Here is a 144179-nt window from a genome sequence, read left to right as displayed (position 1 = left end):
TCTACCTTGACTTCTAGTTTTCTCCTAGTTCCTTTAGGGTTCCTGGTCTTCCAGTGTTTTCTGGCTCCTTGTCTACTCCTACATTCCTGGAGTTTCGTTGTCATCATCAGGGGTTTTTCCCCTCCGGGTTTTTCCTCTTGGGACTCCTTCTGGAGGCCACTGGCTGCTTAGGCTTTCATTGTCGGCAGCACCGTGGCTACCGGATGGGGTTGCCCCTATCTCGGACAAACCAGGACTTACAAGAACTGAAGCCGGGAACCGTCCCAACGCCTCAGGACTGGTAAGAAAGACCCTAAACACGACATGTGTAGGCAATTCTGTGTATGATGCCAGTAAGTAACTATCTTGTTAGCAGTTTCGATGCTAGCTGTGTAATATCTGTCTTCTCATTCCCTCTATGTCAATTGTCTCCTAGTTCTAGTTCTCATTGCCCCTGGCATGTTGTTTTTTGTTTCATAGAAAAGCTTGGTGTAATTTTCCGTTCAGTAATTAGGAGTCGGTCTGAGGTTTTTGTCACCAACCACTTCTCAAAAGCAGGAAGTGGGCACTGTGTCCCTTGGCAAATCGTCGGGTGTGTTAGCTAGTGTCATACTTGAACATAATGCACTCTTTCCAATTTCCAAAAACATGTGGCCAATGGAGCGGCATCTCGCCCTCTGCCATGGTAAAAATGTCACCTGGTCCCTACCTGAAGTAAAGTCAGCATATTCACAATTGGCATCAATGAGAAGGAGAATGAGGACAATCCATTATAGACTCCCACCCGATTGCACACATTTATCGCAGCTCTAGCAATAGGGGAATTTTCCATAAATGCTGCCCAGCAACTGCTTGATCCATGAATAACCAGTGTTTCTCTGACTCCTCCCTAGACCATTCCATAAGGAATCGGAGTTGCACCACCTGGTAATAGTGCATGAGGTCTGGGATGCCCAAACCGCCTTCACCTGGGGTCTTCAACTAAGTTGGCGAACGTTCGCAAGAAAAAAATCACGTACTAGACCTCATCCCTGAGATATTACTTAACGCGGGCAGTCACGGTTGCGACCACTCACATTGAGAATTCTGCCATTTGTTTTGAAGAAGCTATCACTCAAGAGGATTGTCTACTTGAGCAGTGGAAAGCAGCTGCACCCTCTGGCGCAACACAGAGTGCCATTTTACAATGAGCAAAACAAAACCCCCTTAACCCAGTTGAGACCGGGCAAATATGGTAACAGAAGAACAATGTCTCAAATGGTCAATCATGGAAAAAGGACCATTAGAAAATTGAAATTAATCATAACAAACAGGACAAGGGAGACCAAGAGGAGATTAAAGGTTGTTATTTGTACATAGAAGTACAAAAACAAAATTAAATTACAGTAACCATAACAACCTTGTGAACAGTGTTAGGACAAGATAAAAGTGTTAAGGTTTTTTAACTCTAGGAAAACATCCCACCTTTAATGGAAAAATGGATAACCCACAGGGGCAAGCTCAGTAGCTTGACCTGACACCATACCTGTAGTTATCATAACCCCAGTTATGGGCCTTCTGTAGGGGTTATGGTGTAAAGACTGGCTCTCATGATACCTAAGAGAAGTAATCATAACCCCAGTTATGGGCCTTCTGTAGGGGTTATGGTGTTAAGACTGGCTCTCATGCTTCCTAAGAGAAGCTCATAAGGCTTGTGGCAGAACATGAGAGAGATCATACAGTGGATGTAGATGAGTCCTGGGGGAATCATCCACAGGAGAAGAAGATGCTGAGGAGGTGGTGGAGAGCCCTGCCACAGAAGAGGAAGCTCCCTCAGAGGAGGAGAATACCCTAGAAAGATTGGCTAGGACATTGAACCTAGAAGCTTAATTTCTGGACAAAGAGTAGCAGACAAAAGAGATAGGCCTAGGACCTATCTCTGGTGGCAGCAATATCATTACTAGTGAGAGGGAGGAATCTTTTGGCCCTAGAATCCCCAAAGGAATTGCCCCAAAATATGTAGAGGGTGATGACATTACAAAATGGTTTACTGCTTTCGAGAGAACTTGTAACATATGAAAGGTAGCAAAAAGCACTGGGGCTTTCTCTTGTGGGATCTTTACTCAGGTAAATGCAAGGAGAGACTACTGACATTGACTGAGAAGGATGCTGAGTCTTATGACCTCGTGAAGGGTACCTTGAGTGAGGACTTTGGACTCTACACTGAAGAATATATAATTCAATTCAGGGAGACTTGAAAAACCCAGAGTCAGCCCTGGGTTGAATTTGTAGACTTTTCAGTGAACACTAGGTGGTTAATTAACAGGTATGAATGTGCATGACTATGTTGGGCTTTACAATTTAATCATGAAAGAGCATTTGTTGAGTAAATGTTACAATGAGTTACATCAGCACCTGGTAGACCTGGGTCCACTTTCTCCTCAAGAGTTGGGGTTAACCAAAACTGCCACTGGTGGGGGTGACCAAAAGAAAGAGGCCAAAAAGACCCTCAAGGGAACAATGGTGATCAAAAAAAAAAAAAAAAGTTTTTTTAGGCCCCCAAAATCCTGCCCAGGAGGGTGGGCCCTAAAACACTTTGAAGCCCAAGTGTGGGTATCAGGGTAAAAACTGTGATCCCAAAAAGGCGTGGTGTCGGGATTGTAAAGCTCTTGGACACCTAACTGGAGACCCTAGCTGTAAAAACAAAAAGAATGCCCCTAGTACACCTGGTGCAATATTACAGAAGGGGCACCGGGGGTGCTATGGGCATTTGCACCGGCTTTGTGTGTTATGCATCCCCTTTTATAATACCAATAGCGCTGGCGCCCTTAAAACGCCAGCGCTACCTTCAGAGGGTGTTCCCTCAATTGCATAGGGGCATGCCCTATACAAATGAAGGAATTCCTTTGACTCTGCGCCTTCGCCATATTACAGATGTGGGCGCAGAGTCAAAGAAGTCCTCAGGAGGCACACTGACAGTGTGCGATTCAAAAGGTGGCGCACTGTCAGTGCACCTCTTGAGAGCAGCCTTCTGGACCCCCCAGACATCCCCTTGCAGGCAGCCTGCAAGAGAATCTCTATTCCCCTGTAAAAGTGCAGGTGGGTGCCGCCTGCACTGTGAAACATGGAGCAGCTGCTCTGTGTTTTCACATGAATGCATTGCCCCCAGGGCAGCGCAGGTTTGCGGCTGCCCTGGAGGCAGCCCATGCACCATAATGGGGTGCATTATCACTGTTTGCGCCTGGCGCACCTTTTGAAACGTTTGCTGGTTGCAAACAGTGATAATATGTAATACGCCCCCTGCAGTAAACGCATTGTAAGTCTCCAGATGGGATCACTGGTGGGCCCTGACTATGTTTGAGAGCCTGCTGAGGCACCTCTAGTCACAGAGGGTGGAGTGAATATAGCAAACCAATATAGCAACCCTGACTGTTTGGCCCAGTAATCTGGAAAAATAAAGACAACAGTCACATATAAATGGGCTTAAAGTTGAAGCTCTGTGAGATACTGGTGCCAGTGTCACCATGGTAACTGAGAGCTGGTGTCCTCAGACCAGTACTTGCTTAGAGAGTCTTACGCAGTCCTTAATGCTGACAATCAGGCTAAGGTACATCCCATTGCATCTTCTACAATATCTATACAGTGTCTGGTTAGCAATGATTTGGCGTCCTCAGCATGGGCTGAGGCCAAAAAGACACCCCATGCAGCCATGCTGGGTATACCTGAATGGGTGTGTGTAAAAAGAAGAGAACAGTGTAGAGCCCAGGGTGAAAAAAAAGTATTGGAGCCTGAAATTATGGACCGACTTTCCAAGAGAAAGGGTAAGAAGTCTGGGATGCCAACTTCTATTCAGACACCACATCAAGTCACCACTCCACACGGAGAAGACCTGTCAGTCCCAGGGGGAACAGAGCCCCCAGAGCTTGGCCTTACAAGGCAGAGCTTTTGATCCTAAGGGGGACCCTCTAGTGAAGATCTGCGCCATGGGCAGAGAACCTGTCCCACGCTTGAAAGCCTGAGGCAGCAAGCTGCTGCTCAGGAAAAGTGAAATGTCATTGGTTCCCACAGGACCTATTGGGAGAAAGGACTCCTTTACACTGAGGCAGAGACCCTGAACCTGGTGCCACTAGGAGAATAGAATTACCTCAACGATTTAGAGAGTTTCTTATAACATTGGCCCATGACATTCTCCTAGTTTGCATCTTGGCCAGACCAAGACTTGGAGTAGGTTGGTGAACCAGTTCTACTGGCCAGGAATGTCCCAGAAGGTAAATGAGTTATGCAACACCTGTGCCACCTGTCAAGCTAGTGGCAAGGATGGTAGCCACCTAAAGGCCCCCTTAATGTCACTTCCAGTAGTTGGGGTACCCTTTGAGAGGAGTGTGATTGACATTGTTGGTCGTCTTGACCCTCGACACCGACAGAAAAAAGATTTATACTGGTGGTAGTGGATTGTGCCACCAGGTATCCTGAGGCAATTCCCCCTGAGGACTACTTCTGCTCCTGCAGTGGCCAAGGCCCTCCTTGGTTGTTTTACTAGGGTTGGGTTTCCAATAGAGGTAGTATCAGACAGAGGTGCAAACCTCAAGTCTTCATGCTTGAATCAAATTTGGACTGAGTGTGGAGTGACTTACGAGTTCACTACCCCATACCATCCGCAGACAAATGGGCTTGCTGAAAGATTTAACAAGACGCTAAAAGGTATGATTAGTGGACTCCCTGAAAAGCTCAAAAGGAGATGGGATATCTTGCTACCATACAATATAACAAAAGAGAGAGAAAGGGATTTCACAACTAAGTTGTAAGGGGTACTCCCAGTCCCCTGAGGTATACAAAATAAACAAAGAAGGGGGTATCCTTAAATGAGAGAAGGTAAAAACCTTCTATCTGTTAGAGAGTTCTCAGAGAAGTAAAAAGAAAAATTATTTCTTTTTGATGAAACCCCTCACTCACCAACCTAGTTGGTGACGTGCTTCATCATCGGGGTCCACCCGAGCAGCCGAATACCACCCGGGTGTGCTTCAACGCCTGATTACAGCGGAGCAGGTTCGTTATTATGTCAGTACGTGTAAGTGACGTGTGTGAGTGAGTGAAATAAAGTTAAAAGTAATCCTACTGTACTCCCTAACAAATTTATTATGGAGCAGCAGGGTCACGGTTAAAAAGTGGTGAGGTGTAATACTAATGTAGGTTTGATTTGACCTAAAGTATTATCCAAATATTGATGGTCTACATGTTTCAACCTTTGAGTGTAGTCACAGGTTTTCGTCAGGACCTATCGACACACCGGGCGGTCTAGACACACTAAGGTGCATCCAACCCTGGAGCGTCTGTGTGCCACCTACATATACTTGCGAAGGTGGTAAAAAGGGTTCAGGGAGTCCTCTGCGTACAGATGAACCTGAAAAAAGAACATACAGTTCTGGGCAATCAGAAAATGATCTATTTAAAATTAGAGTGAACAGTGCCCATTTCCGTGTGAACTCTCATTTTTGCGCATATAATCACCTCATTCTGAGTTATGCGCCCCAGGTAATTACCAGTGATTATTGGAACCGAACATCCGTTCCATATTATGCGAAATTAGCATCGACCCACTAAATCATTGTGGAAGTCGTGGGTGTCTTATGGCTACACAGCAATTGTGAGCATACTTGATTTGTGATTCTATAGAGCGGCCAGACGCACGTGAAAAAGACTCTATTTGTGACATGCGTGCGCTAAGGAAATTATTTAAAAACAGAACACGGTGAAAATAAGGGAAAAGACTCAAAACTCACTCGCGATTCTAACTCGAATCGTATCATGGGCTCATAAGGGAGGCAGACGGTGCTGCGTTACTGTTGGACAAAAAACACAAAACCCAGGCGGCAATGATCAGAACACTCAACTCTAAGTGCCTCACGTGTGTGTGGCCACCAGCTCTTCCCTACACACTCTTACCTCAGCTCACCGACTGCCTGCCACAAACCTGCGGTGCTTCCCCCAGGCGCCCGGATGTTACTGAATGGGCAGCAAGGCTTCAACTAAATACTCCTCACTTCCTGGTTATACGTCACATGACTAGTGGGCGTGGCCTGGAGTGAGGAGACAGTTCTTAAAGGGGCAGGTCGGTTTTACCGGTGAATGGCTAGTCATAGGTGAGAAAATAAAAAGGAGTTAAGAGTGATTGTTAAAAAATATATTTACATGGAATAAGACATTCCACACGTGGGAGGAATGCTCCAAAAAGGAAAACAGTAGTTCAGCTAAAATTACATGGCACATTGAGGTTACTTGTTCTGCACAGAGTTCCAAGGTATGCAATCGTTCATACCATGTTTGTGGGTGGACAACCCATATATCCAGCATTGTTCTTTCTCATACAGATATTTCTGTGTGTTGGTACCAGTCACAGTTTCAATTATCGTCCAACGCATGTCGTTAGGTGTATGATGGTATTGAAGAAAGTGTTCTGTTAGACGTGTGGTTTGTTTTTTGCATCTAATAGTGCTCCTGTGCTCACAGATTCTCTGCTTCACTTTCCTTGTTGTCATCCCTATGTAACGAAGTTTACACGAGCAGGTAATTAAATACACTGCATTGGTGGTATTACAGTTTGTATGTTTTCTTTGTGACCATTCTCTGCCAGGTTCTAGGGATAGTGTTTTTGTGGCTGTGGTGAGATGGCACACGCTACAGTCACCGCATGGAAAATGACCTGTAATGTTAGGTAGGCCCCATGAATTAAGGACAGTACATCTTGTTGGTGTTTCTGGTTGTTTTGGTCTGGTGTGTAGCAATGCATCTTTAATACTCCTTGCTCTCTTGAAAGAGAACAAGGGTTTTTCCCATTTTAGATCGCCTGTATTCAGGATGTTCCAGTGTTTGTTAATTGTCCTTGTGACCTGGTTAGAGATAGTACTGTATGTGGTGACGCACGTAAGAGGCGTGTCCGTCACTTGTTTGGGATTGGGTTCCAACAGTGCCTCACGGTTCTGATTAGCAGCCCGTTTTTTGCAAGTTGCTAATATCTTTTCGGGATATCCTCTGTGTGACAATTTAAGTGACAGGTCATTAGCTTGGGAGCGGAAGTCAGAGCTCTTGCTGCAATTTCTCCTTATTCTGAGATACTGTCCGAAGGGGAGGTTTTCCCTGAGGGGCCTGGGGTGGAAGCTATCAAACCTAAGTAGATTGTTTTTCGCAGTCGGTTTGTAGTGTGTGCGGGTTTCAAGGACCCCGTTCTCTATGGTGATCACAACGTCCAGAAAGACTAAGGACTGGGGGTCACTGCAGTGAGTAAATCTGAGATGGTCATCACAGGTATTTATCCATAAGAAAAATTCATTTAGAACATTCTGAGGTCCATTCCATACTAGGAGTACATCATCAATGTACCTGCGCCATAGTGTTATGTTTCTAGAGAAGGGGTTGGCTGTGGTCAGGATGGATTTCTTCTCAAAGTCGTAGACATAGAGTCCTGCCACACTAGGAGCGAAGGTACTACCCATAGAAGTACCGCCCGTTTGTAAATACAGGGTACCCTCGAACTCAAAAAAAGTCCGTTTCAGGGCTAGGGTGGCGCAATCGATGATAAACCCCTTGGGGGTTCTATGGGACCATTCTGAGTTCTCGAGTGACTGCTCAAGCACGTTTAGGGTCGCATCCTGAGGGATGCTGATGTAAAGGCTTTCAATATCCAGGCTGACGAGGATGGTGTGCTCGTCAACCTGGATTGTTTTAAGTAACGACAGAAGACTTTTGGTGTCCTGGAGATATGTTTCCGATTGTTGGACCATAGTCTTGAAAAAGAAGTCACAAAATCGTGATAGTGGCTCCAGGAGTGAACCAATCCCAGAAACAATGGGCCTCCCTGGTGGTGGGAACTTATCTTTGTGCATTTTGGGGAGGATGTAGAAATAAGGAATTTTGCCTTCCGTGGTGGTCAAGTAATCTGCCTCCATTTTAGAGATCTCATTGTTACAGGCCGCTGAGTTAACCAATGAACTGATGTCGCATTTTAGGTCATTAGATGGATCAGAGGGGAGTGGGAGGTAATTTCTCCCGTCGGATAACAGTCTCAGACATTCTGCTTGATACATTGCTTTATCCAGTATGACCACCCCTCCACCCTTGTCGGCTTGTTTTATTACGATGTCCTCAAAGTTCTTGAGACCCTCTAAAGCAATTTTGCAATCTGTGTTGAGATTGAAAAACGGCTTCTTGTCTGGTAGTCTCTCGATTTCATTGAAGACCGCTTGTTCAAAGGTGCTTATTTCACCAGGGACCATGTGTGGTGGTGGTGTAAAACTAGATTTGAGTCGTAGTCCCGTCTCATTAGTGTCAACATTTGATGTGTCGTTACTTTTAGTTGCAAAGAACGCCTTTAGTCTTAGTTTCCGGAAGAAAGTGGCAAGTTCACAGTGTAGACTGAACATATCTAGTTTAGGCACTTAGAGTTGAGTGTTCTGATCATTGCCGCCTGGGTTTTGTGTTTTTTGTCCAACAGTAACGCAGCACCGTCTGCCTCCCTTATGAGCCCATGATACGATTCGAGTAAGAATCGCGAGTGAGTTTTGAGTCTTTTCCCTTATTTTCACCGTGTTCTGTTTTTAAATAATTTCCTTAGCGCACGCATGTCACAAATAGAGTCTTTTTCACGTGCGTCTGGCCGCTCTATAGAATCACAAATCAAGTATGCTCACAATTGCTGTGTAGCCATAAGACACCCACGACTTCCACAATGATTTAGTGGGTCGATGCTAATTTCGCATAATATGGAACGGATGTTCGGTTCCAATAATCACTGGTAATTACCTGGGGCGCATAACTCAGAATGAGGTGATTATATGCGCAAAAATGAGAGTTCACACGGAAATGGGCACTGTTCACTCTAATTTTAAATAGATCATTTTCTGATTGCCCAGAACTGTATGTTCTTTTTTCAGGTTCATCTGTACGCAGAGGACTCCCTGAACCCTTTTTACCAGCTTCGCAAGTATATGTAGGTGGCACACAGACGCTCCAGGGTTGGATGCACCTTAGTGTGTGTAGACCGCCCGGTGTGTCGATAGGTCCTGACGAAAACCTGTGACTACACTCAAAGGTTGAAACATGTAGACCATCAATATTTGGATAATACTTTAGGTCAAATCAAACCTACATTAGTATTACACCTCACCACTTTTTAACCATGACCCTGCTGCTCCATATTAAATTTGTTAGGGAGTACAGTAGGATTACTTTTAACTTTATTTCACTCACTCACACACGTCACTTACATGTACTGACATAATAACGAACCTGCTCCGCTGTAATCAGGCGTTGAAGCACACCCGGGTGGTATTCGGCTGCTCGGGTGGACCCCGATGATGAAGCACGTCACCAACTAGGTTGGTGAGTGAGGGGTTTCATAAAAAAGAAATAATTTTTCTTTTTACTTCTCTGAGAACTCTCTAACAGATAGAAGGTTTTTACCTTCTCTCATTTAAGGATACCCCCTTCTTTGTTTATTTTATCTTGCTACCATGCCCAAGTGTTGCTTACAGAAAGGTGCTACAACAGGAAGTAGGGTTTTCCTCCTTTGAACCTTTGTTTGGTCATCCTGCAAAGGGACCATTGTGTCTTGTGAAAGACGGATGGGGAGGACCTCTCAAAGAACCTAATCGGGATATTGTGGATTATGTACTTGACCTTTGTTCCAGGATGGCTGAGTATATGAAACTAGCAAACAAAAACCTTGAGGCCATCCAAGAGCTCCAGAAGCTCTGGTATGACCAGAAGGCTGGGATTGTGGAGTACCAACCCGGGCAGAAGGTATGGGTTTTGGAGCCTGTGGCTCATAGGGCACTCCAAGACAAATGGACTGGGCCCTACCCTATCCTTGAGAGAAAAGGGGAGGTTACCTACATGGTGGACCTTGACACATGCAGGAACCCTAATAGGGTCATACATGTAAATCGCCTTAAACCCTATCATGACGGGGCTGAAATGACAATGATCATGGTCACAGATGCGGATCAGAAGCAGAGAGTAAACCTCTCGCTGACCTCCTCTAAAAAAGCCTGATGACAGCCTTCCTGTCACAAATAAAATCTAAGAGGTAGTCTGATCATTTCAAGTAGAGCATCAAGGCTGAAGAAAGCAAGATGCTGGCATTGGGTGTCATATAACCTCCAGAGAGTTCCCGGGCCAGCCCATTTATTTTAGTCCCCAAACCTCACTTCCACGGTGGAAAAAAGAAATGAGGTTTTGTGTGGACTACAGGGCCCTCAAAGCTGTGAAAAAAACTGATGCAAATCCAATTTCTAGGACCAACAAATTAATTGACAGGTTAGGGGCAGCCAAATATCTCAGTACTTTTGATTTCACATCAGGGTACTTGCAGATAGGGCTGACCCCAGGAGCCAAGGAAAAATCTGCATTCTCAAACCCAGATGGGCACTATCAGTTTACTGTGGTGCCCTTTGGACTAAAGAATGCCCCTGCCACCTTCCAAAGGCCAGTGAACAAAGTCCTTGCTGTGCTGGAGTCCTTTAGTGCAGCATATCTTGATGACATTGTTGTCTTTAGCTCTTCCTGGCAGGATCTCCTGCTCCACCTTGGGGAGGTCATGAAGGCTCTGCAGAGTGCAGGCCTCACTAGCAAGGCAAGCAAATGCCAGATAGAGCAGTGCCCAGTTGTATACTTGGGCCACCTTGTAGGTGGAGGGCACGTTCAACCCTAACAACCCAAGGACCAGTCCATTCTGGACTGTGTACCTCCAACCACCCAGATTCAAGTCAGGGCATTACTTGGCTTGACTAGGTACTACAGGAGGCTTGTGAGGGGATATGGCTCCATTTTTGGACCCTTCTTCACAATTGACCTCCAAAAAAATGTCCAAAAAGGTTTCCGTGACAGCGATCTGACAAAAGTCCTTTGACACCCCGAAAGAAGCAATGTGTTCAGCACCCATTCTAAAAGCTCCAAACAGTTCATAGTGCAGACAGATGCCGCTGAACATGGGATAGGAGCTGTCCTATCTCAGACCAGTGATGATAAGCATGCCTAACCTGTTGCTCTCATTAACTTATCCCCAGAGAGCAACGTTGGAGTGCCATTGAGAGGGAAGCCTTTGCTGTGGTTTGGTCCCTGAAAAAGCTCAGACCATACCTGTTTGGTTTTCACTTCCTTGTACAAACTGACCACAGACTCCTCATATGGCGTATGCAAATGAAAGGGGGAAACCACAAACTGTTAAGGTGGTCCATATCTCTACAGGGGATGGGCTTTACAGTGGAATAAAGAACTTGGACTGATCATGCCAAGGCAGATGGCCTTTGCAGGTTTTTCCACTTAGACGATGAAGAGTCTGTTATGAAAGGTTAGTCTCATCCTCTTTCGTTTGGGGGGGTCATGTAGGAAAGTGCCTATTTTAAATGGCTAGCCCCCACTTTTTGCCTGGTGCATGATGTTATTTCGAATTGAAAGTGCACTGGGACCCTGCTAACCAGGTTCCCAATGCCAGGTCTCTTTCCTAAAACTGTACCATGATTGGCATAACTTCAGCAACCCCTATTAGTCCCTAGTAAATGGAAGCCCCTCGTACTGAAGGTATTGGTACTGAAAAGGGTCCTCTAGGGCTGCAACACAAATTGCGCCACTCCAGAGACCCCTCCCCAAGACTATGCAAACTGCCATTGCAGGCTGCATGTCTTAGTGCAGAGAAAACTGAAGAGTCCACATGGCAGCCAGCCATGTCCCCTTACACTGCGTGAGGTATAGATAAGTCACCCTGCTTTAGGCCTTCCAGACCTAAGGCAAGGTGCACTATTTCCTATGTGTGGACATATCTGCATTGGCAGATATGACCCTACAATATCTAAACCCATTCTTGGATATTGTAAGTGAACAGGGAGGCCACAGAGAGTACATGGGCTGGATTCTTGTCGTCACACGTTTCCTAGCTCCATGATGGCTTCACTGTAACTTAAGATGTTTGGTACCAAACATCTTGTCTTAATACATCCTCTCTGGTGCCAGTGTTGTATTTATTGATAAATGAAAACAGGAGACACCTTATGAGGTCTACCAAGCACTGGTGTGGTCTCTGACTAGTCTTATCATGAGAGACAGAACAAAGCCTGTTCTGTGCAGAGGTGCTTCACACCTCCTTCAGTCCAGGATGGCCTTCCAGGGCGGGAGGAATAACAGGCAATGCTGCCTTTGAAATGCAACCCAGGCAGCTTCAGCTAGTGGAGGATGCCAACCCCCTAACCTGGTCCACATTTGGCTGGAGGATAGGCAGGACAATTATTTAGATTAGGAGTTTTGCCTACATTCAGCCAGCACCACCCCTAAGGTGGGGCATGGGATGTGAACACAAATTTTCCAATTCCTTGAGATGGTAGAAATAAACCTTTCGGGCTATGGTAGTGCCCCTTTCCAACAGGAAGTGGTAACTAAGAGGGTGTAGACACCCTAACGGAAGGTAGCCCATTAGCTACTACCTGTCACCCTCTTTAACACCCCTAAATTTAGTATTTAGGTGGCATTCTTGGACCCCGAACTTTCAATTCAATGGATACAAAGAAGATACAGGCAAAGAAGAGCGGTGACTCGAGAACAGAAGACCTGATGGAGAATTTTGGCACGTAAACCTGCGTGCTGCTTCAAGGACTCAAAATTCATGGTATGCTGATTTGTTCTGCTACTGTGAGTACTCCAAGAATACAGGAGCCCCACCAACCCTTTGCTAATCACCAGAGAACTCCCTTGGGGTAGAGAAACTAATCACCTGCAGAACACAGGCACAGAACCCACAGAGTCTGGTTTCCTGACTTGCTGCTCCCCGGAGACTCTGATTCAGCATTCAAGCAAAATGAGAATCATCAGCTCCGAAGGGTCAGATCTGTCTCCCCACCAAGTGAAAAGACACCTGGGACTACCGGAGTCATGCCTCACTATGCCTGGACTACTAGACCTCCTGCAACCTACACAAAGATGAAAAATCCATTCTGGACTCCAACTGCCCAGGAAGCAAGCACCCATCAAGGGACGTTGAGACCCCTGAGATCTGCTTTGTGAGTGGCCACCTGTCCCGCAATTGCCTCTACAACAAGCCTGCCCCTTACCGCAATTACATCTTGACGCACGATACTCGGCTGATCTATTTACTCTGCACCCAGCCCGCCTGGCCTCGCTACAGATGAGCCCGCTGTGGTGCTGAGGCCCTGTAGTGAAGACAGGGTTTTGCCTGCACACATTGCTATGTTAGCATAAGCATTTTAGATGTTAACGCCATCTTGCCACTTTGCTGCTTTTGCACACGACTCTACAGGTAGCTGTTCTTATAAGTAAAACTGCTTGCTTGCTTTTTCTTCACATGAGCATGGTCTGTTTTTCACATCCCTAGACTTGCAACTCGACCTTAGTCTGAACACTGTGGGCCCGATTCACAGAACTAACTTAAGACAAAATCCTAAACTTACTACCATTTTCGTATTCACAAAAGGTACTTACTCATTTTGGTATTCACAGAAGACACTTACTCATTTCGATATTCACAGAAGTTAGGAGTCCTAAGTTTAGGACTCCTAAATGCCTTCTGTGAATACCGAAAGTCTTAAAATTAGGATTTTTCTCAGTTTAGGAGTCCTAAACTTAGGAGTCCTAACTATACTACTCCTAAACTGAGAAAAATCCAAATTTTAAGGCTTTCGGTATTCACAGAAGGCATTTAGGAGTCCTAAAGTTAGGAGTCCTAACTTTACTACTACTAAATTGAGAAAAATCCTTATTTTAAGACTTTCGGTATTCACAGAAGGCATTTAGGAGTCCTAAAGTTAGGAGTCCTAACTATACTACTACTAAACTGAGAAAAATCCTAATTTTAAGACTTTCGGTATTCACAGAAGGCATTTAGGAGTCCTAAAGTTAGGACTCCTAACTTCTGTGAATACCGAAATGAGTAAGTGCCTTCTGTGAATACCGAAATGAGTAAGTGCCTTCTGTGAATACCAAAATGGTAGTAAGTTTAGGATTTTGTCTTAAGTTAGTTCTGTGAATCGGGCCCTGTGTGCAGAAACCGTCAAGGTCAAATAACAATGTATGCTGTTGAATTCAGGTTGATCGGCCCATGCTCCAGACACAACAAGCACACAGCTGCAAATATCTGAAACTCGGGTGCCTTTAATATCGCATTGCATGCATGATGCTGGCACTCTTGGAGAAAATCTTTCCAGACACAGAGAGCAGTGCTGATCCTGTGATGTGATTCACCTAAGCTGATCTTGGAGGTATGGGTTCCCCATTCAAACCTAGAGACCTTCTATTATTATTTTAAAACTAGCTTATTAGCCAGGGGAGGGTGGTACAAAAGGTATTATAGGACCTGTTTGCACTATCATTAAAATATGATTTCTCCCCCTTGTGTTTTATGGAATTGTAACAATGTTGATGGTTTTATTTCTAATCATTTGTTTGCTTATGTTAGCCAAAATACTGCACCTTAGAGCACGTAGTTAAAAATAAACATTTTTAAACTTTTCCGTGTCTCTGATTACTCACGTTGTGGACTGATATGAGAATAACAACGAAAAGGTGTTCTTGATTCCCACCATTCCTGAGAGTAACTTAAGTCGCTTGTTCTGAGTTGTCTAATCATTGGTAATTTCGCTGTAGTACGGAGAATGAATGAGACACTGATGCTAGTCGGATAGGGGTTCCAGGTACTGAGGTGAGTTTTGTGGTACACCACAATTAACTGAGGTCCTAGTTTCCTGCGCATAGTTCTGTGCATGAGCAGAATCCCCGCAACAGCCCTTGTGACCTGCTCCCTTGAATGGGTTCCCTTGGACGTACCTTTCCCCTTGTGCAGTGTATTTTCAGGTGGCCCCCTTCTTCCTAGTGCACCAGCTACCAACGACCTTAGCACCCTCCTACCGGCCGAATCCAGGATACTTCAGAGAATCTGCTGGTGGAACATTGGACCTGGCTATGTTACTTACCTAAATCCAACTATATGATTTTATATGCATTTCTCTGTTTTCTCCCATTTACTTCAATGGTGCGTTTTTGTGCCAAAGGTGATTTATTTAGCATACTTAGAAAAATGCATATCTTGAAAAGTGTTTACTGTAGAAAGAAGTTCTTGGTCTGAAATTTTTTATAAAAATCGATGTTATTTTTGCAAATTGGTCTCAGATTTTTCCTTCACTGTGTGTATCATTTATTGCCTCTGTTAGTACAACAAAGGCTAAGCACTACCTGCTGATAAGCCTAACTGCTCATCCACACTACCACAAATAGAGCGCTAGTATTATCTACTTTTGCCTCTGTATCTCAATCTGGGCCTCACTGGACTCTCTCTACAGTGTACTTTGTTTTAGTGAACTATATAGAGGGCCAGCTTCCTACAGCATGTGAGTGAAACGTGTATTCCTGAGCTTGTGGGTGTCGTTCTCTCCAGAGTTCCCTTAGGCCCATCTCTTGTGGCCATTGTGTCTCCCCCATGGATAAGGCCCCAGTATGACCAAGGCATTGTGCTGAGTGATCCAAGTCATTGTTAAACACTAGGTTGAGGTCCCATTGTGTCCTGCATAGACATGACCAGTGCCACAGCCCGATGTAGAAAGTTTTCCTATCCGTCGTTCAGGGTATATATGGAACCCAAAGGGAAGGTATGTTCGCCTATGCTCACTGTGTGTCCTCGAAGCCTACCTTTAGTTTTGGTTAGTTTGGGTCCCACCTTGCCACGAAACGAGAGGGTTACCAGAATAGCAACCCCCACCGACTTGCAGGGTCAAATGTAAAAAGCTGTTGTGGAAAGGCGCAAGAGCGTATCTAGGCCAGCTGTTTCGCCACTAAATGAGTTTCCTTTAGAAGGCAGAGCTCTGCTTTGAACTGTTCAAGATAAGAGAGCATGGCACAGTGCTTAGTTGGATTATTCAGTCCATTGATATTAAGGGTGGAAATCTTTGTAGTTTGTGTGTCATGAGGAAAAATAGTGTACTATAGAGGTGTCTCTGGGTAGAGCCGTTCTCTCTTATGCGGGACCAATGTTGACTAGTGCCTAACATGTACCATGAGACCAAGCAACACCATTCCTGTGCGTATCCCCCAAAATAACCATAACTGCATAAAACAATATCAAAAACAACATTGTTCTGGGCATGGGGCCTCAGAAAGTAGATAAAATGTCCAATTGGGAATGAGAGTTGTGGGTCTTCATTGTGGCTCAAGGCCTCACGATCTCTGCCCCCACCCCGGACCTACCTGCCTCAGGAACAGATGTGAGCTCAGGATTTTCACGATGTTCACGTCACATCAGAAAAATACCTGGATCACCAGACAGTGTCTCCAGCACCGCTCTTCTTTCTTTTGCTATGGTCTGCAAGCCTGGCTTCATCTCCCTGGGCAATGCCATAGATCTTTGCCAGTGTGAATGATTACAGGACCTCCGGAACCTGGACCTGTATCGCTGGCCTTCATCAGCAGATGCCTTGATACCCAGTCCGGACATATTGGCCGAGGGAGTGGAGCTGATGAAGCTTGTAATCTAGGTAGAAGATGATGTGGAAAGGGTGACACCAGGAACATGAAATGCTGTTGCTTCTTCAATGGGCAGTGACAGGGCGAATGTCACAGTGTTTCTGCAGAGTGCGTCCTTTGACGTGTACAGAGTGCTGGTCTCTGGCTTTGCAGAGGATGCATTCCTTTAGCTGCAAGTAATGTACACAGACCAGTATATTTGTAGGGGTGGCAGACTCAGGCCGCAGCAGGCCCACTCTATGCACTCTATCGAGCGGTATTGGTGAGTCCGGCGGCATTCCAAGAATTGAAGAAAGAGGTCTGTAACGCAGGTGCCGAGCTCCCTCTTAATGCTATATTGTTTTGCCTTGATCGGTTTTCTTGGTCTTCAGCGTGGGTCTGTAACATAGACTGCTCTTCGCAGAGCCTGATGACCTCCTGTTGGAGCTGTTTACCTTCTTCTTCTTCCCAGCTGGTTTCATGGACCTAGTTGTTATGTTATGTTATGTTAATTGTTTTCTAAAGCGCTCAACTCACCCTGAGGCATCTCGGCGCTGCCTAGAACATAGTAGTCTGAGGATTGAGAAACCAGAATGAAATATGGAAGCCCATTAAAATAAAAAGGCTTTCAACTGTTTCCTAAAAATCCTATAGCTAGAGATGTTACGCAGGGCCGGAGGGAGCTCATTCCAATATCTTGGAGCAAGATATGAAAAGGCTCTACCCCCTGTGCAGGTCAGGCAAATTCGGGGGACCTGAAGGAGACCCAATGTGCTGGATCTGAGTTTCCTGCAGGGGGAGTATTTTAGAAGTTTCTTTTGCAAGTAGAGAGGACCTCCATTATTCAAAGCATTGTGCGTGAGGCAACAGATTTTAAAGAAGGATCTTTTTTTATTGATAGCCAGTGCAATTCCCTAAGCAGCGGGGTCGACGGGGAGCCTGCAGGACAATTAAGGATCATTCTGGCTGCAGTGTTCTGTACTACTTGTAGTTTAGCCAGAAATGTCTCTCCCTCTTCCGCCAGCAAAGCGTTGCCGTAGTCCAGGCGACTAATTACCATCGCCTGAACTAGGGTCCTGCGATAGGAGGTAGGCATATAGAGAAGGATTTTTCGAAGCAGTCGGAGACTATAATAGCATGAACTGGTGGTAGCCGCTATATGGTCCTTCATGGTCAGAGCCTGGTCCAACTTCAGACCTAGATTTTTTACAGATTGTTTGGGAGTAGGAGCGGTACCCAATTGAGGGGGTCACCAGTCGTCCGACCAAATGTCCAAAGCTTTACGCATTAACATGACCTCAGTTTTTTCTGGGTTTAGTTGGAGACAGTTTTCTGTCATCCAATTGGAGATGGCTAGCATGCCGATGGCAAAACGGAGTTTCTCTGTCTCTGGGTTTGGACCGATGGTGAACATAAGTTGCGTATCGTCAGCATAAGAGATGATTTCAAAAGCTATCTGCTCTACTATCCTTGCCAGGGGGGCCATATAAATATTAAAAAGAGTCAGGCTCAAGCAGGAGCCCTGTGGTACGCCTTTATCAAGATGCATTTTCGCTGAGGTGTAGGGTCCCAACATGACGGTTTGAGTTCTCTCAGACAAGAAATGTTGGAGCCACATCAGGGCTGTCCCTTGAATACCACAGGAAGATAGTCTCTCCGCGAGCTTTTAATGCGAGATGGTATCAAAAGCTGCGGAGAGATCTAGGAGAATCAGTATCACTGAACCCCCTACATCTATTGTCTGCCTGAGGGAGTCTGTCACTGCCAGAATGGCAGTTTCTGTACTGAAACCTGGCCGGAAACCCAACTGAGATGGATCAAGGATTTGATTCAATTCTAGAGAAGAGCTTAGTTGACTGTTGATAGAGCTTTTCAGCTGTTTACCCAAAAGCAGTAAGAGAGAGATGGGGCGATAATTACTAAGGATTGAAGGGTCAGCTGTTGGTTTCTTTAGTATTGGGCGGACAAACGCATCCTTTCATATGCTAGGGATGGTGTCAGTTTGTATAGAATGGTTAAAGATGTCTGGAATTTCAGGGGCACAAAGCTCGTAGCAAGAAGTGCTAGTTTTTGACGGGTAGGGATCTGACGGTGACCCGGATTTGGCAGTCGCAAGAGCTTTGGCGACCTCCTCAATTGAGGTCAGTTCAAAACTATCCAAGGTGCTGGTTACTGTCTTTCCTAACTCTACTGATTTGGTAAGAGGTTCGAAAGAAAGAGGGACTATTGAAGAAAAGTTCTCGTAGATTTTAGATATCTTATCATGGAAAAGGTTTACAGGGAGTTACAAAACTCCTGAGATTCCAATGGCGACTCTCTACAAACTTTTGGAGATACAAAGTCCCTTACTATACCAAAGAGGGTTTTCGGGGAATTGCTAGTGTGTTCTATTTGATTGATAATGAACTGACGTCTGGCTCCTTTTAAGTTCAGATGATATCTAGACAAAGCCTGTCTATATAGTAATCTATTTTTAAGGTCCTTAGTGGCTCGCCAAGTTCTTTCCAGTCGCCTACATTTAGACTTTTCCGTTTTTAACTCCTCCGTAAACCAGGGAGTAGAAGGCCGCCGTTGAAAGGTGCCTTGTTTTTTTGGTATAATATCATCAAAAGCTGTTTCTAAGGCAGCGTTGAAAGCCTCCAGCATTTTGGATACTTCCATGGTGTTCTTTACTGATTCCAGGGAGAACGCCTCGTTAAAGTCTTCAAGGGAAAGTTTACGCCATGGCCTACGCTGCTCTGGATTTTGTCTAATAGATAATTCTGAGCTCCTCTGACTCGGCTGATGGATAAGGAACGTGATCATAAAATGATCTGTCCATGTAAGGGGGTCTGGAGGGCTGCAACTCAGCTGGTTTGTGTTGGAGAAAATTAGGTCTAATAAGTGACCGGCCCGATGGGTAGGGTCTTCGACTCTTTGAGTGAGTCCCATTAACTTCAGGGAGGAGAAAAGTTTATTTACTTCAGGGTTAGTGATATTTTCCCCATGAAAGTTAAAATCCCCCAGCAAAAGAAATGTGTTTGACGCAAGCATGTGTAGAGCTAAATGTTCCACCAGAAGATCCGTGAAATTAGCTCTAGATCCTGGGGGTCGATAGACTAAGGCAACATGCCAGCTGTCAGAAGGAGATAAAGTGACCTTAAAAATACCAGGTTCTAGGCAGTCATTTCTGACTGTAAAAACCCAATTTACTGAAAGGCGGTTTTTGAAAGCAATAACTATACCCCCTCCTGTTTTGCCTTCCCTGTCTAAATGAATACATTTGTAATTTCCTGGAATAGCCAGGTTTATAATGGGGTGATTTGAGGGGTTCAACCATGTTTCAGTGAAAAAGCATAGTGCAGGAGAGTGTGAGACAATCATATCCCATATTTCAAAAGGGTGTTCGGCAAGTGATCTTACATTGCACAATATGTTATTTAGGCCAATAGTAGCTGGATCTAGGGCCTTCGTGAAGGCTTGAGGAGCCACTGCTGGCCATTCGGTTTGAAATCGACAATTTTTGCAAGTTACTGGCCCTTCTAACATGTTGGGAAACTTCTGAGTGCAGTTACTATGGATTCGGTTCTTGGTCTGTTCAAGCAGTTTAATAGTAAGCAGTGATTCAGCAGAATAAGATAAGGGGGCTTGACTGCAAATATTTAATTTAATAGAGGCAGCATCTCTGGCCTCTGGTCTCGGCTGGGGGCCAGACGGTCTTGCCTTTGGCACGCCCGCTGCGCGCACGTATTTGCGTCCTCATTTTATTCGTTCCCCGAGGAGCGAAACACTAGCGCGCTACCCTGCAATGCCACCCAAGATATCTACCCGCTCCAGCGGTCGACTCAAGAGCGTGGTGTCACTCCTCCCCCAGCACCTAATCGGCTGAGAAGGTGAGCGAAGCTAAATTTCAGCAAAGGTATTTAAAATTGAAGGGGTGCGATTAAAAAAGAGACATGCGGCGTGTTAGTGAAATTAACAAACCTTCTCCCGGCTTTTCACCATGAAGACAGAGACCCAGTCCCCCACTTCTTGGAGGCCTCGTTGGACAGCTCTGAGATCCCTTGATAAGTCCTTTCCGACCATCTGGAGGTCGTCACAGAGGGAAGCGAACAGAGCCTCCAGGAAGGAGTTAGTCACCGGCCCCTCCAGCTCATCACTCTCAGTTTGGTGTTCCACGCCGGCCGACAGTGTCTTGCTACCCTGTTGTTCCCCAACTAGCCTGGCCAGATGTACTTCAGGGATAAATCCTTCTTTGCTCTTGCAGCGGCCATGGCCATGTGGGTGATGGGGTGCACCACGGAAATGTATATGTCCCTAGGGAGGCCAAACGTTACTCCCAGCCTCCAGCCCCCTAGGTTTTGGGATAGATCTCAATGAGGGCCAGGTGGACTCTAGGCATTTGTGCACTGGGTTGATGGTAGCTCCTACCCCGCAAGGCTCTGGTTGTAGATTGCCTCGTGGGGGCTGGTGTGATTCCTAAGGCAGGATGGCAGCTCAGGGCGAGCTGGCGTAGAGATGTAGATGCCCAACCATATCGTAGCCACCACATGGGGCCACCTCCCTATACTTGCCAGCCAACGCGGGCTATGGTGCCTGGCTCTTAGAACACCCCATTTGTAGGCACTGAAGCTATCAGTTCATGGTCGATCTCCAAACAGTGTGGTCCTGGCTGAGAAGAGCCGTGTTGTGTGTGGAACAGGTCTGTGTAGGTGTGCAGAGCACTGTTCGCAGTGTTTCACGACAACCAGCTCCCAGACCATTTATTTCATGCCCAATCATAGCAAGCGTCAGCTGTGATCAGTAAGGTAGCAGGTCTGCGTAGAAGGAGCAGTCAGGCCTTAATGCTGCCCTCGCGCCATCTGCAAGCACACTTGCTGGTCACTCACCGAAGTATGGTGTTAGGGGTGATTGGCACTTATCCAGGTGGACGTAGCCCCGGCCTGTAGTCATCTCGTCTTGGCCTCCCCCATTGATCAGGTCCATGCAGCAGCAGCAGTCAGTTGCTCGCAGCATTTCTCTGCGTCAGCCCGCTCGCAGACGAGCAACCCCTCAGTGATGCGGGGCGAGGGCAAGCGGCTGCTAGCAGGGATTCAGATGCGCAGTGGGGAGCAGTGCACAGTGCAGCAGGCCCCATCTCTATCACATCATGGTCACCACCATTTTGCTGCGTGCGGCCCGTTGCAGTGTAGTGAGATCCTCACCGGGGTGGTTGGCGCCTGGGGTAATCAGCCCAGGTCCGGGCAAGCCAGGATGCAGATAGGCAGCACCGTGAGGGGATCTGACCCTTACAGGTGAGGCGGGCCGATGGCCGCAGCCTCACCTTCTCAGCAGCCGCCATCCCCTGCCCACGTCTCTCTGACTCTGCGATGTGGCGAACACAAGGTAAGTGGTTTCATTTTAATTGTATTTTTCCAATTCCGTCCCCACCCCACCCCACTGCCCCACCGCTTTACCTGTACTGGCCGCATCTGAACAGTAAAGCATAACCCCACTTTTAAAGTTGGCAAACGGAAGCATGATTTTAGGAAATTATTGAGATCAGCAGTGTGTTCACATCTTGTATCAATGTTTCAAGGATGTCTTGCATTTTCTGCATGTTAATATCCTGCAAGCTGCTCATTAGAAACGTTTTCCTTAAGTAACACGTTTTGGCCACATGGTTTTGCTTCATAAATTTGCACTGAGAGAAAAGTATATATAAACTGTTAAAATGTGCATGAATTTAGCATTACCCTCCAACTGACCCCATTTTGGGAAAGAGGTCTGGTAGGTTGAAAGGACAATTGTCTGCTATGCGGTCTTCTATTTTTGTATTACAAGCATGTTAGACTGTTTGGGCTTCTGGACATGTTATGTTTGTCAGTAGTACCCTCACTTGAGCCTGGTATGGATTCGTCTCATGTGTTGAAGTCCTGAAGAGAGTAAGTAAACAACATTACTGCTTATTCTCCTGTACTGAACTGAAGGAGATACCATATTTACTATATCTTTTAACAGTTGGGTAACAATCAGCAGCTACCTCTTCTTATGAATACAAAATAGTTTACCTGAAATACTTAATGGGAAATATTAGTCTGAGATCTAACTTCTCTGAGTTTAATGATAAATATATATAAACCAAAATCTAAGTTCATTCCAGTATTACTGAGAGATTCCATCGACACCTTCACTGAAATTCTAATAAAGGAGGTGAGATCGTTACACTGCAAAACCCAAGCGCAGAGAAAAAAACAAAATGCACACCAATTGAAATATCAGCAACTAATTAAAAAACTACGAGACAATGACACAGTGCAGTACGGAATTCAGACAAAGGCGGAAATGTGGTCATCCGGCCAAAAACCCAATATTTAGAACAAGCCTCCAAACAACTCGATGATCGAGCATGCTACAGAATCAGCAATAGGATAACAACTAAAGTAGCGCAAAATGAGCTGCATGGTAAACTATTGGCTTGGAAAAGCAGTGGCCTTATTAATCATGAAGAGTTAAAATATCTAAAAAATGATCACCCTGTATTACCGGTAATGTACTTTATCCCCAAAATTCATAAGGATAGCTCCAATCCTCCTGGTCGACCAATAATTTCCGCTATACAAAGTCTCACAGAAAATGTTTCAGTTTATATAGATTAATTCCTGCAGGAATCAGTGAAAGTTTTACCATCATACATACAAGATACTACAGACTTCCTGAGGCAGTTACATGGATTTAATTGGCAGGAAGACTATCTGTTGATCTCCATGGATGTATGTAATCTGTATACATCAATACACCATCGTGATGGAATCAAAGCACTGGAACATTTCCAAGGAAAAAGACCAATAGAGTTCCACAACCATAACAAAATGCTAATAGATTTAACGAAGTTTTGTTTGTATCAGAATTACTTTTTATTTCAACAGCAAGTATCAGGTGAGGGGCGTAGCAATGGGCGCAAGTTTTTCACCCAGCTATGCCTGCCTCCATATGGGGTGGTGGGAGGAAGTGGTCGTAAAAAACAAATATGCGGAAATTTGGAATAACAAAATTATCAAGTGGGTACGGTTTATTGACGACCTCTTTGTAGTTTGGCAGGGGGATAAAACCAGTGTAGAAGAATTTATCAAAGAGTTGAATATAAATGATGTCAATATTCAACTCACGTATACCATCAGTGAAAGCGAAATATGTTTCCTGGACGTAGAAGTTTATGTAACAAATAACAAACTGGAAACACTTTTACATCGTAAACCTACGTCGGGTAACACAATTCTGCACTCAAGCAGTTTCCACCCCAAACACACAATTTTTAGCATCGCCTATGGGGAGATGCTAAGAATTCGAAGAATATGCAGCAAGGAGTCAGATTTAACCAAAGCTCAAAATGAATGTAAGAGTTGCTTTTTAGCTAGGGGATATAAGGAAAGTACAATACAGAAGGCAATAAGTCAAACTCTTTCTAAAGAACGAGAGGACCTACTTTTTATGTTTGAAATGCTTTATTGAAGAAAAAGTATAGTGAACAACAAAATACAGGTCATATAAAGAACATTGTCATACAGAATCAAAAAGAGAAAAAACATTAGAGGGTCATCATGTGTTAAACATAAGAAACCTGAGGACCTACTTTTTAAACCTTCCAACAGTAAAAGTAAAAGGGCAAATGACCTAACCACTGAAACCAGCCCACGATTAATCCTATCATACAATAAACAAAGGGACAGCCTGAGGAGAATTGTTAAAACTAACTGGCATTTGGTGCGGAGTGATCCGATAATTGGCAAGCAAATGCCGGTAAATCCCTTAGTAACATATAGGAAAGCGCCAAGTACAGGGGACTACATAGTCAGCAGTAGCCCGGAATTAATCAAGGGCACTAATTGGCTGTCCAACAGAAAAGGATTCATCCGTTGCTCAACATGCAGGGCTTGCAAATGGGGTGAAAATAAGACCTCATATACTACAATATTCAAGGATAAAATTACAGTCATCAATAAATTGTTGACATGTAAAACGGAGTTCGCAGTGTATGTGCTGGAGTGCTCTTGTGGACTGCGGTATGTGGGAAGCACGAAGCTGCAGGTCCACAAGAGGATACTCCAGCACATACGGGCCATCACCAACAAGGATATGAATTATCTGGTGGCCCGTCACTTTGATGAGGTCCACGCCAACAGCCTGGACCATTTAAGGTACTTTGTAATTGACAGTATCCCGCCACCAAGGAGAGGAGGAGATAGGGAGGCTATGCTCCGTCGATTAGAAACTAGGGGGCAGATCTATATCGGAGATGCGCCACTTTTACGCCGCCGTTGCGTCACTTTTGTGACGCAGCGGCGGTGTAAACCCTGCGCCACGTTGCGCCATATTTACATCGTGACGCATCTATGGAGATGCGTCACGATGTAAAGCCCTGCGCCACGTAAAACCTGCGTCAGGTTTCACGTGGGCGTGTCGACAGAGGAGGGGGCGTTCCGTCGCAGGAACGCCCCTGAAAAGTGACTCAGTCAAATCTATAAGATTTGACTGAGTCACTTTCCCAACACTGATGCGCCAAAACCCTGCGCCTGCTTGAAGCAGGCGTAAGGCTTGACGCACCATGTTAGGGATAGGGTAGGTTGGAACAGTGCTGGAGTTGCGTCGCGCTTGCGACGCAACTGAAGCACTGCGCCAACCTTACGCCATCGGATGCGTCACGCATCTGTTTATTCCTGCGCCATGATGCGCCGCATTGTAAATGCGGCGCATCATGTGTGGCTCAAGGGTAAACTTGCGTGACGCATCATTCCTGGCGCATCCTTGCTGATTTGCAGGGATGCGCCAGGAAACATAAATCTGCCCCTAGGTATATCCTTGAATTAGACAGCAAGGCCCCGCACGGGTTGAATACAACAGAAGATTTATATACATGGTTATAATCGTAGTTATGATATCTCAAAATAAACAGCAGAAACTGAAGTCAATAAACGTGCAATTAAAAATGATGAAAACAGGAAGTTCAGCTATTGATCAACTTTAATCTCAGTTTGAGAAAATGTTCCCCCCCCTTTTCCCCCCCTCCCCCCCATCGACAATAGTACAGGTGTTTATCTTCTTGTTTGTAGTTGCAAAACATGGGCTCATGTGGCAACACAAAAATGAATTTACATTGCAATTTTGCACAGGTGAAAGGTAATGAACATTAGCACTTTTTGGCACACTGAACGCACTTTTTTTGCTAACATTTGCATGCTATGCACGGCGAAAAATAAATGAAAAAATAGCACAAATTAAGTGGAGTTTGTGCCTTTTTCCGTCAAATACGGCGTACCTACGGGGAACCTATGGAAAAAAGGAGTGAGGAATATATATATATATATACGACAAAAAATACTGTCTTTAAGGAAGAACTAGACGATTCCACCGGATAGTCAAAACATGAATTAGTTTTCCAACTGAATGAGACATTAGGAGACGATGATATCGCCATGAGAAGCAACATTCGTCCAGGTAAGTTTCCTGATATACTAGGGTTCAAAGATGGCCACCGCGCTCTGTTTCATATTGATCATTTGACATGAAGCCTTCATTACAGTAGCAGCTTCTTAGTTTGGGAAAGATATATGAGACACTCACCATTTTGGCTTCCATCTTAAAGCACAGAATGTTGCTCAGATCTAATTCGTTTTTAACTACATGAAATCATAATTCAAGATATATTAGATGAAGTATCCCCTCCCATATATTATAAGTCATTCAGGAGTTCGATGACCATATAGAGAAATGAGGCCGAAGGCTGAGTTCTTTAAAAAAAATTATGGAACTTCTAAGTTCCTTATCATGTACGGCAAGAGTTAATTTATCTCGTACAATACATAGTCACACCATCATATTTCCTACAAATCACTGAAATCCTTGGTACATAGGTCTTTCATATAAAAGATAGAGAATGTTTGTAAACAATAAGAAAAAAAATATAAAGGGCCTGATTCACAAAGGTAAACTCACATTTTTGTGCAAGTTGAAGTGTTTTTGTGGTATTTACAAAGATTGAGTTAATAGTGAGTACATAACTAAGGCGATAGGTCTGTACTACAGGGAAAAGACCCTTTATATTACAGAAATAGTGATCTAAGAAAATAAGGCAAAAATCACATTTTGAATTTTTGTAACCAGATGATGAGGTTAAATGTGCTTGCAGGATACCCCCAGATAAGGCCCTGGTCAATTTCTCAGATAAGTCAAATAGCAAAATGTCAAAGTCGGGAAGGGAATCTAGATATGCTTAGTGCAACGCTGCATACAGCTGGGGAAGCCATACTTCTGGTGCACAGAAGGCATGAAGGCTCAGACACATATTAAAGGACAGACACGTTAGAATACTGTGTAATGCACCTCACATCACTCCGTAGCCGAGTTTATTCCATAGTATTATAGATGACATGGGAAGTAGTTATAAACTAAATAAAAGATATTGACGCAGTAGCATCCTAGAAGTGACGTGGTGAAATCTGATAGATTTTACTACACCACTTCTATGAGACTTTTTGCAGGGGAACGCCCACCCTGCCTGACGCAGGTATAATGTAGCGCAGGGCTTTACAAAGTGATGCATCTGCCTAGATGCGTCACTTTGTAAATAGGGGGCAACATGGTGCATGTTTTACGCCGCAGATGCGTCACAAAAAGTGATGCAATGATGGCGACAAAGTGTCGCAAGGCCTAATAAATAAGGCCCTGAATATTTACCCTGGATATTAAGTTAAACAGCCATTTACTCATCTTTTGGAAAAGAAAATGCTCAGAAGCAACGAGTAACGGGATTTTGAACTTCTTAACTTTATTGAATATCATTCATTACATTATGTTAAACCATTAATGGGCCTTTCCAAGAGTAGCTTCCTGCTCCTTCTTTAGCGTTGTTCTTATGAATAGGCATGCCTGGGGCTTCCAATCTCCTTCTCAATAGAGTATGTTCTCATAAAGTCAATTCTCTCAGTGGTCCTTTTTTACAGTTGTGATGAGACCGTTCCCCAGGAGAACGAAAGACAATGCATTTAATATACGTACTTGTGGAATCACTTTACTCTTCTATAGAATAACTGATGGGCACTTTCAGTCCAGTGACTCTTTGTACATGGCAAAAACCAAAGGAAATGATGGACGGAGTGTTGAACAATGCAAGCACTCACCCCCAGTCAACTGATCTGGGTTTAATCCATCACTTTGCCACTGGATTCAAGCAAGCCTGGCTGATGACGGCTGAAATGCCAGAAACCGGTCCTAGGAAGCTTGTTTCCGGTCCAGGGAAGACATGGCTTGGCAGTTTGGGCTGGACTGTTCCCATGAGGCACAGGGTCAGACTGATTTGCATATGGCCATGTCTGAACTGGGGTGGCAGAGTGGGCTAAAGAACGGTGGTGGATTAAACCCAGATCAGTTGACTGGGGGTGAGTGCTTGCAATGTTCAACACTCCGTCCATCATTTCCTTTGGTTTTGCTTTGTTCGCCATAAGTTGGCAGGGTATGCTTAGACGTGAGTCCCTTGCTCACTTTGCCACTGGATTCAAGCAAGCCTGGCTGATGACGGCTGAAATGCCAGAAACCGGTCCTAGGAAGCTTGTTTCCGGTCCAGGGAAGACATGGCTTGGCAGTTCGGGCTGGACTGTTCCCATGAGGCACAGGGTCAGACTGATTTGCATATGGCCATGTCTGAACTGGGGTGGCAGAGTGGGCTAAAGAACGGTGGTGGATTAAACCCAGATCAGTTGACTGGGGGTGAGTGCTTGCAATGTTCAACACTCCGTCCATCATTTCCTTTGGTTTTTCTTTGTACATGGGACATCTTAAAGATAGAAGCCATACAGATGTTGAGGTGTTACACGCTGTAGACCTCTGCCACGTCTCTGTGTCCATGTAGTCCCAAAAAAGAAAGCCCCCACTGTTGTAAATTGAAACAGCAATGTGATTAAGCATTTACTAAAAGACATTAATCCCTTCCCTTTAGGTCATGTTTTCTCCGTTATGTTGACCGAAGTTTGGACTCCATTTTGTATTGTCATGCTGCCACGTGTTCACCACGAGAAGAGTCCAACCTCTGTGTTAGTTGTTCTTGTAATCTGCCCAGTAACAGTCTATAAATAGTTCTTTGTCCATCTGGCGCATGCCCAGACTTGACCACATCTGTTATCAGTTAGCCTTGCTTGACCATGTGTTCGCGGGCTCAAGGAGTGTGTTAGCTCCGCCCATGTATTGATTCAGTATCGAAAATGACCATAAATGGTAATGTTCTTCGGTCTCATGTTGTATCCACCCACTCATGAGCCCCTCTATTGTGTATAAAAGGGGACCATGTACGCAAGTTCTTTGTGCTACTCTATGCAATACTGAAGAGTGTTGTGTGGATTGTAGGACCACCCTTAAGGGTTAATAAATGCTGTTTTTGTACTTTGCAGTTTCCGTGCCAACTTCCTTATAGACTCCATTACAGGAGAGCGAACCCTTGTGTCCTGTAGGCCTAGCTGGGGCCTGTATTCATCAATTGGCGCCCGTCACGTGGGGCTCATCGGCGACTCGGATGCTCGAAGGACTGGTCGCGACGAAGGTGAGGAGTTTGGCCGGGGACGTGATCACTGCCTGCGGCGTCTTAGCCCTGGCATCCCGAGGTTTTTCTTCCTTCCCTTCCGAGCTGACCGTCTGGGTGGCGCCGGTCATCGACTGAGACCTCTTCTGTCGGTCCTGCCGTGAGAGCCGTTTGGGCGATTTTGGAGCTTGGCAGTTGGAATCTGGACTCTTGATTGGTAAGAACCGTTGTACGGTACTTGCTCCGAGTTTTTGAAGCCTGGTCTGGCTATTTGAGTTTGATTTGTGATGACTAGTCATATTTTGTATTTGTCTTTGTGAAAATATATGCGTTGCAACACATATAGGCAGGTAATGTGGAGAGATTTCTCCGGAGCTGTGTAAACTTTGAACGGCGCAACGATTAAGTGCCATTTTCTTTATAATATTGCATATTTTGCATTATTCCTGAGCATGCCTGCTTTTAGCGCACTCCGTAAGTGGTGTTGCTGCTTTGGAAACCGGTTGAACCTCGAGGAATCTGCTCCAGCTCCCCCAGAGGGGACTCCTAATAGGGATATGTATGTGAAGCATGGTCTTTCTTCCATAATGTACAGCACAGTATGGAGGAAATATACAAAAAAGGATCCTGAGTTGCGATGGCCTTTGTATGGATCGTTTGATATACGTAAGATTGAGTATGTGGAACAGTGTATGTGTAAGCGACGTGCTCGTCAGGATATGTTTGAGTGTGTGCGGTTATGGGTGAAGGAAGTGCGTGAGCGAGAGAAGCGTGAGAAAGCGCTGTTTGATAAAGAACAACGGAAGAATGATCATGTGCGAGCACAGGAAGCGAAGCGTCGGGAGGACAGAGAGCAGACGGACAGACAAGAGAAAGAGCGTAGGCTACAAGTTTCGGGTCAATATGTTGTTCGACAGCCACTTTATCCTGTCCTTAATAATCCTGATGATGATTTTTATTTACTAGATCGCTCTCCGCCCCCTTATGTTGGCGCATCCGCTCCGCGGCCGCAAGATTCTGACCCGGCTTCGGGTAAGGTAGATACACGGTCCATGCTGTCGGCCGAGCAGATGGCTGAGCTTCGGCAATATTCCTTCCGTGTACTTAAGGGCAAGGTATCCATAGAGGAATTATTTCATACTTGGGGGTCGTGGCAGGAGAGAGATAAATTGTATTTTCTGAGTCATTTCGCGGATGAAGTGATTGATGTTTTCCGGAAACGTTCTGGTGTCTTTGAGCCTGACGAAGTGTCTTCGGATGCCAAAGCATTGCGTAATGGTGTTTTCTCTTCTCCTAAGGCTCCAGATGCGGCTCGGCAGCTGTTCGCCTTGTGGGACACGGTGCTGGCCCTTAGAGAAAAAGCGCGCCAACAAGCAGAGGAGGAGAAGCAGTCGGATTTGTGCACAGCAGAGGGCCACCCATCCACCTCCCAGTCAGATAAGGATGACGTAGTGCATGTTAAACCAATGCGAGAGGCGGCGCCTTTGTATGTTCCTCCTAAAGGAGCGGGGACTAGCTCGGACATTAACTCCGCCGATGCTAAGGGTTATTTCGTGTATAATTGGGTTTATACTCCGTGGCATAGGGCTGATGTTATGGCATTAAAGAATGCATTGCCTGACCCCCGCAAGAATCCAGCGGCCTTCTACGAAGAAGTCGAGGGGGCCTTGAATTCTTGCATCATGACCTTAGCGGATATAGACCTGTTCTTTGGCCTTATTCTACCACCGGATACATGGCGATCTGTCCGAAAGGTAGATGATACAGTTGCCTTTAAGGCTCGATGGTCTGACCTTGAGGATGAGGATAGGGAACGGAAGCCCGCGCAGAAACCACCTCAGAGTATTTTAGATCTCCCTGCTGCTATTGTGGCTAAGTTGAAGACAATTATCCCCCCTAAAAAGATTGACTGGAATATGTTAACTGCATGTAAACAGACAGCTGACGAGTCAGTTGCAGACTTCTTTACGCGCTTTGAGGAAACGTTTCATGATTTTAGTGGCCAGTCGCTTACTGACGAAACGGGCCGCCACCTTTTCGCGGATAAATATGTGGCCAATCTGCTGCCGGCAGTTGCGGCCCGTCTAAAAGCGAGTGAGAGTTCTTGGTCCTCTGCGACCCCGACGGCCCTCCTGACTATCGCTCAGTATTATGAGCGTCAGGAGCACGAAGCGAAGGGCCAGGAGGAGAAGAAATCGAAAGATCTAAAAACCAAGGTGATGTTGGCGCAAGTATATGGCCCGCCCCGACGGGGTAATAATAGAGAAGGGGAGGATCTTATGGTCCTCCCTCGGGCCGATCTGATTTGAATAGGAACCAGTGTGCGTATTGTAAGCAATCGGGCCATTGGGCCAGAGATTGCCCAGTGTTGCGTGCTTCGCGTCAGGGGCATACTCCGGGTGGCCCGAGAGGTAGAGGGGGTTTCTCGAGCTTTAGAGGAATTCTAACGATAATGTCCGTTTCGACACTGCTGGGCAGCACCGAGATAGACCAAATGTTTTCGATCGCCAGCATCAGTATCACGTGTCGGAGATTGACCGATCGGGATACCATGATTCTCAGCATGCATAGGAATGCGTTGGATGGGGGTTCGAATCAGTTGAGGTGCCGGTCGATCAGACGGGTCCTTATGTATCGGCTGAGGTTTTAGGCTCTACCGATCAGTTCCTAGTGGATACAGGCGCGACACGTAGTGCGTTGTCTAGGCAATTGGTTCCGGGGGCTCCCCCATCCGGCTTAATGGTTACATCGGTAGGGTTTGACGGTACACTCTCCCGAAGCCCTCTTTCGCAGCCCCTCATGTTTAAGGTTGATTCTTTTTCTGCGCCCTGTCCGTTTCTGCTTGCCCCGTACACACCGGACAACATTATGGGCCTTGATATGTTAAAACATTTTAGGGCTACGATCCGCTGCTCCCCTGATGGTGTGCGGGTGATATTAAACGACAACTACCCCCGGTCTGAGCGGATGTGTGCGATATCAGAGGATGCGTTGTTAGCTACCCTCCCTCGTGCTTTGTGGGCAACTTCGGACACGGATGTGGGACAAATGGTGATTCCACCGGTCCACATTAGTGTCCAGGAGGGGGCGGTGTTACCACGCCTCCCGCAGTACCGTATTTCCCAGGAGGGCGAGGAGGCTCTCATACAGATTGTGCAAGATTTGATTGCAGTAGGAGTAGTGGAGGAAGTTTCCTATAATATCTGTAACAGTCCGATTCTCCCCGTTCTGAAAAAGGACACGGATGCTAAGGTCTATCGGTTTATAATTGATTTGAGAGAAGTAAACAAGATCGTGATACCTCAGTACCCAGTGGTTTCCGATATCACGACGTTGCTTACCTTGGTCCCGCCTACGGCGACCATGTTCTCAGTAATTGATTTGAAGAATGCCTTTTTTTCCATTCCCATTCACCCCGATAGCCGATATCTTTTTGGGTTCACTTTAAATAATAGATCTTATCGTTTTTGTAGGATCCCCCAGGGCTACACAGAAAGCCCTAGTATTTACAGTCAGGCTTTGAAACGACAGTTGGATTCTTTTGTCCTGCTCGAGGGGGTCGCCCTCATTCAATATGTCGATGACATCTTGCTGGCGGCTGACACCCTGGAGTTGTGTGAGAAAAGCACGTTATCCTTACTTTCCTTTTTAGCATCCCACAATCATAAGGTATCTAGGAAGAAATTGCAATTCTGTAGACCAAAGGTGACTTATTTGGGTCACCTTTTGTCTAAGGAGGGGCGTGCACTTACACCGGATCGTATTCAAGTAATTTTGGACACACCGAGACCATCCACGCAGAAGGATGTGCGTGCATTTTTGGGTCTTGTTTCTTTTTGTAGACAGTGGATATTGGGGTTTTCACACATAGCTAAGCCATTGCTAGCTCTCTTGACAAAGGACATGCCTATCCCAATTCCTTGGTCAGATGAGTGTGATGCTGCTTTTCAGCAACTACGACAGGCCCTTTGTTCAGCACCAGTGTTAGGGACCCCTGATTATGCAAAACCCTTTTCGTTGTATGTGCATGAGAAAGATGGATGTGCATTATCAGTTTTAGTGCAGATGCATGGCGATAAGCAACGCCCTTGTGCATACTTTTCGGCTGTACTTGATCCTGTCGCCCGAGCATTACCAGGGTGTTTTCGCTCGGTTGCGGCGACAGCTGTGTCAATACGCCAAAGTGAAGGAATTGTGTTATCCCATAAGCTGTTGGTGTTAGTTCCCCATGCTGTTGATGCCCTGCTTAATCAAACAAAGACGCAGCATTTGACCAGTGCCCGTTTAACGGGATATGAGTTGACGCTCTTGGCTCCTCATATTACGTTGAAAAGGTGCGTAACATTAAACCCGGCCACATTGTTGCCATACCCCGAGACCCAGCCTGAGGCGCGGAAAGCGCATGATTGTATTCTTGTGACCGAGGAACAAACAAAGGGTCGTATTGATCTCCAGGATACGCCCTTTCCAGATGTAGATGGAGAACTGTGGGTAGACGGATCATGCCTGAAGCTACCAGATGGTACGACTTCAGCAGCATATGCAATTACCACGTTACAAACGATAGTGGAGACAGCACGCATACCACAGAAGTCAGCTCAAGCAGCGGAACTGATAGCATTAACACGAGCATGTGAGCTCAGTACAGGATTGTGTGTGAATGTTTATACAGATAGTCGCTATGCCTTCGGAGTAGCGCACGACTTCGGCCTACTCTGGAAGGAGAGAGGGTTTTTAACGTCACATGGGGTACAGATAATGCATGGAGAGTTAGTTCACAATCTTTTAACCGCATTGACATACCCAAAGAAAATTGCCATCGTTAAGTGTAGCGCCCATAGGAAAGTAGTTGATAAAGTTGGGGAAGGGAATGCGTTAGCGGACCGAGTAGCACGGGAGACTGCGATGCAGCCCGGTGCTACTGCCATGTATGTAGTAAAATCACAGGTGGAAAGATGGCGTGATGCGAAGGAGGAAGTGCGAGAAATGCAAAGGACCGCTTCTGACAAAGAGCGGGAGCAATGGGCTAGAGAGGGGGAATTGGATGATGAAGGCTGCTGGAGAAATAAGCAGATGGATAGATGGAAATTACCTACGGCTTTTGTACAACCTATGGTTCAGATGGCACATGGGCTAGCACATGTTGGAGCTTCCGCAATTGTGAAATTGCTTACCCAAGTCTGGGAGCATCCAGAGATTGCTAGCACGGCAAAGAGGGTGGTGCAGACCTGTATGATCTGCCTGAGGTATAACCCAGGAAAGGGTACTCGAACTCCAGCAGGAGGATTTGTGACACCCACTGCACCCTTTGAGGTTCTGCAGATGGATTACATCCAGCTTGAGCGCTGTAACAATTTGAAGTATGTTCTAGTAGTGGTTTGCGCCTTCAGTAAATGGGTTGAGGCGTACCCTACGAAAGACAATACTGCAATGACTACAGCGAAGCTACTGCTGAAAGAGTTTTTCCCTCGATACGGCGTCTGTAGACTTCTGTGGAGTGATAATGGGCCTCACTTTGTAGCGGATGTTATAAAGTATGTCTTGAAGGGCCTAGGCATCACTCAGAAGTTCCACGCCGTGTTTCACCCTCAGTCTGCAGGACTAGTCGAGAAGTATAATGGTACACTGAAGCTTAAGATCGCTAAAATTCAAGCTTCGACGTCTTTGACTTGGCCAGACGCTCTGCCACTGGCGTTACTGTCAATCAGATCAGTACCGCACTCTCGAACTGGCCTTACACCATATGAAATCGTTTTTCGGACGCCCAATGAACATTTGGGGTCCACCTAGGCCTAAGGCTGTGTATGATGTACCTTGTGTAATGATGAGCGATTATCTGGCACAGTTAACGGATAATTTGGTTTCTATTCATCAACAGGTCCGAGAGGCGCTCCCTGATCGGTCTACCGGTGAAGGACATGGTCTCCGGCCTGGTGACCATGTCATGGTGAAAGTCTTCGACAGAACGAACAGTTTGGAGCCGAGATGGGTGGGCCCTGAGCAGGTCCTCCTCGCGACGAGGACGGCTGTGCGAGTCTCGAACAGGAAGAATTGGATCCATTCCTTGCACTGTCGAAAGGTACCGCCCGGATTGGTGGAACCTGCCGTGCTGACCGATCAACGAGAAATCCTGGCTGCAGAGACAGGCCGTGCTGCGGAGCCGAACGTCACTGAGGAGCTCTTTCCGGACCACGCGACTCCTGGAGGAAAGCGATATCATCTTCGACCAAGGAAGTGAGTTTTCCAGTACCGGGACATACTGTCAGAACGGCCCTTGGGTTAGTGAAACGGAGAGCCGATGAGGCAAGGGGGGGGATCAGCCCTGCATTAGTGTAGTGACACCCGTCTTGGCCCGCTGGTGAAGAAATCGACCGCTGCCCAAGGGGAAGAGTTCTGACAGATTTTTAGTTTCAGGAAGATATTGGGTTTTTATTTTGACATGGAGAAAAAGAAAATCCTTTGTGCATCAGGGTTCATGTTGACAGTAGCTATTGTTGGGATAACCACCTGGTTTGTGGAGGATGTAACCCCCGCACGGAAAATACTTGTATTGACAACTCCGGTGCCTGAGGAGCACTACTTTTATACATTACCGTATCAAGAGTTGAAGCATCGACAGTCTTACTTGAATAACACTTTCATCCAGATGCTGCATCACACCCACGTTGCTACGAACGCTACGAACTGTTGGATATGTGGGATGATGCCAGCCCATCAGAAGAAAGGAGGTACGCCATTCATACCACTTCCTTTCTCTCATAATGGCTCTTGTAGAGCATGGTACACTTTGCTGTTTGCCACTCGGAAACCGACAGTGGGACGATTGCTCTTCAGACTCAATAAAGAATGTCATCAGGATAAAAATGGGTATCCGCAAGCGAATGGGACAATTTGGGAATGGGAAGAGTACCGACCAGACAATGAATCTATTCCCTACATCTTCACGAACACTAGAGACACTGTGGGGAAGGACAAATTTGTGATCCAAGTGGCACAAGCTCAAGCGGACCTGTGTGTCCAGAGTGTGGGTTTTATTCCTGTTGGTGTCAGTGATTGCATCACTGTCTTGAACATTGACGGATTGAATAATAGTACCTTCCTAGCGTCTCATAATACCTACTTTGTGTGTGGAAATAAAGGTTATTACCGTTTGCCGGCTGGGTGGTCTGGGGTATGCTATGTATCATTCCTATTACCTCCTGTATTCCTAGCACCTACATCTTATCATAAAGATTTGAAATTGTTGAATAATGTAACTGTAAATAGGTATAAACGTACTCTATCGATTGATGATGTGGATCAGACTGATACCAGCTTGCAGCAGTATATTGATTTTAACTTAGGACTGTTTTTCTTTGTTGGAGCCGCTTTGAACAGTAGGAAGATCCGAAGATTAACAAGAGTGGTAGAAGCTGTGACAAACCAAACTGCTGCTGCTCTTGGGAATCTTACGGAAGAGTTGCAAATCACTAGGATTGTTGCATTGCAGAATCGTATGGTGTTAGATGTCATGTTAGCCGATCGAGGAGGAGCATGTAAAATTATTGGAAGTAGTTGTTGTGTGTTTATCCCTGATCATACGCCATCAGTTTATAATGCCATCAACAAGTTGCACAAAATTGCAGCTGAAATCCACACAGAAAATGGCACTTGGTCCTTTTCTGGATGGTTTTGGGCATTGGTTACTGCCTGGGGATGGAAGGTCTTAACTGGTCTCTGTATTATTATAGCGATTCTGTTCCTTTCCTGTATGTGTGTTCAATGTGGTCCATTGCTCTGTTCCTTATGCGTATCATTCTGCATCCCAGATAAGAAAGCTATTGCCGATGTTGCTCACCAGAAGCGTTTAGCTAAAGAAGTCGAAGGAATGATGACAATTGACATATATGATGATTATCCTGGTAAGCCGGATGTCTTCAGTAAATGCTGAAAGGGTCGTCTGTTGTAAATTGAAACAGCAATGTGATTAAGCATTTACTAAAAGACATTAATCCCTTCCCTTTAGGTCATGTTTTCTCCGTTATGTTGACCGAAGTTTGGACTCCATTTTGTATTGTCATGCTGCCACGTGTTCACCACGAGAAGAGTCCAACCTCTGTGTTAGTTGCTCTTGTAATCTGCCCAGTAACAGTCTATAAATAGTTCTTTGTCCATCTGGCGCATGCCCAGACTTGACCACATCTGTTATCAGTTAGCCTTGCTTGACCATGTGTTCGCGGGCTCAAGGAGTGTGTTAGCTCCGCCCATGTATTGATTCAGTATCGAAAATGACCATAAATGGTAATGTTCTTCGGTCTCATGTTGTATCCACCCACTCATGAGCCCCTCTATTGTGTATAAAAGGGGACCATGTACGCAAGTTCTTTGTGCTACTCTATGCAATACTGAAGAGTGTTGTGTGGATTGTAGGACCACCCTTAAGGGTTAATAAATGCTGTTTTTGTACTTTGCAGTTTCCGTGCCAACTTCCTTATAGACTCCATTACAGGAGAGCGAACCCTTGTGTCCTGTAGGCCTAGCTGGGGCCTGTATTCATCACCACTTCCTTGGACCACTCCACAAGTCTAGTACCATAGGTGACAGGTTCTGCATCCCTCCTGAACATGTCCAGTTCTAAAGGGGACAGCCTGTACGTCCCTGTGTCTTGAGGTGCAAGGCTCTGTATGTATCCTAGTACCAACCTCCCTGAATAAAGGTGTTCAGGGCTGGACCACGAGTTCTGGGTTCAATGGCAGAGTTCCAAGACGTTCAATCAATAAATATAATTATACAATGTGTGTGGTCATCCTGAAAACCTGACACAAATCTGGTACTAGTGGATTAGACGTCAACACCACTGTGTAAGTCTTGTGAATCTAAAATAAACAAGTTCTATGTGTATGACAATCCCCTGCTCTGTCGCCTTTGCTAATTCTCCATACCAAACGGCCCAGAGGACACCTGCTCCATATCCCTGTGACATCTTTTGAGACAGTAAGTAAGGTGAGCTCTGCATCCTCTGCCAGTCTCCCGAGCCATCTAGTTCATGAGGGGACACACTTTAAATCTTTAATTCCCCGAGGCGGCTCACCCTAAGCATGGCAGGCTCTGTGCCCATTCCTTTCTTCATTCAGCCATGGAGGGTACAATCCCTGAATCCATGTGCCATCCCTGATCCCATCCAGCTCAGAGGTGTTATGGTCTTTGTGTCTTTGTTTATTCTGTGAGCTCAGTCCTGGTGATACTCTGTACCACTGTGCTTATTCCCTCAGGGATTCAGCCCTAGAAGTGACAGGCTCTGTAAGTTTCGATTCAATGAGCCATCAGTTCTGTGCGAAAACACAGGCTGCACCCATGTGCTAGACATTAGATCCTTTCAGACCAGAGGGTGCCATGTCCTTCACAATGTGATTATACCCTGAGCAGCCCAACCGTAGAGGGGCCAGGCTCTTCAGCTTTGTGACTTTCCATTACAAAGCGGAAGTTTGTTAAAAAAAAAAAATCAATAACTAATGACCCCAAGGGAAAAAAAACTCCCTGGGTGCGAGGGTTATTATTTTAATGTTTCTTTTCATCACCACTAGGTTTATCCTGAGTGTGAGGGACAGACAAAAAGAACATCAGACCATTATCCTTATTTGTGTGTTGCCCTACTCTGATAGCCAGCACTCTGTTAGGCTGTTGGAGTAAGCTTTCCATTGAAAAAGAAAACAGGGACTATAAATAGGGTGGGAAGACCGATGGTTTGTGAAGGAATACCATGTCCGCCAAACTCTAACTCCAGTCCTCCCTAACTTCTAGGTGTGCTGTCCTATGCACGCCCCCGTCAACCCACTGCAACATCCAATACAACCAGGTCCTCATCCTTTCAAATGAGGGATCCCTTCCTACAGAGGGCAGACCTTCTCACCAAGTGCCAATCCTGAAGACAAATCTCAGCCTTCCTAAGCATCTGTCCATGCAACTAAAAGGCAGTGACAGTACTAACAGGCTCACGTGTGGAAATGACACTGAGTATCGAAGTCATTAGCCTTTTCGTTGATGGTGCCAACACTGATTTTGAATCAGTTACTCATGCTTGCACTGTTGATAATGATGATGGAGTTACTTACATTTGCAGTGGTAGTACCGGCACTGATGGTGATAGAGTTTCTAGCGCTTGCAATGATGGTAAGGGTTGTGCGGGTGGAAGTGGGATATTGATGATGACTCTGAGAACTATCTCACCACCAGGGAATGGGTGATACGGCTTGCACTGGTGCTAACGGAATAGATGGTGACTGAATTATGAAGCTTGGAATGAAGGTTGTGACACTGATTTCAACGAGTTATCCGTGTTTGCTTTGTGACACTAGAATTCATGATATCTGAATTATCAAAGTTTTCATTGTGGAGTTGAGCCACTGATGGAGATTATGTTTGTATGGCATTTGGCCTGATACACAGTTTGGCAGACTGGACACTTCATCATAAACATGACAGACCAGTCCACGGCATTACAAGTGCGTCATATCCTGCGGACGGGATATCCAGCATGTTTGTGATGGAGTATCCCATCTGCCAAAATGTAAATCATGCCCTTAGTCTGAGAGGACGGAAAATGAGAGTGACTGAGGTACTCATTAATTAGTGGCACTTGATACTATTGACAGCTACTTAGCTTGAAGATTAGCAAATGTGTGTCTCAAAACTTAATATTGTAGGACATTGTGCGCTGTGATCAAATGACAACACTGGCTATATGGTAAGGAAAATGCCTTTCGGCACACAATTCTAAATAGGCAGTGGTAAAAGGGAACAACCTTTACAACGCAACTTTTACAACGCACTACACTTACAACGCATTTTTTACAACGCACAATCCATTACAACGCATGACATTACAACGCATGACACTACAACGCATTTTTAAAAACTACCTTTACAACGCATTCCATTACAACGCATACTACCATTACAACGCATACCATTACAACGCATAATATAGTAATTTTTACCCCTATACTATCCAACACTTACCCTACTGTTGCACCCCCTGGAGTTAGAATAGTAATTTTTACCCCTATACTATCCAACACTTACCCTACTGTTGCACCCCCTGGAGTTAGAATAGTAATTTTTACCCCTATACTATCCAACACTTTCCCTACTGTTGCACCCCCTGGAGTTAGAATAGTAATTTTTACCCCTATACTATCCAACACTTTCCCTACTGTTGCACCCCCTGGAGTTAGAATAGTAATTTTTACCCCTATACTATCCAACACTTACCCTACTGTTGCACCCCCTGGAGTTAGAATAGTAATTTTTACCCCTATACTATCCAACACTTACTCTTCTGTTGCACCCCCTGGAGTTAGAATAGTAATTTTTACCCCTATACTATCCAACACTTACCCTACTGTTGCACCCCCTGGAGTTAGAATAGTAATTTTTACCCCTATACTATCCAACACTTACCCTACTGTTGCACCCCCTGGAGTTAGAATAGTAATTTTTACCCCTATACTATCCAACACTTACCCTACTGTTGCACCCCCTGGAGTTAGAATAGTAATTTTTACCCCTATACTATCCAACATTTACCCTACTGTTGCACCCCCTGGAGTTAGAATAGTAATTTTTAACCCTATACTATCCAACACTTACCCTACTGTTGCACCCCCTGGAGTTAGAATAGTAATTTTTACCCCTATACTATCTAATACTTACCTTAAATGCAATTTAATATTATGCGTTGTAATGGTATGCGTTGTAAAGGTAGTATGCGTTGTAATGGAAATGCGTTGTAAAGGTAGTTTTTAAAAATGCGTTGTAGTGTCCTGCGTTGTAATGTCATGCGTTGTAATGGATTGTGCGTTGTAAAAAATGCGTTGTAAGTGCATGCGTTGTAAAAGTGTGCGTTGTAACGTCATACATCCGTGGTAAAAGCTACAGTTGAAATTTCCTATTTATCAATCAACATAACATCAGAGGAGAAGAGGTTTACAGGCAGCAGGTTTACCATGAAGAGATTTGAGCTCATCCCTGTCCAGCAAAAGCTTACTGAAAAGGGACATGTACCAGCACTCTGGGAACCCAGGCAGGCACCAATCCAATCTAATACGATGTATAAAATGCGGCTTGTCACCCGTGAGGGTATTAAGGCACTGGGGGTCAAGCTGCTTCATGTTTGACCAGTTGAACAGCCAGGTCTTGAGTGCCATCGGGAATTGTTCAAGAGAGGTGGCGGCCTGGAGGTGAAGTGGGAGGTCGTTCTGGGATTTTCCTACCTACGTCACTTTTGCTTTGGCGAAGGCGGGGGAGGCGGTGATCGAGAGAAAAGGAAGCAGAACACAGGTTTTTGGAGGGCTGGTAGAAGACGACAGGGTGGTTGATGTAGGCTGGTCATTGGTTGTGCAGGGCTATATAGGCATGAGTCAGCAGCTTGAATAGACGTTTCTCTGTATAGGGAGCCAGTGGAGTTTACTGAGATGATCGAGATGTGTGTCTGTTTGGGGAGGTCGAGGATGAGTCTAGCTGCTGAGTTCTGTATGGTTTGAAGTCTCTTTAGAAGGGGAGAGTTGATTCCTGCGTAGAGTGCATCGCTGTATTCCAGACGGCTGGTACCTAGGGCCTTAGTGACAGTTTGTCTGGTGTTGATCAGGAGCCATTTTAATATTTCTCAGGCATGAGAAGTGTGAGAAAGTACATAGATGAGAATGCGTTGATCTTGGCTTTCATGGTGAGTTTGTTGGCCAGGATAATGCCAAGGTTTCGCGCATGATTGGTCAGTGTGTGTGAGGATCCTAGTTACATGGGGCATCTAGGAGTTGTTTCACGGGAAGGTGTTGTTTCCAAAGATCAGCACTTTGAGTTTGAGGCAATTGTTCTTCATCCAGTTAGCTATGCTTGTTATCAATCTGCGGAAGTTGTCTCTCGTGGTAAGAGGGTCTTCTGAGAGTGAGAGGATGAGCTGGGTGTCATCTGTGTATTCAAGTCATGTTTATTGTTTTAGTTAATTAAAACCATAACAATTTTACAAAAATAATAATGGTACATTCCAATTTATTAATATTGTTTAAAAGTAAGTGTAAAGGATGGAACTTTCATTAAGTCATACAACTCATTTTCTACAAGGCTTAAATCTTCTAATGGAACAGGGTAAAACTTATTGCCAGATTTGATGGATGCTTAAAACAAATTACTTAAAACAGTTTAGCACTTGTTTGTGCAAGAAAAGCAATATAATTTGTAACAGCTACCAACCATCATTTTACTTTTTACACATGATAAAAAATGGAGGTTAAAGTGTGTTTTGCATACCTTCATCGTCTGGCTGCTAATGAGTGGTGAAGTAATAGCTTTTGTGCATCCTATCACTGACCATGGGACAATATAGGATAAAGTGTGTAAAGAGTACATTCATGATTTTGTGGCCACTGAACGAGGGAGATGTGTTTTTTATACATCCTATGCTAAACATGGAATTCCGATGAAGGTGCATTATGAGTGCATTTGTGTAATGGGGGCCAATGAACAATGCAAAGTGAACTAAGATTTAAAATTTGTGCTGGCCTCGCATCATCACTGTCTTTCACTCAGTCTTTACATATTTCCCATCACTGTGCATGAGGTATTTTGATCCTTCCAATCGTTTATGCGTGATAAGATGCTTAATTGGTGCATTGATGGGGTTCTTTTGAGATGCCTGATGATTGTGACTTGGCTCCACCCTCGCGTCGCTGTGAGTGGGTAGCAAAACTGCTGTCATAAAGTTATTTAGCCTCCTCTTCCTCACAGCAAGCTATTTCCAGAAATGTGATTAATTTGCAATTTAATTGTGGGTTGCTGGGGTTGAAACGAGCTATTGTGGCTTCTCTGCATATACGGATGTTTCTGTCAATGAAACTGGTGTTTAGCATTGTAATCTGGGTGTAGGCTGGCCTGGACAGATGCACATCAGATGGATGAGATCCTCTTCTTTATCATTACAGTGGCTGCACACTGTCGGGCCAGTGTATTTCCATGCTGGTCTAGGCGCTCGGACTGGGATATTACCCATACATAATGACAAGAGGCCATGCTTCATGCGTGCTGGGAAAGGAATGGACATGCACGGGGCATGGGACAGAGTATTATAGTACTTTATTACCATCAATGCATGCAGGCGGGAGTTGAATTTGATTTTGTCCTCTAGTGAGGATATGAGGTGGTGTTGTCTGAGTAGGATATAATATTTAGTCCATGGGCTCGGATGATGCTGGCCAGGTGGGTCATGTAAGTGTTGAACAGAGTGTGGCTGGGGGGCAAGTTTATGGGGACGCCGCAGATGATGTCCCTGGGCTCCGAGGTGAATGGTGGTGGACGGAATCTCTGGGTTCTTCTGGTGAGGAAGGAGGTGATCCACTTGGCACTTAAGGAAACTTGGCATGATGTGAACACTAGGTATCTGGGCATGCACTGACCACTGTCTGATACTTGGCATGTAATTGACACACTATGACTCTGAGCATCCACAGCGACTCTATAAAGCCTGACGTGATGTGGACATTATAAATCTAGGGATGCACTGGCACTCAAAAATATTTGGCATGCAATGGTCATGCTATGAGTCTGACATGTACTGGGGACTCTATAATGATGAGCACACTATAAATCTGGGCTTATACTGTACATTGCCTTACACTTGGCATGCATTGGGCACACTGAGTCTTGACCCTCACAAGGCACTCTATACAGATTGGCATGATGTGGACACAAGAAATCTGGGCAAGCACCAGGCACTCTATGAAACTTTTCATACCGTGGCTACTGTGAATCTAGACATGCAGCGGGCACTCCATAATACTTGGCATGCGATGAGCATGTATGAGTCTGGACATGCACTCGCCACTACTCTATGAAGCGGCCATGCATCAGGGACTTCATGAATTATGCCATGCCCTGCACTCTATACAGATTGGCATGACGTGGATGCATGCCATGCCCTGCATCATGCATGTCATAAGCACTGACATGCACAATGCAGTCATTGAATTTAGGCACGTGCTAAGTATTGTAGAAACCTACGATTTCTGAGTCCAATTTGTGAGCAGAGGCAGGCACTAGACATTTTATACAACATGGCATGCGCTGAGCACAAGTGCACCTTGTCTGTTACTGGGGCATGTAATGGACCTGAACATGTACTTGACATTCTACGAGTTTGGGCTTGCCGCAGATTCGATAAACCGTGGTATGCTTTGTAAGCCTAGATAGGCGCTGTGTGGAATACCGTGATCATGGACTTGCACTGGAACTCTAATAACATGCAGATTTGAGTCCAAGCATGCGTCCTGGACTCTACTAACCTAGACACAAAGCGTGTGCTCAATTAATCTGGCCACGCATTGGTATCCAATAAGTATGCAAACTGTAAATGCAAGGGCACTCTACCAACGCAGGCTTCCACGGGGCGTTCTGCGAACGTAGACATGCACTGGGCCCTTTAGAGATCCACCCATCCTGACTGTCACTGCCCGTCAATATGACGCAGTTCCTGTCGCTTCTGTTTTTAGCGTCTCATATACATTTGATTTTACGGGCCTCGCCCGGGCTGGCTTCAGGGGCAGGTGCAGTGTGATTCCTGTAATGGAATCTAATAAACTCAAGGGCTCGGCCCCTTTCTAATAATGCCTTGTCCACGCGGGCCCACTTATACCCCTCCAGCGTGAGTAGGTGCGCCGGGGGGGGGGGGGGCAGCATCACCCTCACCAGGTACCAGGCCCTTAAATGCTGCCCTCCTGAGCCCGTGAGAGATACAGAGGTGGAGAGGGGAGACAGGTAAGGACCAGTGATGAGAGAGTATGGAGGAGAGAGAATGGAGAGAGGGAGGCACGGGTAACAGCTGGGTGGATAGGGCTGTTTTGCAGGGATGTTTACACCTGAGTGAGTATTGTTGCCACCGGCTGTATGCGATAAGATGTATAATGCCGCATACATGCATGTATGGAAAAAAATCTTTTTTTTATGAAAATATATGTGTGTCCTTGTCTTTTTAACGCTGTTTCTGTCTGGAACCCCTTGCATATTCCTTAGTTTTTAACGTTTTGACATAATGCTCTTTGCCACAGATAGGCTGTTTCTGAGCCGAGGATCTCACCATGCCCCTTCTTCACGGGCCTTGAATGTGGACTAGGGGATCCTAGTTAGGACCGAAATGCTTTTTACTGGACTATCTGTTGTAATGGTGGGCAGCCTGGAAAGGTGGGCATGTCTGAATGGGGGGCCTGTCTGGAATCACTTGTGTATAGTGTGCGCTGGAAAGCAACGTCATGCACAGATAAAGGAAGGATTGTTAGACATGTGAGGTGTTTTGTTTGGGGTGAGGTGTAGGCGCAGAATTGGTTTGTGGCTCAGCGAAGTCAGAATCCAGCTGCTATAGAACCTGAGCACACAACCTGCTTGACAAGAAGCAACCTTATAATTACCATTCTTTCCTTGTAATAAGAGTGTTAAAGTGCCTTTTACAAAAATGTGATGAACTGTACAGTTTTTTTCTTATATGAACTGTGACTATGTAATAATTATGAAAGCGTATCTTTGTGTAACTGAAAATTTAATTTTAATACTGATTATTTTTGGAATGTAGATACATTGATTGCTTTTCTGATGTCAAAAAGAGAAGAAAATGACACTAGGCACAGGATCAGTACTAAGGTGTAGTTAGGCATGGGGTAGTGAGATACAGGAGAGCGGTGTGAGTCAATAAATGAGGGACATGTAGTGTGTAAGTAGGGATACATGTCATAGGGTATAGCGAGGGGAAGAGGGAATAGGATGTGGTAGGCCGAGTGGTAATAGGGTACAGGTGGAAGGTTCTAGGCTATAGGTGGGTAACAAGTATCCGGTATAACTAGGTGTTAATCTAATAGGGTATGGAGCGGGGAGGGGTATTAGTGTATTGGCAGGTGTAGACGTACTAGGATTTAGAAGGACCAACGGATAGTAGTGTATGTGAAGGGGTAGAGCTACTAAGGTATATGTAGCAGGAGAGGCACTAGGGCATTTACACTAACAAGAGTTGTGCCATTGTGCTTTGCACAACCAGCAAAACTGGCAGATCCACAGCGAAAGGACAAGGAAAGAACAAAGAAAGAGAGAGAGACACTCAGGTCTATAACAGAGGAATTTGTCGTAGACAAAAGAAAAAGAGAGACTTGGGAGTGAAATGAGAGAAAAAGACAGAAATAAAGAAAATGTGTGAGAGGGAGAAAGAGGGAAAAAGAGAGAGAGGAAGTAAAAGAGTGAAAGAGGGAAGACAGAGACTGGATCTAGTGTGAGAGCAACCAGAGGTGTATTTTGGGGTGGCGGCAATCAGAGAGCGGTAGGGAGACACAGGGTGACAGCCGAGACAGGATGGAAGACCCAAACTGAGGTCAGACAGGGAGAAAGCCTTTGAAAGAGATTGGGGAAGGAGACTCAGGGAGAGGGCAGATAAAGGGAGTCCCAGAGGCACAGTAAAACAGAGAGAAGGAGGTCAGAAGTGAGAGAAATGGAGGTGAGGAGTCGAGGGAGAGAAGAGAGTCAGAGAGACAGCAGACAAGAAGATTATGGAAAACACTGAGGTGAAGTAGGAAGAGTGAGCTACAGGGGAAGTAGAGAAAGACTTAGAGACAGTGAGAAGGGGGTAACGAAAGCAAGAGATAGGAGAGCAGCCAGAGATACAGACGGAGAACAGAGAGGATGGCATTTAGGAGAAGAGAGAAGAAAAGTAACAGGGAAATACTGATACGGGAGAAGGGTGTGGGAAAACCAAATGGAGAGCTTAGAGCCAAGTGAAGGAGCAAGTGGCTAAAGTGAGAGAAGAGAGAATGAGATCCAGGTGAAAGAGCCAAGAGCTGCAGAGAAGGAGGTCTAGGTTGGATGGACCAAGGGCACTACATTTCCCAGAATGGTCCCTCGTCTAACAAAGTACTCTGCCCTGGGAGTTGTCACCTGGGCACAGGCTCCTGCCGAGAGCCAGTGACTGGTGCACTATGCGCAGAGGAGGCAATGGACTGTGTCTGCTTGGCTTGATATGGTGGAGATAGGCATGGGGCACTTGCGGTTACATCTGCACAAGGCTGGCCATGGTGTGGGTAGAAACTACATCTAGAGAACCAGATTGCTAAACCTTTGGGATGCGGCTACATGGAGGAGCGCAGCACAGCATTACCTGTCTCTTTTGCAAATTGAGGGGTATGGGATGTATCTGGACATTACACATTTCTCTTACAGAAAGAGGTTATATTCAAGGTGCTTGATTAACGTGTCCAAGTGTGGTGTCTCCTCACCAGTTTGAGGGGATCACTGACATAATATCGACTACAAAAATATAGACTTACAAAAATATCGATGCCAAAATATAGAATACCAAAATATCGAATCCCTATCTCCAAACAGGAAAGTACAAAAATATAGAATCCAAAATATCGTTGTAAATTATATAGTTAGTCAAAATATCGAATTTTTAAAATGTTTTAAAAGTAATGTAAAATTAATGAAATAATACATATAATTAACTGACACATACTTAAAAATACTTAAATAACATTAAAATTAATAAATAAATAATGTAAGTTAAAAAAATAATTAATACATATATATTAACGTAATATTAATTAAAAATATTCAATGTTTTCAGCGTAGGATAGCGGGCGGGTAAAATGTACTATTACCACTCCAGTAAGTGCAATAGTAGGGAAAGCGTTGGATAGCGGGAGGGTAAAAATTACTATTCCCACTCCAGAGAATGCAACAGTAAGGAAAGCGTTGGATAGCGGGAGAGTAAAAATTACTATTCCCACTCCAGAGAGTGCAATAATAGGGAAATCATTGGATAGTGTAGGGGTAAAAATTACTATTCCCACTCCAGAGAGTGCAACAGTAGGGAAAGCGTTGGATAGCGGGAGGGTAAAATTTACTATTCCCACTCCAGTGAGTGCAACAGTAGGGAAAGCGTTGGATAGCGTAGGGGTAAAAATTACTATTCCCACTTCAGAGAGTGCAACAGTAGGGAAAGCATTGGATAGCGTAGGGATAAAACATTACTATTCCCACTCCAGAGAGTGCAACAGTAGGGAAAGTGTTGGATAGCGGGAGTGTCAAATTTACTATTCCCACTCCAGTGAGTGCAACAGTAGAGAAAGCGTTGGATAGCGGTAGGGTACAAATTACTATTCCCACTCCAGAGAATGCAACAGTAGGGAAAGCGTTGCATAGCGGGAGGGTAAAAATTACTATTCCCACTACAGAGAGTGCAATAATAGGGAAAGCATTGGATAGCGTAGGGGTAAAAATTACTATTCCCACTCCAGAGAGTGCAACAGTAGGGAAAGCATTGGATAGCGGGAGGGTAAAATTTACTATTCCCACTCCAGTGAGTGCAACAGTAGAGAAAGCGTTGGATAGCGTAGGGGTAAAAATTACTATTCCCACTCCAGAGAGTGCAACAGTAGGGAAATCATTGGATAGCGTAGGGGTAAAAATTACTATTCCCACTCCAGAAAGTGCAACAGTAGGGAAAGCGTTGGATAGCGGGAGGGTCAAATTTACTATTCCCACTCCAGTGACTGCAACAGTAGGGAAAGCGTTGCATAGCTGGAGGGTAAAAATTACTATTCCCACTCCAGAGAATGCAACAGTAGGGAAAGTGTTGGATAGCGGGAGAGTAAAATTTAATATTCTCACTCCAGTGAGTGCAACAGTAGGGAAAGCGTTGGATAGCGTAGGGGTAAAAATTACTATTCCCAATCCAGTGAGTGCAACAGTAGGGAAAGCATTGGATAGCGTAGGGGTAAAAATTACTATTCCCACTCCAGAGAGTGCAACAGTAGGGAAAGCGTTGGATAGCGGAAGGGTAAAAATTACTATTCCCACTCCAAAGAGTGCAACAGTAGGGAAAGCATTGGATAGAGTAGGGATAAAAATCACTAATCCCACTCCAGAGAGTGCAACAGTATGGAAAGCGTTGGATAGCGTAGGGATAAAAATGACTATTCTCACTCCAGAGAGTGCAACAGTAGGGAAAGCGTTGGATAGCGGGAGTTCAAAATTTACTATTCCCACTCCAGTGATTACAACAGTAGAGAAAACGTCAAATGGCGTAGGGGTAAAAATTACTATTCCCACTCCAAAGAGTGCAACAGTAGGGAAAGCGTGGATAGCGTAGGGATAAAAATTACTATTCCCACTCCAGAGAGTGCAACAGTAGGGAAAGCGTTGGATAGCGGGAGGGTACAATTTACTATTCCCACTCCAGTGAGTTCAACAGTAGGGAAAGCGTTGGATAGCGTAGGGGTAAAAATTACTATTCCCACTCCAGAGAGTGCAACAGTGGGGAAAGCATTGGATAGCGTAGAGATAAAAATTACTATTCCCACTCCAGAGAGTGCAACAGTAGGGAAAGCGTTGGATAGCGTAGGGGTAAAAATTACTATTCCCACTCCAGAGAGTGCAACAGTAGGGAAAGCATTGGATAGCGGTAGGGTAAAAATTACTATTCCCACTCCAGAGAATGCAACAGTAGGGAAAGCGTTGGATAGCGGGAGGGTAAAAATTACTATTCCCACTCCAGAGAGTGCAATAATAGGGAAAGCATTGGATAGCGTAGGGGTAAAAATTACTATTCCCACTCAAGTAAGTGCAATAGTAGGGAAAATAATAAATTAATCTTTTTTTAAAAATTAATTAATTAATAATACCAAAACAAGTATTACAATTAATTACCAATCACACAAGATTTAATAATTGATTATTTATAAATACCAATACATTTTTGTTTAATTAATTACCTATTAATAATTAATTAACAACCAATTGGTTTTCAATAACAAACATTAATAAATGCAAATAATACCAATTAATAATTAATTAATAATATATTGATTAACGATATACACAAATTATTTAAATAATTACTTTTTTACAATTATATTACTTCCCACCATATTCCCCTATAAACACACTACCCGCTACAAATATTAAATGAATACAATTAACATAATTATCAATTAAACAATTAATACAAATTAATTACCGATTAATAAAAATTATTTACCAATTAATAATTATTCAACAACCAATTAATTTTCAATACCAATTAATAATTAACTAATAACAATTAAATTACTTCCCACCCTATTCCCCTATAAACCCACAACCCGCTACAGAAGTAAAACGCAAAATTAAATTAAAGATATATTAATTAACAATATACACAAATTACTGAAATAATTAATTATTTACAATTATATTACTTCCCACCATATTCCCCTATAAACACACTACCCGCTACAAATATTAAATGAATACAATTAACATAATTATCAATTAAACAATTAATACAAATTAATTACCAATTAATACAAATTATTTACCAATTAATAATTAATCAACAACCAATTAATTTTCAATACCAATTATTAATTAACTAATAACAATTAAATTACTTCCCACCCTATTCCCCTATAAACCCACAACCCGCTACAGAAGTAAAACGCAAAATTAAATTAAAAATAATTAATAATTCCTATAAATTATTATTTAATGTACTATAATTAAATTACTTCCCACCCTACTCCCCTATAAACCCACAACCCGCTACGGAATTAAATTACACACAAAAAAATAACATAAAATTCATTACTTTAAAAATATTCTAACATACATTCCAATATTAATACATACTTTTAACACATATACTAACACTTAAAACACTATAAAAAATTCACAACTATATTATGACTGTCGATATTACTTACTTCTATATTATTGAAATCGATATTTCTTACCTGATTTTCGATATTCTTCACCACTATATTTTGGCAATTCGATATTCTGTCCATTCTATATTAAAAACTCGATATTCTGTCCATTCGATATTTTTTTTTCGATATTATGTCTATTTACCGTTTGAGGATATCAAACAATGACGTCCTTAGATGCCCTTGGAAGGTGACACCTACAAGCTGTAGACTTGCTTGCCACTGACGGATCAAAGAATACCCAAAAATGGATTGTTCGATACAAGTTCTTCCTTTTTTTTCGGTGAAAACTGGGTACCTTCAATGCAATCATGGATGCTTATCTTGGCTAATGAGGCCAGTGCCCCTCTGTAGGTTTAATCAAGTGTCGTGATAGGTGCTAAATACATCAATTAGATGTCAGAGGTGGACCCATTAAAAATTGGTCAAAATAGATACCACACATTTCTGTTGTTCCCAGAGATTTATCCTATGACTGTAGCACCCCTCCAGTTTTCTGCAATTTTGTTAGTACAGACAGCTAAAGAGCATTACATACATGGAATGAATTGACCAATGGTAATGCTACCCTTTTCCAGAATGTATGGTGCTCATTATATCTGGATGTATTACTTGTCACCTGGTTGTACAATCTCTGTTCCTATCACACACTGCGTACAGTCCGAAAGTGCCCTTGCTTCCACTCTGGTGCATGTTGTATTCCATTGCCTGTCTTACACCAGTACTGAGAATTTGGAGCACATTAGGCTAAGGCTTAAGGTCCTACATTTGGTGTCACTTCAGCCTAATATCGAGGTTGTTAGGTTTCCCTATGCATAAGAATAGGTTCTGAGACAGAGTTTTGGAAAAAATAGTGCAACTACTTCACCACAATCTATTGAAAGACTTCATGTCTACCAAGCTTATTTTCCGACACTGCAGCAGTATTCGTTTGTTGCCACAGAGGATGAGGTGCGTGCAGATTCTGCTTCTGAGGGATCGCACGGCAAACATCCCCATCTTCCTCATGATCCATCAACGCACACTCAACCTCAAATAAAACTCTGACCTGACTAAATAATCCTTGTGTCAAAGAGACAGGACCTAATGGTGTACTTACATGCCTATGCAAAAAGAGAAAAATGTGGCATAGAGATGGAAAGATATGGGAGTGACTGTGGAACAGCAAGAGAACCCTAGGAGTGAGACCTAAACAGAAAGAGAGAGAGGAAGAACAGATGGGGCAGGCGAAAAAAGATCTAGGGCAGTAGAAAGGAAGTCCCTGTTAAGGAATGACCATGCTGAAGATCCATGCCTTTTTTGCAGGTGTGCCACCGAAGACCGCCCAACCTTGGCCATGAAGGTTCTCCTGAGTGCCGTGCTGCTCCTCGCTTGCTGTGGAGTGATACATGCAGACAGTGAGTACCCATGCACACTTCTTCCTCCCATGGTGCATGCGCAGACTGAGTATCTCATAATCGCCATATTGTGTCCCTTGAGAGGACTCAAGTCTCTGCATAAGGTATAGATGTATTTATAGTATTTGGGACACTATGTTGCCTGGCATACGCTTCTGAAAACTTTTTGACACTAAACATACCAAAGCTCTGACACCAAGATTCAGAGGCCACAGGCAGTCACAGCAAGGAGACTATTGTACCCCAATGTGTGTATTGTTCAGGACATGAGACTCCTCACCACTATGTACTTCAATACATTTTTGAAAGTCCATCTTTTATTAATAAATGATGGAAAGATCCGCTCTACATAGGCCTCACCAAGGTTCTGCTGAGTTAAATGTGAGCTCTGAGAAGGTGGCCATAATCTGTTCTGGAGAAAATGGTTCATGCGGCGTACTCGTCACACAACTGATAGACTCATGTTGTCTCTAATGACTGCAGACATCATCTAAGTGTCCGTTTGGGAATACTCTCCAGGCAGTGATTTTATGAATGCAGTATGTATGTGATATGACAGATTTCCCATGCAAAAGACCATTCCAAGTGATGTGCTTAGAAGATTAACCTTTGCTTTTCCAAAGAGTGTAAGTGTGAATAGAGATAAACAATAAATGCTTCTCTCTTGCGCTCTCTCTCTCTCTCTCTCTCTCTCTCTCTCTCTCTCTCTATATATATATATATATTTATAATATATATACATATATATATATATATATATATATATATATATATATATATATATATATATATATATATATATATATATATATATATATATATATATATATATATATATATATATATATATATATATTACCTACTGGCAGTCGCCAGTAGGTAGATATAGTTAGGACATATTTTCCATAGGAAATCCGCAATATTATATTTGGAATAACTTTGGCGCAGATTGATGAATCTTCGCGGAATTTTCAAAACTTTTGGCCAGCTCTGGTCCGCTCCTATCCTGAAAGTTTCACAGTGATTCGTTAAGCGGGGGCCGAGAAAAAAGGATGGTCCCAAAACGCATTTTCTCCATGCAATTTCTCATAGGACCTTTAGCCGCAGCTACAGCCCGAACTGCTGAACGGAATTACACCAAATGTGGCAAAAAGGTAGTCCTTAGTTCACACTCGTGCCTTTTGCTTAAATGGTGTAAATCCGTTCAGTAGTTCCTGAGAAAATGACATTTAAAAGTACATATATATATAAATATGCTAATTAGCCCCCGGGGGCATAATGAAAAAATAGTGTGGGGGTCCCAATCCCCCCACACTGCCCCGGGGACGGCCACCCCCCGGGGCTCTAACATAATATAGGCGGGGGGCTCACGGCCCCCCTGCAGCCCTGGGGCCGCCACCCCCACGGCTTTTTAAAATGGTTGGGGGGGCTCTCAGGTCCTCCCAGCCCCGGGGACCGCCATCCCCTGGGGCTTCTTCAAAATGTGGGAGGGGGCTGCGCGGCCTCCCTCCTGGAGCATTGTATAGGCCCTGGGGACCGCCATCCCCAAAGGGGCCGGCTCCTGCAGTGTCCCGGGGTGTCCACCCCTGGGACACTGTAGTTTGCAATGACAGGGCGGGAGCCTCGCGGCTCCCGCCTTGTCATTGCAAACTGCTTTGTTTCATTGAAGCGAGAGCAGGGAAACCTGTTCTCGCTTCAATGAAGCAAAGCAGATTGCTTTTCCACATGGGGAGCAGCATGTTAGCTGCTCCCCATGTGGAAAAGCAATGCCGGCTCCCGCAGGACGCGGGGAGCCGGCTGAGACCATGAGGGGTTTGGGGACCCCCTCACGGCCCCCAATGAAGAGGGCCAAGCCCCGGGAGATGGGGTCCCCGGGGCTAGTAGTAGCCCGGGAGGGGTGCCACGCGGCCCCCCTCCTAAAAAAACACACAGAAAAAGAAACGGCCCCGGGGGATGGGGTCCCCAAGGCCATAAGTGGCAGCCCCCCTCCAAAATAATTTTTTTTAAAAAAGGGCCATGCCCCGGTGGATGTGGTCCATGGGGCAACATATGGCCTCGGGAGGGGGGCCCGATTTTCTTTTTTTTTAAAACAAATTGGGGAAAGGCCCTCGGGGATGGGGTCTCCAGGGCCAATAAATTAGAAAAAGAAGGAGGGCTACACAGCTCCCCTTCTAAAAAATTTTTAAAAACGGGATCGGGCCGGAGGCCACGCCCTCTCCTTGCACCACTCTGCAAACACGCCCCCTGGCGCGTTTGCAGAGGGGGGACTAATTCCCCTTGAATACTGGGGGTCAATGGGGGACAACTACCCCACCAGGAACCTCCAGTATGCGCCAGGGGGCTGCATTGCAGAGAGGTGAAACGAGGCCACGCCCCTTTTTACACCTCTCTGCAACGCAGCTCCGTGTCGCTTACTGGAGGTACCTGGTGGGCTAGTTGGCCGCCAGGGGACCTCAGGATTCAAGGGGACTTAATCCCCCAACTTACAATGCGCCACGGGGTGCGATTGCACAGTGGTGAATGTAGAGGGCGGGGCCTGAGGTGATATGTGTGCAAACATGTCCTGTGGCGCGTTTTAAGTTGGGAAATTCATTCCTCTTCAATCCAGAGGTCCCCTAGGGGCCAACTAGCCCACCAGGTACCTCCACGAAGCGCCACGGAGCTGCGTTGCAGAGTGTTGTAAAAAGGGGCGTGGCCTCTGAACACCTCTCTGTAACGCTGCTCCCTGGCGCATACTGGAGGTACCTTGTGAGCTAGTTGGCACCCAGGGGACCTCAGAATTGAAGAGGAATTAATTCCCCATCTTAAAACGAGCCACAGGGCGAGTTTCCAAACGTGTCACCTCAGGCCCCGCACCCTTCCTTTATCATTGTGCAAATATTCTTCTAAAATCAGCCGACCTACGAATTCTGATTTACTCACCTGTTATCAGGAGAGACCTCAGTGTTGTATCTTTGAGCCCAGTACTGATCCTGAAAAGTAATTTTAACCATACTTACCAGTTACTTGAATTTCCTTCCATAGGCTAACATTGACTGCTTTCACTTGGAAATTCTTCTACGTGTGGAGTTTTGGAACTTACAAATATTCCTCTAAAATCAGCCGAACTACAAATTCCGATTTACTCACCTGTTATCAGGAGAGACCTCAGTGCTGCTTCTTTGAGCCCAGTACTGATACTGAAATGTAATTTTAACCGTGCTTACCAGTAACTTGTATTTCCTTCCATAGGAATCCATTGTGTGGTTTTCAGCAGAAAAGTTTCTAAGTGTCCATTTTCACAAATTAAAAATATTCCTAAAAAATCGTCTGTATGATTCATCACATTCTTTCAACTGTTTACAGGAGATGCACCAGTGCTGGATCCAGGATCCACCACTGAGTAAGAAAAAGTAACGATAACACTACTTACCTGCTAAGCGAATTTTCTGCTGTAGGATAACATTGGTGATTCTATGTGAAAAAGTCTCTAAGTGTCACTTTTAAAATACAATAATATTCCTTAAAAATCACTACTGTAACCAAAACGCTTTTACTCAACTGTTTACAGGAGATGTCCAAGGACTGAATCTAGGATCCAGTCCTGTGGTTAGAAAAGTAATCCATAAAGTAACTAATTGCATTTGGCTAGAAATTCACACTGAGCTCAATGTTGCATTGTGTTTGAAATTGTGTTGCCCATTGCAACAACTGTAATTACTGTACTTAAAAGTCTATTGCCTATTTGCAAAGTATTTAAACTAAAGTAATTCATTCTGAGAAAGTATATTTTGCATTGTAATGTATAATGTAATTATAATGTAATTCAAAAAATAAAATATCTAAAAATAAATAGTTCAAAAAATGTAGTAAATCAGTATAAAAAAAATCAGTATACCAATTAATACATTCAAAATTGTCATTTACAAAACCTTTGAAATTCACTGAATGTAACATAGGTTTGAGACATGTTATAGTTAGGAATTAGCATTTTAAAAACCTTTGAAATTCACTGAAAAAAACATAGGTTTCAGGCTTGATATAGTTAGGAATTAGCATTTTAAAAACCTTTGAAATTCACTGAAAAAAGCATAGGTTTCAGGCCTGATAAAGTCTATATTCGTTTTTAATTAGTTAAGTGAGTATTTGTATGGGAGAGTGAATGTGAGTGTGGTTGGGTGGGAGGTATGTGACTGCCCAAAGATGTGTAAACAGTTGATTTAGTAGGTATATGAGGTTAAGACTGCATGGGTAACAGTTGTTTGGGTGAGTGTATCTCTTTATGGGTGTGTTGATGAGTAAATATATTTCTCAATGATACATGTCCAACAAAGTAGAAATATAAAAGGCAGTGTATGTGACAGTTGTTGTATATAAATAAGTATACATAAGAGTCAGTGATTGTCTTAGTGACTGTATCGAAAACTGTATACTTGTAATAGTGATTTTATAACACACTAAGCATGAGTTACTATCTATATGAATAAATAAAGTGATGTTTGTATGAGTGTGTAGCTGAGTAAATGTAAGTATGATCAATTATTTGCATAAGTGAGTAGGATGATTGCATAAGTGAATAGGATGTGTGCTGGTGTGTAATATTGATATAGGTGTATAAGTATATCTAATAGTGTTCTATTGATCTTTGTCAGCATGTATGAGTGAATCTATAGGTAAGTGTTTAGATGTGTGTAGATCTACTAATCACTGAGTGAGTTTTTAGAAACTTGTATTGGTGTGTCAATGGTTTAAACATGGTACTCTATATTTTATAGTGAGTGATGAAAGGTTATACTAGTGTATGATGAGGTGTATCAGATTGTCATGTGGATGATGTCATCAGTGATGTCATCAGTGATGTCATTTGAGATATCATCAGTGATGTCATCAGTGATGTCACTGACCATGTCATGAATGATGTAATATGTGACATCATCAGCAGTGGATTGCGGGCGCGCGAGTTATAGTTAGTACAACTAACTATAACATAGGAATTTCAATGGTTTTGTATGAGTAAAATGTCCAGCTAACTATAACACCCCTAAAACCTATGGTTTTTTCTGTGAATTTTAAGGTTTTTTAAATGCTAATTCCTAACTATAACATACCTGAAACCTATGGTTTTTTCAGTGAATTTCAAAGGTTTTTTAAATGCTAATTCCTAACTATAATGCCGCTGAAACCTATGGTTTTTTCAGTGAATATATATATATATATATATATATATATATATATATATATCATGCTCCAGTTTGCCCAAAGAACGGGGATGCACTCAGGAAACAGTGTACATCCTGCCATCCATCACTCTCGGGCTGCCTCGCCTGATGCGTTTCGGAAGTGTATTCCTTTCTCAAAGGCTTAACGGCACAAAGTTCACTGTTTGATTTACATCACGCTTTTATTGATTAAAACACCTTCTGATAGGCTGCTATGATGAGTCTCTCGCCTTCTGATAGGCTGCTTGAAAGAGTCACAGGCATATTGCCTTCTGGGTAATGTAGTCCCCAACAGATGCGATGAACTTGGGGTACCTTCTGCATGCCCTCCAATGGGTCCCAAGGCGTGGATGGTAACAATCCTCGGTGCTGTGGCCTCATGGGTATGCCGGGTGTATCCTCAGCTCCATGCCCGCTGTGATTGCGGTGGTGCATTCCCCCACGGCGTGGGCTGCCGTGTAACATCATGCTCCAGTTTGCCCAAAGAACGGGGATGCACTCAGGAAACAGTGTACATCCTGCCATCCATCACTCTCGGGCTGCCTCGCCTGACGCGTTTCGGAAGTGTATTCCTTTCTCAAAGGCTTAACGGCACAAAGTTCACTGTTTGATGGCAGGATGTACACTGTTTCCTGAGTGCATCCCCGTTCTTTGGCCAAACTGGAGCATGATATATATATATATATATATATATATATATATATATATATATATATATATATATATATATATATATATATATATATATATTCACTGAAAAACCCATAGGTTTCAGGTACGTTATAGTTAGGAATTAGCATTTAAAAAACCTTAGAAATTCACTGAAAAAACTATAGGTTTCAGGGGCGTTATAGTTAGCTGGACTTTCACTCGTACAAAACCATTGAAATCCCCCCGTTATAGTTAGTTCAGCTAACTATAACTCGCGCACCCGCAATGCACTGCTGATGACGTCACATATTACATCACTTTTTAAATGCTAATTTCTAACTATGCCTACAGAGATAGGACATGTGAAGAAAGAAGAAAAAACGCACAGAAAGAAAAAAAAGAAATGCAGAAAGAAGCAACAGAAGTCCTCAAAGACGAAGAAAAGTGCAGGAAGAAGGATAACGTGCAGAAAGAACAAACAGAAAAGCAGAAAGAAGCCTTGTTGCAAAATCATCCTGTACCCTCAACTTTTTCAGACAGATACTGGTGGTAACTGAGTCTGACTAATCAGTCCTAGAGCCAGTGCTATGTTAAAAGACACTCAGAATATAGTGCAAACGCCTACATACACTATGGAACACTATGCGTTGGGGTCCCCCTGTGATCCGCATGACCTCCTCTGTAAGCCCCTAGTATATAATAGGGCAGGGGATTAAAACTACCTCTCAAAACGCGCCACAGGACCCGTCCCTCACTTCCTCACTGTGTAAACACGCCCTGTGGCCATTTTAAGTTGGGAGATTAAGTCCCCTTGAATCCTGAGGGTCCCTAGGGTCCAACTAGACCACTAGGTACCTCCAGTAAGCGCCACAGAGCTGTGTTGCAGAGCGATGTAAAAAGGTGCACGGCCTAGTCCACCTCTCTGCAACGCAGCGCAGTGGCGCTTACTGGAAGCACCTGGTGGGCTAGTTGGCCCCCAGGGTCCCTCAGGGTTGAAGGGGAATTATTTCCCGAACTTAAAACGCGCCACAGGGCTTGTTTGCACATGTTAACTCAGGCCCCGTTCCCTGCCTTCACCACTGTGTAAACACGCCCTGTGGCCGTTTTTAGTTGGGAGATTAAGTTCATTTGAATCCTGACGGTACCTAGGGTCCAACTAGCCCACTAGGTACCTCCAGTAAGCGTCACAGAGCTGCGTTGCAGAGAGGTGTAAAAAGTTGCACGGCCTGGACCACCTCTCTGCAACACAGCTCAGTGGCACTTACTGGAAGCACCTGGTGGGCTAGTTAGCCCCCAGGGGCTCTCAGGATTGAAGGGGAATTATTTCCCCAACTTAAAATGCGCCATAGGGCGTGTTTGCACACGTCACCTCAGGCCCCGTCCCCTACCTTCCTCACTGTGTAAACACGCCCTGTGGCCGTTTTTTAAGTTGGGAGATTAAGTCCCCTTGAATCCTGAGGATCCCTAGGGGCAAAATAGCCCACTAGGTACGTCCAGTAAGCGCCATTGCAGAGAGGTGTAAAAAGGGACACGGCCTGCACCACCTCTCTGTAACGCAGAGCAGTGGCGCTTACTGGAAGCACCTGGTGGGTTAGTCGGCCCCCAGGGTCCCTCAGGATTGAAAGGGAATTATTTCCCCAACTTAAAACGCGCCACAGGGCGTGTTTGCACACGTCACCTCAGGCCCAGTCCCCTCCCTTCACCACTGTGTAAACGCGCCCTGTGGCCGTTCTGAGTTGAGAGATTAAGTCCCCTTGAATCCTAAGGGTCCCTAGGGTCAAACTAGCCCACTAGGTACCTCCAGTAAGCGCCACAGAGCTGCGTTGCATAGAGGTGTAAAAAGGGATGTGGCCTCAGAACACCTGTCTGCAACGCAGCTCCCTGGCGCATACTGGAGATACCTGTTGGGCTAGTTGGCCCTCAGGGACCTCAGTATTGTGGCGCGTTTGCAGAGTGCTGCAAGGAGGGGGCATGGCCTCCGGCGCAATGCCGGTCTTTTATTTATTTTATTTTTTAAAGGAGGGCTGTGTGGCCCGCCTTCTTTTTCTAATTTACTGGCCCTGGTGACCCCATCCCCCAGGGCCTGCACCCTAATTTTTTTGGTGAAAAAAATAAATTTGGCCCTCCCAAGGCCTTAATCGGCCCCGGGGATCCCAACCCTCAGGTCATGGCCTTTTTTTGTTTTTTAATTCTTTAGGAGGGGCTGCGTTGCCCCCCTCCTCAGGCCACTTATGGCCCCGGGGACCCCATCCCCCGGGGCCAGCCTTTGTTTTTTATTATTTAAAAAAAATATATATTTAGAGAAACACCTAGGACATGCTGGACAAACCATATGTACCTATCACCATGACAATTCGCGTGATATTCATTAAAAGGCCACTATGCATAGAATGAATCCACATGGAATGTATTTACACCGCTAGTGCAGCTCTGACGTGTCTGACACCCTACCGTGCCTAATCCTGGCGTCCCCGCCGGTGGGTACTCTCCAAGTAGACACCCTTGCCGTTTGGGTAGCTATTGATGGGCACATTTAATATACACGCACACCAAGCCATTCAAAGGGGACTCGACAAAAATTCGACCAAACTATGCAAGAAACCCCCCTCACGGTTAATAAAACACACATCCACCGCCGGATGTGTAATAATTCTTATTTTACTCTCTGGAAAGGAGACAAACCTCACTTGAGAGTCACAGCATGCTCCTGGCTGAGCCCAATGCTGTGTTACACCCACCAGTGCCCGCCGAGTGCCTCACACCTCTGTGTTGTATTCCGCCAGCTAGTGCATATGCTATGACACTCTCTAGCCCATGTGCACTGTAACACCACCCCATTAAAAAGGTCATGCCACACTTGCCTTCGCACGGGTTATATTGCCCCATCTAACGTGCCTTCCTCAATGCCTATGTTATAATGCACAGCGCTATGCCATACATATTACAATCTGGGATCCATATCTTTGTCACAGTGCATATGCAACGTTACACTCCCCAGCACATATTTTATATTACAACATTAGAGACTAGTTAGGTTACACAACACTGCCCTGTGCATATTACACTCCAAGGCGCATATCGCATAGCACGCGCTAGTGCTTGTGCTATATCGCGCTCTCCAATGAATCTGTCATTGCGCACACTGTATTGCATATTAAATTTCACGCCCTGGTTCATCTTATATCACACTTTTTGGTGCATAGTTTATACCATATACCATATCTAATTTTCATTTTCAATCGTGCTCTCAGGACTATGTTCTATATAACACTGCATCCACCTACCCTTTTCACGGGCATTACATTTTGCGATGGGGGTGGAGGGTCAGGGGGTGTTTCTGCCAAGTGAGCCCAGAGTCACAGTCACAAACGTCCTCTTCTTCCTGAATAAAAGTGAGATTATGCTGCATACTTGTTCATATTTTAAGTAGTTCGCACAGACACACATTTTAAAAACAATAAAGTTCCTAATACCCACCTTCTCTGAACAGTTAGCTTGCTGCCCCATCCACCTCCTCCCTATCCTCTGTTGTCTGAATCCATGGACTAGCCTCCTCCCTCCTGCCATGCATGGTTTGATGTGCTGCCACTGCCCTCCATTTAGCATGATGTACCAGTCCACTCCTCCTGCCCTCCATTGCCTAATTCTATGGCGCATCATTGACCTCCTGCTTAGCCTCTGTGCTTAGCTTGCTGCCCCTATTCTCCTTCCCCCTGCTCTCCGATGTCTTTGTGCATGCCCCTGCTCCATCCTTTTTGCCCACCATGTTCCATGGACCTGCCACTCCTATCTACTCTGAGTGTTCTGTTGAGCTGCCACTCCCCTCCCACCTGCCTAGCATTGTCAGATGACTGTAACCTGTCCCTGCCACCTCCACTCTGCCTGTCCACATGCCATGCCCCTATCCCCTTCCTCCTGTCCTCCATGGTCCATTTTACTGCCACACCCTTCTGCCCTCCCTGGTCTGTTGTGCTGCAACTGCTCCTCCTGCCTGCCCCGCGTGGTCTGTTGTGAGGCCCCTTCCCCTGAACTCTCTTGTCTGTGCCCAGGTCATGACCCTCCCTTCTATCCTCCATGGTCCTTTGTGCATGCCCCTGCACCCTCCTTCTTGCCCATCATAGCAATTGTGCTGCCACTAACCCTCCCGCTTGCCATGCATGGTCTTCTGTGCTACCATGGCCCCTCCCACCTTCCCTGTGTGGTCAGCTAGCTGCCCCTGACCCCCTCCCACCTTCCCTCTATGGTCTGTGTGTATGCCATCATAGTCTCACTGTTGCTCTCCATGGTGTGTCTTGTTTCTAGTGCCTATCCTGCCTGACCTCCATGGTCATCTTGCTGCTCCGGTCCTGCCCCCTTGCCCCAGGCCCTCTGTTTCCATGTGCAGACCCCTATTCCCTCCCTCCTGGCTTGTCTGTTCCATTGTAATGCCCCTGATCCGTCCCTCCTGCCCTTTATGGTCTGTTATGCTGCAGCTTTCTCTCCTGTCTGTCCATTATGGTCAGCTAGTTACCATTGCCTCTTTCCCCTCTGTTCTCTGTTGTCCATGTGCATGGTCCTGTCCCCTCCCTATTGCTTTCTATGGATTGTTGTGCTGCACTCCCATCCCGCATGCGCTGTGTGGTGTATTGTGCTGCTGCAAACCCTGATGCCTGCCCTGTAGGGTCAGTTTGGTGCACCTCTCCATGTCCCTCCTGTCCTCTGTTATCCCAGTCCATGTCCCTACCCCAATTCCTCCTGCCTACCACGATCCAATGTACCATACTTGCGAACATTTTGAACATGGTAAGAGGGAGATTTAAAAAAAAAACTGGGGTATTGATTTTCCCCTTTGAGTTACATTGCAAAAGAGGAGATTGTAGACAGGAGACAGATCAAATAAAACCCATTTGAGCTTAAAAACATTGGACGTTTCCTGGCTGAAATGGGTCTGTTGGCATGTATGGTTGTACTACCACTGCCTCTTCCTTCTGCCCACAATGGACTATTATATTGCCACAGCCTCTCTTGCCAGTCCTGTATTGTTGGTTTGTTGCCCCTGCCCCCATTTCCACTGCCCGCCATAGTCTGTTGTGCTGCCACTGCCCTTCCTGCCTGCCCAGTGTGGTCAAATTGTTGCATCTGCACTCTCCTACCTGCCTTCAATTTTCAGAGTCCGTGCCCCTGGCCTCTGCCTCTCAACAGTATCCCAATGAACAACTAGATTGCTAACATTCCATATTTATTACAAAAGTGCGGAACGCCTGATGTCATCTTGATGTAATCAAAACTGTAATACCTAGAGATTTCCTTTAGAAATTACATATATGACAGGGTCTTATTTGCATCAAAATTATGGTTAGTGCTCTAAAAAACTAAAATGAGGACATATTTTCTAAGTTTTCAAATAGCGATAAAGAACTTTTAAATTATTTGTAATCTTTATGTTTTTTTATCCAGTTGACCACTTGATTAAATGTTGCACCTAGGGGAGAGGATGTGGTGTTACTTCCAGAGCTGCAGACTTTGCAACTGGAGAACCAGGTTGGAGTTTCTGCTTCAGCTCAACATGCTGTGATTCTGGTCAAATCACTCAATCTCCCCATGGCTACAACCAAAATGAATTTGATCTTGTGTGATGTAACCAATGCTCATGTAAAGCACTCCAATACCTGACTAGTCTGCACTATATAAAACTGCAAATACACAAAGAATAAGTGTTTTGCACACTTCTGTCATTGGGCTATACTTGGGCTACATCTGGGTGATATTTGGGCTACATTTGGGCTCTTTTGTCTCTGGTGGCCATCTTGGGAGATGTATTTGTTATGAAGTTTCCTAATTTCCTCATTTACTGCAGTCTCCTCAGTAGGAAATACTTTCAGTCTTTTACTTTGGTTCCATCAAGAAGGCATTCAGATGTGTCACACATTTGCCATAAATTCTGAATGTTAGCACTCTAGTTGCTCATTAGATCACTAAAGTAAAGCTACTGCTCACCAGGGAAGTCTGCTGCTGGTATTCAAAGTGCATGTTTCAGTCTGCATGTCAGAATTTTTTTATGAAATAGAAGAGGATTCGAGAAGTCAAAATGTGCACTAATTTTTCTTTCTGCAGCACTAATCATAATTTCTATGGCAAAATGAACCCTCTCATTTTGTTCCTTTGTAAATTAAATGTTTTAAGTGTTACCACTTTATTCCAATCAAGATGGCTTCAGGTGTGCCATACTTTTGTCATAAGTAAGACTGTTAGCGCTCTAGTTGTTCGTTAGAACACTCTGGGACATTCTGGCATTGGGCTATACTTGGGCTACATCTGGGTGATATTTGGGCTATATTTGGGCTCTTTTGTCTCTGGTGGCCATTTTGGGAGACTTATTTGTTATGATGTTTCCTAATTTTCTCATTTACTACAGTCTCCTCAGTAGGAAATACTTTCTGTTTTTTACTTTGATTCCATCAAGAAGGCATTCAGATGTGTCACACATTTGCCATGAATTCAGAATGTTAGCACTCTAGTTGTTTATTAGATCACTGCAGTAAAGCTACTGCTCACCAGGGAAGTCTGCTGCTGGTATTGAAAGTGCATGTTTCAGTCTGCATGTCAGAATTTTTTAATGAAATAGAAGAGGACTTGAGAAGTCACTCAAAATGTGCCCTAATTTTTCTTTCTGCAGCACTGATCATACTTTCTATGGCAAAATGAACCCCCTCATTTTGTTCCTTTTTAAATGAAATGTTTTAAGAGTTACCACTTTATTCCAACCAAGATGGCTTCAGGTGTGCCATACGTTTGTCATAAGTAGGACTGTTAGCGCTCTAGTTGTTCTTTAGAACACTCTGGGAAGCTGCAGTAGAACACAAAGGAATCAACTGACAGTCTCTGCCCTTGTTGGATGTACATGTTTTACTGAGAATGTCAGACTTCACTGAGAAAGATAATGTGAATTTACAGAAAATATGCTCTCAGTTTAGCTTATAGATCACCTTCCAAACCTCTGTGGGAAAAGCATGAGAAAATAGTTTTCTCTCAAACATGATTCATGATATCACAGCAGAAGGCTTTTTCACATGGTAAAATCACCTTAGAACACACCACAATTCCTAAAATGAGTATGGTCCCATCAACAAATGATTTGTTATGTAACTAAAGTCTTAAAACCTTCTATTAACTGCAATGCTTTTTAATGAGGTGCTATCATGTATATTGGTCCCAAGATGGCTGCCAACACTTCTTGGATGAAGTGCTGACAGCCAATCAGATCTCACGATGAGATGTGTGGTTAGGCTCCGCCCAGATATATATGTGATTTTACTTTTGATTTTCTCAGGAACTACTGAACAGATTTACACCATTTAAGCAAAAGGCACGAGTCTGAACTGAGGACTACCTCTTTGCCAAATTTGGTGTAATTCTGTTCAGCACTTCGGGCTGTACCTTCGACTAAAGGTCCTATGGGAAAATGAATGGGGAAAACGCGTTTTGGGAGTTTTGAAAATTTCACGAAGATAAGTCAACCGGCGCCAAAGTTATTCAAAATAGAATTTTCAGATTTCCTATGGGAACTCGGTCCTAACTATAACTATCTACTGGCGACCGACAGTAGATTATATATATATATATATATATATATATATATATATATATATATATATATATATATATATTCACAGAAAAAACCATAGGTTTCAGGCACGTTATAGTTAGGAATTAGCATTTAAAAAATCTCAGAAATTCACTGAAAAAACCATAGGTTTCAGGGGTGTTATAGTTAGCTGGACTTTTCACTTGTACAAAGCCATTGAAATTCCCCCGTTATAGTTAGTTCAGCTAACTATAACTCGGGCGCCCGCAATGCACTGCTGATGACGTCACATATTACATCACTCATGACATGGTCAGTGACATCACTCATGACATCACTGATGACATCTCAAATGACATCACTGATGACATCACTGATGACATCATCCAGTGAATGTGTGTTTTTCTGAAAATTAAATATGTTTTATATATGTATATCTCAAGGTCGATGGAAGAATAAATGGGTATATAAGTGTCTAAATGGATGATTTGTTTTTGAAAAATTGATTGTGTAACTGACTGATTAAGTGTATCATAGTGAATACATGGCTTAGTGAGTAATGTTTAAATATGTAAATATCTGTATCAGTCTCTCACTTTGTGTATAAGTGGCTGCATGGGTTGGTGAGTAGCTACATGGGTGTCTATATAGGTTATTAGTTGGTTTTTTGAGTATCAGTCTGAGTGTCTGCATGGTTCGGTGGGGGGTATTACGTAGTGCATAGGTGCATGAATGAGTGACTCACTGTTTGTATGTGTTGAACACAGCATGTGTGCAGGACTGTATGGGTGGATGAGTGTGTGTATGGGTGTGTTAGTGAGTGAATGACTGTCTCAGTAGTGTCTTTATGAGTAACTACATATGTTGTAAACTAGTATATGTGACTATTGGTGTATATATGTGAGTATATGTGAGAGTGAGAGATTGAAAGAGTTCCTGTATGAATAAGTATGTGTTTCTATAAGTGATTGTTTAAAAGACTAAGTATGTGTAAGTTTCCGTAGAAGTAAGTATGGTGGTGTGTGTATAACTGTATATGCAAGTAAATGTATGTTTGATTCTTTATTAGCATGAGTGACTATGTGTGTGAGTAACTCTATGGATGAGTGGCATTGTGTAACAGGATGTATAGGTGTATGAGTACATATGATGAGTGAGTACATGTATGAGTGACTGTATAGGACTGTTGGTGAATGAGTGGATGTGTATGTGGATCTTAGAATTACTGAAGAGGTTGTTGTAACTGGTATTGGTATGTCCATTGTTTTGAAAATTTTAGTCTCTATTTTTGAATGTGTGTATCAAAGGTTATATTAGGGTGAGAGGAGGTCTGCCACTCTATCACAAGGATGATGTCATCAGTGATGTCATCAGTGATGTCATTTGAGATGTCATCAGTGATGTCATGAGTGATGTCACTGACCATGTCATGAGTGATGTAATATGTGACGTCATCAGCAGTGCATTGCGGGCGCCCGAGTTATAGTTAGCTGAACTAACTATAACGGGGGAATTTCAATGGCTTTGTACAAGTGAAAAGTCCAGCTAACTATAACACCCCTGAAACCTATGGTTTTTTCAGTGAATTTCTGAGATTTTTTAAATGCTAATTCCTAACTATAACGTGCCTGAAACCTATGGTTTTTTCTGTGAATTTCAAAGGTTTTTTAAATGCTAATTTCTAACTATGCCTACAGAGATAGGACATGTGAAGAAAGAAGAAAAAATGCACAGAAAGAAACAAAAGAAGTGCAGAAAGAAGCAACAGAAGTCCTCAAATACGAAGATAAGTGCAGGAAGAAGGATAACGTGCAGAAAGAACAAAAAGAAGAGCAGAAAGAAGCCTTGTTGCAAAATCATCCTGTACCCTCAACTTTTTCAGACGGATACTGGTGGTAACTGAGCCTGACTAACCAGTCCTAGAGCCAGTGCTATGTTAAAAGACACTTAGAATACAGTGAAAACACCTACATACACTAGGGAACATTATGCGTTGGGGTCCCCCTGTGATTAGCATGACCTCCTCTGTAAGCCCCTAGTATATAAGAGGGCATGGGGATTAAAACTACCTCTTAAAACAGGCCACAGGGTGTTTTTGCACACGTTAACTCAGGCCCCGTCCCCTCCCTTCACCACTGTGTAAACACGCCCTGTGTCCATTTTTAGTTGGGAGATTAAGTTCATTTGAATCCTGAGGGTCCCTGGGGTCCAACTAGCCCACTAGGTACCTCCAGTAAGTGCCACAGAGCTGCGTTGCAGAGAGGTGTAAAAAGTGGCACGGCCTGGACCACCTCTCTGCAATGCAGCTCAGTGGCGCTTACTGGAAGCACTTGGTGGGCTAGTTAGCCCCCAGGGGCCCTCAGTATTGAAGGGAAATTATATCCCCAATTTAAAACGTGCCATAGTGCGTGTTTGCACACGTCACCTCAGGCCCCGTCCCCTCCCTTCACCACTGTGTAAACGCGCCCTGTGGCTGTTCTAAGTTGAGAGATTAAGTCCCCTTGAATCCTAAGGGTCCCTAGGGTCAAACTAGACCACTAGGTACCTCCAGTAAGCGCCACAGAGCTGCGTTGCAGAGAGGTGTAAAAAGGGGCTTGGCCTCAGAACACCTGGCTGCAGCGCAGCTCCCTGGCGCATACTGGAGATACCTGTTGGGGGCGCGTTTGCAGAGTGCTGCACGGAGGGGGCATGGCCTCCTGCACGATGCCAGTCTTTTATTTATTTTAGTTTTTTAAGAAGGGGGGCTGTTTGGTCCCCCTTCTTATTCTAATTTATTGGCCCTGATGACCCCATCCCCCAGGGCCAGTCTCCTAATTATATTTTTTTGACCCCAATCCCCAGGGCCGGCCACTGTTTTTTATTATTTTTAAAAAATATATATTTATAGACACACCTAGGACATGCTGGACAAACCGTACGTACCTATCACCATGACGATTTGCGTGATATTCATTACAAGGCGACTATGCATGCAATGCATCCACGTGGAATGTATTTACACCACTAGTGAAGCTCTGACATGTCTGATGCCCTACCGTGCCTAATCCCGGTAGACACCCTTGTCGTTTATTTATACAAACTTGGGTAGCTATTGACGGGCACATTTAATACACATGCACACCAAGCCATTCAAAGGGGATTCGACAAAAATTCGACCAAAACTATGCAAGAAACCCCCCTCACGGTTAATAAAACACACATCCACTGCCGGATGTGTAATACTTTTTATTTTACTCTCTGGAAAGGGGACGACCATCACTTGAGAGTCACAGCGCGCTCCTGACAGAGCCCAATGCTGTGTTACACCCACCATTGCCTGCCGTGTGCCACACACCTCTGTGTTGTATTCCACTAGCTAGTGCATATGCTATGACACTCTCTAGCCCATGTGCACTGTAACACCACCTCGTGAATATGTCATGCCACACTTGTCTTCGCACGGGTTATATTGCCCCATCTAACGTGCCTTTCTCGATGCCTATGTTATAACGCACAGTGCTATGCCATACATATTACAATCTGGGATCCATATCTTTGTCACAGTGCATATGCAACCTTACACTCCCCAGCACATATTTTATATTACAACTTTAGAGACTAGTTAGGTTACACAACACTGCCCTGTGCATATTACACTCCAAGGCGCATATCGCATAGCACGCGCTAGTGCCTGTGCTATCTCGCGCTCTCCAATGAATCTGTCATTGCGCACAATGTATTGCATATTATATTTCACGCCCGGTTCATCTTATATCACACTTTTTGGTGCATAGTTTATACCATACACTATATCTAGTTTTCATTTTCAATCGTGCTCTCAGGACTATGTTCTATATAACACTGTGTTCACCTACCCTTTTCACGGGCATTACATTTTGCGATAGGGGGTGGAGGGTCAGGGGGTGTTTCTGCCAAGTGAGCCCGGAGTCACAGTCACAAACGTCCTCTTCTTCCTGAATAAAAGTGAGATTATGCTGCATACTTGTTCATATTTTAAGTAGTTCGCACAGACACAATGTTTTAAAAACAATAAAGTTCCTAATACCCGCCTTCTCTGAACAGTTAGCTTGCTGCCCCATCCCCTTCCTCCCTATCCTCTGTTGTGTGAATCCATGGACTAGCCTCCTCCCTCCTGCCATGCATGGTCTGATCTGCTGCCACTGCCCTCAGTATGATGCACCAGTCCACTCCTCCTGCCCTCCATTGCCCAATTCTATGCCCCATCATTGACCTCCTGCTTAAACTCTGTGCTTAGCTTGCTGCCCCTATTCTCCTTCCCCCTGCCCTCCGATGTCTTTGTGCATGCCCCTGCTCCATCCTTTTTGCCCACCATGTCCCATGGACCTGCCACTCCTATCTACTCTGAGTGTTCTGTTGAGCTGCCACTCCCCTCCCACCTGCCTAGCATTGTCAGATGACTGTAACCTGTCCCTGTCACCTCCACCCTGCCTGTCCACATGCCATGCCCCTATCCTCTTCCTCCTGTCCTACATGGTCCATTGTACTGCCAAACCCTTCTGCCCTCCCTGGTCTGTTGTGCTGCAGCTGCTCCTCCTGCCTGCCCCGTGTGGTCTGTTGTGAGGTCCCTTCCCTTGAACTTTCTTGTCTGTGCACAGGTCCTGACCCTCCCTTCTATCCTCCATCGTCCTTTGTGCATGCCCCTCCACCCTCCTTCTTGCCCATCATAGCCATTGTGCTGCCACTAACCCTCCCACTTGCCATGCATGGTCTTCTGTGCTGCCATGGCCCCTCCCACCTTCCCTGTGTGGTCAGTTAGCTGCCCCTGACCCCCTCCCACCTTCCCTCCATGGTCTGTGTGTATGCCATCACAGTCTCACTGTTGCTCTTCATGGTGTGTCTTGCTTCTAGTGCCCATCCTGCCTGACCTCCATGGCTATCTTGCTGCTCCTGCCCTGCCCCCTTGCCCCCAGCCCTACTCCCTCCCTCCTGACTTGTCTGTTCCATTGTAATGCCCCTGATCCGTCCCTCCTGCCCTTTATGGTCTGTTATGCTGCAGCTTTCTCTCCTGTCTGTCCATTATGGTCAGCTAGCTACCATTGCCTCTTGCCCCTCTGTTCTCTGTTGTCCATGTGCATGGTCCTGTCCCCTCCCTCTTGCTTTCTATGGATTGTTGTGCTGCACTCCCGTGTGGTGTATTGTGCTGCTGCAAACCCTGATGCCTGCCCTGCAGGGTCAGTTTGGTGCACCTCTCCATGTCCCTCCTGTCCTCTGTTATCCAAGTCCATGTCCCTATCCCATTTCCTTCCATGATCCAATGTACCATACTTGCGAACATTTTGAACTTGGTAAGAGGGAGATTTTGAAAAAAAACTGGGGTATTGATTTTCCCCTTTGAGTTACATTGAAAAAGAGGATATTGTAGACAGGAGACAGATCAAATAAAGCCCATTTGAGCTTAAAAACATTGGACGTTTCCTGGCTGAATCGGGTCTGTTGGCATGTATGGTTGTACTACCATTGCCTCTTCCTTCTGCCCACAATGGTCTATTACATTGCCACAGGCTTGAAGGAGGGTAGATTTTGTATCACAGGGGGCCCCTGGCCCGTTCTGTCCACACCTGAAGTATGAGACCCTTGTCCTTGCCCTGCCAGCTGCATTTGTAGGCCGTATTAAATTGACCAGCGGGTCCTGTGTTGCTATATAATTATCCTGAGACATCCTTACCACTCAGCCAGTATAAAACCCCTGTGTAGGCCCTTCTGTTCAATATGTAGGCCTCTTTGTTAAATTGACCATAGCTCTGCAATTTTAGTGTATAGCAGTCTGAAGGCAGGTCTGCGAGGCCTTCTGCTCCAAACCAGTAGCCCCCACCCTACCCGAGTGCTCCGTGCTCGGTATCAAAGTTCAACATCCCCCTGAAGCTGTCGACATACAGTAGGCTGCATCCTGGACTGGTACTTGCTTCCTGGGCAGGTTTCCCGCTTTTAAGGAAGTGGCAACCGCAGAGCGTCAAGTTAGGAGAACTGAGGAGATTTTATACATGAATATATTGAATTCCCGTACAATACCCATTATTTTCTGCTTGCTCTATGGAACTTACGATAAGCGATTGGCCTGAGAGACTGACCTTTTCACCCAGTCCATTGTCAGCATTAAGTGGGTAAATGACGAAATGTCTGGTAAAATCTGCAGACGAAGCTTTTGGGTAGCATACGTAGGTAGATGTAGCGTGCAAAGGAGCCCACAAAATGATATAAAAAGGGAGCACCCACAGATATCGACGGACTACCTCGCCGTCTGTATGTAGGTTAACAGGCAGTGCAGGTTTTCCCCAAGAGCTGGGAGCTCTTGTCTTCCTTTGCTTAAAATGTCTTGCTCTGCTTTGCTTGAAGTATCTTATTCTATTTTACCTATATGAAATGTCATGTTATGTTTAACCATTGTTCTCTTTACTTTTGCATTTAAAAGATTTTGTATTGTAATTGCAGGAATGCTTGCTCTAAGAGTAAACGTGAGTGTTCCTAGGTAACATTTTCCTTGGTGTAACTTGTTTCTCATGATGCATTTATAGATGTGTTTTCTCTCTCTCTCTGTCAGTACATTAATTGAGATACAGAGAATATCATGACAGCTGTATGATTATCTGGATTCTGTATTTTGTACTTTATGTCTCTATTCTGCGGTTTCTTTGAAGTTGCATCTTCTCATTAAACTGCCATTGTATTCTGCCTCCAATTCCATGTCTCATATGTCTGTTTTCTTCATTTTTGGAGCAAGCGTTCCTAGGCACCCCGGCTCAAATTAAGGTGCCCCTTTTGTCCCTGACTCACTCTCCTGCTCAGTTCTGTGGTGACTCCCGGGGATCTGGGGACCGCCCCTAGCTTCCTTGACCCGTAATAGATCTTGCCTCCAACAGCCTCTCTTGCAAGTCCTGTATTGTTGGTTTGTTGCCCCTGCCCCCCTTTCCACTGCCCTCCATAGTCTGTTGTGCTTCCACGGCCCTTCCTGCCTGCTCAGTGTGGTTAAATTGTTGCCTTTGCACCCTCCTACCTGCCTTCAATTTTCAGAGTCCGTGCCCCTGGCCTCTGCCTCTCAACAGTATCCTAATGAACAACTAGATTGCTAACATTCTATATTTATTACAAAAGTGTGGAACGCCTGACATCATCTTGATGTAATCAAAACTGTAATACCTAGAGCATTTCCTTTAGAAATTACATATATGAGAGGGTCTTATTGGCATCAAAATTATGGTTAGTGCTCTAAAAGGCTAAAATAAGGACATATTTTCTGAGTTTTCAAATAGCGACAAAGCACTTTTAAATTATTTGTTATCTTTATGTTTTTTTATCCAGTTGACCACTTGATTAAATGTTGCACTTAGGGGAGATGATGTGGTGTTACTTCCAGAACTGCAGACTTTGCAACTGGGGAACCAGGTTGAAGTTTCTGCTTCAGCTCGACATTCTGTGATTCTGGTCAAATCACTTAGTCTCCCCATGTCTACAACCAAAATGAATGTGTTCTTGTGTGATGTAACCAATGCTCATGTAAAGCACTCCAATACCTGACAAGTCTGCACTATATAACACTGCAAAAACACAAAATAATAAGTGTTTTGCACACTTCTGTCATTGGGCTATATTTGGGCTACATCTGGGTGATTTTGGGCTACATTTGGGCTCTTTTGTCTCCGGTGGCCATCTTGGGAGATTTATTTGTTATGAAGTTTCCTAATTTCCTCATGTACTGCAGTCTCCTCAGTAGGAAATGCTTTCAGTTTTTTACTTTGATTCCATCATGAAGGTATTCAGATATGTCACACATTTGCCATAAATTCTGAATGTTAGCACTCTAGTTGCTCATTAGATCATTGTAGTAAAACTACTGCACCATGGAAGTCTGCTCCTGGTATTAAAAGTGCATGTTTCAGTCTGCATGTCAGAATTTTTTTAATGAAATAGAAGAGGATTTGAGAAGTCACTCAAAATGTGCCCTCATTTTCTTTCTTCAGCATTAATCATAATTTCTATGGCAAAATGAACCTCCTCATTGTGTTCCTTTTTAAATTAAATGTTTTAAGTGTTACCAGTTTATTCCAATCAAGATGGCTTCAGGTGTGCCATACTTTTGTCATAATGAAGACAGTAAGCGCTCTAGTTGTTTTTAAGAACATTCTGGGACATTCTGTCATTGGGCTATACTTGGGCTACATCTGGGTGATATTTGGGCTACATTTGGGCTCTTTTGTCTCTGGTGGCCATCTTGGGAGACTTATTTGTTATGAAGTTTCCTAATTTCCTCATTTACTGCAGTCTCCTCAGTAGGAAATACTTTCAGTTTTTTACTTTGATTCCATCAAGAAGGCATTCAGATGTGTCACACATTTGCCATAAATTCAGAATGTTAGCACTCTTTTTGCTCATTAGATCACTGTAGTAAAGCTACTGCTCACCAGGGAAAACTGCTGCTGGTATTGAAAGTGCATGTTTCAGTCTGCATGTCAGAATTTTTTAATGAAATAGAAGAGGATTTGAGAAGTCACTCAAAATGTGCCCTAATTTTTCTTTCTGCAGCACTAATCATACTTTTTATTGAAAAATGAACCCCCTCATTTTGTTCCTTTTTAAATTAAATGTTTTAAGAGTTACCACTTTAATCCAAGCAAGATGGCTTCAGGTGTGCCATACGTTTATCATAAGTAGGACTGTTAGCGCTCTAGTAGTTCTTTGGAACACTCTGGGAAGCTGCAGTAGAACACAAAGGAATCAACTGACAGTCTCTGCCCTTGTTGGATGTACATGTTTTACTGAGAATGTCAGACTTCATTCTCACATGACTGAGAAAGATAATGTGAATTTACAGAAAATAAGCTCTCAGTTTAGCCTATAGATCACCTTCCAAACCTCTGTGGTAAAAGCATGAGAAAATATTTTTCTCTCATTCATGATTTCCCAGCAGAAGGCTTTTTCACATGGTGAAATCACCTTAGAACATACCACAATTCCTAAAATGAGTATGGTACCATCAACAAATGATTTATAATGTAACTAAAGTCTTAAAACCTTCTATTAACTGCAATGCTTTTTAATGAGGTGCTATCATGTATATTGGTCCCAAGATGGCTGCCAACACTTCTTGGATGAAGTGCTGACAGCCAATCAGATCTCAGGATGAGATGTGTGGTTAGGCTCCGCCCACATATATATATGCTTTTAAATGCTATTTTCTCAGGATCTACTGAACAGATTTACACCAAACCTACAAAAGGCACTTCCTTGACCTGAGGACTACCTCTCTGCCAAATTTCAAGTAATTCTGTTCAGCCGTTCGGGCTGTAGCTGTGTCTAAAGGTCCTATGGAAAAATGCATGGGAAAAACGCGTTTTGGGACCCCCCTTTTATCTCAGCCCCCGCTTGACGAATCCCCCCGAGACTTTCAGGGTAGGAGCGGAGCGTAGCGCCCCACCTATTTTGAAAAATTCGCGAGGATTCGTCAACCGGCGCCAAAGTTATTCAAAATAGAATGTTGCGGATTTCCTATGGAAACGTGGTCCTAACTATAACTATCTACTGGCGACCGCCAGTAGATAATATAAATACACACACACATATATATATACACACACACACACACATATATATATATTCACTGAAAAAAACATAGGTTTCAGGCCTGATATAGTTAGGAATTAGCATTCAAAAAACCTTAGAAATTCACTGAAAAAACCATAGGTTTTAGGGGTGTTATAGTTAGCTGGACATTTCACCTAACTACATTTTGCGTGCCCGCAATCCACTGCTGATGATGTCACATATTACATCATTCATGACATGGCCAGTGACATCACTGATGACATCTCAAATGACATCACTGATGACATCACTGATGACATCATCCAGTGAATGTGGTTTGGTTCGTTTTTTAAATATGTATTATATATATAGCAATTTGCATTGAAGAATGAGTGGATATATAGGTATTGGCAGCCAGTAACAGCTCTTGCGCAGCGTGGTGAGCGCGTTCTGTTTTAAAAAAAGCCCGTTTTGTATTTTTGTTTGTTTATTTTATTTTTCCCCTGATTTTAATAGGTAGCACTCCTGGGGCTCACCCCTCACTTGCACTATAATTGTAAGAACACCGCCGCTTGTGCGGGCCCGGTTTCGGGGTTGTGGAGGGTTTCTTTCTTTTTACTTCCTAGCGGGCGCCATCTTGAGAAGGCCTTTGACGCTCTTCCAGCGCCATCTTGGGTGTACCGGAGGGTCGTTTTGCTCCACACCTGGAGGGACTATTTAAACCAGTCCTCCGAGCGCAGCGGGATCGCGCAGCGGGTCGGCCTCCGCTTTGCCGGAGTCTTGCCAGAGTCCTGCCCGTCTGCGCCCGTCAGCGTCTCGGCAGCGGCCGGAGCTGGACGGTGGGGTGCCTAATTTCGTATCTGCTTGTAGTACTTCTGTGTTATTTCACAGATATGTTCTTCTATACTTCGGCAGATTTACTTGCCTTACGCCCCCCTAGAGGCCAATGTCATTCTTTCTTTCCTGGCAGCCGGGCCTTAAGGAAAGGTTGTCCAACTTGCGGTTGGCGTCTTCCAACGTTCATTGGAACTGCGCTGGACAATATTCCGGCCTCTTATCAATGTCTTCTTCTTAATACTAGATCCTTGACCTGTCACTCCCTCGATATCTGGAATTTGCTACAGAATTCCAATATATCATGCCTATTTCTTACTGAGACCTGGCTGAGTGACTGCTCTGCACCTGATTTAGCCAATGCCATCCCTCCGGAATATAACATCTTTAGGAGGGATAGAATATCAGGCAGAGGGGGAGGTGTAGCTCTTGTGGTAAATAAAAACATTCCCTGCTCAACCTTCCTGGTAGAAAATATTCAGGGATGTGAAGCCTTGGGTTTCACCCTTCAGCTCTCCCCCCTCCAGGTCTGTACCGGGATTCTCCTGTATAGAGCCCCGGGACCTGCAGGGCCATTCTTTGAGGAATTACAAGTAGCTCTCTCAGTCCCTTGTCTCAGATCTGAGCATTGTATTCTTCTTGGGGATCTTAATGTCCATATGGATAATACAGCGGACCTTGATGCAATAAAACTCAGTGACATCACAGTTCCATTAGGATTGTCTGCGTTTCTGCAGAAACCGACGCACAACAAAGGCCAAACTCTTGACCAAATCTATTACGATAACGTCCATACAACCAGTATTATGGTCTGATCATTTTTTTATCTCCTTTTTTGTGCCTGCCACTGCTCTTACTCGGGTGAGAGAATCAATAGAGACCACGCGAACTTCGCGCCCTTTCCATCTGCTTTCGGTGGATATGTTATCTGAGGCCCTTACCACCTTTCCATGTCCTCTTTTGGGCAATTTGGAAGAGAATCTTAGTCTCTTTACGAATTGGCTGATAGCCAGATTTCAGACCTTAATCCCCGAAAAAAAGCTTAAATCAGGCGAACGTAGAGCGTCGGCCCCATGGTTCACTCCCCAGCTAAGGGAGCAGCGGCAGGGTTGTAAAAGGGCTGAGAGAGCTTGGAGACGAACCTATGATATGACTGAGAAATTGAAATTTCGAGCAATAACTAAATCCTACCACCAGTCAATCTGGAATGAAAAAAAGGCATATTTTGAGCGTCGAATTGATGAGGCTGAAAATGGCTGTAAAGAAATTTTTAAAGTTGTTCTGGATTTCACCTCTCCAGCTATCTGTACACCATCTCATACTCATTCAGAAGTATGGATTAAACAGCTTGCAACTTTCTTTACCAGTAAAATCACAACCATTCAAGCCTCTCTTTTCCACCCTAGCTCTCAGTCGGTAGTGGGTCCCTTATCCCCCCCTTCATTTAGGGAGGGTCTAGGCCCTTCTCTTTTACAATTTCCACATTTATGCCTTGACACTTCTCTCAAGCTTTTGTCAAGCTTGAAATCAGGTTCTCCACTTGATCCGTGCCCGGCTAAATTTCTGGGGAAGGTGGCATCCACTTTAAATGCCTTGCTGAACCCTCTTCTGAATTCTTCTCTGTCAACGGGAGTGGTCCCGCAGGCATGGAAGCATGCTCTGATCCTGCCATTGATCAAGAAGCCTACCTTGGACCCCCTCATCCATGCCAACTATAGGCCTATTTCCCTTCTCCCTGCTCTGGCGAAAGTGGCTGAGAAATTTGCACATCGGACGATTTCCAATTTCATCGAGGGAAACGACCTGTTGCATGACACACAATCTGGGTTCCGTGCAAACTTTAGCACGGAGTCGGCTCTGCTCGAGGTCACGGATGCCATCAGGGAAGTACTCGATTCTGGAGGAAGGGCCATGTTGGTAATGTTAGATCTGTCGGCGGCCTTCGACACCGTCCCCCATGATCGCCTCCTTGTAAGACTCTGGGAGAGCGGCATTCGGGGGACGGTGTGGAATTGGCTTAAATCTTTTCTGGCCAGCCGCCGGCAAACGATCTGGGCACCTCCTTTCTCCGCTGATATGGCTCCACTAGAGGTAGGGGTACCGCAGGGTTCCATTCTTAGCCCCATGCTATTTAACATCTTTATGGCCCCCCTGGCGGTAGTCGCGGAGTCCTTTGGCACCCAGATCGTATCTTACGCCGATGACACCCAGCTCCTGTTCACCTGTGATAGGGGCGGGTCATTCGACGGCGTACAGATCAGGGATTGCCTTGGTGCGGTTTTTGAGTGGTTCAGGTGTAATGGATTAAAGTGCAATTCCGATAAGTCGGAGCTGCTCTTTTTTGGTTGCCCCTGTGAACCAGATTGGAAAACTTGGTGGCCACAAGATCTGTTTCCACCTGACAACGTGTCTCTCAAGGCTAAAAACTTGGGAGTGATTGTGGACAGTGAATTGTCCTTTGGGCCACATGTTTCCTGCCTCTCAGGTAAATGCTTCGGCATTTTACGGATGCTGAGGAAGTTTCTTCCTCTAGTGTCTTTTCAGCATAGGAAGATTATTGTTCAGGCCTTGATCGGATCTCGTCTGGACTACGCAAACGCCCTTTTCTTGGGTCTACCAAAATATCTTTTGACCCGTTTGCAAGTGGTCCAGAACTCGGCAGCCCGTGCTATTTACGGGCTCCCGAGAAGAGCAGGTGCCACGGCTTTACTGAATTCTTTACATTGGCTACCGATCGCTAAAAGAATTCTTTTTAAGTGCCTGACTTTTGCCTTTAAAGCTTTACAAGGATCTGGCCCTAAGTACATAAGGAAACGTCTCTCCCGATATGTACCCAGCAGGTCTTTGAGATCATCTTGTCTATCTAAAATGACAGTCCCGGCTATCAGGCGTGCAAGGATGGGAGGTCGATCTTTCCGCTACCTAGCCCCGAAAGAGTGGAATGAACTTCCACTCTCTCTCAGACAGGCTCCCAGTCTCCTTACTTTTAGAAAAGAGCTTAAAACATGGCTTTTTACTAAATAATTTTTTACTAAATAAATTTGATCCTTCTTTTCTGTCTGTTTTTTTAGTTGTTATGTCTTGTTTTTGCCTGCCGATATTCTTCATCAAAGCGCCGGGATGCTCCTTGGAGTAGCCGAGCGCTATAGAAGAAATAATTTAACATAACATAACATAACATATAAATATAAATATCTGGATGGAGGATTTAGTTGCAGTGTGATTGACTGTTTACTTGACTAATTTATAGTGTCTCACTAAATATATTGGATAGTGACTAAACTGTGTGAATATCTGTATCACTTTGTCAGTTGTTGTGTAAACTGCTGCACCAGTTGGTTACTAGCTATGTGAAAGTCTATATTAGTTATTGATTAGTTAACTGAGTATTTGTATGGGAGAGTGAATGTGTGTGTGGTTTGGTGGGGATGTGTGACAGCCCAAAGATGTGTGAATAGTTAATTCAGTAGGTATCAGAAGTTAAAACTACATGTTATAACAGTTGTTTGGGTGAGTGAATATCTTTATGGGTGTGGTGATGAGCAAATATATGTCTCAATGGTGCATGTCCAACAAATTAGAAAAATAAAAGCCAGTGCATGTGTCAGTTGTTGTATATAAATAAGTATACATAAGACTCAGTGATTGTATGAGTGACTGTATGGATAACTGTATCCTTGTAATAGTGATTTTATAACACACTAAGTATGAGTTACTATCTATATGAATAGATGAAGTGGTGTTTGTATAAGTGTGTAGCTAAGTAAACGTAAGTATGATCCATTGTTTGCATAAGTGAGTAGGATGACTTCATAAGTGATTAGGTTGTGTGCTGGTGTGTAATGTCGATATAGGTGTACAAGTATATTTGATAGTGTTCTATTGATCATTAACAGCATGTATGAGTGAATCCATGGGTAAGTGATTAGATGTGTGTATAGAGCTAGGAATCACTGAGTGGATGTTTAGAAACTTGTATTGGTGTGTCAGTGGTTTCAAATATGGCACTCTCTATTTTACAGTGAGTGATGAAAGGTAATACTAGTGTATGATGAGGTGTATCTGAATGTCACGTGGATGATGTCATCAGTGATGTCATTTGAGATATCATCAGTGATGTCACTGACCATGTCATGAATTATGTAATATGTGACATCATCAGCAGTGGATTGCAGGCGCGCAAGATGTAGTTAATACAACTAACTATATTGGAGGAATTTCATGGTTTTCTACAAGTGAAATGTCCAGCTAACTATAACACCCTTGAAACCTATGTTTTTTTCAGTTAATTTCTAAGGTTTTTTAAATGCTAATTCCTAACTATATCAGGCCTGAAACCTATGGTTTTTTCAGTGAATTTCAAAGGTTTTTTAAATGCTAATTCCTAATTATATCAAGCCTGAAACCTATGGTTTTTCCAGTGAATTTCAAAGGTTTTTTAAATGCTAATTCCTAACTATATCAGTCCTGAAACCTATGGTTTTTTCGGTGAATTTCAAAGGTTTTTTAAATGCTAATTCCTAACTATAACATGTCTCAAACCTATGTTTTATTCAGTGAATTTTAAAGGTTTTGTAAATGACAATTTTTAATGTATTAATTGTTATACTGATTTTTTTTACTCATTTACTACATTTTTTAAACTAATTATTTTTAGATATTTTATTTTTTTAATTACATCATACATTACAATACAAAATATAGTTTCTCAGAATGAATTACTTTAGTTTAAATAGTTTGCAAATAGGCAATAGACTTTTAAGTACAGTAGTTACAGTTGTTGCAATGGGCAACACAATTTCAAACAATGCAACGTTGAGCTCAATGTGAATTTCTAGTCAAATGCAATTAGTTACTTTATGGATTACATTTCTAACCACAGGACTGGATCCTAGACCTTGGACATCTCCTGTAAACAGTTGAGTAAAAGCTTTTGGTTACAGTAGGGATTGTTGAGGAATATTATTGTATTTTAAAAGTTGACACTTACAAATGTTTTCACTCAGAATCATCAATGTAATCCTATGGCAGAAAATTCACTTAGCAGGTGTTATCGTTACTTTTTCTTACTCAGTGGTGGATCCTGGATCCAGCACTGGTGCACAGTTGAAAGAATGTGATTAAGTCATACAGACGATTTTTTAGGAATATTTTTAGTTTGTGAAAATAGACACTTAGAAACTTTTCTGCTGAAAACCACACAATGGATTCCTATGGAAGGAAATACAAGTTACTGGTAAGTATGCTTAGAATTACTTTTCAGGGTCAGTGCTGGGCTAAAAGATGCCAACCAATAGAACACTATGGGGCATACCCAAATGACCCTCCCATACCTGGGTATAGACACATCTAATATGTATAAAGAAAAACGGAGTAGAGGGATCAATCTCTTGTTTATTTAAACACAAGAAACAATGAATTTTCTTTGAAATCTATTTTTTCTTATATCAAAACTTTCAATAATTATTTTTCAGAAGCGGATATCTCCTGGTGGACATCAGAGTACTTTATACGTAATATATCCATAAACAAACACAAAAAAAGTTCATTACACAACAACCTCTATATACAACTTCATACAACATATATACATCTTATATACACAACAATGAATCACATATAAATTCCCCTGACTATTGCTACAAATATGTACACTTCTTATTCACAGTAATACATTCAGAGGTAATCCTCTTGGCGTCAGAGGTATTACTCCTCTCCTGATTTATTAATATGCGCCAAATAACTAATTTCTTAGTCAACCCAATCTGTGGACTCCTCATAGATCAGTGTCGACGCGTTCGCATTTCAGCCTCCAATTATTTGGCTTCCTCAGGACGGGGATTACAGTCTATCTACAAAATAATAAACATCAGACATAAAGGACTATTCTAATTTTTCTATTCCTTATTTACCCATGCAGTGCTCGGAAGGAATCTAAAAGGTCAGTGAATCAGAAGGAAACCCTTTATCTACCTTAACAAACGGATCAAGACTGAACAAATCACACCAGTGATGCACCATGAATATGAAATTCCTCAACGGTGAATGTAGCCCTATTCAATCTTCAATCCCATGCATGTGTGATTGTGATACACCTGAGCCAAATCGCCACAATTTGTGTGTGCCTACCCTGTACCTGTAATTAATCCGAGCGAATCCCTTTTAAGGGGCAGCTCTAGGTCAATTTTTCCATCTCAGCACCTGTAATGGTACATAATGATATTAGTGATGCTAAAAGGTCACATCCTCACTCGTATTACGCCATGGCTGGGGCGCTACTTCTCAATTACCTTTATGTGTTTGCTGAAGTTAAAGGTCGCCTACTGCTTGTCCTTTCAGTCTCCGCAACGTCTTCCACTATAAGACAAACGCAAGTCTAACTATAGGGAACTGGTCGTATTAGTTCAAAACACTGCCTCAAGGCTCCTAGCCTTCATAACAACATTGAGGTCGCATAATCAGTAAACACAGCTCTGACAAAAGGGGACTGATCATATTAATTAAGTACACTGCCTCTAAGTTGCCAGTCTTCGTAACGACATTGGCATTGCCTGGTACACACTTACATGATAATCGTTGCGATATCCCGTCATTCAATCCGACGCTTCTTTCAAACGCTGAAAACCGCATGGACTGCTGCACTACCCACGGACGTATAAACGTTCGCGTGCGTCAGTGCGTAATGGAATTACGTTAGTTAATTAGAAGTAAACAGAGGACTAGTCTCTTCGTTGCACTCTCAAGGTCCCGCAACCAAGACCTAACTGTACAGACTAGGGTCGCTCATGCGCGGCCAATTAGCGTCACATGATCTAACCTTCTAATGAACTGGGGGCTACTATTTATAGATCGATATTATCCTCAACATTTGGAGGACTTATGTGTATAAAAGTACATGCGTCGCGAGACAACTTTGTAATACACATCTCCTAAATCTGAAGTGAATCACCTATAGTTAGCTATGTAAGTGCACCACTTCCCATATTTCCCATTATTTCATATTACCAATATATTCTAAAAATTGAGCCTACATGGTATGTTTCTATACTCTAGCGTATCATCTTAGCATTTAATGCTTATTACAAACGAAAAATGGACACAAGGGAGGACAACACTCGGCGAGTGGGATTCTCATTATGTAAATAACCAAGTTGGCCCACAACTACAGTTCCACCCTAGAAAAATTCCAAGACACTGCATGATCAAACAGCCGGGCTTACATTCTCACCTGAATTCATGGCACTAATCACATAGTTCTTCATCTCTATTACTGGACAAGCAAGATCAAGACCAAACACTTCAGGCCACATTAACATCCTCAGATATAGCGTACTCCTTAGTAATCGACCCTGCCTCTTAGTGTACATTTCTTAAATCAAGGCCCATAGTTCATCTCTCTCATTTAAACCCTCTGTTGCAGTATGATATCTTTCAATGAGGCGAGCTTCTATGCGAATAAGTCTCATTTCTACTTCTACCTTGTTATTTGCCTTAATTACGGCAAGAACTGTCCACTCTATGTCAATCTCATTATGGCCAGCTTCGACATAGTGTTGTACCAGGGGTTCTCCCTGTGTTCTACATCTAATACGAGATTTGTTTTGTAGAATTCGCAATTTCACCATCTGCGTGGTCTGCCCAATATACATTTTCCCACAGGGGCAGGTCAAAGCGTACACCACATTTTTGGTGTTGCAGTTCGAAAATGCTTGCATCACATGTTCCTTATTATTGATCAACAAGCCTTTGGTGTCACTCGTGCTTGCACACGCCACGCAATTATTGCATCGGGAATGCCCTATTACAGCAGGTAAGCCAAGTAAGGATCTTGTATCTTTTTTCATCGTTGGCTCCCGCATGGCTCTCACCAGATGCTGTCGCAAGCTTTTACCTTTCTTAAAAGCGAACAAGGGTTTGGGTATATTGAACTGTTCCATTAACCTCCAATTTCTCAAAATTATATTTTTGACTTTGTTGGCTTTGGGGTTGAATGTTCATACACATGTCATACATTCGGTCTTTTCATGTATTTTAGGTGCTAATAAATTCTCCCTAGGTGTAAACCTAAAAGATGCAGCACTGGGTTCTCTCCTGATAACAGGTGAGTAAATCGGAATTCGTAGTTCGGCTGATTTTAGAGGAATATTTGTACGTTTCAAAAATTGACACTTAGAAACTTTTCTGGTGAAAACCACACAATGGATTCCTGTGGAAGGAAATACAAGTTACTGGTAAGTACAGTTAGAATTACTTTTCAGGATCAGTACTGGGCTCAAAGAAGCAGCACTGAGGTCTCACCTGGTAACAGGTGAGTAAATCGGAATTCGTAGTTCGGCTGATTTTAGAGGAATATTTGTACATTTCAAAAATCGACACTTAGAAACTTTTCTTGTGAAAACCACGCAATGGATTCCTATGGAAGGAAATTCAAGTTACTGGTAAGTACAGTTAGAATTACTTTTCAGGATCAGTACTGGGCTCAAAGATGCAGCACTGAGGTCTCTCCTGAGAACAGGTGAGTAAATCGGAATTCGTAGTTCGGCTGATTTTAGAGGAATATTTGTACGTTTCAAAAATCGACACTTAGAAACTTTTCTGGTGAAAATCACACAATGGATTCCTATGGAAGGACATACAAGTTACTGGTAAGTACAGTTAAAATTACTCTTCAGGATCAGTACTGGGCTCAAAGAAGCAGCACTGAGGTCTCTCCTGATAACAGGTGAGTAAATCGGAATTTGTAGTTCAGCTGATTTTAGAGGAATATTTGTAAGTTCCAAAACTCCACACAGAAGAATTTCCAAGTGAAACCAGTCAATGTTAGCCTATGGAAGGAAATTCAAGTAACTGATAGGTACGGTTAAAATTACTTTTCAGGATCAGTACTGGGCTCAAAGATGCAGCACTGAGGTCTCTCCTGATGACAGGTGAGTAAATCAGAATTCGTAGTTCGGCTGATTTTAGATGAATATTTGTAAGTTCCAAGACTCCACATTTAGAAGAATTTCCAAGTGAAAGCAGTCAATGTTAGCCTACGGAAGGAAATTCAAGTAACTGGTAAGTACGGTTAAAATTACTTTTCAGGATCAGTACTGGGCCCAAAGATGCAACACTGAGGTCTCTCCTGATAACAGGTGAGTAAATCGGAATTCGTAGGTCGGCTGATTTTAGAAGAATATTTGCACAATGCTGAAGCAAGGGGGCGGGGCCTGAGGTGACATGTGTGCAAACTCGCCCTGTGGCTCGTTAGTTGGCCCCTAGAGGACCTCTGGATTGAAGAGAAATGAATTCCCCAACTTAAAACGCGCCACAGGGCATGTTTGCACACATATAATCTCAGGCCCCGCCCCCTACCTTCACCACTGTGTAAACGCGCCCCGTGGCATGTGGTAAGTTGGGGGATTAAGTCCCCTTGAATCCTGAGGTCCCCTGGCGGCCGACTAGCCCACCAGGTACCTCCAGAATGCGCCACGGAGCTGCGCTGCAGAGAGGTGTAGAGAGGTTACACCTCTCTGCAAAGCAGCACCCTGGCGCATACTGGAGGTTCCTGGTGGGCTAGTTGGCCCCCAGGGACCCCCAGTATTCAAGGGGAATTAGTTCCCCCTCTGCAAACGCACCAGGCGTTTGCAAGGTGGTGCAAGGAGGGGGCGTGGCCTCCGGCCCGATCCCGTTTAAAAAAAATTTTTTTTTTGAGAAGGAGGGCTGTGTAGCCCCACTTCTTTTTCAAATTTATTGGCCCTGGGGACCCCATCCTCCAGGGCCTGCCCCCAATTTGTTTTTTTAAAAAAAAGAAACCGGGAAGGGGGCCGCGTGGCCCCTCTCCCGAGGCCATAATTTGCCCCCGGGACCTCATCCCCTGGGGCATGGCCCTTTTTAAAAAAAAAATTTTTTGGAGTGGGGCTGCCTTGCCCCTTCCTGTGGCCATTTATGGCCCCGGGGACCTCATCCCCCGGGCTGTTTCTTATTTTTTGTGTGTTTTTTTTAGGAGTGGGGCCGCGTGGCCCCCCTCCCGGGCTACTACTAGCCCCGGGGACCCCACCCCCCGGGGCTGACCCTCTTCGTTGGGGGGTGTGGGGGGTCCCCAATCCCCCCACGGTCCCAGCCGGCTCCACGCGTCCTGCGGGAGCCGGCATTGCTTTTCCACATTGTAGTGTCCTGAGGAGTGGACCCTAGGACCTGGGAGAGGGCAATGCCCAGGGCAGGTCACCGGACACCAGTTCCGGTCAGGGGGAGGCCAAGGGGCAGTACACAGGAAGGATCACCAGGAGCAGACGCGCGGCATGCTAGCTGCCTAATGTACAGACAATAAAGAATACTTGCACATACTGCGTGGTGGTGGTCATTGCAGGGCAAGCGACGCAACAACTGGCGACGAGGCAGGATCCAAATCCACGCGTAGCGGTGACTGTCGGAGCCCACCCGGTCGCGGAAATCAACTCGGAGCCAGGAGCCCACCCTGGTCCGAAGTGCCCAGCAGAGAAAGAACATCGGTCCGGGAGCCCACCCCGGCGCTGCTGACACAAGTAAGCACAGCGAGAAACTGACCAAGCAGCCGAGAAAAGGAAATCAAGACTCTCCCGCGCGTGAGTTTTCAACAAACTCTCGCGAGAGGAGGTGGCCATTTTGGGGTCAGGCAAAAGACCCAATCAGCATCCAAGATAGACGGCGGACATTTTAGAGAGTCAGGCAAAGTCCCAGACAGCGCGAAATCGCGCGAGAATGCGGCGGCCATCTTGGAGTCAGGCAAATTGGGCCAATCACAGCACAGGAAGGCCGGGAGGCCATTTTTAAGTCAGGCAAAAAGTAAAATAAAGCCTAAAACGCCGAAAAAAAGAGGAATAAAAGCAGAAAACGTGCTAAACAAAGGAAATAGCAAGAGGAAGAACAAATAGGGCAACAACTAAAGGCACCAAGAGTAAAGGAAGAAAGAAATAAAAGGAAAGAACAAAGGAAATGGGTGACGAAGACCCAAGGAGCACACAAGCTGTGTTCCGCAGGCCACTGCCATTTAACATATCGGAACCACAAGCAGGCATCAGATGGGAGAGATGGATACGACAACTGGAATGCTACATGCGCGCAACGGACGTCGCGGAGAACAAACAGCTAGATCTGCTGGTTAACCTTGCGGGGGACGAGATAGAAGACCTAATAATGACATTCCCGAGTGAAAAGACGACGAACTACAAAGGCGCGAAAGCGTGCCTCACGGAGAAATTCGACCCGCAACGCAACATCGATTTTGAAAGGTACACGTTCAATACGGCATGCCAACAATCAGAAGAGAGTATGGATGATTTTGCGACAAGATTGCGGAAGTTGGTGACATATTGTGAGTTAGAAAAGTTCAACAATGAAGAAGCAATACGACTGCATCTCATTGAAGGGTGTCAGTCAGTAGAGTTCAGGGCACGCATTCTAAAAGTACCAACAACACTTGAGAAAATACTGACGATGGCCCGCACAGAAGCACGGGCCAAGGAACATGCCAAGCAAATACAAATAGGCAAAGTTTGTGCTAGACAGCGGCGCAACATGCAACATAATGTGCATGTCAGAATACATGAAGATGAGAGTAAAGCCAACCCTATCGCCATCAACAGTAGAGGTGTTCATGTGGGGATCAAAGACACCCGTTGAAAACATGGGCAAATTCACCGAAACTCTGACATATCAGGACATGACATGCCAAGAAGAGATACACGTGTTGAAAGGGGACATCCCACCACCCTGCCTGCTGAGCAACGTCACAGCACAAGTCATGGGGCTGTTGGCTATGACCTATCACATGGCAGAAAAAGGCAACATACTGCAAGAATATCAAGGAATACTGAAAGGTCTGGGGAAACTAAAAGACAAACAGATCACCCTACATATAAATGAAGCTGTGAGACCAGTGGCACAGCATCACAGGAGACTTCCTATTCATCTACAACCGCAAGTGGAAGAAGAAATAAACAACCTACTACAGCAAGACATAATTTAGCCTGCAGACGGCCCGACACCATGGGTGCCACCGATTGCGGCGGTCCTTTAAGAAGAACACGTCCAAAATACGGATCCGTGTGGAAATGAGAATACCGAATACCGCAATCTCGAGGGAACGTCATCCGGGACCTCATCTGAACGACATGATCAGCCGTCTGACAGGGGCGTGCCGATTCTCAAAGCTAGATCTGTGCAAAGGATATCACCAACTAGAACTGGACCCCCAGTCAAGGTACATAACGACATTCTCCACACACCTAGGACTATTCAGATACAAAAGGCTCAATTTTAGTATCTCATCAGCTGCTGAAATATTTCAGGAGACAATAAGACAGGTGATACGACCAGTGCACAACAGTTTCAACTACAGTGACGACATCCTAGTATTTGGGAAATCGTACGAAGAACATGATGGCGCCCTACGGCAAGTGTGCAAACAGCTGGAGCAGGCCAGGCTAACACTGAATGGAGAAAAGTGCGAGCTAGGGAGAACAGAACTGATATTCTTCGGGCACATATTCTCGAAAAGGAGGATGAGGCCTGATCCCAGCAAAATGGAGACACTGAAGAACACCAAGCCACCGTCAGATGTGGCAGAAATAAGATCATTCCTAGGCCTGGCAAGCTACTGTGCCAGATACATACAAGACTTTGCTACGGTGAGCACGCCGCTGAGAGAACTAACAAAACAAGGCCAGAAGTTTGTCTGGTCTCAACAATGCAATGAAGCGTTCGACGAAATACGGAAGGCAGTTATGACTGTGGAGCACCTCGCATACTTTGACCCTCTGCTCTGCACCGAGCTGACGGTCGATGTCAGCCCAGTGGGGCTAGGAGCGATACTAGCACAACACTTGCCAGGAAAGGAGTCACCAAGGAAGAATGTTTCATAAGCCAGCAAAAGCCTGACAGATATTGAGAAGGCATACTCACAGCCGGAGAAAGAAAGCTTAGCGGTGGTATGGGCATGCGAGCATTACCACATGTTTGTGTATGGGAAGCCGTTCACCATCATCACAGACCACCAAGCACTGGTAACAATCTACAGCAACCCAGCGGCAAAGATGCCGCCCTGCATTGAGCGCTGGGTCATCAGACTAATGGACTTCGATTTCAAAATTGTCCACAAACCAGGGAAAGATCACAATCTGGCAGACTACATGTCATGGCATCCACTACCGCATGCAGAGAAAAAGGCCTCAATGGCAGAAGAATACTTAAACTTCGTGTTAAAGCAAAGCACGCCTGCACCAGTAACTCTAGCAGAAATAGAGAGAGAAACTGAAGAAGATGACACTCTACGAGCGGCCAGAGAAACAATGAGGCAACAAAGGTGGAGATATGTCAACAACAGCTGCACATGGAAGGGAGGAGTAAACAAGGAGGAGATGCTGGCTTTACAGAAGATAAGCGGGGAGCTATCAGAGACAAATAGTGGAATAGTAATGCGGGGCACCAGGATAGTCATTCCAAGCTCACTACGGCGCCAAGTGGTGAGCATTGCACACGAGTCACACAGGGGCATTGTGACGACAAAGAAGCTGCTGAGAGAAAAAGTGTGGTTCCCCGGTTTAGATCGTCTAGTTGGAGATACGATCGCGGCCTGTCACCTATGTCAAACAACAGGTCCACCAGCAAGACAGGAACCACTGCACATGTCGGAACTGCCAAGGGCTGTATGGACAACAATGGCTGCCAATTTCTTTGGGCCTCTAGACGCGGGAACTTACCTACTGGTCATAATAGATAAATACTCCAGATTCCCCATTGTGAGACCAGTCTCCTCGCCGTCAGCAGCAGCAACGCTACCTGTTCTGGACTACATATTCGCAGCGTGGGGCTCGCCAGAAAACTGATAATGGTCCTCCGTTCTCAGGAGAGGAATTCCGAAGGTTCATGGCTTACCTTGGAATACAGCACCGGAAGATAACACCACTATGGCCGCAAGCAAATGGCATGGTCAAAAGATTCATGGGAAACATCAAGAAGGCAGTCCAGAGGGCGAAGCTGTCACAGATTTCCCTGGGCCAAGCACTATGCCAAATACTGAGAGACTACAGAAATACGTCCCATGGGTCTACAGGGAAATGCCCGGCGGAGCTGGTACTAGGGAGGACAAGCCGAACGAGGCTGCCGCAGGTAGAAGGACCGACAGTGTCAGGGCACAAGAGCGTGGCAGCAAAAGATGAGGCGGCAAAGAGAAAAATGAAAGAATATGCTGATAGCAGACGACACGCCACCAGATCACATCTCCACGAAGGAGACACTGTAGTAGTACGACAGAGACAACAACGAAAATCGGACAGTCTATTCGCCCAAGACCCGTTGACGCTAACAAAAGTCAAAGGAACAATGATCACAGCAGAATCAGACCGCCAACGAATCACAAGAAACAGCTCACATTTCAAAGGTCTAAAAGAAGAAAAGGACGAAGAGCAAGTGACAGGCATCGAAGAGACCACAAACTGTGAGTGCCACGGAACAGGTGCAGCAGAAGGCACCAGGCCAAAGGAAGTCCAAGGACTTGTGACGAGGCCGAGAAGAGACATCATAAGACCAAAGAGACTAATAGAAGAAATGTGAGATGCCGCTCTGGCTAGCATCTCACTTGTCACATCCATCCATACTACCCTATCTTGCTACGGACTATACCTCACCAACTGTCCCATTTCTTATTACTAACTAGTGTTACTGTCGTCACGTCTTTGTGACAAAGGGGGGAGATGTAGTGTCCTGAGGAGTGGACACTAGGACCTGGGAGAGGGCAATGCCCAGGGCAGGTCACCGGACACCAGTTCCGGTCAGGGGGAGGCCAAGGGGCAGTACACAGGAAGGGATGACCAGGAGCAGACGCGCGGCATGCTAGCTGCCTAATGTACAGACAATAAAGAATACTTGCACATACTGCGTGGTGGTGGTCATTGCAGGGCAAGCGACGCAACACACATGGGGAGCAGCTAACATGCTGCTCCCCATGTGGAAAAGCAATCTGCTTGGCTTCATTGAAGCGAGAGCAGGTTTCCCTGCTCTCGCTTCAATGAAGCAAAGCAGTTTGCAATCACAGGGCGGGAGCCGCGAGGCTACAGTGAGAGTCCCCTACCCATTTTAAAGAAGCCCTGTGGGTGGCGGTCCCTGGGGCTGCGGGGGCGCCGTGAGCCCTCTGCCTATATTATGTTAGAGCCCCGGGGGGTGGCGGTCCCTGGGGCAGTGTGGGGGGGATTGAGCCCGCGCTGAATTTTTTTTCTATATCGCGCATCCTCCCGTTTAAAAAAAAGAATAATAATAATTTTTGGGCTTTGGGGGTCCTTCTGGGACCCCTGAGCAGGCCTAGGGGGTCAGGGTGTTTCTACCCTACCCCTTTTTCGCATTTTGCGATGGTTTTTTTTTTGGTTTCTTGTGCCTCAGTTCTACCGAGGCACAAGATGGCTGCCAACACTTCCTGATTTGGAGTGTTGACAGCCAATTAAAATACAGCTCGTGCACGGCAGGGTGCGCTTAGGCAGCGCTTAGTGTACGCGGACCCTCCGAGGCCTTACGTATATATGCACTTTTAAATGTCATTTTCTCAGGAACTACTGAACGGATTTACACCAGCAAAAGGCACAAGTCTGAACTAAGGACTACGTCTTTGCCAAATTTGGTGTAATTCCGTTCAGCAGTTCGGGCTGTAGCTGCGGCTAAAGGTCCTATGAGAAATTGCATGGGGAAAATGCGTTTTGGGACCCCCCTTTTTTCTCGGCCCCCGCTTAACGAATCACTGTGAAACTTTCAGGATAGGAGTGGACCGGAGCTGGCCAAAAGTTTTGAAAATTACGTGAAGATTCGTCAATTGGTGCCAAAGGTATTCCAAATAGAATGTTGCGGATTTCCTATGGAAAATAGCTCCTAACTATATCTACCCACTGGCGACTGCCAGTAGGTAATATATATATTCACTGAAAAAACCATAGGTTTCAGGGGCATTATAGTTAGGAATTAGCATTTAAAAAACCTTTGAAATTCATTGAAAAAACCATAGGTTTCAGGTATGTTATAGTTAGGAATTAGCATTTAAAAAACCTAAGAAATTCAAAGAAAAAAACATAGGTTTTAGGGATGTTATAGTTAGCTGGACATTTCACTCGTACAAAACCATTGAAATTCCTCTGTTACAGTTAGTTGTACTAACTATAACTCGCGTGCCCGCAATCCACTGCTGATGATGTCACATATTACATCATTCATGACATGGTCAGTGACATCACTGATGACATCACTGATGACATCACTGATGACATCATCCACATGACAATCTGATACACCTCATCATACACTAGTATAACCTTGCATCACTCACTATAAAAACAGTGATTTGTAGATCTACACACACATCTCAACACTTACCTATAGATTCACTCATACATGCTGACAAAGATCAATAGAACACTTTTAGATATACTTATACACCTATATCAACATTACACACACCAGCACACATCCTGTTCACTTATGCAGTCATCCTACTCACTTATGCAAATAATTGATCATACTTACATTTACTCAGCTACACACTTATACAAACACCACTTTATTTATTCATATAGATAGTAACTCATGCTTAGTGTGTTATAAAATCACTATTACAAGTATACAATTTTCTATACAGTCACTCAGACAATCACTGACTCTTATGTATACTTATTTATATACAATAACTGTCACATACACTGCCTTTTAAATTTCTACTTTGTTGGACATGTATCATTGAGAAATATATTTACTCATCAACACACCCATAAAGAGATACACTCACCCAAACAACTGTTACCACATGCAGTCTTAACCTCATATACCTACTAAATTAACTGTCTACACATCTTTGGACAGTCACATACCTCCACCCCAACCACACACACATTCACTCTCCCATACAAATACTCACTTAACTAATTCAAAACTAATATAGACTTTCACATAGCTAGTAACCAACTTATGCAGTAGTTTACAGAACAAGAGACAGAATGAAACAGATATTTTAAGAGTTTAATCACTATTCCATATATTTACTGAGAGACTTTAAAATAGTCACTTAGACAGTCAATCAGAGTGCTAGTAAATCCTCCATCCAGACACTTATACATCCACTCAGTCTTCAATGAAGATTGCTATATTTATAATACTTATTTAAATATCGAACCAAACCACATTCACTGGATGATGTCATCAGTGATGTCATCAGTGATGTCATTTGAGATGTCATCAGTAATGTCATCAGTGATGTCACTGACCATGTAATGAATGATGTAATATGTGACATCATCAGCAGTGGATTGCGGGCACGCAAGTTATAGTTAGTACAACTAACTATAAAGAAGGAATTTCAATGGTTTTGTACGAGTGAAATGTCCAGCTAACTATAACACCCCTAAAACCTATGTTTTTTTCTGTGAATTTCTAAGGTTTTTTAAATGCTAATTCCTAACGATAACATACCTGAAACCTATGGTTTGTTAAGTGAATTTCAAAGGTTTTTTTTTTTTTTTTTTTTTTTTTTTGAAACCGTTTATTACAAGTCTCAAGAATATACAAGTATGGGCCTACAACCTTCCGGCCGGCCGCTAGCAATGATAGGAGCATAAGACGTACATTTATAATACACTTGATGTTGCAGAGGAGCATGCTCAGGAGGTAACAACGTCAAAAGCCACAGCAGCCGGACCTCACTATACGGTTTCATTTTAAATTGAAAACAACAAGAAAAACCACACCCACAAGGCAACCCACAATCGGAAATAGCAGCACGTGCTCCCCTAGAGGGGGGGATCCCAACTATCCACAGGAGTCTAAAGAGGGGGAAGAGAACAGAGCGAGGACTGGGGGAGCCCAATGCCCGGTACCGGGGAAAGGAGTCGGCTAAGGGGACAGGGCTGGAGAGGTATCAGGCAGCAAGGGTGGTGCACAGATACCCCCGCGGTAGGCGTTCCAGGGGCCCCATACTTTCACCCATGTCCCAGGCTTACCCCTCGCCACATACACCACCTTTTCTCGAAACATGCACCAGTCCATGTGTTCTTTCCAGGCCGATACCGTCGGGGGCCTCTGGGATCCCCACAGCTGAGCAATGTCACGCTTGGCTATCATATATCCCAGAGTCACCCACCTCGTCTGCGGCGCCGAGTAATCAGTTGGTTCCCACACATTCAACAGGCATCTCCTCGCTTCAGGCAGCAGCGCCACATGCGTAACCACTCGCAAGACCTCATGCACACCACGCCAGAATCGCTCCACCTCCGGGCATTCCCACAAGATATGCAGAAAGGTCCCCAAAGCACCACACCCACGCTTACACAACCCATCTTCAGCATAGCCCATACGCAGAAGCTTTGGCCCCGTCATGTAGACCCGGTGGAGTATCTTGAGCTGGACGAAGCGAAGGCGAGCCGGTATGGCCACCTCCTTCGGGGAGGCCACCGCAGAGGTCCAGTCCTCTTCGTCCAACTCCAGCCCGTCGGCAACCCAAGCCGCACGAAGGGCGGTTAACAGGCCCGAGCGGTCGTTAATCAGCTTTTTGTATATCAATGAGATCGTGCTGTCCGGGACGTGCCCATCCAGCATTCTGTCCTCCAGGGGGGAATATTCCGGGATGGAGGCGACGTCCGAAAAGACGGAGCCCAGCGCATGACGGACCTGCAAATACCGAAAGTATTCACTGCCCTGCAACTGAAATTCCGTCTGCAGCATCTCGAACGTTTTAAATCCTCCCCTCGTCCAGAGATCCCCCACTTTACTAATGCCGATTATGTCCCACTTCTCGAAGCCCTTAGAGGTCCACAGGGAGCCCAACCGCTCAGACGCGTATAGTGGTGACGCCCGGGTCAAACGGTCCTTCCACCCCATAGCTGCATTGGCCGTGTGCCACACTTGTACCATGACACGCGTGGGGCCCGTCAGACGAGCGTCGGGCGTGCTAGAATAGAGCGCTCGATTATAGTCGCCACCTGGCAATAGCATCTTGTCCATTTCAAACGCCGGGTTTAAGGCGGGCCCGTATAGGCCATGGTTAATTGCAGCTAGCTGGGAGGCCCATTAGTACCGTTTAATATCAGGGAGGGCAATCCCCCCGTCATACCATGGGAGCGTCAACTTCGCCAGGGCAATACGCGGCCTCCCGTCCCAGAACAGGCGGCGCTGCAGACTCTCCACCTCACGCAAGTAGCGCGCCGGGACTAAGTCCATAGTGTTCTGCAAAGCGTACAGGAAGCGTGGCAACGACATCATCTTGAACAATGCCGCCCGGCCGAGCGGCGAAAGCGGCAGGCGCCGCCAACGCGCGACGTCCTCCTTCAGGCGCTGGAGGGGGGGAAGCAAGTTCCGTTCGTAGCGGGCCTCCGGGTCCAGAGTAATGAAGACACCTAGGTACCTGAACCCCCGCGAGGCGATCTGGATCGGACAGCCCCGCGGGAGGATGGGAGCCTCCCCAGAGAGCACATACACACAGGATTTCGCCCAGTTGATGACAAGGCCGGAGTTGCGACCGAATGAATGTAAAACATCAACCAGTACTATCAGTGATTTACGTGGGGAGGCTAGGTACAAGAGGATGTCATCAGCGTATAGGGACACGCGGTCCTCATACTCAGGGGTCCAGCGGAGACCACGGATAGAGGGATGCCACCGCAGCCACTCCGCCAGGGGCTCCAAGGCAAGCGCAAACAGGAGCGGCGACAAGGGGCAGCCCTGTCGCGTGCCCCGGCCCAGCTCGAACGGGGCCGATACCCTTCCGTTCACCACCACCTGCGCCAATGGGCCCGAATACAACAATTTGACCCAGCTGATGAACCCTGGGCCAAATCCAAACTTCGCAAGCATCGCCCAAATGTATTGCCACTCAAGCGTATCAAACGCCATGGTGGCGTCTAAGGACGCCAAGATGGCCAGTTCACGTATGAATGGGACACGTGCGAGCACCCCATGCAAACGCCGCAGGTTAAGGGCCGTGTTGCGATGGGGAATAAAGCCAGACTGGTCCTGATGAACCAGATCGCCCACCACGCCGACCAGCCGATTGGCCAGTACCTTGGCGAGAATTTTGGGCTCCGCATTCAGTAGCGAGATAGGCCGATAGGATGTAACCCGGTCCCGAGGTCTCCCTTCCTTATGGATCACCACGATTGTAGCCAGACGCTGGTCCAGCGGGAGGGAGCCCAGCGAGTGGGCCGCCAGGAACATTGCGCGGTGGTGGGGCGCCAGTGTATCCGGTCGCAACTTGTACAACTCGATAGGGATACCATTCGGGCCCATGGCCTTGCCAGAAGCGACCGAACGTATGGCGAGAGCGATTTCGTCGGAGGTGGGGGCGGCGTCCAGCGACACCCTGTCCTCCTCCGAAAGGGAAGGCAGCGCGATATCCCTAAGCAGGGCACGGGAATCCTCTTCAGAGCAGGAAGAGACCGGGGAATACACCTCGCGGAAATAATCCGCGAAACAGGAGACAATTTCTTCTGGCTCAGTTACACACACACCATCCTTTTTCTCAATCAGCGGGACCACACGATTCGCTCTCTCCTTTTTGTCCAACCACGCTATCAGTTTACCAGCCTTATCACCCACATCATACAGTCGCCCCTGTTGCTCTCTACTGAGGCCCCTGGCCGCCTCCGTGACGAGGGCCCTATAGGCCGCCTGCTTGAGTTGGAGGACATGTAGTGCAGCATCCGTCACCCCACCTTCTAGGTTACCCTCCAGTTCGGCTATTTCAGCCTCCACCCGGGTCACCTCCTCCCGCTCGCGCCTCCGGGCGTGGGAAATAAGGGATATGGCCTCCCCTCTAAGAACTGTCTTGAAGGCCTCCCACAGGGAGATAGCCGAAGGCACGGACCCCACATTCTCATCAAAATATCGCTGCAGGGATGTAATCAAGTCAGCGCGAATGGTGGGGTCGCGCAGGTACCAGGAATTGATTGGGACTACCCTACCCTCACCCCTCGGAAAGACATCGAGATGTAACAGGAGCGGGGAGTGATCCGAGATACCCCGTGCCAAATGGCGCACCTCTCCCACCCTCCCGACATAGGCCGCCGGGACAAGGACATAATCAAGCCGTGAGAGACTACCATGGGCCCCCGAGTGGAAAGTGTACTGCAGCTGCGTGGGATGTTTTAGGCGCCAGCAGTCCACCAATCCCAGGGTATCCAAGAGGCCGGATAGCCACGCCTGTGCCCGGGGGAGGTCCCTAGGGGGGTGACGGTCCACAGTCCCAGAAACCACCGCATTGAAATCCCCCCCCACCACCAGAAGCCCCCCCGGAAGGCCAAGGAGGAGGCGCCCCAGGTCTGCAAAGGTGGTCGACTGCAGCCCCGGTGGGACGTATACTGACACCAAGACAATCACTTTGCCTTCCAATCTCCCCACCAGGACAGTGTAACGTCCCCTATCATCGTGGAGCACCTCATCAATTTCCAATGGGAGCGAGTTCTTTACCATGATGCCCACACCCCTTGAGCCTGACGTGAAGCCCGAGTGGGCCACTAGGCGGTAGCCACGCCGATTCATGGCACAGAAGGAATTGCCAATAAGGTGTGTCTCCTGCAGAAAAACTATATCGGGCGAGAGTCGCTTCAAAAACTGCAGGACCACACCTCGTTTAATCCTGTCCCCCAGACCATTAACGTTCCAAGACAACAAAGTTAGTTCCCTACCCCCCATCATACACAGAAGCCATCATTCGTCCCCCCGAGAGCACCTTAGAACCAACACAAAAATAAGTTTGCCTTGTGATAAAAACGAACAACACCCCATCCCTGCCCACCCACCCCAACAAAACGCCCCCCTCCCTGCACCCCTGCATGAGCCCAAACAGCCCCCCCAACGTGCAGTGTGCCTGTCGCCCCATAGTTAGTTGCACTAACTAGACCCCCAGAGGAGGAGGGAGAACCCCCAAGAGACCCCACACAACCTCCATAGGAGGGGAACTTACACGAACAGACGCATGGTCAAAAGTGGCATCAAGTTCGTCCCGAGCGAGGCCTAACATTAATCCCTCAGTTCTGATCCGGCGAGTCCTCTCCCCCCACCGCTCCCCCCCGGCCCCCCGATCCCGATCCCCAGACAGAGTGTCCAGCCAGTCCCCGGCCGCTTCGGGACGATCAAAAAAGTGCGTGCGACCATCCACCTCCACTCGCAGCTTAGCTGGGAAAAGCATGGCGTATTTGAGGTTTAGATCCCGAAGACGGCGTTTGACCCCGAGGAAGCTCAGTCTCTGCTTCTGGACCGCTGGGGTGAAGTCAGGATAAAAATTAACGTCCATATTTTCAAGTCTAACCGGTCCCTGTAGTCTGGAGGATTGCAGGATAGCGTCTCTGTCCCGAAAATTGAAAATCCGGGCAATGAGAGGTCTCGGAGGGGCTCCGACCTTAGGCCTTCCCCCGGGAACCCTGTGGGCCCTCTCCACCGCGAAAAATTTACTCAGCCCCCGCGGCTGGAGATGGGTAACAATCAGGTCCTCCACGAAGAGGTCCGCCGCCGCCTCCTCACGTCCCTCAGGCACCCCGATGATGCGGATGTTGTTCCTCCGGGCCCGACTCTCGGAGTCCTCCAGGCGGCGATCCATCAGCGCACTCGCCTGACCAAGCCGGCGCACCTCCGTTTGTAGGGCCGCCACATCTGTCGTAAGGCCCAATGCGGTGTGGGCCAAAGAATCGACTCGGTCGTTGGTTTTGGAAAGATCGGCCCTTACCAGGCCAACATCCACGAGGACCGAGTCGATCTTCTGCGCCAGCGTATCAAAACGCTGGCCCACCGAGGCCTTCATCTCGGCGATGGCGCCCATGACATCCCGCAGAGTCAGATCCGTGGGCAGATCAGGAGCATCAGTAGGGCCCTCAGGGGATCTGCGTGGCACCTCGGGAGATCCCTTCTGGAGGGTATAGCGGTCCATGCTGTTTGACTGATGGGCTGCGCCACGCCGGGTCGATTTTATCTTTGCCCGGTCACCATCTTGTTTCGTGGCCATGGTCCCAGTCTCCTGGTCGCAGCAGCCACGTTGTGAAGGGCAGGCAAGCCGGTTCACGGGCTCCGGGGGGGGCCACCTCAGATCTGCGGGGTGGATCACAGCCGGCGGGCAGGCAGGATCTCCCAGCGAGGCCACACCGACACACAAAGCCCCGCGACCCAACCTCGCAGAGACAGCAAGGGGGGTGCGAAAGCGAAAGTGAAAGTGCGGGGTACTCGAGTCGCCAAGCCCTGCCCGCCGCTGTTGTTCACTTTGTCTCCGGATCGCCCCACAGCTCAAATCCGGGGTTCGGCGAGGAGAAGGCCGCAACCCTCGATCGGTGCTCACGCCGGTGTCCGAGGTCCGATTTGGAAGCGGAAAACGGGTGCCACCTCAGCTCAGGCTCACCAACACAGTCCCCTCATCTGGGACAGGATAATTTCAGGATAGTTGTAGGAGGTCGCGGAGGTCCTCGGGAGCCTCGCACCTACACGGCCATCTTGGTTGCGCGCTAGGCTCCTCCTCAAAGGTTTTTTAAATGCTAATTCCTAACTATAACATATCTGAAACCTATGTTTTTTCAGTGAATTTCAAAGGTTTTTTAAATGATAATTTTTAAATATAATAATTATTATATTTAGTTTTTTGATACTGTTTTTCTAAATTTTTTTAACTATTTATTTTTACATGTTTTATTTTTTAAATTACATTACATATTTGTAATATAAATTGAAAAAAAATGTTTTTAAAAATATTGAAACTCTAATATTGTTTTATTTTATTTTATATTTCTTAAAATATATTTCTGATATTGTTTTATTGTTTTTTTTTCAATTTCTTTTTGGAGTTGCGCACCCAAAGCGTACCTTTCTCGATCACTCCGCGGAACCTAGCCGCCATTTTACGATTGTTGTGTAGGATCCGCATAGGGTGTGCGATGGGTGCGTATTTTCCTGCGCGGTTGCTATGCGACCGTTATGCGACTCCAGGCGCATACGAGACACATACCTATTACGTTACGGGACGCTCACGTGCTTCAGCGTGACGTCATATATATGTTTGATGCAGTGGGTGCGCGACTTCCGCAAAAAGTTTTCATTTCAAAAAGATATATATATATATGTATTTTATATAAATATTAAGGCAAGACATTATCTGAGCAAATCATAAAAATAATATACTTTTACTTTTAATAAACCTATATTAGTTTTTAATGAGATTTGATTGGTTCATTAGACTTCCTATTCTAACTATTGAAGGACCCCACCCATTTCAATCATTCTTCTTAGACCTTCTTTGGAGGAGCAACTCTGAACTGAGAAGAACCTTTTTTTGCTGAGTGCACACCTACTATTGCTTTTCATTGCGAAACAATGGCTTCAGGACAGCAGCCATAATCTGAGTCTGACCATTGATCAGATGATGGATTTGTGGCTGAACCTCCACGCCCTGAGAGGTACACATCAGTTGTGTGGAAATTTTGTACGTTTCCCGAAGGAGAAAAAAAAGTTAAAACAACCAGAGTAACTTGTAAAATCTGCAAAAGGGTCCTGTCACGTGGAGATGCAACCAAGAAATACTCTTGCGGGACCGCAAGTATGCACAAGCACCTAAAAAGTCTGCACCCTGTAAACCTGGTGCACGAAGAGTGCAGAAGACTGGGTGAGAATCCACCACCTGCAGTACCCAGTACTTCTGGGACGTCTCCATCCACACAACATCTGGACATACGTCCACAATTCGCCAACCTGAAGGAGCACTGCATAAAGTGCAATCCGTGGATTTGATTTGCAGAACACAAGAAAACCATCGGTGCTAGAGGTTTTTTTTCCCCTGAAGTTCATTGTTTTGTTCCTCCAATTCTCTTTTTTTCCTTTTGAAAAAACCCCCCGAAAATCAAAAAAGTGTTCAGAAAAAAAATATATATAAAACAAAAAAAAGAAAAAAATAGTTCTTTTCAGAACTAACTTCTCTGGTTAAAAAAGAGCTATATTTGTATGATAGTGTGTGAAAGTTTAGATGAATGTATGCGTAGTGCATAATTGACTGAAATAATGCATTATTAGTGTATGGTGAATGTATAAGTGCAGACTTATAAGGAAGTGCTGCAGCATGACACTGTAAGCTCTTTAGCTGCAGTGTGCTGTGGTACTTCTGAAGCACAGGGATGCAACATATGTACATAAATATGTCGCACGCCTATGCTTCCCTCTGCACTGCTGCTTAAACTGCAGCCATGTGGTGACACAGGCACCCTTGCACCATGGTGCAAGGATATCTGTGTTGTGTGGAGTTTGTTTTTGTGCAGGAAGACAAACCTTCCTGCACAAAAACAATCAGTAAAGGCATTTTTCTCCTTCAATGTATGCTGTGCATTGTAGCATATTGAAAGAGAAAAAATGAGGAGAAATGAAAACAATTCTCCTTGTTATGCCTTGCTACACCAATTGGAGGATGGTGCAGCATTCACACACATGTCCAGATTTATGATTTATGATAAATCTGGAGATGTGTCTTGTTCTATCAGTGTTCTGTGCACATACAAAGAACAACACCTATAGAACGCCCTTTTAACGCAAAGTGGTGTGTGTGATGAGGTTGTATTTACATGGAGAAGAATGCCTTTTCCTCTCAGTGTGATTCTAGACAAGCAACACTATCCCTTGGACTTTACCAAAACACATTCACTACTCTGGAAGGGGTAAGGTGACTGTACACAATCTATATATTTCAGTACTGCACTTTAGTGTCAAAGCCTGACTCATTTTGTGAATGCATAAGCAATGACTAGCTTCTAATGCTACTAAAACTTGACAACATGACAAGGTTTTAAAGCAGTTATCTGTCTGCAAAGACATGAAGTACCCAGATGCTGCTCTCACAATAGTTGCCCAAATGCCACAGACTCACAGTGTGATTCTAGACAAGCAACATTATCCCTTGGACTTTACCAAAACACAGTCACTAGTCTGGAAGGGGTAAGGTAACTGCACACATTCTACATATTTCAGTACTGCACTTTAGTGTCAAAGCCTGACTCATTTTCCGAATGCATAAGCAATGACTGGCTTCTAATTCTACCAAAACTTTAGAACAGGATAGGTTTTTAAGCAGTTATGTGTATACAAATAGATGAAGTACCCAAATGCTTCTCTCACAATGGTTGCCGAAATGCAGACAGACTCACAATGTGATTCTAGACAAGCAACACTACTCCCTGGACTTTAGCAGGAGAAACATATTACTCTTATTAAAAACAAAGGCACCACATACAACCCCTCACAAATTAATAACTCACCTTTCAAATTGATTTGTAGATTAAGACGTATGTCAGTCACACACCAGAATGTCTGTACTGCAATGCTCTTAGCAAAACCAAAAAATTGCAAACTTTCCCTCTCATTCTGCACACATGTACATGTAAATATCAAATCACATTGCTTCCCACATTAATTCAAAAGATAACACACATTTCTATTGGTTACACATTTCAACCCTTTCCAATTGACATCAATTTGAACCCTACCCCCAGTCTGCTTACTGCCTGTTACCACAGTAACAGTTCATGGAACACTCTACTGAACACACAGGTCACAAGTTCAGCACACAATGTTGCTAATCCAAACAGCAAGTGTGCTTGACTTTTCAAAATATCAGCTTATCCTATGTAATGTTCCTTTCAAATAGTTTTTGTTAACCAATAGGAAACATGCTTTTAAAAGATAGAAACATGCACCCTACTTTTCAGTCTAGAATGTTCTCAAACAGCCTATCATTTCTTTTCTTTTTTCAAAACTGCATCTTATCCACCATTTTGAAAAATCTTACTTTTCAAACTGCCATTTCACATACAGACACCTTCTGAGTGCACCCAGACCTCCTTTCAAGATGCTTAGAGTGTGGATTGTGGGACACAGCTATGTTTTCTGGAGCCAAAGGTATGCAGAAAACAGAGGCATTGACAAAGACCTAGCTTTGCCAAATGTAGACATTACATGGATTGGTCAGAGAGGATTAAAGTGGCACCAATTGATGCCATTGGTTAAATCCTTTTTGCATCTCCAACACCCTGACCTCATAATTGTGCACTGTGGTGGCAATGACCTAGGCACTTTGACTGGGGTAGGTCTGGAAATGCTTATGAAGGACACCTTTGGAGAATTGATGTCACTTTTCCCCCAATCTGCCTTTGTCTATTCCAACATATGCCAAAGACAGAAATGGAACTGGTCCAATCAATTTTGTCCACAGATTGAGAAAGCTAGAAAACATGTCAATAAAGCTGTTTCTGCTTTTCTCCGAGATTATAGGATGGGGTCCATTTACCACAACAATCTGTGTTTCAATATGGATGGCATCTATAGGAGAGATGCTGTACATTTTACAGATGAGGGTAAAAGAGTCTTCCTCATCATCTTTAGACTCTGCATAGATACTTACTTATAAGTACCAAAATCTCTCAATAAACACAGCGGCTCTTTTTAGAGCCACCCAAGATCTAAACACATAAGTTTGATGTATATGTGAAAAATAGAACTTTTTTATGCTTGGAGTCGCGCACCCAATGCGCTAGGAGTCGCGCACCCAGCGCGTGCACGCCATGGGGCCGCGCTGAGCGCCGCGCTGGGTGCACGACTCTGAATTTGCCCATAATTTTTTTTTAGCACCTATCACTAATTTCTATTCTTCCCGGGGACCCCATCCCCCAGGGCCTATATACAACGGTGGGGACCATGGGGGGAGCCCCAATGCCCCCATGGTCCCAGCTGGCTCCCTGCGTCCTTCGGGAGCCGGCATTGTTTTTCCACACGGGGAGCTGCTAACATGCAGCTCCCGTGTGGAAAAGCAATATGGTTTGCATTTTGAAAGAGAGAGCAGATTTCCCTGCTCTGTCTTGAAAATTCAAACCAAGTTTGCTATGAGAGGGCGGCAGCCTCGGCTCCCGCCCTGCCATAACAAACAGCAGTGTCCCGGGGTGGGCACCCCGAGACACTGCAGGAGCCGGCCCTGGAAGGTGGCGGTCCCCAGGGTCCTCTACGGCTCCAGGAGGGGGGCCACACGTCCCCCTCCCACAATATAAAAAGCCCCAGGGGGTGGTTGTCCCTGTGGCTTGGGGGGGCCTTTGAGCCCCCCACGCATTTTTTTGAAAGCCCCGTGGGGTAGCAGACCCTGGGGCTGGGGGGGCCTTTGAGCCCTCCACCCATTTATTTTGTAGCCCTGGGGGTTGGCGGTCCCCGGGAATAGGGGGCCCCTCTGGGCCCCCATGAAATTTATTATTTTTGCCCCTGGGATTTAGCCCCCCCGGGGGCTAATTATTAAAGAAGCGCGGGAGCCCTCGCTTCATTTTATTTTATTGTTTACGGCAGGATCCGCACACCCTACGCGCATTTTGCTGTTTTTGTCCCCAAAACATTTTTTGGGGGGCCCTGGGGTTCCTTGTGGGACCCCCTAGCAGGTCTAGAGGGTCAGGGTATTTCTACCCTGTCCCCTTTATATGTTTTGCACACTTGATCCACTGGTTTGGAGCGTTGACAGCCAGTTGACAGCCAATTAGCATGCAGCTCGTGATCGGGAGGGTGCACGCTGGGTGCGCATACGGTGCGCGGATGCTCCGAGGCCATAGATATATATGTGATTTTACTTTTGATTTTCTCAGCAACTACTGAGCGGATTTACACCATTTAACCAAAAGGCACGAGTGTGAACCTCTTTGCCAAATTTGGTGTAATTCCGTTCAGCAGTCGGGCTGTAGCTGCGATTAAAGTTTCCTATGGAAAATTGCATGGGGAAAACATGTTTTCAGACCCCCTTTTTTTCAGACCCCACTTGATGAATCAACCCGAGACTTTCAGGATAGGAGCGGACCGGTGCTCCCCACCAGTTTTAAACATTTCGCGAACATTCGTCAACCGGCGCCAAAGTTATTCCAAATAGAATGTTGCGGATTTCCTATGGATAATAGGTCCTAACTATAACTACCTACTGGCGACCGCCAGTAGGTAATTTATATATATATATTACCTACTGGCAGTCGCCAGTAGGTAGTTATAGTTCAGACCTCGTTTCTATTGAAAAAGCGTTTTTTGTTTTCCCAATAACTTTGGCGTCATTTGACGAATCTTCGCGAAATTTTTTATACTAGTGGGGCGCTCCAGCCAGCTCCTATCTTAAAAGTGTCAGGGTGATTTGTCAACTTACAACGTGCCAGGGGGCACGTTTGCAGAGTGGTGCAGGGAGGGGGTGGGGTCTGATATAACAAGTTAGCAATCCTGCTGTGTGGGACTTACTGGAGGTAATAAAAGGGGTAGTTGGCCTTCAAGGTTGACGTTGGGGGATAACTATCCCTACTGTTACCTCTGCTAAATTCCACACAGTGGGATTGATAAAAGGTGTTTGAAGGCCACGCTCACCTTTCTCCACCACTCTGCAAACACGACTGCTATGGTTTTTTTTGTGTTTTTTTTGGTGTCCTCATTTTGACGCTTAACTTGTTGGCAATACTCCCTTTCCCTTAGCAAAAGCCAAACGGGAAAAGAGTCATTCCACACAAGAAATCTAGCTGCTTCCACTCCAACCCCTCTTAAGCATGACACACAGAAGAAGGGGACCAGGACCGACAGCTATTTATTGGCTTAATCCTTGGACCCCATTCCTCTGACACCAGTCAACCAACATATCCCAAACTTTCCTCCGACTTCCTGGATCACATGCCATATCCTGTTTACTGATATTTATGATGTTGTTTTTACACTCTGAGAAAAGGGGTGGGATTGTAGATTTCCACATATCTCTCTTCTTCCCAATAAAATAACATAAAATATTAATCTTACTGCTCTCTTATTTAAGAAAACTGAATTATCATGAATTCTAAAAAATATGAGTGAGGGGGTTACTTTTAACCGTGTTCCAGTTACTTCTGACAAGAATTCACATAGGTCCGACCAATAGTTAGTAATCTCTGGGCAACTTAAAAACATATGATAGTCATCTGCTAGAGGATCTTGACACCTTAAACACAGATATTGATTTCCGGTAGTTTTTGTAAGTTTTACTGGGGACCAATATGCTCTATATGAAGTAAACAGATGGTTACGTTTTAAGAAGGCAGGTTTGACTATCTCTCGAAGCAATGCAAATGTGGTCATCCAGGTCTCAATTAGATTAATATTAACAACATCATGACTCCAGATCTTTTGAATGTCTTGGTCAATGTCATCTTCCGCTTCAATAAGAATTCGATACCAAAGAGCAATTTCTCCTTTGATACCGCCAGGTTACATCGCTTGAATTAACCAGGAATCATCATTCTGTTCCCCCCAATTTTGCCTGTCCCACCAAGCGGAGAGTTGATAGAATTTAAATCTGGTTAATAGTGCCCGAGTACATGCTTTCAAAGACTCCCAAGTGACCAAATCCGTTCCCATTCTCAGATCTCCCCACCTTAAGATACCCGCTTGTTTCAATGGTAGGCTGAGCCTATCCTCCAAGCAGGCTGGGGTACCGGGGGAACCCCATATTGGAGCATGATCAGAGTAATACGATATTCCAAGTTTTTTCCGAAGAAACACCCAATTCTTTACTGCCTGCAATAAGATCTTCAATTTCACTTTTTTGCAAAATTTAGCATCCCCGAACTTAAAAAGAAATTGCCTATGTTCTTTGCCGAGCTCACTTAGCATTGCCCCATATAAGTGCCCTAATGCCGAATCATCTGGTCTACCTATGATTAAAAAACTTTTTAATGCTATCTTGAGGGAAGGGGAGGATCCTCCAACATCTTGGGCTGAGGCAACGATTGTTTTAATTTTAAAACCAAATAAGGATCCGTTGTCTGCAGAGTACTATAGGCCCATATCTCTGCTGAATGTAGATTATAAGGTGTTCACAGGGATACTGGCAGCTAGGGTTGCAAAGATAATTAAGAGTGTAGTTCATAAGGATCAGAGGGGCTTTGTTCCTGGAAGGCAACTTAATGAATTGACTTTTACAATGCTCAGCGTAATCGATCTGGCTGAATCTCTAAATCTCCCTGTGACAGCAGTAGCATTCGACGCCGCTAAGGCGTTCGATCAGGTCCATTGATGACTGCTATGTTATAGTTAGAAATTAGCATTTAAAAAATCTTTGAAATTCATTGGAAAAACCATAGGTTTCAGGGACGTTATAGTTAGAAATTAGCATTTAAAAACCTTTGAAATTCACTGAAAAAACTATAGGTCTCAGGCACATTATAGTTAGAAATTAGTATTTAAAAAACCTTAGAAATTCACTGAAAAAACCATAGGATTCAGGGACGTTATAGTTAGTTGGACATTTCACTCGCATTAAACCAGAGAAATTCGTCCGTTATAGTTAGTGGAGCTAACTATAACTCGTGCCCTGCAATGCACTGCTGATGACATCACATATTACATCACGCATGACATGGTCAGTGACATCACTGATGACATTATCCATGTGATAATCTGATGCACCTCCTCACACCCTAATATAACCATTGATACACCCACTCTAAAATATAGGCTACCATTTTTGAAACCATAAACACACCAATACCAGTTACTACATACGCACTCACTGATTCTAAGGTCTACACACACATCCACACATCCACTCATTCACCCATACAGTAACTCATACATGCAGTCACTCATCAATACAGCACATACATACACTCACACACCACCACTCATCCATAGACTTACTCACACACCTCCTCAGTCATGCAAAGAATTAATCACACCAATGTACTCACCTATACAGTTATACACAGACCACGTCACTTAAATATACAAGTACCAACACATACTTACTCTCTTATACAATCACTCATACAAGCAGACACTCATCCATACAGTCACTCTCACAATCACTCACTTTCACGTATAGTCATTTATATACCCCAAAACTCATATATACTGCCTTTCACATATGTATTTACTCACACATATACCACTGGGACATCCACTCACTCGCCAAAACACCCATACACAAACTCACCCAACCATACAGCCCTTTACAGATGCACTATTGAACCCAATCACCCAGTGAATCACCCACTCACACATCTATGCACAGAGTCATCCACCCCACCCACTCACAAAGACACTCAGGCACCCATACAGATACTCAGACAACCAATCTATAACCCATATAGACAGTCATGGAGCAACCCACCAACCCATGAAGTCACTTATACACCAACTGACAGACTTATACAGACATTTACACAGTTTACTCAATAACCCATATATTCAGTAAGATACGCTTAATCAGTCACTTATACGATCAGTCATGCACCCATTAAATCATCCATTCAGACACTTATACACCCACTCATTCTTCAATACACTTTGGCATATATATATAAAACATATTTAAACTTTAAAGAAACACACATTCACTGGATGATGTCATCAGTGATGTCATCAGTGATGTCATTTGAGATGTCATGAGTGATATAATATGTGATGTCATCAGGAGAAAACACTTCCATGTTCTCTGTAGGCCTCCTGGAGCTAACATCTTGATGTTATCTCTGCTTGATATGATCTTTAGAGCTGCCTTGGCCATAACGCATTCTTCTGATCCTCAGGGCCATCTACTCAGGATATGAAAAGTTCCTTTTTACTGTTGCAATTAATAAAAAGCTGCTTGTGAAATCATCAAAATCTATTCCTGTTTCTCTTGGCTTTGTTTCTGACTGAAATACATACAACTTTGCTGCCGACGTGGGAAGAGATCACAATCTAATTCTTTTCTAATTCTCTGTCCCCCAGATGCGAAGGATTCCTCATTTTGTGACAAAAGACTTTCCAATGTTGTCCTGAATACAGGATATGTGACCTGTTCCTGTAAAACTGGATTCCTTGGAAATGGCTTCACCTGTATACCCCTTGCTGCCTGCCCTACTGCTGGGTGCTGTCCTAGTGGGACCACGTGGAATACAGCCCAGAACAACTGTGTCGACATAAATGAATGCACATCAGCAGATTTATCTATGAACAAGTGTGTTCCCAGTTCAGGCTGTACAAACTTCAATGGTGGCTATAGGTGTAAGCTGAACTACCCGGATGTACAATGTCCCGGGGGCCCATGTCCTCCAGGCATGGACTGCCTGAATGTTGTAGGAAGTGCAAAGTGTGCTGACCCATGCGATCAGTACGGGTTGCTAGATGGCTCCACACGCCTCTCCAACACAAGTTCATCTGGCATTTTCCAGTCAGACCGGAATATCTATGGTTGGCATAGGTACGAGGGAGCGTACGGTGTGTCGATGCAGGTGGGAAATGTGACTGGCGGCCTAAAATGTGGATCAGCCAAGCCATTTAGTCTGGCAGCATCTCACCCTGCCTTGGGTGAAGGAATCAAGTCTGTTCCTCTACAGATGAACTTGGTGGATGGATCGTCGCAGGTGATTGGCTCTCTGCTCGTGAAGGCCTGTCCACAGAATACTGTTTCCAATGGATTTTATGTCTACCAATTTACCGGCCAGACAAACTCTGAGGTGTTCTGCACAGGTAAGTGCCCGTATAGAGAGATAATATGAGCAATGATAGAGATGTGCAGACTGTATTATGCTATAAGAGGTAAAGAGGTGCTACGGGTCAGGGGAGGGGATGCCTCTGCATATATGGTTTATGCCATGGCATTTTTCCACCTGTAATTTTTTTTAAATAACATATATTTAGCTAAACCAAGCATTCCAGGGTTACATGTGTGCAGTAAGTAGAAATCACATTGAAAAGACCTCCAATCGTTGTGTTTAACTATGTAAACTAATTGTTATATGCAATCTGTGAGGCAGTAAACTGTGTTTTTTCTAATGTCAGTGTTGCTATACTGGGTCAATAAACTGAAAAGTGATCTTTGCACTATAGTGATACATGTGCGAAAATGTGTTTATTACAACAGTTGATCTTCATAATGTATTACTGGCCACAATGATTTTCCTGCATTGACTTTAGTACTACCTCTAACACCTTCATTGTATCTAGGCTCACTACCATCCTCTCTACTAACATGTCTGTGACATTATATGTAAAAATAGGCCACCCCCCATGCTTTCGTATATCTAACCGTTTGCCAACTTCCCAAGGCCTCTGTGTCTAACCTTGCAAACTGCTCCCACAATGACCCTCTATCTCATCCTCCTTTTTGTTCCTCATCAGTCATATCTCTCAACTCTTCACTGGTTCTCTATCTGAATTGTCCCGAATGTCACCTATGTTGCCTCTATTCTCTCCACCAACTATCTTCTGTGCCACCTTTTCTAATTAAACCAGTATCTCTGAGTTGCTGTTTCAGATGTTTCCGCCTGTGCCAAGATACTTATAAAATAAAAATGTAGGCATGATAGCAGAACCCGTAGAACAAATCGCACCAACCCTGTTATCCCCAAATTATTAGAAAATACAGTATACCTGATATATGCACTCAGTTTTAGCACCGGATTCCAAGGTGCAGCCCAACAAGAGGACTATACAGATTTAAATACAGCAAAAGGTGCACCATACAACAATTTTAGCAAACCCCTTCCAGGCGGCGAGTCTCCCTGCCCCGCTCCCCCTGCCCTTCAACGCCAACTTGGTGCTTTTACCTTAAATCACCACTGACAACTTTCTTTGTGCCTGAAAAGGTCGCAGTTTATTCACAAAGCAACAATTTATACATTTAAATCGTTCATGGTTATGTACACATTTCATTTCTTATCCATGTCCCTTCTTTAATTACCTTACTCTTTAGCATTTTCTTGCCTTAAGGACTCAGCCTTCTCAATAACCTGGGAGGGGAGGGACCCCTTTTGGGCTTCTGATTCACGGGCTAGGCTTCAGCTTGCTACTGATTTGGAGGGTTTCCGTCTGGACTTGTCCAGGCTGCAAGTGTCGTCCTGCTCGCCCTGTACCCATTCATGGACCCTCCCTTCACCCAGAGGTCCCTGCCGTGTGGCATCCCAAGGACCTTTCATGAGCCTCTACACTAATTTCTTGAGGCTGAGTCCTTGCTCTCTTCTCCTGAACCCCTGCCGTAAAGCATCCCAAGGGTCCTGCGGGAGCATTACCTCTAATCTTGTATGGCGGCATGCCGCTCTTTGACTCCCTCAATGCCCCTGCCGTGTGGCATCCCAAGGACACTGTGAGAGCCTTCCATCTACCTTCTAGTGAGTTCTTCTCTTTTTTACTAATTTTGTTGGGTTAGTGCCGCCACGCTCCCTACGGTTTGTCGATCGGAGGGAGCTCTACCCCAACTCTCCCTTAAGACGCCCTTTTCCTTTCCCTACGGTTATTGGAAGCCCCTCTGCTCTAGTACCCCTAAATATTCAGCAGGAACATATCCATTCCCACTCCTGTGAGGTTTACCACATCTTACAGGTGGTACCCTGGGGATCTTAGGTTTATGAACCCATGCCTCACGAACCCCCACCCATTGGCCCTGTACACCTTGGCCATGGTAATATTGAGTTTTCGTCATGATTTTTCCACTGCCCCCAGGTCCATTGCCCCCCGCCAGCCTTTCCGTACTACGATTTCTGAGAAGATTACTTCTGCAGGGCGTATCAGGTGTGCCAATGCCGTGAGGCCTTTCAGCATCTCTTCCAGGAGTGCCCTCCGCCCCAATGCTGCCAAGTCATTTCTGCCCAGGTGGACCACTACCGCATCCGGTTTTCCACCTTGTTGTAAAGCTTCCCGCACTGCAGGTAGCAGTTGTTCCCATTTCATCCCCGAGCGTCCCTGCCATTTTATTTTGGATTCCCGCAGCCATATTCCGCCGAAGTTGCGTCTGGCTGCTGCCCATCGTTGAGCCTGTGTTATGTAGGAGTGCTCCACGATCCACACCTTCTTCTGTGAAGTGTTCGGACTTGTAAAAGGAGGGGAGGGAGAAGTGGGGCTTAGTACATCGTCGGGCGTATGTAGCGCATGAAAGCGCCGGACGCCCAGTGCCCTATCCCCTTGATCACCCCACTTTCCAATCCTAGCCCTGCCGCCTTGGTGGCCACCCCTATTCTAAATGAATGTGACCCATATTCACACGTGGGGAGACCAAATGCATCCAGGGTTTTCCTCAACACCGCTATCAACTGAAAGCGACTGAGGAAAGACCCATCCCTGTGCTGGAAGAGCGACCCTTTACCTCCCAGCCCGTTTCCCAGGTGTTCTTTCAGTAGGCACACCGGTCAACAGCTTGCGTCCTTCATGCAGTGTATCCTGGTCCATTTCCCCTTGCCTGCCTGGTCTGTCTTGGACCGCTGTAGTAGTATGTCCATGTAGCCCTTCTGCATTTCAACATCCCCTCTGTGTATGCATGCCGATCCTGGGTGTACCACTGATGGGGCTACCAACTCGCTGACCCTGTAAGCCCCAAAGAATGCCACTGCAAACACTGCCCGGAATAATGTTACTTCCTGTCTTGATGAGCAGATCCCAGCCAGGGCCCCCAGCATCCCTTGCAGTAAGTTAAAGTGGTTGGGGCGCCTTGTGTCCTCTGGTGCCCGCTGGAGCCTACCCCAGCCCTTCATAGCCATTCTACATTCAAACGCCTTGGTCGGGTCTTCCTGCCCTGCCAATTTCGTGGAATGCACTACTGCACTTAAATGTGCCTGGGCCCATGTCTTTAACTTTCCTTCCAAGAAGGCACAATTAGTGAACTCTAGGACCTCCTTCTATGTGGCCCATTGTCCCCTCTTCAATCCTGTCTTGACCTTGAATGTCTCCCAACACTTACTGTAACGGATGTTCGTCTTTGGGGCCAGTGCATTGTTCAGTAAAAACCTCAACCCGCTTCCACCCATGCCCATGCTTCCTCCGGCATTGGGGTCATCCTTCTGTCTGCGTCTGGGGCCAGTTGCCTGAATTTCTCCCACTGGAAACGAGAAATGGCATCTGCAACTAAGTTTTCTACTCCCGGAATGTGTCTTGCCCTCAGCGCAATGTTGCCTTTTAACTGCCAGCCTACTAGCTTCCGCAGCAGGGTTGATACTGCTGGGCATCACGCAGTTCCTGTGTTAATCACTTGTACTACTGCGTGGTTATTAGACCATAACGTGATTTGTCTGTTCGCTAGTTGCGGGGCCCAGATGTGGAAGGATACTACTATGGGGAACAGCTCTAGCAATGATATGTTTGCGGTTAGCCCGGAGTTGTGCCATGTAGCCGGCCACTCCCCTGCTGACCAGGTGGTTCCTAGGATTGCTCCGAAACCGTACCCCCCAGCTGAGTCGGTGTAAATTTCCAGCTCGCTTGTCTGTACCCAAGGGTCCCACCATATCAGGGTACCGTTAAAGTCTGTCAGGAAGCTTTCCCATTGCTCCAGGTCTTCCTTCACCCCCTGCATGATGCAAACCCTGTGGTGCTTCTGTGTCATGCCCCTAGTTAGCCATGCTAACCATCTGGCGAAGGTGCGCCCTGCGGGGATTACCCATGTGGCAAAGTTCAGTTTCCCTAGCAGCTGTTGCACTTCCTCCAGAGTTGCTTTTTTCTGCTGCCTCAACCTCTTTATCTCACTAAGTAGGTCAGCTACCTTCTCTGGAGGCAGTTTGCATGTACCGGCTACTGAGTCCAGCTCTATTCCCAGAAAAGCCAGTTTGGTTGTGGGGCCTTGTGTCTTATCCTGCGCCAGAGGGATGCCTAGCTCCTGGGCCATCTCTATGAAATTGCTTAGGAGAGTGGCGCAGTCATCGGTGTCCGCCCTTTCCACGAACAGGAAGTCATCTAGGTAGTGGACACGACCCCCCGCGGTGTGCGTGTTCCCAGTTACCACTCTAGAAAACTACTGAAAGCCTCAAAGTGTGCGCATTATATTGATCAACCCATCTGGAGGCACTTGTCAAAGTAGTAGCTCCCCTCCAGTTTAAAACCTAACAGATGGTAGCTGTCTGGGTGCACTGGCAAAAGCCTGAATGCTGATTCTACATCTGACTTTGCCATCAAGACCCCTTTCCCTTCCTGCCTAATGAGGTCCACTGCATCGCCCACTGAAGCATAGGCCACCGTGCCCGCCCGTTGCTCCAGCCAGTCGTTGATCGACCCCCCTTCTGGGTAGGACAGGTGGTAAATCAGCCGGAATTTTCCCCGCTCTTTTTTGGCACTATGCCGAGTGGTGATATTACCATGTCTTTCAATGGTGGCAAAGGGAAGGGACCCGCCACTCGGCCCAACATCACTTCCATTTCCACCTTTTGTTTTGTTACTTCAGGGTTGTCTTTGACTGACTTTAGGTTCCTGCTCTCTCGTGCACCTTTGGGGCACTTGTATGGGATTGGAAAAACTTGCGTGAACCCCCTCCGCTTGCAGCAGCCGGTCTGTTGGTTTGTGATAGTTTTGCAGCAGATGAAGCAGCCTGCCTGTTTTTATGGGTGTTGGAAGCGTCTGTCCTCCGCCCCCTTCACCCCAGACAACGACTGGCCCGCATCTCATTTCTTTGGGCCTGTTTTTGGCTTGTCTGTCCCTGGCCCTGTGACTCGCCGGCATCATATGGTAGGGTGGTTTCCCCTGCATGACCCACATGCATGCTTGAACTTGCATGACGCTCCCCATTTACACTCATCTTTGTCAAATTTCCAGCATGCCTTGCTTGATTTGTTAGCTGTCTGGCTCTTCCCTTTGAAAGGTTTACCCTGCTTCTCGAACTTGCCCATACTCATATAGGGACGAAAATTAACCTATTTTGCGCCTACCCCCTCCCTGGCTGCCACCATGTGTTTGGAGTAGCCCTCCATGTCGTGGCAGTCCCAGCCTATTGTTGGCCATACGTGCAATTTTTTCCTAAAGCCTTCGTCATATTGTAGCCATGCATCCCCCTGAAATTGCTGCTGTGCCTCGTGCACCTTCTGCTCGTAGAGGAGTACCGCTCCAGCACTTTGTGGGGATTTTTCAATGAACACGCATGCCAGGGTTCTGAAATCCTTTAGCCAATTTTCTATTGATCTGTCCACCCTGGGTTTCCTCGGGGTCCTCCTGTCCTCGTCTTTTTTATCCTGTGTGTTGTGAGTGGGATAAGGTTGGCCAGTCCTACCAGCTTTGTTGTCGTGGGGTGGTCGCTTGGGGAGGGGCGCAGGTACTCGCTCGCTGTTTCCCAATAATGTCCTGCCCCTCGCTTGCTCTGGCTGTACTTATGCTGCCTCCCATAGGGGCCCCTGTGTGTTCCCGTGTGGCCGGCTCACCCCCTGCCTTCTCACCGTGCCCTACCTGGTTTACACCACTGAGCTCCTTGCTTAACGCCCTTTCTGCTTGTACCTCTGCGTTAGCGGTGTTGTTTGCCGCGGGGCTGTTTTCTTGAGCCCCATGGTGCGTTCCCAGGGAATGGAGCTCCCCTCCCTGGCCATTGCCACCAAGGCATCCATGGTGGTGGCTGCATAGCCACATACAACCAGGCCTCCCCTGGAAATCTGGCCTCCCTTGACCTATACCTGTCTGCCAAGGGAGGTGCATGGGCCATGTCCCCTGTATTGCTAAGTTGTTCTCCCCATTTGTGTGCCCATGTTAATGTTTTGCTTTGGGTCCCCCGCCCCATCTTGCGCCCCGCTCACTGCTCCGCATTCCATGCTTACCCTGAGCGCCTTTCCCTTGTCTCACCTGAGGGGCCACTGTGCTGGCCACAGACCCCTCCTCATCGTTGCTGTCATCCGATTCAGAGGTGGCCACTTGTACCGGCATCGCTGCGATTCTGTTTCTGGTGTTCTGGGTGTCCTTTCCTTTGCTGCTTGTCTCAGCTCTGCTTCTTCGAGGGGCCGCCGTTTTGGCTGCAGGCCCCTTGTTCGCCGCCTTACTAGGTGGCAGCGGTGCTCGGGGTGCTTGGCGTTGCCTTTTTCCTTTTTCTTGGGACCCTTCTTTGATTTGCTGGTCCATCCAGCTCCGGCCTTTCAGTGCCACCAGGGCCCTGGCTTGTTCCAACATGGCCTGTAAATCTTCATCCAGGTCGGGTCCCGATCCCTCGTTGCGTCTCTTCTGGCCTCTCCTGCACATCCCTGAAACGGGCCGAGGGCTGCATCTTCCTCCCACCTGCCCCCTTCTGGCTGGCTATCCTTGGTCTATTCCTGTGCCCACAGGTTCAGCCCTTGTGCCGCACTACCACAGCTGCTCTTGCCTGATTATGTTTGTCAATCACCACAGATCTCACGCTCAGCGTGCTCCAGCCAGCACTGTACTTGGACCTGCCCCTTTAAGAGTGGGAGCTAATTCCAAAAGCGCTGCCCCCTGGCTCTCAATAGTTTCCACTTCCTCCACCCTTTGCTCCCGGGTGGTGGCGCGAGGACGTGCGGAGTGCCAGTCGGCTGGGAAGGACGGCGGAGGTGGAGGCTCCAATCACGCTGCCCCGGCGCTTCAATAACTACAAGCGACCCCTGGCGAAGCATCCACAAAGCCATGCTCACTGTCCTCGGCGGGGTGGAGGCTCTGTCCACACTGCCCCCGCTCTGCTTGCCATGGCCCACGGATAAGTGATAACCTGGAGGGGAAAGGCTTGTGTCCGCGAAGCCGGATGACTCGCACACTTAAATTTCGATGGCGGGGGTGGAGGCTCCGTGCACGCTGCCCCTGTCGCCGAGAGGTTGCTACTGCTGATTCGCTGCCCTGAAGTTGTGCGGTTGCAGCGGATGCCGCTCAGCTTATCCTCCCTACAATGCAAAGCCGCTGGTCGCCCTGCCCTGCGGAAGTGGAGGCTAAAAAGTTGCCACGCAGCCTGGACCCTATTGAGTCTTTGTCTTGCAAAATTGGCGCGAAACCGTCGGTCGTCTTCTTCTCCGCGCAGGTCAGTCCAGCCGATTCTTCTTCTTCTTATCCGAGGGAGGGGGATGTGTGAGATTTACTGGGCCATATGCCCCCTTTTTTCCCCCTTCGCTCTCTAGCTTGCCCCCTGATTGGGGGGGTTTGCTTTGCCCGAGGAGGCCAATCCTGGCCCCCGCCGGCCTAGCCAACATGCTAATGGGGGCGGGAGAGGGCCTCCCACCTCCGGACGGTGTTTTGCCCGGGCCTCTATTAGGTCCGGCTTCGCCTCCCCGGCCTGGGTCCTTATTCATGAGAGAAAACCAGAGACTAATCCGATTTCCAAGGTGCGTACAAATCTTCTTTTTGTTTTTAATTTTTTTTCGAAGGCTTATATGTAAAAGGTAAGTACAACAGATAACAGCCAATGCGTTTAGTCCAGACCACTGGACTTCTTCATGGCAAGAAGCAAAAGATAAGATCAGAATTGGTAGTGCTTATTCACTCGTCCGTCCCGAATTCAAGGCGGTTAACTATCTGAAGCGCGTCATGTAAGACGTGTCCTATTTAGCACTCGGCGCGATATGCTAGATGAAACCCTTTTCAACTGTAACATTCAATGTGCAGTCTGAGGGATTTGGACAGTGCTACAGTTCTAGAGAGTAAGTTTCGTGGTGATGCAGCCTTAACATTTACCTACCAATTTCAGGTCACCGCGTAGAGTTCACAACATGTGAAACGGGCGGCTGGGAACAGTCACCACCCAGTTCATGTCCATTGCCAGAAACTCCTGGGCTGCTGATGTTACGCAGCAATACGTTTTGGCCCTTAAACAAAGTGCATTTGCAGCATTTTTGCAATGACCTGATTTCACAAACAAGTTACTAACTGTCTGCCTTTGCCATGCAGGAAACAAGTGATGACTGTATCCAGACAAATCAGATACCTTCCCTACAGCTGCCATCTTAGAACTAGACCAGTCATGGCAATGTAAAGCACACTGGTGATGGTAAAGTCAGGTCACATGTCTGAACTTCACAACCTGTGGACACAGTTAGCACTCAGAGGCCCAGCAGAAAAGCTCCTAGGTGGTGTGACAGTGGCATTTAAGTGCTCACTATAGGGTGAGCTGGGGATAGATACTAGGCATCAGTTTTCCACAGTACTGGGATACGACCTCAGCAAGAGTTAAGGGCAACTAACTGACATCGGGTGGGTGGGAAGCGTTCTGGGTGACAGTCATATAGAAGGGTCCAAATGCACCACACCCAGAATATACCATCTCATGTACATGCTCTAGTGTGCATGACTGATGCGTCTCTCCCCACCTAATTAGAATGACAGCCAGCAAGAGACCAAGGAGCGGATTGTGATACAACACCAATACTGCCTGATGTACTGCATATGCACAGTAATGCACGTTATTAATGGCTGTGCCTTGGGAGGCTTGTCTTCTGGGACAGAAAGCTAGGACATTTCTGTGTACTTGGTTATCAGGCCTTATCCATTTGTGCACCCATGATCTAGGACAACATCCACATATCCATTAGGACTGTCCCAATGCTGCTTTAGTTTAGGAAGGGGTTGATGACACACCTTTTTAAAGTACATTACATCACAATGCATTAATAGTCCACAAACTAGGTACCTCTCCTATCACTCATGAGTTTATCCCTGTCTTTGACCATCTACAGCGCTCCACTGCTTTTGGCTAGATTTGCCCTATAGAAATACCAAATACATACATGCATAGTCACAACTGAGGATCAGAACTACTGCCCACTGAGCCATATTGGAAAAGTCCCAGCTCCCTGACCACTGGCTCAAACTAAGTACAGAGCATAGCCATTGAGAGGTGGAAACATATGTTAGAGCCTTACAACAAACCCTCTGTAATTGTAAAGTCGGATTTTCCATTACAGTTTTGAAAATACAACTTTTAGAAAGTTGGCATTTTCCTGCTCTTAGCCTTTTATGCCTGCAGCTTGTCTTGCTAAGGTTTTTCAGAAAGATTCGCCATTATTCCTTTTTTTCTTGACAATCCTAGCCTTCCCTGTACTGCCAACAAACATTTTCGACCATGCTCAACTTTCTCTCTTCCGTACAGCTGTATTCCTTCTGAGGTGCACACCTTTGAAAAAATAGTTTTGAATGAGATTTCTAATTTAGAGCAGAAATGCAATTTCATCCCATACAACGTATCTATCATGGAGAAAAATGCATTGACAAGTCTTAAACTGGATCATTCATTAGTCATCAAGCCAGCTGACAAGGGTGGTGGTGTGGTAATACAGAATACAGACTCATGCAAAGCTGAGATTCTCAAGCAATTGGCAAATACTGACCATTACCTCAGACTTAACACTGATTCCTTCAGATATATACAAAGACTTATTCTTGACATCATGGAAAAGGGAAAATCAGAAGGTTTTCTGACTCATAACGAGTTCATATTTTTGACCAATAAATATCCAGGACACCAGTGATTTATATACTCCCTAATGTGCACAAGGACATGAATGCACCTCCTGGACGCCCTTCTGTTTCAGGGTGTGGCTCGATATTAGAGCCCCGGTCAGTATTTGGACTTCTTCATTAAGGAGTTTGTACCTGAAACACTTTATTACATAAAAGACACTATGGATATGATTAACAGGTAGAACACCTCCCCTTTCACCCCCATTCAAGTACTCTATGTACATTAGACGTCGAGTCCTATACACTAATATTTCCCATTGAGACGACTTGAAGATCATTGAAAAAACCCTCAAACCAATGACACACTCACATGGAATTTCCACATCGTTTATTCTCACACTGCTGATCCTTGCTTAACTCATCACTATTTTGAATTTGATGGAAACTATTTACAACAGATCAAAGGGACATCCATGAGAGCATTTTTAGCGGCAAACTTTGCTGTACATTTCATGGACCATTGAGAAACAGAGATTATTTTGTCCCATAACAATCCATTTCACCACCAGATTCGCCACTGGAGATGCTACATATATGACATATTTATGATTTGACATAGCTGTGAGAACACCCTAAAGATTTTGTAATTTGGCTCAATACCCACTGCAGTGGACTGAAATGCTCAATCACCCATAACAGGTCAGAAATTGTCTTTCTGAACCTACTTATCAGGTAATCTGCAGACAGACTTTTTACATCCTTGTTCCGCCAACCTATGGAAAGAAATACCTTCCTTGCCTACACTAGCCATCACCCAAGAGCTCTTAGGGATTTTCTCCCCTTTTCACAGTTCCTCCATCTCCTTAGAAACTGTTCTGTTAAACAGGACTTCTTTTCTCAAGCCACAACTTTATGCACCAAACTACAAACCTGGAGATATCCATGCAGATTGGTGAGACAGTCCATGAACAGGGCCTGGCACTGTCATAGGGAGGCATGGATGACACCCAAAATCAAGCAAGACAATGAATGACCACATGGTTTGTGTAACCACATATTTCCCAGTTACCAATCAGATACAGAAATGTATACTGAAACATTGACCAGTATTGAATGCAGATGTACTGCAGATGGAATGACCCTTATTTGCATTCCGCAAGAACAGGAGTATTAAAGATCAATTGGTCAGGGCCAGCCTTCCCATCACCAAGCAAACTCAAACCTTACCAGAAATTTGGGATATGAACCCTCGTCTGGGACATTATAAATGTAGTAATTGTAGTGTCTGCCCTTTTACTGTTGAGACCAAGAACTTTTTACACAGTAATGTGAACACCATGTTAAATCAATTCCCTAATTGCAATCTTGTGAATGCTATATATGCCATTACATGCCCATGTGAACAGATTTATGTTGGGCAAAGTACACAAAAAGTGTGCATTTGGATCTGTCTGCACAGGAGCCGCATTTGATGCAAAGTCAGCAACGCACCATTAGTGGACCACTTTAAACTCAAATGCCATACAGAGAATGATATACAGTGGCAGGTGATAACTGTGGCAAAGCCTCCACTTAGAGGTGCAACATTACCTCATTACTGAACAAAGAGGAACTTAAGTAGATACTTCATACCAACAGCTTACACACTGGTGTGAACAGAGCAGAGGACTGGACTTCTCTGTTGTAATCCTGATCGCTTAGTTAATGACTACTTGATTCCTCACAGACTACATTGTGCCTGTAGCTTGTCACCAATTTTCTGAGATGTTCCAGAAATATGTCAATCAATCAATCAAATTTACTTTATTCGATTTCATAACAAAAGAAATCATAAAAGTACATAGTAGCAGTCGTGTACATAAACATGTAGTCAATAATCAAATACAAACATATATTACTATTGGAAGAACAATTAATCACAAATATTCATAGATAATATACCATAGTCTCTATTTAAAAATGCAAGCTAAAAAGTTTATAAAAGGTATTAAAATATAATAAAATTGCGAAGATTACATTGTAGCCCGGGAGCTAATAATCGCCTTTAAATAAGTTGTGACAGCCAGGATAGTTGCCGGTGTTTCCAACATCTGTAATCTAAGAAATGCTACCCTGCAATATCTAATATTCCAACTTTTAAGAATCGGTCTAAGGTATGTCTGCCTGGGTATGGAAAAATATTTACAAAATAAAGTACAGTGCATTGTTGATTGTAGTGACACAACATCACAGGGGTAGACAGATATATGGGATGTCCAAACATTTACCACCGGGAATAAAACCATTCTGAAGAAAGAGCCAAGTCGAAAACGAGCCAAGAGCATACGGCTAAAACTATCTTGTACTGACAGCAAATATTGTTGGAGTCCCGGGCCACTCAAAATCAAGTGGTTTGCCATTAGAATATGTTTCACTCTCTCTTTGGACCATCTTTGGTCTTCGAGGAATTTCAAGCAATGTGCTTTCAGGTCTTTCCTAGAAATATCCTCCAAGCTACTTCGGTCTGTAAAATATGCAGGATACCCAATGGCGTTAGTTATTGTTTTTATATAATTAAGCCACGCCATATCTTTAGCTCTCTCCAATTTAAGGCAGTCCAAGATTACATCTCTGTTAAAGCCTGTCTCATCCATGACCCACACCTATTGCCACAGTAGTAGCGGAGCTATCTTAATGGTATCCGATATATAAGAGAGTCCCAATTCCTGATGGCAACTATAGGTGGCAGAAGAAACAGAGACTCCCAGAAGATAGCGGAAAAACCATTTTCACAGGTTTGTATAATATCCGGTTCTTCAATGACCCATAAACCGGCCCCATACAAACCGGTGGAAACGCATTTGGCCTTATAGACCTCCAAGAGTTCTTGAACAGGTCTTCCTCCTATTTTTTTACCAAAATTAGTAACTGTCCCCACAGCTGTACTGAAATTCAATTTTCTGGCCTTAATAGCTGGTTTCCATGTTCCCTTGTTGTCAAAAGTAATGCCTAAATAACAAAAGGTACCGGTGTTTTCTACCTTCCTGTTGTCAATAAAGATGTTACATGTTGTACCTCTACTTTTACCACAACCCATGGTAAATGTCTTTGTTATGTTCACTCTTAGGCCCCTCTCTTTCATATAAGTAACAAAACTATTAACCGCTCTTTGGAGGCCTAGTTGGGTCCTTGACATAATCACCGCGTCATCAGCGTAGAGTAAAACAGTCGGGTAATCGTTTTGATCTCTAATGAGGCGATGACCCAGGCTATTAATATAAAGTGTAAAAATAAAAGGGGCCAATATGCACCCCTGTCTGACACCCTTTTCAATTGGGAATTTTGCCGAACACTCCCCCGTATTTCCATATCGCACCCTCGCCCCTGCATTCCTGTACATTTCGTTTATGAACAATATTAAAACCCGGTCCACCTTAAGATCTTCTAAGGTGTTCCACAGCATGCCATGGTCCACTCCATCACAGGCTGAGCTCAAATCTACAAAGGTAAGAAAAAGATTCCCCCTCTTTGCCTTAGTATATTTATCTATGATCAAAGCTAAATTCAAGCCCTGCTCCATAGTTCCCATGCCTGAGCGAAAACCATATTGTAGGTTTGTTAAAAATCTTGCCTCACTAGCTCAGGTTTGAAGTCTGTTAAGGATTATTCTACTAGCAATTTTCAATAGGGCATCCAGAAGTGAAATAGGCCGATAGCAACTAGGCTCGTTCCTGTTCCCCTTCTTAAAAATGGGTACCACTATCGCATCAATCCACGTAGGAATACGTTTAAAAGTAGAACTACTGTTTAATACCATTGTTAACAGTGGTGCCCACAGATCAATATTTGATCTGTAGACATCCACAGGTACCCCGTCCGGGCCAGGTGCCTTCCCTGCCGCACTCTCCCTAATTGCCCTTATCGCCTCCTCCAAAGTAAAGTTCAAACCAAGAGGGAAAACACCCTCAACATCAGCTATTCGGCTATCCGATACTGCTCCGGTAGATTTATAAAGATCCCCAAAAAATTCCACCCACCTTTCACCCGGAATAGCCACGTCTATAACATCTACATCTCTATCTTGGTAGAAAGGAGCATTTACAGCTTTCCAAAAACTAGTATTGTCCCTCCTTAGACAAGCCTGATGTAAATTTTCCCAAGCTTCTTTCTTTAACTGGCTTTTACGTTTTTTCCGGGCTAGGTGATAAGCAATCCTCGCCTTTTTAATGCTCACCTTGCATTTTGGTACTACATGCAGGATCCTTTTAAGATGGGTATGGGCTCTAGAACAATCATTATCAAACCAACCTTTTACTTTCGATCTCCCACAATTGATTTCCCTCCTTAGGAGTCTATGAGCTTCCTCTGATATCTTTAGGAAGGCAGAATAGACATCAGCAGCAGCCCTCCCCTGTGTAAGGCATATTTCCCATTTAGGCTGAGTTTTAATAATTAAACTATGCAAAAATGCTTCAGGTTCTACTCTATCCCATTTTAGGGAATAACCATTTTTGGTCACCATTCGCACCCCGTGGTCATAAGGTGCCTGGCGCTTACTTTTTGTGTAGTTTCTCTGAGCAAACAGCTTTAGGCTAATTGGATAGTGATCACTCATGGAGATTTCCTCTGTTGTACACTCCAGGATACTAGAAGCGTATCGCTTGGAAAGTACAACAAAATCAATGGTAGAAGTGTAACCTCTCCCGTTGAAAGTTGGACAAAAGGGTGTAGAATTTGAACAAAGCTCATTGGCAAAACCTAGGTCGAATTGATGTAATATATCATTAAACATCTCCCCGCTTTTGTTGTGCATAAAGTGCGAGGAATTATCCTCTTTGTCTTCCCCTAGGCCGCAAATGCCCTGTTCACTATGCACACAAAGAGAACAATTAAAATCCCCTACCCAAAGTAGGGGCATGTCACCTATCATGGTATCCTCTATCATTTTTAAAATATTACTTAATTCCCTGAAGACAGTCTCTTTGCGGTCTGTTGGAACATTATTATAAAAGTTCACTATAACCACCTCCTTACTCCACTTTAGCGTCACGTTCAAGATCTGAAAAAACTCAGAACAGTGCTTAATCCTAACGTTAGATGCCCCAGCCTCAACTGAAATGTAAATACACAACCCCCCCTTGTTACGACCATAATTAGTAGTAATTGCTGGGGTATGAAATGTACTAAAACCTTGGATATGAATTTCCCTCTCCAACCATGTTTCTTGAAAACATATTATATCATACTTTTCCACAAAAAGTATCCATTCAGGATCATGTACTTTGGCTGCTAAGCCTGCAATATTCCAACTCAAAATGTTACAGGAACTTACTTCCTCCACCTCCCTCTCTATTACTTTTCTCTATGAGGTGATCTTAACTGACCAGTATTAACTATTTTATCGATAGTATGTAGATGGTGATCAGTATAAACATCGTCACACTGACTACTGTCGATCGCCAGCGGTATCCCTTTAGTGACCTGCTGTTACCAATGTTCGATTCCTTAGTACCCCTGCCAGCCTCCCACCCTCTTGGCATCACACAGTTCACATAGGTTTTCTTCCTCTCCTGGATATCAAACTGTCAGTGCTGATCGTCCAACCGTGACAGAGCTTCAAAACGATTTGGATGTAGCCAGTTTGTGGTTATTGATTGTATGTCACAAGAGTCTCTGGTTACTCTCCTCCCAGAGGGGGCATTGTCAGTGATACTCATTACACTATTTGTTCCTATCTTGGCTAATGGGTTAAAGGATCCTAAAGGTAATATAACAATATCTGAATGAACATGGCGGTTATTCCCTGCCCTATACAGGATCTCCCTTATCAATCTAGGGTCACTAAAAGTTAAGACTATGCAATCCCCCTTGAGTTCTTTTCTGCCTATCCCAACCCATGGAACACGTCTGGCCATGTTGAAGTGCTTAAATAGTGGGTCGCACAGGCCGATCCGTTTACCCAGCCAGTGCAACGATTTATTGCGAAGCTCCCTCCATGATTCATGGACAGGGTGCACCAATTCTGGGACATTTGCCGGGTCAGCTACCGGAGGTAAATCAAGGCAGAGCTGTCCTCTCATAAACTGTTCTCGGGTCCTACATGTATCTATGGTACTATCGGTAGATTCCTTCTGTCCCTTAGCACTCTTGCCTTGTTCTCCCTCTCCTCTCAAGCTTTGAGCTGGGAGTATATTATTAGGGTCTCTCGACACACCTACCGTGGTAGTTAAATTTGCGGGAGTATTTATGATACAATCCTGCGGGCCCCCTACATTATTATGTAACGCCTCTGTACACTTTCCTGTAGAACCTCGGGTATTAATTTCAATAGCAGCCACTCTATCAGATAATACTCCCATAGCGTCTGTAAAATAAGTTTGAAGGGGGGCCGTGATATTCTCTAGGCTTTCCATTATCCTTTTCTGACCCTCCAATACCGCCGTGATAGAGTTATTGCCCACATTATGATGCATTTTTGTCATATTATTTTTATGAACCATTTTTTTCTTAGTGTTTTTTCTCTTTTTACCACCCTTGTCAATATGTCCAACATCCAAATCTAGATCGGCTACTTCAGTTGGCTGGCATCCCTCCAAGCGTGTAGATATCTTACTACGCTTTGAGGGGGGGTATGAATCCTCACCCATCCCGCTATGATCACTTAGGGTTATTAGGTCATCCACGGTCATTATACAGCCATTATGCGAGTTCTTACAGATAACCTCCTTTCATTTAACTTTGGGGCCGGTAATATTCCCTTTATCCACAGCAATTGCATCCCCCCCCATTAGTTAATGTTTCTTCCACCATGTGTATTTGTTCTTCAATTTCTCCCATGGCCCCTGTGAGATATGTCAGAAGTGTTTGTTGGCCAGCCCCCTTTTGCTTCAATGTTACGCTACTCCCTTTCCGTTTAGACATTTTGCGGGTTTGAGGGTTGTAAACACAGTACTCACGCTACCAGACCGTTCTTGAGAGCTTCTCCCCATCGTCAGTTCTCAGGGGAGTGCCTGGCCCAGCCTCTTCCGTCCACTGACGGCCAAGGACGGGCCCCCCATTGGCCGCAGAAATATGTCTCATTTGCTATCTGCACGCCACATCAACACACCTACAGACGTGGATTTAGCCCGCTGGTTAGTGATGTAATCTGGCATGTAATCCTGTTCACACCATGCTCTAATTTGTCACTTCTTGTTTACTTTAATATTAGCCCCACATAATTGACAATTTTCTCATGAGCTTAATGCGAGCATTCTTCTTCTGATAATTACCCTATCAGTCGCCTTCACCTGCTGTTTTTATTGCCATTTGCAGTAAAACAACCAACTCTATAACTGCTTTTGCTTTGAAACATGTATGTAAATAATTTTAACTCAGGCACTTTGAATTATCTCCAAGTAACTCTTTCCTATTCACTCCTTGGTCTGATTTTTGTATCTGTTCCCTACCACAATATCGCTGCCTTATATTTCCCCATTCTTTTTGAATCTGTCCTCTTTTTGCTTTCTGTCTATTTAACGCATGCTCACCGCATCCCTCAACCATGAGACTGCTTGGAAACGCGTCCCAGCACTTTCCTGCTGACCGCAATCCTTCAACCAAAGGGTGCCTGGTAAGTCACACAATCTTCACCAATTAGTCTGTATGTTATTATCACTTATTTTACGCAGCTCTCTATATTTCGACATGGATTGCATTATTTCATAATCTGGGGCATCTTCTTCCATACTCTGGCCAACCAGACTCTGCATGCTTGGCGTCTGCCCCATGTACCGGTGATTGTTGCCAAATCTCTTTACAAACGGTAAGTATCCCGTCCCTTGCTTATCTCGCCTGTACCCACTGCCAGCGCAAGTCTGTGTTTGCCCTTGACCATTCGTTATATTTCCCTTTAGCTTCGCAGCCCCACCTTCTCGTCTCTCTCTCAATGTCCAATTGTAATCTATTTGGACACTTTATTTTGCCATCACGTGCATCCCTTGTGATCTCTTTCTTCCTTATAATTATTCTTTCTAGGCCAATGCAAGCTCACCTTGACAATTAACTCTTTTGAGAATGTATAGTACTGTTGCGACAGGAACTGGGCTCTCGTCCCCTTTAGGAGCTGCAGTACCCCAATCGGTACTAATGTATAGGTCAGTGGGTTTATCAATTTTGATCTTAAACTCTGATCCCATGTACAGAACAATCACCTTGTCATTTTGGGTTTGGCTTACCCAGTTTTTCACTTTACCTCTCACATGCGTTACCTCACAGTCATTAATCAATTTCTAACTCTTCTCTTTTTTTGACCGTATATCTCTCTCTCTTCTCTCTCCACCTCTCTCTCTCCTTTCTATTTTTATTTACCTTACTGGCATTTGTTGTGTCTCAGGCATATTCATTTAAGTCCTAATGATGGTCCCCATATTGTACAGAGGGATCAAAACGTCGTCGACAAATAGTACAATGACTACTACAAATGTTTTTAAATTATGATAGCATCGGTACTCTACACTGACCTGTGACCTAAGCTGATTAATATTTCTACAGTCACTAGGAAATGTCTGAGCTTTGAATCTTTTGTTTCTTGTTTTTCATGTTCCCCACTCTTATTTTTCTGAGTGTGTTATATGATTGATTAAATACATGTACATATCCATTTGGATTTACTGACATAGAATTCATTATTCTTCTGTGGTTTATGCTTAGTGATATTCCACAGTAAGGGACCCCTTGTTCCTTTATAAATACTTGTACCTATGTTCCCTAATATAACTTTGGGTTCCTTTGTATATTAAAACATGCAGCCTGTCTTGGGGCACATGACTGGGTGTAGCTGACAGACTTTGTGAATTCCTCCCAGACAGTCACACAATAGTAGGATTAGGTGTGCCTCAATGGTCCATCTGTTGGCAGGATGGGGAAGGGTGGAGATGAGCAAAGCCAAACTTACAACGAAACAGTCTGTACTCTGCCTTCACACAAACGGCCCAAGGACGCCATATTGTCACTGCAGCCAGCTTTGAGCCTTGGTAGAGGAGTCAGGAAATTCCAGGCACTTAAAAGAATCTTTCCAGAAGCATCTGCTATCTTCCAGAAGAAGGGCACCAGTGTATTAAATAGGGCCTTCAGACTTAATCTTCAGTACACTTCTGAGCCTGAGGATACTCTGCCAGAAAGAAGGACTACTGTGCTGCTGTAGGGACTACCACTCTGCTGGACTCCTGGCCTGCTGCTTCCCTGCTGAATTGATGCCTTTATTCCCTGCTCCCTCCTTACCTGGGGAAGGAGAACTGGACCTGCAACTTCATCTTGAACCCAGGGCTACTAGAGTGACTCCAATGGCTAGTCTGCTGGCCTCCTGATCTTAGCCTTGGACATAAAAGGCTCCTCAACATCCGGCACCAATACCTGGACCCAGTTAAATTGAGTTTCTCACCCCTGAGAGGTGCCCCTCAAGTTCTCAGAGAGCTGTAATCAAGCTCTTGCGCTTTTCCTGAGTGCGAAGAGACCTGCTCACACTGCAATTCAGCCTGACCTATCGCACTGCAGCATCAACCACTCACTGGGACTGCCAACATGAAACTGCAGAAAATACCATCCCGCAACACCTGGCCTGCTCTTCACAGTTCCTTGGCAGCCTCCCGCATTATTCTCCATGCTCCTCACGGCCCCCTCCACCACAAACAGGACTCTTGGTGTGGATCAGGGAAGGTAAAACTTCAACAGGTCTAACCTGGTGATTGTAGCTTACCTGCACTCTATTGCGGTCAGACTGAACTTTTGAAGTTGACCCTGTCTAGTGTGACCAGAGAACCATAGTTGGTGCTTTGTGCTTTTTGATGCTATTTTCACTAAAATCTTTTATAATTCATAACTCTGGTTCTACTGATTAGATTTTTGTCGTTTTGGTGTCAAATAGTTCATTAAAATTTAATGTGTTTTTTAAATTAGCTTAGGATTTTTCTTGCATTGTTTTTTCACTTTGTTACTATGTGTGTGCTGCATAAATACTTTACACATTGCCTCTAAATTATGATAACTGTTTTTTATGCAGAGTTTAATTTTAGTGACTTATTGTGGTTTACCCTGAAATGGATTGTGGCTGTTGCTTGACCTAGGCTCACACCCCAGTCAGTCAACAACCCAATTTCTCAGAATATTTGATTAGCTGCGTAGATGGCAATGCCCTATGTCTGCTTAGGTCTGAAGGTTTTGGGATTTCGCTGGCCCTGGGCCACATGTACTAAGATTTAATTCACAAAAAGTGGTCACAGATTGCGCACTGACTCTTTGTGAATCAATTCGATTTTTGTGAACCTAACTATAGGTCGGTAGGCAATTTGACCCACCTCATCCAGGTTCATGAGGTAATTTGTAAATTGCAACTCACTCGTATTGGATGTCAACAAATGGATGGTGGCCTGCTGGTGTCAGCAGACTACCATGTTTATGATCACATTTAAATAAAGCACACTTTTTTGTATTGCAGCCATTTCCTTAAAAGAAATACTGCTGTATTATTCGAAAAACAACAACAAAAACGTTTTGTAAAATTTTTGTTTAAGAGTTTACAGTGGTCCCAAACAAACTTTTTATTTATATTCACAAAGTAGTAGAAGGGGTCCCAGAAGAGCGTTTTTCCCTTTACAACTGGGTTTATTCCTCTTTTGAGGAATCAGTAACCTAACAATAGTTTGCAACCAAAATTGAGGTCACAATCCATTGATAGATACTATTGTGAATCGGTATTTGGAAGTGACACCCTTAACATGCCCTTCCAAATTGCGACTCGTAAAGGATTTTAAACCCTTTTTGTGATTCAGTGACCAGTTTCCTAATGTCTAAATGTATTTAGTATGTTTAAAAAAGTAATGTAAGGCTGAAAACTCTCTGATCTAGTGAACAGCAGGCTTTGTGACCTCCAAATGGCTTTGTACATTTGGTCCCCCGTCTGAAGAACATGGCGCTCCATAAAAGGAAGAGCCGGAGGCTTCCAAGGAGACTTTGCCTTACACTTCCAAGGTCCTTCCTGCATAGGGTCCCACTACCAAGCAGGAGCGGCCCATGCACTAACAACTTACCCATTCAAATTCTACCTGTAACTGGATAATTAGTAGACTCCTCCCTTGTTACTGCTGCAGCAATTACTTGCTACTGACTCATAGTTTGTGTTTCTTAGCTTATACATATATAGTATGAACTTCTCTGTGTTGATTGTTTTTTCAATGTATAATGTTCTTTATGTGAAGTACTCCACTATGTATGTAGTAAGGCCCAGGCTATTTAAATATGTAAGAATAATAAATATAGTCATAAAACTGTTGGAGGTACAGTATCTTGGTTTCCAGGAGGAAAATGTCAAGTGTGCAGTCATGTGAGGTCACCATGCAAGGCCACCAAATCTATGGGTGTATTTGTGCAGTGGGCAGACCCGTAGCTGGAAAAACTGTGATAATTCACAAAAATAAACTAGTTTCCCAACACATGCCATGTGAAAGCTCTATATTAATATCTATTTGTTGTTTTTCATTAGTTCACCCACTAGCATAGTTTGTTACTGTTAGACCTGTCAGCCCTTTGGGTGGTCCCTCCTCATCATTATTTATTTTGTCCCACTTTTGCCACAAACCCTGTTATAATTTTTCCTTTTTGGGAACCACCAGACTTTTTAGTGTTGATGCAGGGTCAGGGAGCCATTTTCCCTACCCCTGGAACTTCTGTCTGAGGGCCTGAGACACAAAATGGTGGCCACCTATTGTCACCTGTGACATCACCAGAACCTCCTGGAACATTCTAGAACCCTGTGACAGTGGGAGGCAGTTTAGAATGTTGGGAGGCCATCTCAGAGTGGCAGTTGGCACTTGACTGGAGAGGAGAGAGGACAGAGACTCAGAAGGAGGAAGGAGTGAGGCAGCAGGGGTGGAAGCCAGTGCTTGGAGTGGGGTCCAGAAACCCACCCTTGGTGCTAGTCCCTACTGACCAAGCCCAGCCTAGAGCCCTGTGTGGGACCAAGACAAGAAAAACCATCTTAAGGACCTAAATATTGTGAAAAGGCCTTAAAGAAGAAGACTAGCAAGTTCCTGACCTGTACAGCAGTGTCCTCCTGGAGTCCTGACGTCGAGAAGCCTGGAGACCTGAAGCCCGAGGTGGAGAAGCGGCGCTGACAGAAAGCAGACGTCGTACCCGGAGCCGCCAGAGGTCGAGAGAGGGCGCCGACGGAGGTCGGGGAGAGTCACCGGAGGTCGAGTAGGAAGTCACCTGAGGTCGAGGTGAGGCGTCGACGGGGGAGTGAAGTCCGCCCTCCGGAGTCGCCGGAAACCAAGGTGAAGCGCGCAGGAGGTCGGGAGTGGAGGTCGCACTCCGGAGTCGCCTGAGGTCGAGGTGAAGCGCGCAGGAGGTCGGGAGTGGAGATCGCACTCCGGAGTCGCCGGAACCCGAGGTGGAGCCGACGGAGGTCGGGAGTGGAGGTCGCACTCCGGAGACGCCCGGAAGCGGGGAGACCGTGACCCTGTGATGCCGGAACACGACATCGAGCCAAGGCCGCCCAGCGACATTGATCCGGAGCCGCCTCACAGCATCGACCCGGCGTCAGGTAAAGCAGATCGACGCGACATCGAACCGAGGCCGCCCAGCGACATCGAACCGGAACCGCCAGACGGCATCGACACGGCGTCAAGTGGAACAGATCGACGCGACATCTAACCGGAGCCGTCCAGCGACGTCGACCCGGCGCCGAGCGGAGCCGATCATCGTGAAAAGGACAGTAAGTGGTAGAAAGGGCATCTGAAGCCCTGTGGAGCCCTAAAAGACCATTCTAGGGGCTAGAGGGGTGTTAGAACCAGCCTGGGAGTGCCAGGGGTGAACTGAGACTGGTGCAGTGACCTCTGTGAGGGGTTGTGTATTTTGGGAGAGCCAGATCCTTAGGTTACCCTTATTCTACCTCAGTTCAGGCCCAGCCTTGACCAATCTAGGTGGGACACCCCCCATGTCATCCAAATGACCACAAGCTGTACTTGGGCATAGTAAAACCAAACTACCTCATAAATGTGATCTGATTTGCAATTGTTATTGATTGCTTATATTATTTATTGAAGGTGTTTTAATTATTGTCTGACTGTATTTATTCCTGCGTGGTATTTATTGTCTGACAGTATTTATTTGCCCTCTGTATTTATTGCACCCTTATTTATTCCTTGCTTATTTATGACTTGATCCTATTTATTGAAACCCCACTGTGGTATTATTTATTTGACCTGCTATTTTCAAGAAAAGTCTTATGGTATTGTACGTATGTTTTGAAACCTGCAACTAAGAGAAAATAAGATAAAGACAAACTTCTTTCTTTCATAATATTTTTACGGTGTAGTGTCGTTTTTGGAATGGATGAACGCATGGTTATTGTGAGGGTGTGACGTACGCTTAACACGGTGCCTGACCCCCGACCACTCGAGCCAAGCTACCAGTGTGCTGGGAACCTGGTGACTGCTAACCCGGTTGCCCGGTTTCCAACAGTTACCAAATAAATAATTAGCATGTGTGTATGACTAATGTTTTCTGTTTCTTTTTAGATCCTAGCACTACACCACAAACTCTATTACCAACTCTTACAACAACCACAACAACCACCACTGTGACAACAACAACACCGACACCCAGGCCATCTACACTAAGTCAATCATCACCATTCCCTTCACCACCTACACCATCAACACCAAGGCAATCAACACCTGGGTTTTCAACAACAAAGGCCTCAACCGCCAAACCATCAACACCAGTATCTTCAACAACAAAGCCATCAACCCCTAAACAATCAACACCCAAGCCTTCAACACCAGTGTCTTCGACAATAAAGCCATCAACCCCCAAACCATCAACACCCAAGCCTTCAACACCCAGCTCTTCAACAACAAAGCCATCAACACCAGTATCTTCGACAACAAAGCCATCAACCCCTAAACAATCAACACCCAAGCCTTCAACACCAGTGTCTTCGACAATAAAGCCATCCACCCCCAAACCATCAACACCCAAGCCTTCAACACCCAGCTCTTCAACAACAAAGCCATCAACATCCAGGCCATCAACACCTAAACTTTCAACGCTTGGGTCTTCACCAACAAAACCATCAACCTCTAGGCCATCAACTCCCACGATCTCACTACCTTGGATTACTTTATCAAAGCCATCAACTCCAAGGCCATCAACACCAAAGCCTTCAACACCTGGGCAAACGATACCAGGGCCTACTGTTACAATAATCCAAACTCTAACTGAAAACAAAATTAAAGCCACAACCGACACCACAAACGTCAATGGGATGATAAAAATCAGAACAATTATAAAGGAAACCACCAAAACGACAACTACTCTTATAGAAATCACCAGGCAAACAACAAAGAAAACAACTGTGTTTTCCAGTTCGTATTTCTTAACAACTCTTCCCATTGATACATCTGTGAATGCAAACAACCAAAATAAAACAGAATATACACTTCAGGTGAATGAAACACCAACCACTGACATAGAGCAATGGCTGACATATTGCCCGTTAGTCCAGGAGCCAGTCTTAACCACTACAACAACAGATAAAGACACACTTCGACTACTCGGTAGAACAATCACTTTAACCACAACCACTACAGTCAGAAACCAAACTACTGTTCAAGTAGACAATCCAGAGCTTCAAAACTGTCTTTTAAATTAATGAGGCACTTAGATTATCTGATCCTGCAGCTACTCTGACCTCTGGCTTCAACATTTAACACCATACCAAAGAGTATGCACAACACCCCTAGGAGTGTTACATGGCATGCCTGCTGTCTCAATCAAACAGAGAGTCCCATAAAATACCCGTTGCTTCAGACACCTGTAGAGTCCTATGAAAGTAATTTTGGCCACACTCCAAAGTCATAAGACTTGCCCATTGTCTCAGTCGTGAGTATAGCAGCCTGGCATACACATTGTCTGAGACACCTTGAAAAGCATATCAGTCTGATGAAATGCCCATTGTCTAGATCATATGGATAGTCACATGAAATACTCTTCCCCGGTATATCTTGAGTCTTATAAAATTCCTCTTGTCCTCAACACTTGCAGATTCACATAATATGGCCCTAATCTGCAACACATGTACAGTTTCATGAAATCCCCACTGTTTGAGACACTTCGTGAATTCCGTGATTTGCACAATATATGAGACCCACGAAGAGCAACAGGAAACACCCATTGTCAGAGATGGCTGAGAGTCCCATGAAAAGTCACTTGTCTGAAACTCTTGTATAATCCTAATTAATTGTATTTCCTACAAAACTTGCAAAGCCACATGTCACTTGCCCTTTATCTTTAACCCATATAAAGTGTCACATAATATTCATTGCACAAGATCCCTGGCAAGCCCTATAAAATTTTGATTGTTGTGGACACCTGTAGATTCACATGAAATATATTTTGTCTGAGACACCTAAAATGTCGAATAAAATGCTTATTGTCTCAGACACCTGGAGAGTCACATGAAATGCTCATTCTATCAGACACCTGGAGAGTGACATAAAAGGCTCATTGTCTCAGACACCTGGAGAGTGACATGAAAGGCTCATTGTTTCAGACACCTGGAGAGTCAGAAGAAATGCTCATTCTATCAGTCACCTGTAGAGTCACATGAAATACCTATTGTTTGAGACAGTTAAAATGTCAAATGAAAGGCTCATTGTCTCAGAAACCTGAAGAATCACATGAAATACATGTTCTCTGGATACCTGAAATGTCACATGAAACGCTTATTGCCTCAGAAATCTGGATTCACCTGAAATGCGCATTGTCTAAGACACCTGGAGAGCAAATCGAAATTCCTATTGTCTAGAAACCTGGACTCTCACCTGGAAATGACTATTGTTTCAGACACCTGAAGAATCACTCACAATGGCCATTATCATAGACACCTGTAGAGCACCATGAAATACCTATTGTTGGAGATACCTGGAGAGTCACATCAAATACACTTTCTTTGTGACACCTGAGAAGTACATTAAATGACAATTGTCTATGACACTTCAAGAGCCACTTGAAATGGTCATTGTCTGAGACATCCGTAAAGTCACGTGGGACTCAAGGTTTTAGACTCTCAGGTGACATAATCTGTGGTTGACAGTTGATCCTAGCCACACATGCATCGACAAGAGTCCTACTTGTCCCACCTCACATTTTGGGAGTGGATGGCTGACCTCTATTTTCTTGCCTGTCTATTAACTGTCTGTTTGTTTCTGTGATCGGTGGTGGTTGGTATTGGAGGTAACCATGGTTAAAGGTTGTTAAAATGTTTAAATGATTTATTATCAAGCAAATAGTAATCTTTCCTGTTCTCCATACTCTAGAAAATTAAATAACTTCTTAAATTGTGCATTTAAAGTCCTTTGTTTATATGTATCTGTTATGTTTTTCGATGCAGACAGGCATACAAGCACACAACACATACATTTGGAGATGTGGCGGAAACATGTACATATACAAAGTCATAAATATGTATACTGGCAGCGCATGAAAATGGACTCTTAAACACACTGTGACGTGCATACAGTGGAATAAACGTACACAGTCATACTGCTTAACATATTGATGCAGTGAGACACAGCCAGGTGTGCACACGGAGACAGACACACCAGATTTGACCAGGTAGGAGACACCTAGCTATGGACTCGCAGATTGACACACACAGATGTTTACAGGAAGGCTTGCGGAGGAGCACGCAGAAATAGAGCCTGATTCATAAAAGTAATCTGAGACAAAATCTGACCAAAACTTGAGTTTAACTGAGACAAAATCCTAACTTATCTACTCCTAAATGCCCTTTGTGAATACTGAAAGTCGTAAAGTTAGGATTTTTCTCAGTTTAGGAGTAGTAAATTTAGGAATCCTAACTTTGCTACTCCTAAATGCCCTTTGTGAATACTGAAAGTCGTAAAGTTAGGATTTTTCTCAGTTTAGGAGTAGTAAATTTAGGAATCCTAACTTTGCTACTCCTAAATGCCCTTTGTGAATACTGAAAGTCGTAAAGTTAGGAGTTTGTCTCAGATTACTTTTATGAACCAGGCCCATAGTATTTAAATTAAGCTGCTGTTTCCATCACCCAAGGACCATGGTTTCATGATCTACAAGTAGAGGACACCAGCCTCAGGGATCTTTGAGGTAATACCATTCAAAGAGCATGGAGACCTCATTGATGGGAGCTGTGCTCGGTTTGGAAGGAATATCTTCAACCGCTAAATGTTTGTGGACTCTGAACTTTAGAGCATCCTGGTTGGAGTTAACATGTTCTTGGCTTGAGGTGGGGTCTCAGAGTGAAGAAAACATCAGAGAACAGGGGAGAGTTTGTAGCTCCTTTGGTACTCACTACCCTCTGGCCCACCACCATGAGCATGCACAGCACACAAACGCTAAAGATTCCTACCAAACAGGAGCATTTAAGTCAAGAAACCCTGGAGGTAGATTTCCAATGTTCAGATTTCAGGCCATATTTACAGTTTAGTGGTAAGGATATGCCGTCATGAACATGTGGGATATCCAGTCTGCTATACCACAAGTGCAAAAGACTATTATGCACTTGTAATATGGTTGATTTGATATTTGCCACGTTTGTGACAGAGCATGCCATTCACAAACTCTAAATAAGCCCCACATGTGGTGCAGGCATGGACATCATTTCGGGGTCGCTGATGCCCCTTGTGACCCCTGGCACTGCCTTTGCGACCCCTAGCTTCAGCAGTGGCAAAATCAGTGGCAGGAACAGAAGCAGCTTGTCCTTATGGTCGCCGGTGGGGGCTAGTCTCACCTCGTTTATGTCAATTTTTTATTAACCTCTTCAGTGCCCATGACGAGATAGTCTCGTCATGGAGCATGGTTGATCTGTGCCCATGACGAGACTATCTCGTCATGAACCCCACCCACTAGTGCAACGCCCGGCACAGGAGGGGGAAAGGGCGTCGCACTGAAGGGGTTAAACTATTAGTAGTATTGTTCACTATTAGTTTAATAGAAAATGGAGTACAAATAGCTGGAATATGACTCCCTGGCAGCTATGGTAAGTAAAGAAATGCTTTTAAATGTTTGTATGTTGTGTGCGTGATTGCACTTTTGAGTGTGCTTATGTAAGAGTGTGTATGTGAATTTGTGTGCATGTGTAGGCAGAGTGTGTGTGTATGTGTGAGTGTGTGTGTATGTGTGAGTGCATGTGTATGAATAAGCAGATATATGTGTGAGTGAAAGTGAAGGTCAAGGGGCATGTGAAGTCACTTCCGCTACCCCAGGCATTTTGTTGAATTGATATCCATGGTGCAGGCTATACACATTGGCGTGTGGCCTGTCAGGCAAGGCACACACCGTAGTGTTTTAGGACTATATCCTGGTGCGGTGTGCTAAGTCAGAGTCCAGGAGATCGCAGTAGAGTGTACTTTAGAGCAATGAAAATCCCTGTTTGGCCTTAAATATTGCAAAATGACTGAATATATGAATCATGATTATTTTCAGGAAATATTTACTCTTGGAGTTTAGAGTGATAGGCAATTCACTGCAGGTAACATACCATCTGTCAAATAGCAAATTTTATATTTAACACCCTGCACCAGAACCACCATGGACAGCATGCCCTAGCTATCTATTTCTCTCTCACACACACACATACACACATACAGTCTTCTAACAAACATGAACTCACTCTCCAATATCTCTCATACAGCTTCCCTATTTCGTCTTTCTACTCTCACTTATTCTCTCACACAGGAACAAACACGATCTCTCTCTCTCACTCTCTCGCTCACACACACATATGCACACTTCCGCTCTCTTCTCTTTCTTGCAGTTATTTATCAAAGTAACGTACCTCTTCCCCTCCCAGAGTAAGACTTAATATAAGATGTGCCCTCAACCAAGGTAATGAAAATAGATTCTGATAATCACACTTCTCTTCAGTTTGTTTGGTTCCTTCTTCCACTGAAACTCATTCCTCTCCTGTTAAATGAGGTGTGGGTCTCACACAAATGGTACCTTTTTTCTTACCTTTGACCTTCGATATGGCCACATTGTGAGTTTGCCCAGGAGGGCCGCACAGGCTTGTAGAATGCAATGCATCTCGCCCAGCTCCAGAGGAATTATGACCACATCACCAAAATCTTGAATGAACTCCATTGGCTCCCCTTGCTGGCTCGCACCATCTTCAAAACCAGCTGCATCATTTACAAAGCCATCAAGACCTGCACAACTGCCTATAAGGCTGACAAGTTCACTACTACACGGGGGGCTCAGCAAACTGGTAGCCAGGACACCATATGAATGGAAGTGAAAAAGTAGAAAAAAAGATGGAAGAGGGTCCATCCATGAATTCAAGATTCAGAACAGCATCTCTGTATCATCAGGAACACTCCAATCCTGCTTTAATTTAAGAAAGAGCTGAAACCACACCTCTTTAAAGAACAATGCATTACCTTACAGTCTACTTTACTCCCAGAATCCAGCTACTCCTCCAGCCAATCATTGGTTGTATCTTTGCCTTGAGATTGTGAGGTTTTCTGCTCTGTGGATCTTGGAACACATTATCTTTGTTGATGGCTATGAGGCCTTTTATTAAACAAACATAACTAATGTGATCACAAAAACTAATGCACTTGTGTACATCATTCTTGGTCCATACGAGGTATCACAGCCTAACAACAAATGCAGTTAGGCATGTGTTAAGTAGTGCCCATTCTGAAGACAGATCAGTCTGTATATATTAGGCTGGGATAGAGCCTAACTTTACAACGGGCCATTTTGATTTACACCATTCAGAATCAGACACAGTATCAGCCATGATGCTTTTGAGCAATGACCAAACGGTGGACTGCATGAGTCAGGCTGCTTTAAAACGTCTTGAAAACAAGAAATGTAAAAGAGTTGGCTTTCTTTTACAAATACACCAGCCAACATCAAGTAAGACCAACGAATAAGGCTTACTTTCGTTTTCAGTTATGTTGGGATTTACCCCATTGGTGACCAAAGGGAAATAAAACACATTTAAATTCCGCAATTATATTTCTAACATTATTTTATCTCAGCACGTCAGGACAATCATCAAATGGGATCTTTGACTGCTCCTTGGTTTTGTCAGGCTAGTACGCTTGCAGCGAAAAAGGCTGTAAGCCTGCCAGGATAAGGAGGCTCCGATCCTCTCGAGTATAGATGACTGTGATTTTCCAAAGGAATCCTCTTTGCCAAGAATACCTCTTTTCCAACCCTTAGTCCAGACACCGGAAGGATATCTGACATAGTTTTTAGGGTGGTTTAGTCAGAGGCAGAACACAGTCTGCAGAGGCTAGAAAAAGCTACACAGCTACACTTAATACAAAATGGCAAACATTTAGATTCTTACTACAATGGTTGGAGAAGTATCCATGGTGCTATGTGATTGGTTGATCATACCAGAACGTTGTACCACCAAACACAAGGAAAGAGGTCAGTAAATTATTACTGGGTCTTGGGATAATAAGAACAGGGGTTTGGAATAAAATGCAGGCTGAAATAGCCAAAAGATTCACACAAGAGCCAACAGGTCAATGTTCCTATTTACTGTAGTTCTATTACAATGTACATGAATCCTTGTTGAAATGTTGTACTTTTGCATAATACATAAATGAATAAATAAAGATATTACTTGCACTGACGGGACTGCTATTAACCAATATCCCAGACACCATTCTTTCTTGGTGGACTGTTCAGTATACTGGGATCCAGCTTGTCCAACCTGCTTCTTGCTTCTTAAGAGCTGCAAAGGGATATGTGATCTTTCTTAGATGTGTGAATAGCATCAAAGCATCCTCAGCACAAATGTCCCTTTGGAAGATTCTCAGTTGTATAAAAGAGGGCACTCGGTGTTTGCGAGAGGGGGATGGGTTGCTTTACACACTTTGTCCTCCTCACATTTGCCATGTTCCCTTGGAAAATAAGCTCTCTGAATCTGTAAAGATGAATGGAAATATTCCTAAAAGACTAGGGTGATTGCCATAACCCCAAAACTGCAGACACCACTGTAGCAGACTGGGTTTCATGCAGTTGTTTTAGTGGATCCACCTAATAAGTGCCTCACACACATTTAAAGATGTATGTAATTGCACAAACAGGACTTGCATTTCCTGGTGGTCAAAGTTTGTAAGTGCATCCTTTGTGGAGAACCTTGCTCACCAAGATTCACTTAACACGATGCGAAAGAGGAAGATGAATCACACCCAGATTATTAGTGACATTTAGCAAAACCTTGGATTACCGAATTTCTATCCAGTATACAGATTAACTGTAGGAAAATATATTTTTTTTCCAACGGCACCCCCTTTTTTTGCCTGATGCTGGTGGTTACTGACTATGAAAGTGTCCTGGGCTCTGCTAACCAGGCCCAGGGCCAGTGCTGTGCCCTCAAAAGGGTATGTGGTAATTGATATATTTTCAATTGGCTAAAACAGCCTACCTGTAAATCCCTAGTATGTGGTAAGGCATGTAGGTGTAGAGATCCCAGTGGACTTAATACACTTACGTGTGCACCACTGTGGTGTTTAGTATCATTTTAGAGCCAGGCCTGCCTTGCACGCTGGTTTTATAATAAAACTGTGTCTAAATTAAACTTTGGAATTAAAAGTACTTTCAAAGTCCAAAACTACCTTTTTAATACATATAAATCACCCCAAAGATCTGACCTAGGTGCCCCAGGGTAAAGTAACTTGTTACAAAAAGCAGGGACACTATAAAATATGCTTTATATGCCCTGGTGGAGAAAAACAGCCAACATTGTTTTCCCCATTGTAGTACTGCTAGTCCCGTGGAATATCATGGGAAGGCCTTATTCAAACTCAATAAAAGTCTAACTTATTGATTGAAGATGTCTAGCAATACCATTCAAAGTATCAAATAAGGGTTACAATAAATCAAACGACTTGCCATGGTCTGTTTCATTATACGTATTTGGCCAGCTCCCACATTCTTGACCTCCAGTCAGATGGGAGCCCCTTGATTAGATTAGAAGAGTGGCTGGAAGGGGAGTGTATTTCAATGTTAACCACACCTCTGAGTTGGGTTCCAAGGAGAGAATTTTTCCATTTTATTTCTTGACACAATAGTGCATTGTGGGTCAAAAATATGTCACACTTCAAAGGAAGTAGTAATAGCAGATCATGACAACTCTATTTGCGTGGTTACCCCCGATTGCCAACCCAGAATGGAGAACAAATATGGGAGATCTGCAGGAGCTCCTGAGATTACTAACTGGAACATCTGGAGAAGAAGGACTGCCTTCCTGGACCCTTGGACTGTACCGTAGAAGGCTTGCACTTAAAAGGACTGCACCTGCTGCACTCTCATGGCTCCACAAAAAAAAGGACTGTGTCTGGTTCAATGGGAAGGAGTGGACTTCCTGAGAAGCAGCAGGTAGAGATGTGATGGAAGAAGCATATACAACAGACAAAGAGAGGAATACTGCAGCTGACCAGTTAAAATTGGATTTTCCTGGGCTGCCCAGGATGCATTGAGGGAAACTGAGTCCCAGGCCCCAAGAAGCAATCCAGAGCTTCTGAAGCCTTGGCTGGTGTTGCTGGGCTTTCTTCAACCCAAAGGAAACCACAAAAACAGAAGTTCTGAAAGCGTGGGAATTTTCGACAAAATTTTGGTAAAAAGCTCCAGAAGAAGACTGGCTTGATGTTGAGAGTCAAGCCGCCGCTACCGCCTTGAGAATCAAACTGACCGTGCAGGTTTGTCCCACTGAAAGCTCTGGAACTCCTCCCCACCAACGCTGAAGACCAAGACTTCCAGGGCTCACCAAGAAACTGTGCTGCAGCTGACCCCTGTTGTCCAAAGTAAAAATCTTGACTAGGACCGAGCTCTCAACCTATCCAACCCACGCTCCATCAAGGTCGACCTGAAACTTTTACTTTGTCCCGGTCCAATACGACCAGATAGCCGTGAGGGAGGCTTTATGCTTTTTGGCACTAGAATGCATATTTTTTTATTTAATCTTTAAAAGTTCATGTCTCCTTGTTCCCAAAATTAGATTTTTGTCATTTTGGTATCATTTTTAAGAAAAAAATATTGTCTATTTTTAGGTTGGCGTGCGCTGTGCTTTTGAAATCTCTTGTATTTAATATATCTTAAAAGGGGGCTCTTATGGCCGAATTACTGTGTTAATTTGCTTTTGTGTGTTACTTTTTTTAATACCCTTGGCTGCACACATTTACAGTACTTCTACTAAAGCTGTTCACACTGTTTAAGCCCCATTCACTGTCAAGAGAAGCTTCTAACAGTATGCTAGAATGCTTACTTTTAATTACTTAGTTGTGTAAGACAGATGCTTTAGCCTTAGAACGTTTGAGTCATTTCCTATTCATGCCGCAGTACCTTTCTTTGCACTTTGTAGGCATTATCAGATTTATTTTTTCAACTTAATCTAGTTGATAATTATCATCAAAGTCTAAATGTTATAATGAACATTGTGCGTTAAAAATAAAGTTAATATACCAGAGCTTTGCTATATTTTACTACTAAACAGGATGCCACAAGTGCAGTTACCTTGCAGACAACAGGGTCATGAATCTAATGGTGCAGCAGGTGAAGTGGCACCGGGACCAAAAGTTGTCCTCTAAACACCTAATATTGCTAAATTTTACTACTATTCAGGCAGTCACAATTGCAGTTACCTTGCAGTTAAAAGGGGCATGATTTACATGGTGTAGCAGGCACAGTGACAGTGGGGCCAAATGTTGTCATAACCACAATAAACACCAAATATTGCTATATTTTACTAATAACAGGCAGTCCCTGTAGCAGTTATCTTGCAGGCAACAAGCTCATTATTTGAATGGTGTAGCAGGTGCAGTGTCGCCGGGTCCAAAAGTTATCAGAACTCCACTAAAGACCTGATATTGCTATATTTTACAACTAAACAGGCAGTCACAAGTGCAGTTATCTAGCTAGCACTAGGGTCATGACTTGAATGGAGCAGCAGGTGGAGTTGCACTGGGGCCAAAAGTTGTAATAACTCCACTAAACACCAAATATTGCTATATTTTACTACTAAACAGGCAGTCACGAGTGCAGTTATTTTTCAGGCACTGGGGTCATGATTTGAGGACCAAAAGTTGTCATAACTCCACCAAACACCAAATGTTGCTATATTTTAATACTAAACAGGCAGTCACGAGTGCAGTTATTTTTCAGGCACTGGGGTCATGATTTGAGGACCAAAAGTTGTCATAACTCCACCAAACACCAAATGTTGCTATATTTTACTACTAAACAGGCAGTCACAAGTGTAGTTATCTTGATGGCAACAGGGTCATTATTTGAATGGTACAGCAGGCATAGTGACAGTGGGTCTAAAAGTTGTCAAAACTTCTCTAAAAAACGATTACTGCTATATTTTACAACTAAACAGACAACCACAAGTGCAGTTACCTTGCAGACAACAGGGTCATGATTTGAATTGTGCATCAGGTGCAGTAGCACTGGACCCAAAAGCTGCCAGAACTCCTCTAAAGAGATCATACTGCTATATTTGACTACTAAAAAGGCAGTCACGATTGCAGTTACCTTGCAGTTATAAGGGATTTGATTTGAATTGTGCAGCAGATTCAGGGGTTCTGGGGCCAGAAGCTCAAGGGACCCCACTTAACCCAGATTATTGCTAAATGTTACTACTAAACAAGACAGTCACACGTGCATTTATCTAGCAGGCAATAGGGTCATGATTTGAATGGTTCAGCAGGTGCAGTAACACTGGGCCCAAGAATTGTGAGAACTCCTTTAAACACATAATATTGCTATATTTGACTACTAAACAGGCAGACACAATTGCAGATATCTTGCAGTTAAAAAGGACATGATTTGAATGGTGAAGCTGGTGCAGTGGCACCGGTGCCAAAAGTTGTCAGGACTCCTCTAAACACCAAATATTGCTTAATTTTACTGCTAAAAAAGCAGTCACAAGCACAGTTACCTTACAGGAAATAGGGTTATGATTGGAATGGTGCAGCAGGTGCAGTGGCACCGGGCAAAGAAGGTTGTCATAACTCCTCTAAACACCAAGGGGCATATTCTCAAGAACGTGTGATAACCATTGCAAAAGTTACTTAATGCAACCTACAACATCGCAGTCTATCGTGGTAAATTTACGCCGTGTTAACCAAGTATTCACAACCCGGCGGTACCATGCGATAGTCACCAGATAACGCGCCAAAT

The 144179-nt window shown here is 44.8% G+C and overlaps 1 protein-coding gene across 1 annotated transcript; it reads left to right on the top strand.

Annotated features, from left to right (window-relative positions):
• Window positions 1-44645: 44645 nt before the first annotated feature.
• On the top strand, window positions 44646-135266 carry LOC146857264 (uncharacterized). The gene is made up of 4 exons (XM_085647775.1): window positions 44646-44758; window positions 52027-52118; window positions 108639-109379; window positions 132509-135266. Exons 2-4 carry the CDS (start codon window positions 52058-52060, stop codon window positions 133642-133644), a joined length of 1938 nt encoding a protein of 645 aa, XP_085503901.1. The 5' UTR covers window positions 44646-44758; window positions 52027-52057; the 3' UTR covers window positions 133645-135266.
• The last annotated feature ends 8913 nt before the right edge of the window (window positions 135267-144179 follow it).

This window comes from Triturus cristatus, chromosome 3_2 (assembly GCF_964204655.1).
Source record: "Triturus cristatus chromosome 3_2, aTriCri1.1, whole genome shotgun sequence".
Taxonomy (NCBI): Eukaryota; Metazoa; Chordata; class Amphibia; order Caudata; family Salamandridae; genus Triturus; species Triturus cristatus.
The sequence above is the reverse complement of the archived record's forward strand: the minus strand, read 5'-3'. Positions and strand labels throughout refer to the sequence as shown.

Excerpts from the sequence above, each read along its gene's own strand:
- LOC146857264 (XM_085647775.1), top strand. The coding sequence starts at position 52,058 with ATGAAGGTTCTCCTGAGTGCCGTGCTGCTCCTCGCTTGCTGTGGAGTG. Across the intron at positions 52,119-108,638 it reads TGGAGTGATACATGCAGACA|ATGCGAAGGATTCCTCATTT; the intron begins GTGAGTACCCAT and ends TCTGTCCCCCAG. Across the intron at positions 109,380-132,508 it reads CTCTGAGGTGTTCTGCACAG|ATCCTAGCACTACACCACAA; the intron begins GTAAGTGCCCGT and ends GTTTCTTTTTAG.